Source organism: Chaetodon auriga, chromosome 15, assembly GCF_051107435.1.
Source record: "Chaetodon auriga isolate fChaAug3 chromosome 15, fChaAug3.hap1, whole genome shotgun sequence".
In the NCBI taxonomy this organism is placed as follows: Eukaryota; Metazoa; Chordata; class Actinopteri; order Chaetodontiformes; family Chaetodontidae; genus Chaetodon; species Chaetodon auriga.
This window is the reverse complement of record NC_135088.1, coordinates 22,112,902-22,228,043: the sequence shown is the minus strand read 5'-3', so window position 1 is coordinate 22,228,043 and position 115,142 is coordinate 22,112,902. Positions and strand designations below refer to the sequence as shown.

The window sequence follows — 115,142 nt, the reverse complement described above, 5'->3', positions numbered from 1 at the left end:
AGTAAACTTGTTCTGAGGAAGATTAAAAATAGTGTGGTTGCTGTCAGACTACTGATGGTTAGAAAAAAATCTGAAGAGTGAATGGAGAGTCGGAAAATTGGATGGAAATGAGAAGCATAGATATGATTCATTATAGAGCATGAATAAGATTAAATTCTGGCTAAGTGTTTTGACTGAGAAGAAGAAATGGTGGACAGTTGGAGGTCAAATGAGACACTGATGGATCTGATGCATTCGTATGTGATGGCTGGGTGGACCCTTTCCAGGACCATTTAACTAACCTTGGTGAGTTCACGGTCACCCTGGAGCATCAGTTCAAATAAAAGTTGTCCACAAATTCCATATAAGTTTGGCACTGTTCATACTTATTAAATTGTGCCCCCACTTATACTGTTCATCTTTGTGATCAATAATTAAGTTGTCCCTGCTAGTCACATACTGCTCCACTCAATGGAGCCATTAACAAAGGCTTCCCTGTTCAGAGCAGAGTATTATGATGTGCATAATGGCCTGCTGAATCCTAATGCAGGGACAACTCAGATTTACTGGCATCAAATGAAAGATGAGCGCAGTGTTAGAAAAGCCTCCACCAACAGAGGGGATAATGTAAAAAGCAATGGTGTTTCAAACTGAACATTCAGCAGTACAAGGAACCAAAAGCTAATAGTGCTGCACAACGTTTCCTTTGTCATGATTTTAAGTTTGGCTGTAGCCATGTGTCAACTGTAAAACAAAAAAGTCATAGCAATGAGAAACAGGAATCCATCCTGTTGTTTTATTTATTTTTTTGCTTTCACTCTAAGATAAACTTGCATTGGAGTCAGACTGTGACCAAAATTGGAACTGGTTTTAGAACCAAAACCAATATTTCTGCAAATGAACCTACAACAACAACAAAAGCAATTGCCTTGCCTTACTTGTGATGGGAACATTTATCTCTGCAGCAAATATCTTTGGGTTACCACTTTAATATTCACTGCTTAGAGTGCTTCTTGGTTGCCTCAACCAACTGCTATGCTACTTTCTAACTTTACAATTACATTTAATTCTTTTGAATGTTTTCTTCTCAATTGATGGTTCATGCAAGACACATGTCACTTGATAAATCGCTTTTATTAGTCAGCAAACACCAGCAGGTCTATATACTGTATCTGGTGTGCAAATAAATCCACTTCAGAGCCACTTTTATCAAATTAGAGCATCAAAGAGTGTACCAGTGTTTCCACTGAGAGAAAGCCCAGTCCAATACTGTTTTCTTCATCTGATCCCACAATAACACTAAACTGTGTTTGCTGCCACACGCCCACAGGAGCAGTTGGTGGAGCTGATTAGAAAACTGTCTGATAAGGGTGAGGGATGAACCTCTAGACCTCCATCATATGGATAGAGCCCGCAGATGAATCCACTGAACTTCATAAACAAACTCAATCACACATAACGAGAAGACCATCTGAGTGAGTCTGCGCTCTCAGCACAGGAGACCGTTAGCCATTTTCAATTCCAGGCCTTGAATATTGGAGTATTTTGGCTATTCCCATGGATAACTATGATTTCTGACTAAGCAAGTACTGAGCAAAAGCAGTTTCCAACAATCAAGAACAGGGCAAGTTTAGTTAGGCTCAAAAACATTTCCCAGAGGAAGAGCTACTGAAAGAAATAATCTCACCATATGAGCTGAACTTCAGACAGCAGAGCCAAAAAGCAGAGGTGCTTTACTTCTTGTCTGAAGAGCTAGAGCACCAAGTTGCTTCTGACTGAGGAGCAGAGGGCAGGGAGGGTCAAGAGGAGGAGGCAGGCCTGTGGTCATCAGTCATATGACTTTGACTCAATCAGATTTGTATTTTGAATAACGTTGCTGTTGATTCAGACTCAACAACATCAAAAATGACAGTTAGACTTACACTGAACAGGTCTATGGGCACATTTGATGAGAAAGAAGAATTTACAAGTAATTTAATTTATAAGTTTATGCAGTTTTATTGTTCAAATCCAGAAATCCAACAGTTTCACAACAGGAATACGGTATAGAGGTGATTTATGGAGGTTCCTGATGGACAGATAGCTTTACTTGTTGATAAAGTAAACTGACCGCCAACTACTCCTAAATGTAGCCACCGTTAGCTTGTTAGCTAGTTAGCTGTGCAGAAAGCACTCCTAATAATGTTAGTGGACTAAGCCTTGGGGTGCCAGGAGCAAAACCATCTCTCTCTCTCTCTCTCTCTCTCTCTCTCTCTCTCTCTCTCTCTCTCTCCCATCCCGGTCCAGTCATGTTTACTGGGAGTGCGATTTGATTTTGCATATTTATGTTTCATGTAAAAAGAAGCAAGAGAGGGAGTTGTTGCTAATAGTCGGCTAACAGGTCCAGTGCTATTGGCTGTAAACACCAATCAATATCAGAGACAAGTCCCTCCTTTGTGTTGTGTGTAAGTTAGTAACACAATAACACAGCATGATGGGAAATGTTTCGTCACTTGGTCAAGGCTTTGTGTTTACATGCAAGCAGGAAGAAACAAACATGGAGGAGAGTGAACATGATGCAGAATGGGGTGATTCCAAACAGGAGGACTCCAGCCAAGACAAAATGAGGAGCTCATACTTAAAAGAAGGACTACTTACATTGCATGGACATGGTTTAGGAATAAAACATCTAACACAAACCAGAAAAACAGAAAAATGTTGCCACTGACTATTCCCATGCTGAAACACCCCCAGCATCTTTTACCACCTACACAAGAATCATGTCAAACAGCACCGACAGAGTCCACGAACGAGAGTCACAAAAGTACTGTTGAGAGGTCAAAACAAAGCCCAGATTCAGACATTGGGTAATCTTGTTTAAAAGTGTTTTCTTTTTAGCTTAATATATCTTATACATTAATATTTTGATACATAGATCTGCTTGATTGAATTTGCATAAGGATTCTAAATAAAAGAAGAAAAACAATCCAATATGAAAGTACCTTTTGATTGTTGGGTGTATAATTCAAAGTGCAATAAGAAATAGGCCTTTCCATGTGGTCCTTTTATATAAACTATTTATTCATTGAATTTCCAGAAAATGTGCTATATTATAATATATGGCCTATCCTTACCTGGATATGAAATGTCTGATAACCCTATATTAACCAGCCCAAACAAGCACATGTCACTCCGCTGTTCATATCCCTCCACTGGCTCCCAGTTGCTGCCCACATCAAGTATAAGTCCTTGATCCTTGCCTACAAAATTGCCACCAAAACCGCTCCGACCTACCTGAACTCCCTTATTCAGGTTTATGCTCCCTAACACTCACTACGCTCTGCCCAGGAACGGCGCCTGGTGTTGCCAACTCAAAAAGGCCCTAAGTCTCTAGCTAGACTCTTTTTTTCTGTGGTTCCCTGGTGGTGGAAGTTACCAAATTCCACTTGATCTGCAGAGTCCCTCTCGATCTTTAGAAAAAGACTAACAACCAGATCTTTACTGAACACCTTTTTTAAAAAATGAATACATAAAAATAAAAAAATGAAAAATTTTTTTTTTTTAAAAACTCTTTGTTCACCCTATGGTTCACTTCGTAGCACTGTCTTGTAGCACCTATGTCCAGTTGGACCAGAAATTTGTTTTAGGACACTTAGTCTTGTGTTCTCACCCGTCTAGAACCTTGTTTGTGATGTATGAAAATCTCATATGTACGTTGCTTTGCGTCTGCCACATGACAAATTGCAATTGTAATTGTAACATCAGGATATGAGATTTTGGTCATATCACACACACACACACACATTACCAAAGGCAGCATTTCAAAGCAGACATTTAAAAGTAACTAAAAAGTTACTCATGACGCTAATGTATTACTTTTGGGATGAAGTAATGCTGTTACTGTTTTTCAGTAATAACGACAACATGTGTTTTCCCTGCATTTATGTAGGTGTGTGAAGTTATGGGTATGTGGGATAATGACACAGCTTTCTGGTTCAAACAGATGGGTTGGGAGAATGCAAGTGAGGGAAATGGGTGAGAAGTGCTCTCTTTTACCACAGCAGCTAATAGCCATTTCTCCACTGTTGTAAGAAAAAGTAAACAATGCCCTTACTCCATCAGAGGAAAGCCCATTCTTCAGTGTTTTTTTTTCACATTGAATACATGAATTTAGTGTTCCCTGATAATATCAGAATCCCTCCTGTTTAATCCTTACTTATTATGGAAATGGTTAGAAAAATATTCTGTGTTAACCTCCTCTGAAAGACTTTGTTACAGTTTGTAAGGCCATAAACCAGCGCTCAGAGTTCTAATATGTTAGAGGGTGCTCTTTATTGAATCCTGTTTTACTGTCATAAAACTAAAATTGCTGCCACTTTTATTTATCTGTGACATAACTGCCATAAAACTGAGTAGTGTTTCTGAATGCAGCATGCCACAGAGTGAGAATAGACTGTACAATAGCAAGCAGCGTATTTAGTATAACAGTGGTGAGTTGGCCATCAGGAGGACTGAGATAATTTCCAGTTCAGCCCACTGAATGAGATGACGCAGAGAAAGCATTGTGGTAATCTGTCTTTGCTGTGCCAAGCCATTTGTGAAAATAATTTAAGAGAAGGACCTGCGGTGATAATCATTCCTTATTTGACTACTGATGAGCTGCACTACATTTCGAAGGGAGGGAGGATGTTTATTTATCTCTATAAACCAAGGTGTCAAGTGGGAGACACAGGAGACTGCCCTGCATGTGCTCACAAGGAGTCCATTTTTTCACGCTGCTTGCTAACTGTTAAATGTTCTATGTGCTTCAGATGTTATTCAACAAAAACAATAGAATGGAACCTTACATGAATAAAACTGATACAAATGAGCAATGGACGACTGCACAAACCAAACTAGAGAGAAACAGAGAATGTATTGCGACTTTCAGTTTCTTCAGCAGACAGTAGCAAAGAAGTGCCATCATGTATTAAGCTGAGCATGGTTAAAAGTGCCAGACCTCAGGTGTTTCTTAACAAGATTAAGTCTAGAGCCACACTGGCACCTGTGAGACTATGGTACGCTGGAGTGTTGAGCTAAATGCTGAATGCATGCAAACATATTCATTCTGGGTTGACAGAAGCTATCCAGTTGCACCTTCGAACACTAGCAGTCTGGTGAAGGCTGTCAGCAGGCAACCATGTTTTATTTCGCTGCTCTGGTATTACCATAATATAAAAGGTTGACGCTTTCCCATTTTGGAATTGTTTGCTTAAGTTTTTCAAAATCAGGTCATAGAGCACTGTGACTGTGAATGGTTAGTTTTTGTTGTTGATCACCTTTACAAGACTACCTGCCACTTGCAGATCACATCTGTCAGTTTCTCTCTTCTTCGTCAGTTCCCTGATGTGATGAAACTTTCAGTGACACACTCACCAGTGTGGAAAATAAGACCAAGTTCCGCCTCAGGGTGGGAGGAGTTAGAGAGGACCTAGACTTACAGTAAAGACAGATGATGCAGGGAAGCATTTGAGTGCTGAGCAGTAGAATTGGACCTGAATCAGTTGTGAGTCATTGAGTTTGCTCATTTGCCGCAGGAAGAAATCCTTTATTGGGTTTTCTTGATTAAACAGATGATGTTCTCATTTATGGGTGCTGGTGATATTGGACACTTAAAAGCTGTGTGAGTCTGCTGAAGTCTCAACTGAGCAATTTTAGCTGTGCCAAGCACCTTTTCACTTCAGACTTCAAAAGCAAAAATGACAAGTTCTCCTAACCTAACCTTGTCCTCTCAGTGGTCGTCCAGCTTTGTCACTGCTCTTATAGAGAAAGTTGATGTCTTAAGTTTCAATTCTTTGTCTTTGCTACTTGGGGTTGGTGCTACAACTCAAGTTGTGATTTGCACTGACAAGAAAAGACTGTATTTAGGTTAGGTTTAGGGTTTTTTTTAATCTAACCTCCGTGAGAGGATGAGTTTGTGCAGAAGACAGCCATACATGCTGCAATTTGGATATATATTGTTCTCTGGATTCTGTCTTCAACACAAGCTTTTCATTATTGGCAATGAGACCTCCACAGCGCTATCATCCCCAAACCTTTAGTTTGACTGACAGCTGGCCGGAGGTCCACTCATTGATGTATAAGGTAGCAGAGGTGGGAGGGAGCACACACATCCATGATGTATGTGAGCTCACAGTTATGTGCAGCAGCTTGGAACTGAACTGCCTCATGTGTGACTGATCCAGGATTTGATCTCCAGCTTCAGTCAGTTTTTACAGAGGAGTCTGAATGTGCTCATACATGATGTTCACATGCATTTTGTCTCATCAATACATATGTGTTCTCCCTGCAATGGACAGTCCAAAGTGTTCTCTACATGAAAGGAACATGAAGCAGGTAAGTCAATATATAAATGTGGTAGCCTTTAGGAGCAATTAACATCAACTCTGAGTTCTAGAAGGTCTCTCATTGCATCCTTGTGTTACTCATTCCATCCACTTTTCTCTCTCTGACTGTGTGCCATGTGCTTTGTCAAAATACAACACACTCAGTAAGGTGAGGCTGCATTCATGACCAGACTTAGATTATCTTTCTCTATAGCTGTTTTTCTTCATTTGTCTAGTTGTATTATTGATAAATCCCTTTTCATGCAACACGGGGGTGGGGTGGGAGGGCTAAATCCCCTTCGTTAACAAGAGGAACATTTCTCTGTTTTGTAAAAGCGCTGCCAGGGTTGTTGTCATGTAATGTTTGAAACACATTTAAAAAGCCTAATGAGATGCCTCATTTAACTCTGTCTGTGTCTGGAAGGAGTGGAATATGATCTCTCTGACTGCAATAACAAATTCTAGTCTTTTCTATTGTATTAGCATAACAAGGCAAGAGTCTGTGTTTATGTATTTATTTATTTATTTATATGTCATAGGTCTGAGTATGTGAAGCCCTGTGCAGGATTTTTTCTGTTATTTTTTTTTATCAGCAGTGGAAATTCTGATTCACTAATCTAAAGCACATTTACACGAAATGGCAGTATGGCAAAAACATCAACTCTGATTATGTGCTAAGAAGCACTAGTGTTAAGTTCAGTCTGTCTTGTGGTTATATTTGATCGCATGGTGGTTTTTACACCATTTTTGTTATATCTTTGTTAATCTTGGTCACACTTGTGTCATTTCACAACACCTGGGAAGACAGATTTTTCATACAATCTTATTCCTTAAAATCTTATAGTTATTCTTTTAGTGAAGCTGCTGTCACCCATTTTATTCACAGCAGGGAGACAACAGGCAGTCATTTTCAAAAATTTGAGCTGTGCGCCCTCTGCTGCCGCTTGTTGAAATAGCACCTCTGAAGAGGCTTTATCTCAATAAATATGATCATCCTCATCCATCAACAGCCAAATCGCAACAAACGTATTTGTGTAGCTCTGGGATTAGGAGAGAGGAAACACACCTGTGCTTGCTTCAGCTGGCAGGAATCAATTGTTCCTCTCCATTTTTGCATAATACACTACTGATTTGCTTGTAATGTGAATGTTGTGCATGTTGGTAAATTGTCAAATGTGCTGTTGAGATCACAGAAGGTGGGCTTACTGTGGCGCCTGTGTCAACATTCACACTTGAAATGGAGTTTTGTCATTTCTGTGCTTCACTGCTGGGAACATTTCCTCTGTACCTTCCTATTCCACTGCCTTTCCTGTTCAATTTTGATGTGAAAGTTATTTAACGGCACCAGCAAGTGATTGTGAAGGTGGAATAGCTGTGCATACATTTAGCTGAAGCCTCTCCAGGGTATTTTTCATGCACTTTAGGAGCAGCTTGGAGTTAATGGGAGCTGTGAAGAAGGCATTACTGAGAATAATGACTCACAAATGGGTTGAAATAGTAAACAGTATATCAAATGAAAGGAGAAAGAGAGACATGATGAGATGAAGTAAAAGCTTTGTAACAGTAGAACGATGCTGTCTGATTCTCAAGGGAAATTCTGGGTGAAATGCCCTCTAAACTGAGGCTGAAGTTGTGTGTTTTTTGTATGCTTTGCCTGTGGCTGGCACCAATTTAGGGAAAAATAAATGTGAAATGGGGGGCAAAAAATCTATACAGAAGAAGATTTCTCATTCTGTCATGGGTTTCCCTCTTTCCTGAGCATACAGTAATACATATGCAATCCTGGTGTGCTTCAAAGAAATTCAATGCTTCCACTTTTGAGAAAATTTTAAAATACTACTTCTTCTACATCTTGCCTTCTTTACCAAACAGCCAATATCAGGATGAACTATAAGAAAAGAGAGGGATTAGATGAAATAATGAGATGTAACTTTAATGACCACCTGAAGGAAACTGACTTGCTGAAGCTGCAGAGAAAAGAACATCAGCAAGAATAAGAGAAGCACAAAACTACTGAGGAAGATTAAAACAATAATTAGATTAAGCACGTCTAATGAAGATATTAAAATAAAGTATCATCAGAGACAATGTTTTAGGCCTTACAGCATGTGAAAGAGTGCAGTGGTAGCCATTCACAGTGATGTATGTGAAGAACAAGGAAACATAACACCTGGCTCTACCACTGATCAGCAGCCATTCAGTCATTTCACTGTATGTGAGCCACGCAAACAACTCACACTGATCTGCAGTCAGCTTTTAAAGCTACTTGAATGTTGAGAGAGAATTTTGGCCAAAGCTTGCAAATGCAGTTTTAGGCTGTGGCCAACTTCTACTCCACTTAATACACAAACAATAAACGTGAATGACATGAATGTGGGCCTGAGTGTGACAATTTCAACACAAACAGCGATTCATAACTATAAACTAGAGATCCTGGTTGACTACTTTGTAGGCTAAACAACAGAACTAAATGTTGGTGTTGTCTGATCTGATATCGCAACACTATTTTCTTTTATAGAATGTATTACTTGCTCTTGGGTTGGGGTAAGCGATGCAAGGATATTGCGTTCTTTGCTCCCATGAGATGGTACTTTTAACTGGGAAAAAACAAAATGAATTTTTTAAACAATTTCAAAACTTTTCCCCAATGAATCATAATGCTCCTGATCCCACTTGCATTTCTGGAGTGCAGAAGAGGCGGTGCCCTTTAAAAGATTATTTGTGGCCTTTCTCTTTTACTAATGTTTCATACAGCAGAAAAAATACAGATCAGGTGGGGAAGAGAGGGACATGACAACCCACAAAGGTTGCCTCTGCCCTTTTCAGACTCCATGCAAGCCATTGCATCAAAATGTGTGTAACCCCATGGCACTAGTGAAGAAAAATATAAACTGAAAAATACATAGAAAAAATAAACATTTAATACAGTACACAAAAAAAGATGATGTGCATTGCAATGCACCCGCTGTGGTTTGCTCTAGTAGATATTTGAAATGATCTTTAAAATGTTCACAGTAAAATCAATACATGTGAAGCAGGCTTGATCAAAAACACTTTTAGGGCAAAATGAAGGCAAGGAGAGTGCAGCTGCTATTGCACACCAGCCTCTCAAAGAGAAATGTTTGAAGGATACCGACATGTGGACTCCATGAGAGGAGCGGGCTCCTTTGTGTTCTGCCAGTATGGTTGAATTCAAAAGGCAGCGATTTTCAAGGTGCTTAGAGGCTTTTCTTATGACGCCCTGCTGTGTCCATCTATTTACACAGTGAACCGACACTTCATTGCTTGAGTGAAATTGCTGCAAGGCTTCACGAAAGGTAACCAGAACTTTTTGCAAAAAATGACAGCAACGCTGCAATAGGTGAGCTTTTTGCTGCCCCATAGCACAAAATGGCACCAGTGCTTCACCAGGACAGAGCTGATCAATAACAAAAATGGACGTGTCATTGTTTTGCATGTAATAGCTTTTCCTTAAACATTTATTTTCAAGTAACTGCCTCTTGTTTCAGCTACAAGCACCTGAGTGCTCACAGAGCTGCTGTTGCCGCTGCTTACCAACAGGGGTCAATAAAAATCAGAAAAATGATTCACCTCTTTGATTTCCCTCAGGAAGACACACTGCAGCCCTAACAATAACTCTGACTAGAGTTATTTTTGTCTTCAAGTATCATGATCAGTAATATGCAATGGAATACCCATAACACAAGAAAAGACCATGAATAATTATGACAAGAGAAAAAAGAAAAAGATGAGAACAAGAAGAGAATCAAACTGGGTTGAAATTATAAGTGAAATGGAGAGAATTTTTCATGTTAACATAGACATGGATCCCACATCTTTGATCCTAGGTCTTTCAAGTGACCATTTAAAAACAGCAGCCAACAAAAGATTGTATAATATTCTAACATTTGCCGCTAGGAAGAACATTCTTTTGCACTGGGTTAATGACAAGGCTCCCTCTATTTGTGGCTGGCGTGAGATAATTTTCGATCTGATCCCCCTGGAATATCTGACCAACGTCATACATTACAGTGTAGATCAGTTCTACAGAGTATGGAGCCCATTTTTGGACTATATCGGACCGGACCTCTCCTCCCCTCTACTAAAAGGACTGGTGTGAGCGACATTTGCTTACTTTAAGCCTGATCCAACATAACACTGATCCATCACCTTTTGTATTTCTCCTTTATTATGATATATGTTTATCTTTCATTGAGAGCTGTTGTACTTGTTTTGTGTCTTGTTATGTGTCTAATGTTCATAGACACTGTCTGATTTGTTGACTGGAAACAAAACTCCAATAAAAAAAAAAGGGAAAAAAAAAAAAAAGAAGAAGAGAATCAAAATTAAAAAAAAAAAGATTGCAGCACTTTTTAAAACAGTATTTCCTTTACAGCTTGATGAACTCAAAAATCACATAGTGAAAAGCATTAACACATAGAAAAGAAAACATTAACATATAGCATAAGAAAGGTTAACAGCAGGTACAAAAATAAAGCCAAAAATAGAGTGCAGAAATGATTTTTGTTTGTTTGTTTGTTTGTTTGTTTGTTTGTTTGTTTGTTTAAGGAATCATGTTAACATTTTATAAGTATGCTCATACACTTTTTTGATGAGAGTTAGAGATTAGGTTGATAGCCAAGTATTCTCATGTCTGTTTGCTAAATACGACTGCAGGCATAACTAAAACCATAAGTTCCCCCTGTTTCCAGTCATTGTGTTAAGCTGACCAGCTGCTGGGTCTAGCTTCATAGATAGCTTACAAATCAAACAGCAACCTCCAGGGCATAAAAGATGAAGCCAACATGAAAGTGCAAAATCTGTAGTTCCTTGAATGGCCTCTTGAGGCAGGCTCCAAAAGGCAGTCAATGCCCACAGACCTTCATATTAAAATGCCTGACAGAAATAAACATGTTTTACAGCCTGGTACAAAAGATGCTTTTGGTGTCTTTAGCTAATGTAGGGTAGGGGTTCACCCACGCTCCACCTCTTTGCCCATTTTTGGATTAGGTGGGAGTTTGGCAGAGTCAGGCACTGCCATGATGGCAAAAGCTGGAGCTGAGCTTCACAATGGTTCTTCAGAAACCTTTGGGTGACATCACAGATGTTTCATACAGTCTATGATACAAATATTAGAGTGGCATCAATCGTGTCATGTAACTCTTGGCAAGAAAATGAATAACGAAAAGTTATAATAAGGATTTGATAGAAAAGTTGGTTTAAAAGAAGCTTACCGAGAAGCAAAGTTCCAGAGCTGAGGGCCCCTTACCACATAAATTAGTGACGCCCCAAAATTGTGTTCTAAATATATCTTGTACTTAACATTTGGCATTTTGCTTTCTGAACATATGTTGATAACTTGAGTTCTGATTCTTGCTTCTTCATTGTTTCCAATGGACCTGAACCGCAGACGTTTTTCAAAGCAGACATTCTGACATCACAGTAGCACAGGTGGAAATACTGTAATAAGGTTAATGATATCTTTATCAATTACTGCAATAGGATGAAGCAATTAATAATGTAATTATAGTCATGTCTGTGTTTGATAAGTCAAGATCTTTGCAGTGAGAAAGCTCTATTTAATTTCTTCTTGTGCTATTTCATCGTATGAAAGCAGCATTATATAAACTTTTCAGTTTATTTCTGCACCCTGGCCCTTCCTCCACCAGCTTCTGATTTACACTATCCTCCATCTCTCATCTCCCTGGTCTGACTCAGCCCTGCTGTTCTCTTCGGCCCACTTTCCACACAGCCTCTGTGTGTAATCTCATTATCGACTTGCCAGTGGAAAAGGGATTTATTTAATGTATTTGAAGAACAAACCACCAGAAGCTTAAAAACACTGTCTCCAGGGGTTCAGGGTGCTGTCTGGTTTTTTTGCATTGTTTCACTAAACCATTTCCAGCCAAAAGCTAAGTCTGTATGACTCCCATCACTTTCAGATCTAATGCCTCAGTGGCTGCCAGCAGTAAGTCATCACAGGAAGATGGATGAAACCTGGAGGAAGAAATATGAAGTGATTAACTCGTAGTCACTTTATTCCCCTTCAGCCGGTTCAGAGAACCTGCCAAAGACTCACATAATGCACTGTCTGCTCCCTTCAAAGGTTTTTAGCATTCATTCCACATTAGGGGAATGAAACAACATACATTTTCCTGTGCAAGCCCTCTTCATCAAGGACAGTTGTGACATAAGATGAACTGAAATTTTCATTATGGTGTGTGTGTTGGTTGATAGTTTGGGGTTAATGGGTGAAAGGTCTGGTTGTTTCAAGACATGAGCGTTAGACTCCAGTCTCAGCCGGATCTGCAGCAAAGCAGATCACTGCAGAGAAGCCTTGACTAAGGGGATTTGAAGGAGATGCACTGCACGCTTATCCCTCTGCTTTTAAACTGGAATCTTAATTGGCCCATCTGCGTTTTCAAACATGCATTTGTGGATTCACCATGGTCTTACAGTTGGTGGGAATGTCAGCTTTTGCTTGTTATAGCAGCAACATTGTCTTAAACTGGACAGGAATCAAGATACCATCAGATAATAAATAGGTTAGATGGACTGTCGTACTTTTCCAAGAAAACTCCCGGGAAGTGATTTATTTAATTGTGATTCATTCAGCAGAGAAAGAACTGGAGCATGAGCAGTGGTAGTGGTTGAACAAAACAAGACAGAAAATCAGTGTAACACCACAATGTGTCTGATGGACAGATAATCTCTGGGAAGTGCTTTGCATTAAAGATAAATTGATGGGGGGAAAAAAGAGCTGAGTCCAAACTATAAGCCTATGAATGAATACACATTAACAGCGTTTTTAACTTGCTCTGCAAGAATGTCTAATTGTCACTATTGCAATGTTAAATGGCACTGTCACTCCCCTGATGAGAAGAAAAGTCCTATTTTGACTAATACTTGATTTTTTACATTATTGAGAAGCCTCTGCAATGAGTGAAACTATGCATGGGTTACCACTATATGACTTTGTATGCTCTATTTCAAAGTCTCAGTCATGATCCATTTTTGAATGTGTCACTAAAGGCTCACAAAAAACATAAATTAAAAGAATTAGCAGCTATTGACAATAATAAACTGTCCCACAATGAAATTGCTCCTCTGCCATCTGAATCCTGCAAACCATTAATGATGTTTTTAAAGTCTCCTTATTCATTCTTCACGTTCTAGACTGCAGCAAAAAAAAAAAAAAAAACATTTTTAATGACATGGCATCTGTGCATGGCATCTGAAATTGCTTCACCGTCATAAAAATCCTGTATGATGTGTTGCGAACTTTAAAATAAAAAGGGGAAACCTTGTATGTGCACTTCTTGTGACAATGAAATGGAATCTGCACTTTAATTTTGGGGCACGTAGAAGAGCATTAAGAAAAAACATGAGACTTCTGATAAACTCCATGACAGTTCAAGGTGGTTGAACAGAATACTGAAACTGGCTGCATAATGACACAATTACAACTTTTAATAATTGCACAAAGGCCATAAAGCATGTCTCACATCCAGAACATTATTTCCATGTTCATTTGGTCTTCTTTTTGCTGTTGACTCTGACCGGGAAATATGTCCAATGAGGTTAAGCATCTCAGAAATTATAGGATATACTCCAGTTATCTTAGAAATGTGTAATTTTAAAATTCATCATTTTGTGGGCCATTTTTTGGAACAGGATTGCTCAGAGGAATCTTGAGTTATGAGCAAATCTGTGATAGGCCATGGCCACTTGCACCAATCAATACCTCCAGAGCATGCACACCGAAAACTAGTGAAATTGGGTCCCCTGGTTGTCGAGGTTACGATTATTTGGTGCTTGTACTGCCCCCTATGGTTTGGGCTCAAAATGCTTCGGTGGGCTTTTTCACAAACATGGCCTGAAAGTATGTGCCCAGATTGATGATGATTGAACAAACTGATGATGAGTTATGGCCATTTTCCTTCAAAGCGCCACACCTTGAAAAGTTTATTGGTTGATGGCGGCCATGTATTGTAACCGATCTTTATCAGCTTATTTATTAATTAAATATGTGTATCTCAGTCCTGTGATGCTGCATACCAATTTTAGTGTTGTTACAGTCAAAACCTGATAAGTCCTGTTGATATTACTGTTTCCAAAAATTCAGAGTAGCTCAAAATCCATTTTGGCTGACTTTCATGGTCCAAGAGGCTTTATGTAGAGCACATTCAGCTGGACTCTATCAGACTTACGGTCTGGGGTCCATGACCTTTCCAAAATGTAATTTTTGGGCTTTAATTACAGCTCCCCTATCTGGCTGATTTGGCACATCGTTTCCAGTCATTGTACCAAGAGTCATGGTATTAGCTCATTCCAGCCCCTGGCACTTGGAGCCATTGCAGAAGAAAAAAAATTAAATAATGATAATAATAATAATAATAAAAAGAAGAAACTAGCACAAACACAATAGGGTTCTGAAACTTTGAAGCTTGAACCCTAATAGAAAAAGATGTCCTCTATTGAAACATCACTACTACCTTCCTGCACTACATTCTTTCCTTTTTTTTTTTTTATTTGCTCTCTGGTCTGAAAGCAGATGAGTTAACTATTTGGTTGGTTTATTATTAATTCTGCAAGTGATTCTCAAGTCTGATTTCTTTATAGTTTTGTGGATTTTTGAACCCTGAACACTATGTTCTCTTTCAGCGGTTCAGTGAATTTGGATTTGACTTGTTCCAGTTTCATTGATTATACACCAGAGGGCACTCCTGCTAAAGCTTTGAAGATGGATAAACCATGTTTACACTAAGGCACCACACAATGGTTTCATCTCAGGGAACAGGTCTCCTATTGATCATTCTCTGTGTTCTCTACAAATACACAGAAGTTCTTGGGATAACTTGGGACAGAAGACTTATGCATATCCATGCAAATGCCACATCAGTCTAGGAGGAAATAATTCTCCTCAGATTACTGTGAAATGAAGGTTATGTTGTCTTAAAGTTTGTGAGAATACAGGTGGCATTTTCCCAATGAATAAACACACCACTTCTAGAATATAGTGTGTAAACTTATTAGTTTGTTCACTACTACAATGACACAAACAAGTAAGATGAAATGAACTGCAGTAATTTCATTTGGACTGAAGATGTATGTCTATGTTTACCTATGTAACAAAAAACCAATATATAAAAACCTGTTTTTCCAGAATGTTCACATGGCCTGAAAAATAAATGAAACTGTACATTAACTTGCATACATTTAGATGACTAAAAGTATCCAGTGTTATTTAATTACTCCTAAGAAAAAATCTTCAAACAGCATTTTTTTTTTTTTTTTTATAAATATGTGGTGAAAATCCTTTTAAAGAGAGGCTGAACGTCACATGACAGAGGCAGAAAAAGAGCAGCAGGCTTTGAAACAAGAAAGCTACCTCTGAAATCATTATGAAATTCAATCTGAGTGTGTAAGTACAAAAAAGAAGTTATATGCAATTTTACTGTCCTGAAATTGTTTCAAATTTGACTTCATGACTTCAGAGATATTAATATGAGCTGTTAAAGAAGAAAACCATCTAATGTTATTCATTTGCATTTTTTCTTTGGCAAAGACAATGAGGATACCTAAACCAACTAATTGCTAATTCAGTAACAATTTGTCATAGCCATTACGTCAGTCAGTTCTGTGCACACATATCAAGGAAGTTTACTAGACTATGAGTTGTTAATCGACTAAGGAATATTAAATATAGGTAGATGTCACTATACATTATTTTTAAGTCATTCTGCCTGCTTCACAGACCTTGAAGTTGCTACAAACTGAGGCTCTAGCTATGTGGACTGTGTGACTACAGAAATAATTCACTTACCTGTTCTTTAATATTTAACTTAAAATATCTTAACCCAACACCTTTTGAGCAACATTATCACTGACAGTTTGAGTGAAGTGTGAAACAGTGTGAATGTGTGAACATGCACTCAATACCTGTTTTGTTTGCCCTGACTCTGATCATGGTAAACAGTGTAAACATGAAAGAAGCTCCGTTATTGTTCACATAAAACGTCCATGAGCTAATGTATTTATGGAAAAAAAACTGTATTATCACTTTAGTAGTTAGTACATTTTCTAGGAGGGAGTGAATGAGAATAGCTTTAATAGGCCAACTGCTTTTTCCCAACTGTGTGGCTGATTGTCAAAGGACCATAGCAACCTGTCTGCATCCTCCTTAAGAGCCAGAAACAATTCATGCAAAAAGAGATTGTAATGTGAATCAGAGACAGACTGGGCTATAATGGTGGAAGGGGGTCGTCTACAGTTTCGGTGGCAGGGTAGAGGTGCATTAAGGCGGACTAAGAGAGCACTTAACAATGCTGAGGGGGGCCTGTCTGAATGAAGGCACAAAACTGTCTCAGAATAAGAGCACAAAAGCAGAAGAAGTGGTATTTGAATGCAGTTTCTACCCTACATGGTAAGATTTATAATGCTTTTTCTGTGAGATTGATGACATAAAATTATTAGTATCCAGTAGGACTCATATGGTCGTGGACATTTAGAGTGGAGGCAGGCTGAGAACAGCCACAGTTAGCAGCACAGGTTTTAATCCCTGGTTTTTCCAGTGGACACACATAACCTAGGCCCTGCTCGAGGTGAGTGTGTTGTTGACAGAGGTTGTTCGGCCGAGCCACTCCAGTCTGGCCCATGATAAACAGCTCTGTTCATCCCCATGTGAGTGTCTGCTGCCTGTATCGACTCCCCTCCAACGCATAATTCCATTAATCAGTTCAATTTCCCTGTGGGCAGTGGTTTATTTCCGTCATCAAATGCCTGATGAAATCTTTAGACGCTGCGTATTAGAGAACAATCCCTACAAATAGCTGATAGTGTTAACCAGTCACAAGCTGCGCCGAGGCATCGCTCAGCTCTAATTTGAAGGGGAGTGAGGTGATAATGCGATGTGTCATCCTTTTGTGGGCGTGCATTAATGGCGCCAGCCAAGATGGCAATTGATGGCAAATCAACTTCTTCCAGCGGGAAGGGAACAAGAGAGGGAGGGGGTCTTGGGTTGGAGGAGAGCAAAAGAACATTGACTGGCAAACTGCAGAGCCACAGCGGCCTTTAATCCATTACTTCTCCTGATGGGGAAGCTTTACTGCATCTCAGCCTTAGATGGCATGTGCATTACAGTTTTTCCCTCCTGTTCTCTCTTTTTCTCTGGCTGAGCTGCTTGGTGTATGAGAGACTGATGTGTGGGGAACCCAGGATTAATGTGCTTAATTCATTCCTGCCTTCTTCATTTGTTCTTCGTAGACATTTCTTACACTTTGTCTACACAGACTTCATAAACATCATGCCCATTTGTATTCATCAAATGCCTCCAAAAAAGAAATTTTGCCCTCTGAATATTTAGTGTTAAACCAACTAGGAAAAAAAACACACTGGATGATCCTACTGCTTTATGTTGGATTACTGGTCAACCAGCAGTAGTGAACAGCTGTGCCCGTGGCTGGCAAGTTTTTGACTCGGTTGGTCTCCCACATCGATGAATTCTTCTTTTGCTAAACAGTTATGCATTCAGGCACAGTATCGATTGTAGGTCAAAAGCAGTCTAAATCACAACATTGCTTCCTGCTCTTGGTCCAAATTGCATCAACCTCACCAGTCATCAATCAATATCAATGATAACAGCAGTGATCTACTGCAGTATAGTAGAGTGATAACTAGCTGGCTCTCAGCAGTGTACAGGAGCCTAACTGGAACAAACCAAGGGCCTCATCTTACCAAACAGTGCTAAATGTACTTATCCCTGAGATGCTGAAAGGACATTTTCAAGCCTAAATTTAGATTTGTTATTGAGCTAACATCTCTTTAATGCTGGAGCAAGAAAAACAGATATGGGTAACAGTCCGAACCTCAGTGGAATGGAGGTAGCTGAAATGCCATGGCTAATCAAGGTCAAAATATCAAGCACAATAAGCATTCGATGTCCAACCATCGTGTCAGAACCCCCCAATGGCACAGCATAAGAGAATATCTAATATTCTCCATATGAAGGCTTGGAACAAATAAAGTCTACAGCTGTGTGAAAGTGGAGATGAATGTTATGGACTATAGCAGTCCAGCCAGGAACAGAATAGAGACAAGAAGGCATCTCTCCATGTGCCAGCAGGCAGGAGAGTGCACGTGAATGAACAAGAGGAAGACCAATAAGCTGCAATGCAAAAGTCCTCCGCTGTCATGTTTCTCTGCAAAGTCGTGTAAGATGCATTGCCTCTGGAGGAGTGCGCTCTGATGCCCTCCAGGGGGTCCAGCCCAGAGGAAGCTTCTGGAGACTCCATTACACACAAGCTTGGAGCTAGGCACTTGTGGAAAGAAGGTGCGTAATCTGCAGGAACTGTAGCTCGTAGCTTGTTTAGGACATGACATTTAGACGCGTTCACAGTCACACCTACCGAGGGATGAGAGGAGGTGCCAAAGACAGACAGAGGTGTGTGTGTGTGTGTGTGTGTGTGTGTGTGTGTGTGTGTGTATGTGTATGTGCTGTCTGCAATAGGTGTAATGACACGGCTCATTTTTGCAATGTGTGGGGAAAACATCTGAGTGTGTGACAGAGGAAATGTGCTGCTTTTAGTCTGTGCTGCCTATAATAACTGAGAGGTTAGAGGCAGTCGGCTAGCACGCTGCAGGCGATGTGTGTTTATCAACTACTGCTGAGTCGGAAGATTCAGCACAGACAGCAACAGAGATCTTCCCAGGAGCACTGGCAGCTAATAGCACTGCAGAGGAGACCTGTGGAACTTCCAGGCAGCTACTGGCAGGCAAGCGGCAAAATGAATGCATTTTTATTTAAAAACATTAAGATTTTTCACTGTTTCATGTTTGCCAACTGTCAGCTCCAGCGCCAGCTAGCCCCGGCCTGCTAGCCTCCTATCAGCTCCAGTCCCTGAATGAGCTATCCAGTGGCCTTCTAGCCTCCTGCCAGCCCCAGCCTCCGAGTTGGACAACCACAGGCCGGGTAGCCTCTTGCCTGCTCCAGCCCTTGAGTTGGCCAGCCATGGGCCTGCTAGCATCCTGCTAGCTCCAGCCCTTGAGTCAGCTAGCTAACAGCCTCCTTACCTCCAGTCATGTCCCATTCCTGATTTGGCCCCCACAAGAAAGGAAGTGGGGCTCCCGACAAAGCCATGCCACTCCACTGCCCAGTTCCTCATCCTCACTGCTGCCCAGCATCAAAGAGGTCTCGCTGCCCAGCATCCCAGTCTACACCTCTCAAGTTCCTGTGCTGCAGCCATCTTCTGAGCCAAAGCTACAGCCATCTACTGAGCCCGAGATACAGCCATCTCATGAGCAAGAGCTGCAGCCATCTCCTGGGCCCAAGCTACAGCCTCCTCCTGGGCCTGAGCTACAGCTATCTCCTAAGCCAGAGTTGCAGCTGCCCCCTGTTCCTGGTCCAGAGCTGTGGCTACCCTCAGATACTGCTGACCTGCAGCATTCCTCGACAGTGGGTGTTCTTCAGCAGTCTGTTCCCCTGGCCTCACCATGTCCCTCACTGGCCTCCAGTCCTGCTGTCCCATTGCCGGTCTGCTGTCCTCCTGTCCTGTCACTGGCTTCCTGTCCTGCTATCCTAGTGCCGGTCCCCAATCCTGTTGCCCTGTCACTGATTTCCAGTCCTGTTGCCCTCTTGCCAGCTTCCTGCTTAGGTTCTGCCACTGGTTGTTGGTCTTAAGACATTTCAAAGGCTTTTAGAGGGGACCAAGCCTATACCACTAGCCTTCAGCCCAACTTCCAGATTGGATTTGCCCTTGCCATCAGCCTCCAGGCTGAGAGGGGTTCTGCCTTTGACGCCAGCCTCCAGAACGGTTCTGCCTTTGCTGCCGGCCTCCAGAGGGGTTCCACCTTTGCTGCCACCTTTGTCTCCAGGTTTTTAGGAATCCCTTGCATAAGAGGATGACCAAATACAATTTACAATAAAATGACTTTAATATTGCAAATAAAACCTGTGTGCTGATAAGATGACTGTTTGGTTTTTGGCTATGGCTGCCTCCAGAAAACAAGCATGTGAGCTATAAAAATAATTAGACCTCCCCATTACCCATTCATCATGCAACAGTCTGTTTCACCTGTGCCCATGTAGATTTCACCTACCACACTACACTGCCGCTCATGGTAAACTTAATGTTGGCTACTAAGTATAAACTGACATGAATATACAGACATGGCGAATAGCTCCTACACTGCAGCCGCTAATTGGCATTAATACAACAGTCAGTATTCAAAGAATAGGCAATCTCCAAGTGTACAGCTCTGCAAGCCATGCAGGTAAAAATGATGCCATACCTTCTGACCTTAGTCCGTTCTCTCTTGACCTCAATGTGTCAGAAGTAGTCTACTGCTACATTGGTGAAAGGAGGCAAGTCTGGATTAATTCTTTTGGTATGTCAGTCATTTTCTGCCTGGTCTTGATATTGTCTACAAACTACAAAGACAGATATTATGTTTTGGCTAGCAGAATCTGCATTTGTGATCCAGTATTTCCATCGCAAAGTTGAGAGCATATGATTTCTCCCAGCATGTCCAAGCTATTGTCAAATTTATTGCAGAATGAGACTGGACACATGTTAACCCTTGGAGAATATTACAGGATGTTTCAACTCTGCAATCAAGGCTGCCTGACTCTCAGCTAATCATTGCACAGTGCACTACAGAATGTTGGTCTTTGTACCCTGTAGATTCAGCTTCTTTGTGAAAGTGTAGGTACAAAAGGGTGCTGTACTTTGAGGCTCTAAGAAGACATAAACCTGCAGCACCTTATCTTCTTTCTTCAATTTCAACAATGCTGGAACAATAGAATGGGTGCAGTCTTGGTCTCTGGCCACTACTACTGCTGACTGGTGATTCCTGTGTTTCCTTTGTTCAGGTTGTTTATTGTGGAGATGAAGAATAGTTGGGTCTTGAGATTGCATTTGTCACAGGTCAGACAACTTCTACATTCCTTGCTCATGTGGACAGCCTTCAAACATCCTGAAGAGATTCCTTCTCATCTCAGGCATTCTGTTTTCTCCCTTTCAGGAGATCAATTTCGCTTTGAACATTTGAATAATGGACATGATTCTTCACTGTAAAGGTGGAATTCTGAGGACAACTCATTAGATGTTATGGGCTGTTTTGGCATCTTGTGCATTGTGGGATTCCTTGTTATGGCATGATTTGTAGCTGCAGTGGTTGTTACAAAAGATTGTTTTAGCATCCTCTTAGGAGCAGTGCAAATTTAAGCAGTGCCTCAACACAGCTGTCCAACTACTTTGTCCATATTAGCTGTTGCTATTCTGTGGTCATTGCCAAGTGTTCTTTTAAAAGACCTTTTGCTCTTTGATATCCTTGTTGTGGTGGTATATGTCCACAGCTTTACAGAAGACTCTCTCTGTTGCCCCCTGGTGTATTGTCTTCATGTTATGGTAAAGTAACTAACAGCTGCTGAATAAGCATTGAATTCATGTTATGGTTGACTGTAAATTGCACTGGTGAAGTATTCCATGCAAACTGAAGCCTATGTATATGTTGCTCTTATGTATGCACTGACTTAGGAAATGCAGCTGTTGAGGCTGTGAAAACATTTTGAGACCGATGTAGTTGTGTAAGATATTCCAGTGTTTGACTGTGGTCTGAGAGTGGCATCCTTTGCTCTCAACACTCCATGATGTTGTACCTAGACCTGTAAGTGTGTAAGGTTACCAAGCCCATGAAGTACTATCATTTATACAATCATGTGTTTCACAAAGTGGTGAACCTAACCCCATCCTTGCTTGTGAATGACTGAGCCTTTCATATCCATTCATGATACTATCAACTGTTACCAATAAACCTGCTTACATGTAGAATGTTCCAAACAGGTGTTTTTTGAGCATTTCACAATTATTGTAGTTTTTTGTTAAATAAGATTTGGTTCAGGTGATCGCCTAATCAGTACCTCATTAAGTAGAATGTGGTGTGCTTGTATTGGAATTCAACTGTCACTGGAATGGAATGGCTGTCATACATGTAGAGATGCTGACGGGGGTAAGCCTTTAACACGCCACTTGGCCATTTCAAGTGCCTGGTCATACCTTTCTGGTTGTCTAATGCACCTACGGTGTTTGTGTTTGTGTTTGTCAACCTGGATGATATTCAGATTTTTTCCAAGAATGAAGAGGAGCATGTTTGTCATGTCTGGAGGGTGCTACAGAGGTTATGGGAGAACGGACTCTGTGTCAAAGCTGAAAAGTGTGAGTCTCATGCTAACTCTGTCTGAAAGAGGGGGCCAATCAGAATTTCGAGACTGCCTTAATGTGCATTACAGCCTCTAATCCATCTCCCTGATCCATTTACCTGTCCTGGATTGAACATGCCCATAACTCTCTCTACAGCTCTGCCACAGATGGGTCTCCTTTTGAGGATTCCCTAGGTTGTCAAGCATCCCTATTTCATGCCCAAGACGGAGAGATAACTGTCCAGTCTGTCCAGATGCACCTCCTCAGGCATCTGCGAGTATTGACGGTGACTCGGTCTGCCCTACTAAGAACCATGGAGGACAACAGAGACCACCTCTGCCATATTAACCAAGTCAGAGAGTTTAGTTATCACCTAAAATCATTCACAATTAAAAAGCAAGTCCTGAAAGCTGGCTTCCCAGTTCTTGGGACCATTTGCTTTTGAATCCACTGTCAACCCCGCTGCAAGTTACCTTTGTACACCAGAGCCCATGTGTTCCATGTCTCTCAACTCAGGCCTCCTATTGCGGAGTCAGCTTTAACCTCCAACCAAACCCCCTTCTCCTGCCCAGACCACAATTTTTGGTGGAATGGGAAGGTTTGTGGACCAGAGGAGAGATCCTTGGTGAGCAGTTCCTGGATTCTGGACCCTGATCTGCTTTCCATAAAGACCATCCTGAGACACGTGGTGGGCTTCCATTTGAAGGGGGATGGGTTACTATCGGGATCACTGGCCTGTCCTCTCCTTTTTCCTAGTGGCTTGGTTCTCTTTTTCCCTTTGTGTCTTGTCTGTCTCTCTCTGTCTGTCTGTGTGGACATGTTCTGCATGTAGCAGGTCTGCCCTGCCTACTCTATCCATCTGCTCATTTCCTGACCTCACCTGATTCCAATCACCAATCAGGACTTACCTGACTGTAAGAGTATTTAAGCACCAGCTTTCCTGTCTGTATTCACTGAATTGTCCATTCTGCAACATGGTACAGAATATCCTAGAGTCAGCGTTTACTCTGCCTGCTTCTTCTGGAGAAATCAGTGCTGACTGATATGTTCAATGAATCCCTCCACCTTGGTGATGAGACCGTAAATGGAAACAGGAGCTGTCAGTTTTCCGATGCATACACCGCTAGCAGGACCCACAATGCAGGTGGACATGGATTAAAGTTTTAAAGGGTGCTCAAGAGATAAACTCACCAGCAATAGCCATAGATGGTGAAGCCTGTATGAAATAGAACTGAGTTTCTCCTTGTAGTGTGTAAATGATCACCAACTAGTAATATATGAAAGGAGATTTCGATCACACTTATAACAGAAGCCAGGATCTTTTTAGCGCCAGGACTCTATGCATTTGGTGGTTGTGTTTTGTTGTGTGGGCAACATATCATTTTAGGTGATTCATGCCTCTTCAAAGTCTCCTTATCTACCAGTCACCCAAACACCCTCAATGTTGTTTTCATCATAACTGCTGGAGCAGCTGCCATCTGTTTGCTCAGTGAGTACACCTTCCAGCTGGGTCATCACACAGATACTGTGCACATTTGTACACATTTTTTCACAATAATACACACAACCTATTGTTCTTGCCTGAGTGAATGTTTGAGCTCTCTGCACTTTACCGGATTATTTGAATTTCTCACTTGACAGCTACCTACAAATTAAAAAAAAAAAAAAAAAAAAAAACACATCCAGATATGTAATGTTCCTGGAAAATATGATTGCTACAGATTAAACTACCCAACAGTATTGAGTGGTAAAAATGGCTCTACATTGACTAATAGCTACATGTTAATATATCTATAGTAATAACCCATGGTCTGTTCCTGTAATGGAGTATTGTTATAGCATGCTGATGGTTCTTTCACTTGCACAACAAGGCAGGTGATTTTCTGTATTCTTCGGATTATCAACAAATGCCATAATGTTTGATAAAAAGAAAGAAAAAAAAGGAAAACACTCTCAAACTAATCCTTTTTTAAAAAAAAATAAATAAATGAATAACAGTATATATTTGTGTGTGCCACAAACTGGGAAGTCAGAAAGGCCTTTTCATAGGACTTGTTGACTTAACCTTATAGTTAATGACTATTTTTTCACCACTGACAGCCAGGTAATCCAACAGTTGTCAAAATGTCACAAAAATATGTCTGTATGTGTTAATAATATGATGCAACTTAATGCATTAAATATAACCATATATATTTATAAGGTTATGTCACTATCTGGCAATTTATTATGCTAACAGTATCCATCATTACCTATTTTAATGGTTAAATGTGCTTTTAGTACATTTAACTAAGCTTATTAATGAATTTGAAAAACTGTTTTGTTTTGTTTTGTTTTCCATTTTGGACCCATTTATGCTTTTAATCCACTATATTTATCTGACAGCTGTTGCTATTAGTTTGTTGCTACGAGTTTTTTTTAAACTGAAAATGTAATAAATTTATACTACAGCTGTAAATCATGTCATCAAAATGGAAACTTTCGGGAAATTCATTAAAAAAAACAGCCATGTTTTATTTCAGTGACACAACGCATTTTTGCTGTAGAGAGATTAACAATGTCTCAATCTACATTTACCTTTCAATTTTTCTGAGAGTGGAGAAATCTCAAACTGAAATTGACAGCATAATTTTAATCTTATAATTTTGATAGTACAATTTCCTTTCTGTAATTTATAATGTTAATTCATCAGTAATTTGCCAGTCTGACATGAATCACTGCTTTAATGCAGTATTTTCAAATTGTGACACTGACGCTTAAGCAAAGGATTTGTTTGTTTGTTTGTTTTTTTAGCATTGTGTTTCTCACACCATCACAGCCTGAGTTTTGGTATGTTGCCTCACATTGTTGTCAAGTGATATATGTTTGTCTTGTGAAGATAAACAATGTAGGACATCTTCCCATAAGAAACCTGTAAGTCATAAACCAATGACTGAAATTCATTAGGAATACCAGATTCATCACATCAACTCCAAGTAAACTAAGACAAAAAGTCAGATAAACAACAAAGCCAATTTACTGAATAACTGTGCATAATAAACTAGAAAAAAAATAAGATTAATAATGAATAAAAGCAAGGCAAGTGTTGATTCAGAACTATATGAGAATATGTACATAGTTTACTTAGGTTCATATTTTTCAGCTCACATGGTTGAAAATACTTTACATAGATGCCAGCACCCTGATGAAATGAAGTATCATACATCTGTTCTTTGTGATTAGAATTGGACAAGTCCAATCACAGAGAAATGGGACAACAAACTCTCAGAGCTTCCAGCAATTGGACCCTAATATCTGCATTAATACATATACAGTGTCTTATCACAAAGACCCACACTTCATACAGCTACCTCCAGCCTTTTCAATGTACACACTAACACCTTATTTCCCTACGAGAGGCATCTTTATAATAGCCAATTGTTTCTCTATCACAACCAACGTACAAACCTCAGCCAATAAAGGAATCTATGAGTAACCCTATGCACATTTCATCACACAGCTGCACTGAGTGTTCCCACAGTACGCCATCGCTGATAGGCAAGCTTCAGAGATGAAGAATGAAAGTAATATGAGCAGGTCCTGCCCTTAATTTGTACATACATTCTTCTGCATTTACACCAAAAGCAGGTGGGTGGCACGGGCTGGGCTTTGCTAAGATTCTCCTCTTTGGCAGCTCTACAATGAGAAAGGCAACAGCTGTTCATTTGATGCCGCCTGCACCTTTGTTGACCCCATTTCCGTCTGTGCGGTCGCTGAGACAGTGGAGAAATTAGTTGTATTACCCGCTCCCTACTGAGGCAGGTCTAGCTGTGATTCTGCCCAGATTCTGTCCATTACAGTGGCCCCTCTGTCTGATTAGCCCCAACACACTCACTAACATGCCAAATCACTGCCTCGCTCAGCTGACGCGAACCTCCAGTCACTGACAAACAGATGGAGAAAGCAGTAACTCCAATCGGCTCCAAGTGTGGATGACAAATGTGCTTACTAAAATGCAGACAGGAAAACAAAGTTGTTTTGTTCCAGACCAAATGTCTGGACCATGACGGGTATAATTGGCGATACATTCACAAAAGACAGTTTGAAAGAAAAACAACAAATTAAGACAACATTTATAGAATCTCACAGCTGTATATTATGTCTTTCAGAATAATATCTTGTTTGATTCTTCTGTTGGCTGAACACAGCAATGTCATAGACTGAAAACCCACAATAACTGTCTTTGAATACATCGTAACCAGAGGCATAAAGCTGATGAAAGTTAAAGATGAATCGAAGTTTCCAGAGAAACTGAAATTATTTCGTATTGTTGATAAGTGACAGGTTTAGATCGTAACCTAATGCATCAGTTCCCAATCCACAACTGCCATGACAGCTGCCCAGAGTGCTGATCCTGGGGCTGTCCAGAGCCCTCACAGCAGTTAGACTGTGTTAACATCCTGTCTGCTGAGTTTTGGAGCTGCCTTGCAAAGCTTTCACCAGATTAATCAGTCCTGCCTCTCCTAGTGTCTTTGTAATTTTGTGTTAGTTTAATTGTAGTGAGTAATACTGTTGGCCAGCTTTATTTAGTTTATCTCCTCCTCTTGTTTTGGCTTAGAAATATCCAAGTCCAGATTACATTTTTTATTGCTGGTGTTGTGATTTCTACACTTGGGTCCAATTTAAAAGCATTACAGGCGTGCTTTTCAGAATACTTTTGCCACCCAGCAGAGCAGAAAACATTTTTGTTGTATAGTACTTGTCCTTGTCAAACAATTTGAGAGTGACAATAGGTGTCAATCCAATTTTATACATATGATCAGAGGTTATGCCTTGGACTGTTGAATCACTAATGATGCCTTGAGCAAGGAAAACAGAAATATCATTGCGTCATTTACATAACAATATAATAATTCCAAATTATTAGATGAAGTCCAGGAGCACAAACTGTACCATTCTGTACATGGGTGCATTAGTTGATTCATTGCTTTGGGCAAAACTTGGTTTGCTGTGTCTCTCTTCCTCCACCTCAATCAGATCACTTGCCTGGCCTGGTTTCATACAGACTTTGTGCGTATTGCTATTTAAGATATCTTAGTTGTGGTTAGCTCGAAGAAATAACATATACATAAAAGAAATTATAGATTAATATATATATTATCATAAATTTGACTTATATCAATTATTTGTAGCACTTAACTTTTGGTGTAATTACATAATTCTTATCATAGACATGTGTACTTATAATGTAGAGTAATTAATATCATTTATTATATACATTATTATACAATATAGGAAAATTAATTACCTGCAATGACCACCATAACACAGCAGTGAAAGGCTGAGAGATTGCAGTGCTTCTGAAATACAGTAGTAATAGTTGATAGTGATAAATGCCTGTTATCTTTTAGTGACCAAAAGAATCCACTAAGTAAGTAAGTACACAAAAACTTTGGACATATGGCTTCAATGTAGCTGTTGTGAGATGGATGAATAGTTACTTTACTAACAGAATGCAGTATGTTTACTTTAATGGTAGTTTCTCAATTACAAGAAATTTAGGATGTTGGGTTTCCCAAGGAAGTTGCCTTGGTCCACTCCTCTTCTCACTTTTTACTAATTACCTACTCCTTTTTCTGAGTGGGATAGTTATGAAGATGTACGCTGATGATTCAACATTATACACTTTAAGTGTATAATGTTGAAGTTCTGCAAAGTAAATTTGCATGTGTGTAATTAGGTGAAAAATATTATGTTTATGCTAAATGTACCTAAAACAAAGTGTTCTTTGCTCTTTGCTTCTTTGCTTTGAATTGTGCTTTGAGAAGTGAGCTGCTACTGTCCCTCTCAATGAAACGTATAGTTCTGGAGCAGGTCCATGAACTGAAGCTTTTAGGCATCATCCTGGATGAACAGTTTGCCTTGTGCTGTCATATTGATTAGATTGTATCAAAGATGGGAAGGGCAGTGTCTGAAATTAAGTGCCAAAATTTTCAAACTCCAAGTTTTCTTGCAAACATTTGTATTCTAGCTATAGCTAAAAGCATGCACTCAAAATACCAGGCCACACAAGTAGTTCCTTCACCATTGCAGAGAATTGTTTTGTACAGAGCTGCCACTCAATGGAATGTGTTTCCATGTTCCTTATCAAAACAAGAGCAAGTAGTAAAATATATTTTAAAAAGCATCAAAAAAGTACCTTATGTAGATACTATGATCTTGCCTGTTTGTTTGATGATGACCTGAGGATTATTGCCTGATATATAAGTGAATATCAGGGAATCTTGCTAATAATGTAGACCCTCCAAGGGAGGATTATTGTCCTCTGTTCTTCTGTTCTGTTTGTTCTATTTTATGTATGTTTATTGGATGTTGATTTGTCTCACCTCTTGTGAAACTATGTGGCTATGGATAACTGGAATAATGGTTGAGTGACTGACACCAGATCAACATTCAAATAATTATCATTGTTACTGATGTTGTCGTGATTCTCTTTTGATGTTGGGAGGGTACTGCTCAGGTATGAGTGGAACCTGGGTTTTGTGTCAGAGATCTGCATCGAGGCTTCACTCCTCTCCTACATGAAATATCTGTATCCTCACTGCACTGCATTATTATAAATTATGATTAATGGGTCGTGGGTCACATCTCTAGCCTGTATCTAGGCGCTCTCTCTCCCTCTTCATTGCCTTTCTCATGTTCTCATGCATTAGTTCCATGTTGCTGTGGCTGCTTTGACAAACAATTTATGCAAGATACATGTAACATGTTTGGCTTACAAAACTATTACAGTCCATATCATCACACTTAAATTGCAATCATGTTGCATTAAAAACATCATCTGGCTAAAATGTCCCATATCTTTTTTTTCTTGAAAGAGCAACTGAATGTTGATGTTTCAAGTTGTTATGGTTGATATGGATTGTGCATTTATTTTTTCTAGAAACGTTAAAGGGGGGTATACAGTATGTGATTTGGTGTGGATGCTTCTTGTGTGTTGTCTCATAATGTATTCTGCTTTTATGTGGACCCCAGGAAGAATAGCTGCCTACCAGGTAATGGGGATCTGAATAAACAATAAACAAATAAATACAGCGATTATTTTACCTTATAGCCCACAACCCTTTAAGGATAAGTGAGTATAGCTAATGGATGGATGGATGTAAAATAAAGCACTAGGGCACAATCAAAGTGAGGGATTGACGTGATGCACATTTTAAATGTTACATGGTGAATTAGGTGACTCTGCTTTTTCTGTGTGCTGGCAACAGAGAGAAAAGAACTGGTAGAGAAGGTTGTGTGGGGGTCGAGGGGGGGCATGTCCCAGCATGCTGACAGTATATTATGGAAACAGTTTTCATTTTGTTCCATGGCTGTCATTATTCATACTACATTATTATGATTATTGTGACTATTTTCAAGAAAGCCAATGCGAATTCTGCAAATTACATGTAGAACCGCACTACAGAGTGTATGGTCTCCACCTCTGTCGACCCCCCATTCATTTTTATTGACTTTATGCACAAGAGACATTTTAACTGAAATACTCTTTTTTAATATTCACTCCCAACACAACAGCAGCCTAAGTCATATCGATTGTGGCTGAATTAAAAGTACCTGATGCAGGGCGTCTCTAATCCGCAGGGTCTTTTAAGAGTCACCTGGTCTGACAAATGGGCCCTTTTAAAGGAGTATAATGTGTTCTTAAATTATTTTATTGATGGGAGGGGGACAGCCACTCCAGGTACCCATACAAACTGACTTAACACGCTGTGAAAGGGTCAATTTGGGCTCCATTTTCCATTTCTTCGTTATCTGCATTTAGAGTCACGCTGAGAGGCTCGACATGAGGTGGGATGTGCTTTGAGGAGGTTTGGCAAATTTCAGCATTTGCTCACATTTGAAAGGTTCCTCCATTGCACTAGAAATTTGCTAATAGTTTGTGTTTGCTGTGTTGTGGGCTTGTAAGTCAGGTTGTGGTAGTGCCCTCACAGAATTTTTCTCTATATAGATCTATAGATATCTGTATTTTCATTTAGCATTTTTTCAAAGGATAGGAAAAGGTACAGAGTTTGACCTAAATAATCTCTCTCTCTCTCTCTCTCTCTATATATATATATATATATATATATATATACACACACACACACACACACATACATACATACATACATACATATATGTATGTGTGTATATATATATATATATATATATATATATATATATATATATATATATATATATATATATATATATATATATATATATATCAAGTCTCTTCAAACCTAAAAAAGATAAATGACACCTGTAACTTTTAAAGTGTTGCTTGACCCCATTGATTCTCCCTGTCACAGAAAATCAAAAGTCTGCCCTCTCCTACAGTAGGTTCACACATGACACAAAGCTTCTCAACCCTCCCCGTGTATGTCTAACAAATCCACAGCCTCATGCAGCGGCCAGCCAGAATGACGTTTTGTCTTTCATAAGCCTGGCAATTTCCCCCTGAAAATGAATGCTTAATGCTGAATGGAGGAGAAAAGGTGTGTAACGCTTTTCAAATCAGTAGACTCTGTAAAAGGGAGACCGCTAATTACATTGCTGTTTGTATGACCTCTGCTTAAGTGCATGAAAGCCTCCAGCAAACGACAGGTGAAATTGCATTTTCAAGTAACATTTTAAAGGTCCGTGTGGGCACTCTGCCTAATAAAGCCATTTGTAAATGACTCCTCTTTTAGACTCCATTAGGAAGTGGAGCAAGGAACATTTCGTCATAGGATTCAGAGTCAATAAGCATGTAATCAGGACGTCCAGAGAATATAGCAACCAGTGAAGGGGATAATTAATGAGATTGCCTTATGAACTGGTTAATTACTGACTGTTGGCCTCCTCAATTGTCCCTCCAAGTGCTGCATTTGTTCCCCAGTTGCCATTATGCCCTGATTGACAGAGGTGACAACCACGGGAGAGAATCAAGACATCTGAGGGTATGTTAATTGGCTATTTACAGGTGGAAACCAGGCTGAGAATTATGGTGACTAGTAATTAAAATGTCTGAAGAGGAGTGGTCAGACTACAACAGCATAAATATGTTGTGCATGTGTAAAAAATGTATCTTCCTCCAAATGATGAAGCCTTACATGATGCAGATATTTAGCTTGATAAGATATTGTGTTTTCTCAAAAGGTTTACTTGCATTTAAATGAAGTGAAGGGTTTCAGACATTACTGCATGTACAGATCTGCTCATGTACAGTCATTGAGTTGTTTATTATTGTTTAGAAATTAAAGTAATATTCAAAAAGACATAATTAACATATACATTATAGCACCATATACTATAAGAGCATAAAAACATTTAAACGTATAGAAGTTGTTTAGAAATCCAGTAGTGCAGCCATGATGCATGAACAAAGTATACATATACAGACACAGCTATAAATAATAAGTACAATATACATACTAATATAATGACATACTACACTGGAATAGTCAACACTATGAATGATATTTAATAGAAATCAAAGTTAATACCGCGATATAGTGTATAATATGACAATAAAACAGCACAATAATAACAATATAGTTTTATTGATGTAGTTAAAATCAAATAGTAGAATCCATAGAAATAATAATACTGCTAGGCAAATATGTAATTGGGGATAAGGTGGAGGTGTATGTTATAAAGAGCTTGTTAATATAATACAGGTCTACAGGTTTTTTCATTATTAAGAGGAGAGGAGATTACAGACTGGAAATGAAAATAGAGAAACACAATGAAATGGAGTAATATCCACACACACACACACACACACACACACACACATTTGTCTCCTTGTTTGATCATTTGCTTAATACCCACGAAGGATGGAGAACAAGTGGCAAGATTTCTGAGAGAGGTTAAAGGGGGTTAAAGCATGTGAGAGTCAGGGAGGAGAACCAATCCGAAGGGAGGGAGGGAGGCCAAGGTTATTCAGAACCACATGAGTCCCTGCACCTCTGGGGTCCAGGTCTGGGCTTTGTATATGCTGGCAAGAAAAAAAAAGGAAAGCACTGTGTACACTCAACAGGGGTGGAACTCAAAAACGACCAACCCCGCCTCCATGCAGCGAGCAACACACTCAAACACACACACATATGCAGCCTGTTAAGGGGTGTGTGTGTCCACTGACCTGTTATGACCTGTCCTTTCTGAAGGCAACAAAGGTGGGAGTGAAAGAGGCGTGAGATCACACACGTTTAAATCAACTGGATGAGTGCTCTTATTCATGCGATACCCACTGGGGCGAGCACTGACAATGTCCTGCTTGTTCACTGCCTCCATATTAGTCCAGGGCAGGTTGGTGTGGCAGCAGCAACTGCCACATTGCTCATTAGATGAAATCATTGTTTTCACAATGTGGGCATTCTCACTGTGTGCTGTAATTGGTTCAGTACCTGTTGTGCAATCTGAAATGACTGACTGATACATACAGCTCATACATACATACACACACACGTACACACACACACACACACATATTCACTGCCTATTAGAAAAATAAAATAAAAATAGCCCATTTCATGTAGAGAAGATACAGTACGTTAAGATCTAAATTAGATGTTCCAAAAACTCATATATGTTAAGAACTGGAATTGCAGGTTTACATTTCTTATTTGTATTTCTTTATGTATTTTAACAATCAAAAGTTATTCCCTCAAAGTTATTACCAAAGAATATTAAATTGATTTAAAAAAAAAAAGGATATTATTAAATGAATAATCACATGAAAAGGTGTGTCAAATTTATACATGAACCAACAATTTCTGAGATAACTGAATAAAGTATTAAAACCCAATTCATTATGATGGAACGTTCATGTCATTTTCATGATTTTACTGGTTATACATTTTTATTTCAAAACGCCCTTTTTTTTTTTTCCCAAAGGCACACTTTATTTCACAGTGTCACTCAGTCACTGCCCCCTCACCTTTCAGCCAATCACATCCCCCCTGACCAAGAACACACTCACAGGAGATGCGTCATTTCCTTTTGGGTCTCCAGACTGGACATGCATCACTTACTTTTCTTCCACAAAAGCATAAAAGCAAATAGGCTGCTACTAATTGCGGTAATTTGATCCCTTGTCACTCAGAATAAGAGGAATAGTATCTTCTTAACAACCAAGAAAGAAATCTTCAGGTATTACATGGCAGCTGAGAACAGTATAGGGGATAAAACTGTCGGATCCAATCTTTATACATGCTGACGACGATGACACGATGATGTCAGAAATCTTTTTTACCTTTATATGAAATTGCCTGACTCTAACATTATTTCATCAGACTTTAACTGTCACACTGCAACTCTTCAAACTCTGCTGAAAAAATGTAAATTAGCAAAATGTAAATATTTCACTGTTTGAATACTATCAATTACGTATGTATGTATGTATGTAATTCAAAACAGAAGAAGACTGTGAAGACTGCCATTTACTTAATCTTTCAGCTTTATTGTAATTATGTCTTCATTTAGTTTATTAATAATAGACAAAACTATATCATGACAGCCATTTTACATGCAGTAAAACAATTATAATCATAATCATAATAGAACTATAAAAGATAAGTTCATCTTAAATATTACGCTATAGAAATATTACTATTACTATTCACATAAGATTATATTGGTATAATAATCCTGTAGTATCCTGTAACATAAATACATATCTGGCATTTGTAACAAACCAAACCACTTGAAAATTGCTAGAAAATTTAGTGATTCATGATGATTTTAATAACCATACATGCTTCCTTGTACCAATATGGCGGCTGCATCAACAGGCTATCACCTGCAGGTTACGTAATAACCAGGTTAACATTACGTAAACACTGCTTCAAGTCACACTGTCTTTTCTCTTTGGTGCTGAGTAATAAATCAAGCTCACAGCACCGCCCAGCTATTTAGGTAGCATGTGCAGCCTTGTTAAGCTAAATAAACAAAAAGGGTCCTTAGTTTCTCTGTCTGTGCACTGTGTACGAGATAGATGATTGAGAATTCATCTGACCTTTTTCCTGCTCTCACTAACTGGTGCTAACTGGTCAAACCTGGCTGCAGTTGTTGAGCTTACTTGAGGTAAGGAGCATGTGGGTGGCTGAAAGGTGAGAGGGCAGTGACACACCACTGCCCTGGAAAATGACATGTATGAAATGTGCCATTGTGAAATAAAAGCAGATTTTTGAAAAAGGGCATTGTGAAATAAAACTGAAGTCCTATAAAGCTCTGAAAATGAGAAATGACGATGAATAACCATGATCAATAAACATTAGAATAATGAGTTGAGTTTTAATAATTCTTAAATGAATTCACAAATGATTGCTTCATTTATTCATTTAACAAAATCCTATGCATGTGATTATTTCGTAATTATTTATTTATTTAATATTGAACAAGCTCCATATCAATGACCACTACTTCAAAAGCGTACTTGAAAAAATATTCCATTCATTTTTTCTCAAATCTTAAAAACCATAAAAATTGTCAGATTTTAAATTACATATTATGTCACTGCTGATAAAAACATTCATTTCACGTTGAAAGTTTCTCTTCTGAGTAGTATTTTTTCAAAATTCACTGAAGCATCAAAACTACAGCAAAAAGGTTGAAGCTCTTCTATTGGCCAATCAAAGTCACTTGATCAACTACACACCACGTCTACTAAGTGGCCTTTCATAGTTTCTGAAGAACTGCTTGTTATTGACGGAGCGGGTATGATGAGAAAAGTGCAAAAGAGTCAAGATCTAAAATCTTATCACGAGAGTCAGTTCTACAAAAAACTCTTCTCAGCATCCTCAAATTAGCCCCACCACTGAATCACAGCCCATAACCCACATTCATTTTCATCCATGTATTTATGATTGTGACTATAAAGATATGTTACAATAATAATACATATTATGTATTATACTAGACATAAACAATAAATAATATGTAAAACATGAATGAATGAAGTAAAATGAAATGGCCATTCAATCTGATTATCATGCTACCTCACTATAAGCAGAGAACAGCTTTTTTTCAAACATGGCTAAATTCTCACTTGTCAGAAACACCTGCTTGGTGGGTCAGAGAGGCCAAAAAGCACAGAGAATAAGATGCATTTTAAGATTAATCCATATAAGCGTAAACATTGCCTTAGTTCTACTCTCCTAATTTCAGAGCCAACCCTCCCTGAGACAGGAAGTGTCGGACTCAGGGGGTGGCATGCTGTTTGAATGGGAGCGTTTGCTCTGGGAGTCGGAGTCCCTCGCTGCTGCACGGATCCCTGCTGGCCTAAGCCCCTCTTTTCTCACTGCTCTCCCCGTGGATTAAATAGCTTTTGCTCGCCTCTTTTTCCTTCGCTTGCTGCCGACAGGAGTGTCATTTCACTTCTTTCTCTTCCCATGGCCTCAGCAGATGAAGTAGCAGTTTTCTGTTTTTCTTCTTGCTCACTTGGAAGGAGCAAATGACCAGCAAGAATTCAATTAGCAACATGTCCCTCTCAGTCGGGGGTCTGAGTCACTGCTTGTACAGCCCGCATCAGAGATCAAGTCGGCCCACGTGAAGTGACAGCAAGCAAGAGAAAGGGGTAAACGAAGTGTGTGTGGGTGGGGGGTAGGCGGCATCTGCCCCCATACAGATTTGCTTAATTGGGTTTGACTCCCACAATTACAGAGTAATAATGGCCTTTTCAACCCGGCCATGTCGAAATGAAAGGCAGTTGCTCCGCGCGCCCGCGTGCTGTCAGATGGTTTATAGCAAGAGTGAGCGACAGAGAGAGGAGAGAGAGAGATGGGGGAATTGGCAATGGACTTTGGTTAAGCAGTGGTTATTGAGTCTTTGATAGGACTCCAGGAGGCCAGGGCAGCAACAATGACAGAATTAATGGGCAAGGCACAATGAGAATGTCAGCTCAGCGGGGGGCTGCTGTGGCCTTTGAGCTGCCTTCTGACGCCTCTGTGATTGTGCTCTCCACAACACTGTGAAAAGGCTTGACCTGTTTGTTGGTGGATCTGGTCTTCAATGCATTTTATTACAAGCTATTGTGTTCATCGTTGTGCAATACCCTGGAGTTTATCTCTGAATGAGTGAGCAACGCAACAAGGCCATGGTCAAGTGGACATAATTTTGCTGATGTGTACACATACAGTTATTAGATAATGACATGTTTTTCAAAATAAAGTGAAACACACTTGAGCAAATTGGAATGATGGCATAGGAGGTGTCATGCTAACTTAAGTCAAACCTGTATAAAGTGGAAACACATTTTTATCTTCAATATAAGCTAGCTATAACCTGCTACAAAGACACCTAAGAAAATTGGAAATGGCAGCGGTGGAAGACAAACACAGCTAAGCCAACACTGGTTCCCAACACTGGGGGTAACTACTTTTTTGTTGTAATGTAACATAAGAAGTTAGTTTTGCAATTCAAGTAATCAGTCATTTATTTTTCAAATAAACCAAACCATTACTGTTTCTGTTTGTGTTTCTTTCCTACTTTTCAGCTGCTGCTGCTGCTGCTGCTGCCCACTAGCGGAAGGTGTCCGATCCCACAGTTGTGTCTCTGCTCATGTGTAGCTCAGCTAGCAAGGACAGCCTTTATGTCGTAGAAGTACTCGCATTATGTTGAATTTATGGGTGTAAGAGATCATCACAGTGAAATACAAAGTGTGCCTGGGTGATAAGTGTCTGTCAGCTGTGAAGAGCTCTGCTTCTAACTGGAGAAAGCCACAAGCTAAGCACAGCGCCACAACACTCAGGTAGCCTCGGTTTCTTTTCACTTTCCCATGCTTCAGATGCTGTGCTGTGCTGCTTTCATTGCAGTTCAACTGCAAAAATAAAAGTAAAGATTTCCATGTTCTTTGAACTTGTTAGGTTATAGTATTTTCTAATAGCTGTAATCAAGTAACATACCTAATTACTTTTAATATTAATATTATAGGTTAAACTAATTCACCCAGCAACACTAAAGCCAATGTGACTCTTTTCTCAAACATGTCTGTACAACAGTAATTAAAGATGTGTGTGTCTGTAGATGTTAAATTTAGGGATGTGCAGGTGTAACATTTTATGCTGCAATTATAGGCCAAAACATCAGGGTAAACAGTATTGCAACAATAATATCATCACTCAAACTTCCCTCAAATACACCTATTAGTGCTAAATGTAGTAAAATTACTCCACCATGATTGCCTTGGATTTAATTAAACAAAGACAGCACTGAATAGTGAACTGTAAATTGCAAATAAAAAAGAGGGTTTGTTGTTTTGAAAAGAGAAATTGTAGAATACTTTAAAGCTAAAGGTTCAAGGAGTTAGGAAAATTCAAATAATCTTATTGTCAATCTGTATTTCAAACACAACACAAACAGGCTGGAGATGGAGTCGGAGTAATTGCAGCACAGTTCCACATCTGCACTGATGTTGCTTCAGTTTCTAGCTTTGCTATTACTAATTTTAATTTATTACATGACATTTTTAATCTTTCCATTCTGTTTACAAAGCAGAAAGGCAGAATTTGATCACCTACATGAGTAATATTTGGATGTTTTGATGAGAGAGTAGAATTGTGCTTCAGAAAACAGAAATCGAAAGAAATGTGCTCTATCTGGAAAGCAACAGTGTGACAAGACACTCTTTGTGCACAGGAATATGAACAAAATCCACAGGTCTGTCTCACACACACACACACACACACACACACACACACACACACACACACACACACACACAAAAAGTTTCCAGTGTGGGCCAACTTGTATGGACTTTAAAGCATCCTGCTGTCAGTCATGATTAGCTGTAACGATGGGCCCATTTTGACACTTCAGAATCAAGTCTTGGCAAATAGCCCTGGGAAGAGGAGCCACATGCTACGAGATGGCTTTTCCCTGATATAATTTGTGGCTGCAAATTACAAAACAGAGGCAGAAATAATGTGTAAAGTCAAGTTTGGTGAGGGAGAAAATGGAAAAATTTAGGGCTGTGTGCCACTCTAATGGATATCCTTGTGGCTGGGAGAAAATGGGACTCAATAATATGTCCTTAATGTCTGCCAGCGCTGTTTCAGGGAACGTATCAGAAGAAATGTCCCCTGCCATTTCTGCAAGCAATCACTTAATGGGATGGGCAAATCTCAACAAAATGGATGTACTGATCTATTTCTGGGCTTGACAGATGGAATGAATCTGTGGTTCTTGGAAGACAAAAAAGAAAAAGGTTGAAGGCAAAGAAAAGAACAGGCTACAAACAAGAAAAGATAAAAACAAGCCTTTCACAATTCATTCAGCTACACAGCATGCCTGCAATGTTTGTGTGTGGCTTAAGTGCAGACACTGACAGGAATTTCAATTATTTAATTAGGAAGGGAAAATGAAAAGACTTAAGTGTTGTGATTTCTGCAGTCTTTCATAGATCAATCTAATGTGCGCTCACATTGGAAATCAACCAAGATGGAAGAGGGGCAAGTGAAGTAGCGTCTTCCTAAATCACGCAATTAAAATGGCAAATTAGTTTCTTGATATATTCATTTAAGTGGTTAAGTGGAAATGTTTCTCTCCCCGTCCACACGGCTGTCTCATGGGTGGGTGTGGAGAGGCAGCGCCATCCACATGCTCTTATGATTAGAGCCAACGTTCATTTGCTGAGAAAACGCTGAAAGCACTTGCTGCACAAATTAGCCATTTGAAGGCTTGAAAATTCAATTCCGAGGAGTTGATTTAAGCATTTAGGCAAAGCGTGGCTGGGACGTAAAGATTTAGAAGCATTTTGCCCGCTAATGTCGATAACTTTCAGAGGCCATTATAGGTTTTTGTGGCCTTGTGCCTTGTGAACGGCACAGCTGGAAAATACCAGCATCTCCCACTTTTTACCTTATTTCGGTCACCTTCGTACCTCTCTTACATGATCTATAGGCTGTTTTTCTGTGGAACAGCTTTGTGTTGGACATTTTGTTATAATTGTCCATCATGAAAGGTCACCCGATGTTCAACCACTAGTTTAATTAGCACAAAGATGAATCAAAGCGTCTCATTGATAGGATGTGTCTTCTGGCAGGGACTGTATATGAAGAGAAACAGAGTGGGGTTTATGTAGAAACATGTGATGCAGTGTAAAATATGCATATGGAGAAAGTCATAGAAACAAATAAAAACTGAAATTACTTAACTTGAAGAACAAATATATATACAAGAAACACAACATGCAGCTGATGATCAGCTCTCAGTGCAGGGTTTTCATGTAGTATGTGACCATGAATGTCAGGACATTTTTAGAGTGCTTCAGCTGTGTGTCAACTCAGACTTTGAAAATAGAGATATTATCTTCAAATGAAAATAATAAACAAAAGAGATACTCCTTGTCATCAAAAATTTGCAGTCGTGTGTTTATATTGCCATGAATGCTAATATTGTTTTGGAATTTGGCAGCAGACAAGAAATAATGCTGAATATGTACAATTATTAGAAGAATGAATAATTAAGGAACCTAAATCCCACTGCAGTCACATGTAAGCAAGGCAGCTTTACATAGCTCCAAACTGAGCAGGTATAAACTGACATAATAAATGAAAACACCTGTGTGGGCATGCAGGGCCTTTAATCTATTATAACACAGCTCTTATAAACTGAAATGTTTTGCATGTAAATTCAAAGTAACTCGCAGTCAGATAAATGTGGTGGAATAAAAAGTACAATATTAGCAGCATAAATTGGAAATACTAAAGTACCTCAAAATGGTACCTGAATAAGTGTACTTAGTTACTTTCCACCATTGGTTAAAGGACCTCTCAGGGAAACAGAAACATTATTATGACCGAAATGTCACCTTTTCAGTGAGATACAGCTTTTAAATAATTAAAGACAAAAATTGAGAGTGTGTGGATCATCTTGATCAGACAGCAGGTGCACATGAACAAGCCCATGTGCAGGAGGATTTCAGACATGCCTAAGCTTAGCAACTTTATCCCAACAATGCAGGCACGCCAGCAACCCAGCCACACACTCCTTGTAATTACTCTTGTCACATTACCTTTCCAAGTACCGTGTGAGCTCCTTACCCATCAGTGATACCACATAAATGTAGACTTTCCATAACAAAATTAATCTTTCAAAAGCTGGATGAATTCAAGAAAACATGGATTTGCTCTTCTGTCACAGAGGCATATTGTCCACTTTCATGGTGCATGGGAGGATATCAAATGCCCTCCTGGCTGCCACACTCCAGATGGAAGAAAATAGGCTGTGGTCTATAAAAATGAAGTTAGATGTAAGTACAGCACTCAAATCTCGGGGAGAAAAAATGCTTTTTCTGGGGCATTTTGTTGCTGTCAATTGGTCTGAGCAACTTGCTGTAATGCAGGTAATGGAGCTACTCTTCTCCTTTCATCTTCGGGGTCTGTGTGTGTGTGTGTGTGTGTGTGTGTGTGTGTGTGTGTGTCAAAGCAAAGGGAGGCCTGGCTAGATATGGCACAGAGGCACAACAAGAGGAAATACAACCATGGTCAGAATGAAGGAGACATCAAGTCAGAGCACAGTCAAGGGATTTGTACTGGTGTGAGTTGCTTCTTCAAACATCTGGAGGCTCCATTTACCTTCAGTGCTGCCAATTCTCAAGGTGGGATTTCTATAGATTAGTATTTCAGCAGGAGCATGCTGTTATATTATACAGGATTGTAAGAAATGAATGAGGGTGAACATCTCAATTTCCAAATCATGGTGAAAAAAATTGAGCATGATCCTTTACACCTGACAGCGACGGAAAATACATGTTCTCTCTACTTAGAATGTCACTTGACTACACTTTGAAGGTGGTCTTATCTTTCCCTCAACAAAATAGGAAACTACAGCAAACACTTGTTCCTATGAACTGTCAGCAAACACATTGTTTGCAAACATCCGACTCTTTCCTCTGTCAAGCTGCTGCAATAGATTTTTTTTTTCACTTCTTTGGGGCGATGCAGTGAGCCTCAAGAACAACAGTGAGATTGATTTCTAATCACTTTACGAAAGCTCGAAAACACATCCAGCAGACAGAGAGCAACAAGACTTACATGCTATACAGAACCTTCAACCTTCACAACTACAGTCATAAGTAAAAGAGATGAAATGCTGCTTAAAGAATTTTTAAAAACTCAAAAAATTGTAAATAAAATAAAAAACAAGATGAACTGTAACCAGAGCTTGTGTTTGCTCTCACTTTAAACCATCTTCCATCCGATATCTGCCTCATAGTTACTCTGTGCTCAAAGCACTGCATTTACACTGTGGAGATAAAATATAAGTGACAAAGTTCATATATCTGCTGTCTCAAAGTTTAAAATTCTGTATGTATTGTAATTGGTATACACTGAAGTAAATCACGAATAATAGCTTTTTAAAAAATATTTTAAAAAAATATTAAATGTACCTAATAACTTAGTTATAGTGTATGTGGTAATATTACTATATATTTACTGTAAATGTCACTAAAACAAATTCACAAAAACATATTTAGCGTAATTTATTTAGCGCACTCAAAAAAACGTTCAAACTTAATTGGCATATCAAGCCTTAATAAGACTTTTTCAACAGTGTGACAATGTTTGCTTTTATAAATAGACAAAAATCAGAATCAGAGCTGCCAAAGACTCTGATTTAATGCCTGGCTTGCCCTCCACTAAAGCCAGTTCAGCCCTTCAATCAAAACCATGCAGTCATCAGTATTGCTTCAGCTTGCCAAGCTTTGACCGTTTCTGTTTTTTCAGCAGATTCCCAAACCACAAAACTGGTGGGTGCTGATTGGCCGGTGGTCGGTCTGGCCTATTGTCTCAGTGCTGTGTTTGTTGTAGCCCCAGTTTCTCCCTATTCACCCCGTCAAACGCTAGTGCTGTTACCCTGCTGGAAATCTGCCTGTCTTGGCATTATAGGATCTTGTTGTATTTTGTCAGGTAACCCTGTCTTCATAAACGTCTTCATAAAAGGGGTTGATTAAGGTAAGATAATACTGAAATTTGTCCAATAACTGCTGCTGTTCATTTAGTTGTTTGTGTTTTCCTTTTTATTTCCTTGTGTTATTTTTTCCCCATGTGGAGACACAGCTCCAGCTCTCAGAGGAAATGTCCGTCCACAGGGAAGGTTGCAAATATTAGTATTCGCTGTATAAGAGACAGCGGTTTTTTGTCTCACTTTATTTTCTTTTAAAATGTATTTATATATTTCCAGTTTCATACATTCCATGGAGACCAACCTTTTCACTCTGCAGGCGATTAGGTACAAGTGTGGTGACAGTGAATGAAAAGATGTTAAAAACATATATCCTCTTGAGGTTTTCTGACTGAAAAAAAGCACAAAAAACAGAGATGGAGAAATGCAAGCCTTATTATAAACTGATTACCACACAGATATTGTAGAACAAAGGAAAGGCTTTGTAGCAATGAAACCATTGTATGACAAACACGCGCAATATTTCTCTTAATCTTAGTACGTCAGTTTTCTCAGGTGTTTTACAGGAATAGTAGAGATTGGACGTGAGAGTTTGAAGAATTTCTGGGGGAAAGGTTGAGCGATGTGAATGTGTGATTGAGAGGAAACGGTCAGCCTCGAGGTCAGCACCAGTCACAGCCAGGACCCCTTAATGAAAGGAAAAGTAACTGCAACTGTTTCTATCAGGAAGTTGTATCCTGGCTTGAAAGAAAATTATAGAAAATTACATATAGAAATATTAAAATATTACATCCAACTAGCTGACTAAATACAATTATCAGAATTTTCTGTATGGCACATTGACATTCTGAGACAACTGATGTGCTGGGGATCAAATGGTTTTAAAAAGTGCTCTAGTTTAGATTGGGACAGCTGCAGGAACTTGCCGAAGAGGATGCTCACAGGGAAATGTGATCCAGCGGAAATACAAACCTCTTCAATGAATACACAGAGCTCTTCAACGAGCATCCCGTTCAGGTTTCAGACATAACAAGATATACAGTATCTATCTATCATCCTTTCCCAAAAAAAAAATCCATGACAGCTCTCAGTGAGAGAGAGAGGATGGCTGCAGGATATTGCATCCAGGTGGAACAATGAGCAATAGATGTATCAAGTATCAAAGCATTGCTGGACACGATAGAGGCTGGACATGTTTGTGTGCTTGCGTGTGTGTGTGTGTCCACACTGGGGGTGGGGGTGTATGTAAAGCCCATCTTCGGGGACTGATCTCCTAGAGAACAAAGTGGAGCATACACACAGGCGACCCCTCAGCTCAATCCAGTGGAAATAATATGTTCATTACAACGCAATTACTGACACTTAGACCCTCTCTCACTGAAGTGTGTGAGGTTGGGAGAGGAGGGGGCCGTGCCACTGGCCACTGATGCTAAGTGACCTTATGTTCATCTATATGTGTGTGTGTGCGTGTGTGTGTCTGCAGGTGCAGGATGTACAGCTTTATGGGTGGAGGGTTGTTTTGTGCAGGCGTGGGGAACATCCTCCTGATTGTTTCCACAGCAACCGATTACTGGATGCAGTATCGACAATCCAGTAACTACATGCACCAGGGCCTGTGGCGCTACTGTATGCCAGGGAAATGCTTCCCACACAACGACAGCATTGGTAAGTGTGGCCACGGAGGGTTCACATAGATGACTGGGAAACTGTTAACTTTCAGTTAGCTCTACAAACATCTCTGGAAGATGAAACTGCTCCAAAGACAGAAATCATTTCATTGGCTGAGGGAAAATTTAATGGTTGGAGCCAACAAAGCAGCAACTTTTTGAAAGTGTTATACTAGTAAGAAAGGTTATCTTCGTTTTGTCATTTTTATCTGGAAACAGTGGAATTATAACTGAATAATTTCTTCTCCTGACTTGACAATGGTGATATCTATCTCAAATGATCTGGCCAGCTGTTTGTTGATAAGACTATTTTGAATTTGGAAGTGCAGCTGGGCTGACTTGCTCTTGTATGTAGTTGCACTGAAATAGGAGCCGTATGAGTAGTTTAACAAGTCGCTGTCGCATATGGGCTTTGTAATGTTAGATAGTGCCGCTCTAATGGTTGACTTTTCACTGGATTTCAGTCGACTGTTCCAAGAAATTGTCACAAACATACAAAAAAAAAATCCATCCTACCTGTATGTATTTTTTTCCATTTTGACCACTCTTCATCATATTGCCTTGTTAACTTGGCCTGAACAGGGTCACAGTCATTCACCTCTGTTGATTTCCATTGACCCCACCAGTGACCCTTATTGATGTTTGACCTTGTCCACAGCCCACTTAGATGCCACCCGTGCCCTCATGATCCTCTCTCTTTTGGCCTGTTTCATTGGCATCATCATTGGCATTATGGCCTTCATCCATTACTCCTCATTTGACAGGTTTGACAAAACCTTTGCTGCAGGCATATTGTTTTTCATCTCATGTAAGTTCAACTCTATTGTTTTGCTACTGTTTGGTTTGAGCTGTAATTTGCATTTGATTTTATCTTAATTGATTAGACGCTCCAAAGACTGACACTCAGGTTTCTGAAAAATAATAATAATACTAATCATAAAAAAGAACATACTAATCATGAACTAATGACTTCTTAATGATTCCATTATCGGCGCAATTTCAAGACAAAGCACAGCTGCTTGTTATGTTCATAAATGTCCTCATTCATGACAGAGAGCTTTCATTACGCCGTGTTTTTAATGCTTTGTTTTGCATAATTTGGAGCGACCTTCGTTGAGCTTAAGTAATATAATTTGGTGTTATTCTGTTACTAAGAGTCAATCCATGAAATACTTAAAGTGTAACTTCAGTGATTTCTAACTGAAATCTACATCTTCAATGAGCAGCCTCTCGTAATGGTATTAGTATTTGTACAATACAATTTTCTTAACATTTTTCTGTTCTTTTTTTCTGCTCAGGCTTTTTAGTCTTTCTAGCAATGGCAGTGTACACTGGTGTGACTATTAACTACTATGGCAAACGCTATGGAAACTGGAGGTTCTCCTGGTCCTATATCATTGGCTGGGTGTCAGTGGTGCTCACCTTCTTTTCAGGTAAACATGGAGCCCAACAATCCAAACTGCATTAGGTGTCCTCTGTTTCACACAGGTTCCATCAAACTCCTTCATTAGTCAGGGTTCCACTCATCATGTGTTCAGTTTGAAATTCGACTGTGATCATTTTCTGCTTAATGTTAACTTGTCTTCAAACTATAACCTTGAGTGAGTTCCTGGATGAGCAACTAATGCACTCAGCAAAGTGTAGATGAAACTACTGCTTGGATAACAAATGTTTCGCAACAGGCTCTAACTACTCTTTACATGTATGAATAATTTTACACTGCATCAGGCAGTACCTATTGAAACATAGAATAGCAGATAAAATTGTATTCACCTCCACATGTTGCCAAGGCCTCAACTAGTACCTGCATGGCTATGCAATTGGTATCCATACTTCATGTACTGTGTACTGAAGAAACCAAAACTTACAGATGTAATATTACACAATGCAACAACTCACTTCCTCAGCAGAAAGCAGTCAAGCCACACATGGGTTAATCCATAGTCAAGCAGTTGCATCAATGATGTGACATTATCAGTAAGTGATGCTTGTAGTAAGTGCTCATCTCTGAATCCTCCACCATGCTGTGCAGTACCTGCTGTTCAGCAGGCTTTTCACCATACTGAATATGAAAATGGAGGGAAACAGCATCCATATGCTGAAAATACCATGATGCTAAACTGTTTTTCTGACACTGAAAATATCAGCAAAATGATGGCTACAACTGACATACAGTGATGGAAGACTACAAGACTGTGATACACATGTATTTGTGTGATATTTTTCGGAATTTGCCGTAATTCCTTGGATGCTAAATATACAGCACATGCATAACATGAAGTGGCTACTATGTCGATTTGGCATGCACTATAAAGGTTTTTTGACATAGCAGAGGGCCATAAATATGTGTCTCAGTAAGTTAGGTTGCTCACTTTGATCACACCAAACAAAGCTGCTCCATACACTCATATACACAGAACATATATTGAATTAAAATGACACAAATCACACAATCATGCATATTGTGTAAATAAACTGCAAATATAAAACTACAATTTTATAAGTTAAACATAAGCATATGTTGCCACAAATTCACTAAATCATTACACTCAATATTTCAATAATTAATTTTTTTAAGCGTTTGTGAGTTAAAAATGACTGATGTATAACAAAAACCTTCCGTCTCTGTCTTTTCAGGTATATTCTATTTATGTGCCTATCGGATGCATGAATGCCCCAGGAGTGCTAACTCTCATTAGAAGACTTAAACCATCATCCAGAAATAAGCCATGGATTATGACCAGGAGAGCTGCATCGAGGCTGAGTGGAGATCCTCAGCACCAACATGGACGCAGAGCTTACCTCTGGAACATGAATGATCAGAGTTTAAATGATTTCAATAAAGAATTGGTAAATATATGCCTCTTCATTTTCATCCACAGACACTGTACACAGACTGTACACACTTTACATTTCTTTCCTTGACAGTGTTGTTAGTGTTGTCTGGTAACGTTGTTGGAGGCTGGCCAGCGGGTTTCATGTCACTGGAGTGCTCCATTCGGGGTCCCGCCCCTGGCTTTATGATACTGTGTGTCCATAACCATTGAGAGATATTACTCTGTCCTACTAAGTTAAGTATGGACCAGGCTGGATTGAAAAAACACCCTGAAACTCTCATGCAAGCCCGTGCAACTGAACTGAACGCACATCTATATATACATTTCAAAAGGAGAACCTCGTAGGAAAGTCTTTTTTCATGATGGTTGTCATGATGTCTAATGTGATGTGTAATGGAACGAAAATGTAGTGGACAAATACAAAGCAAAAGACATGTGCTTATATGCCTATGAAACCCATACTCATACATAATTAAACAACAAATGCAGTGATTCAACGTTTTTCCTTGCCGTTCTGGAGAGTGCATTGATGTAAGTGCTTACAACTGAAGTGATGACATTTCAGAGGAATTTGGAAAAAATTTCATACTGAAAATGAAATACCATAAACCATGATTCTGTTACTAAAACGTCGTTTGTTTGCGAGCTTGAAACTGAAAAAACGACATTATTTCTATGTTAATTTAGCAATTTCTAAGATTTCTATATCAAAGCAATACTATAGAGGTAGAAAGGAACATAAAGGACCTATGATGCGGACATACTGAGTGTACCACATATTTGTATTATTATTTGTTTAAGCCCCAAAACGTGGATTCATTTTTTAAACAAAGGTGGATCACCAGAAATAAAGGGATGTATTCCTGCATCCCTTTATTCCTTTGTTCTATTATTGACTGTCACCAGCACGGATGATTTCAAATCTATAAGCCAAGTACACTACTGCAAACCTCTTATCCAAACGCGCCACTTGACGAAGTGACGCACTGCCAGACCGGCTCAAATTTTTACTTAATGAAATGGCCACAAAAAGCCGCTTAACCGCGCCTCAAGAATGGATCCTTAAGACGATTTCATCGCCATTTGTTTCATTTACTTTCTAATTTCCCCTTAAAAGCAACTTGTTATCCTGGTGCGCTCCATGAAAGGGATTGACGCACAGCCAGGTGCAGCAGGGTTACCTCCATCTGCGTCGGCCATGTGTTTAAAGGGTCTTTTCTTTTCTGCTGCTGTTCTCCAACTTCACCGTTCACAAGAAAAACGCCCGAGATACGTCCTCGTGTAGTTTTCTATGTAGCTAGAATCGTCATTCGTCGGATAACCTGCTGGAGGGAAAGAATTTCTTTTGTTTCCTTAATTTTCTGACGAATGGGCTATTGATGGAAACAGAAATGACAGAAATATTTATGTTATTCTAAGAATAAGAATGTAATGGCTTTTTACAAGGTTTTGCCACAGCTCCACTCATGGGTGGTGTTGTTAATGAGTCATCTGCAGGTAAACTAATGTACAGTCCCCGTCATGCCAAAAGATGTTTGATTTGCAACCATTCAGCTGTGCTAATTTACATTTTCAGCACAAACGTCCATTTAACAAAAACCTATGCAAACTAATGCAGCAGAACAGCGCTTTTCCAACGTAACTGATTCCCAGTAATTAATGTGTTCTCCCTCCATCTGATCAAATGGAAATCCTGTCCTCCAGCCCAAGGATTACAACTTCCGCTCTGACATCTCCCTTAATTGCCTAATAGCATTGCAGCGTGAATTCTGCCTACATTAAGACACTTTCACATTAACCGGCCTGATTGGAAATGTGATGACAACACCATATCAACAAATTATAGCGCACCGCTTTCTTTCGCAAATGGGCACAGGAGCGGCACTTGTACTCTCCCAGATTTTAATACTGACAATTACAGCCAATTTGCGCGGAATTACTAGACAGACCTGTAGCAGAACAATCCTCCTGTGACACAGGCTACATCACTTGATTCAAAAACTACTAACATGAAGGAAGAGTGCAGAAGTAATTCGAGTGAATTTCCCGGACAATTAGCCTCTAAACACTGTGGTCGCATGTTCAAGTTTCCAGACAAGTCAATCTAAAGTTTTGTGTTAATGTCCATCATCAGTCCGGATGACTTCGACAGAGACATTAGCCTTTGGAACTATAAGATCACTGGAAAAGTTATACAAAATCCGTGAGGCCCATGCCATAAGGAATAAAAATATAGATTAAACAACATAGATTGAACAAATATGTATGACATACAAATGTGCAAATATGTGTTTTAACATCCATATGCTGTAGAGTATATACTGCAGGCAACAGTGAACAATCACACCAGAAAGCCAGATGACATAAACTGTCATCAAAAGTCACTTTTAACTCACTACTGAACAGAGTACAAAGACTAAACATCAACAACTGCAGGAATATTCAAATGTTTCCACCTATAATATACAATCTGATCTGTACATTTTATTTAAGTCACTCATAGGCTTGGAATGGCTCGTAGATGCCCCTTCAAATAATGTGAAACAGCAGAAGATACCACCATAGCAATATGGTGCATATGTCAGCACCATGGCACCGCACCAACTGACTGTCCTTTAACATATCTGTTCAACAATGAGCAGCGCTCTGCGGGCCGTGGGTTACAGGCCATGAGAGGTGGCCAGTACATCTTTCTTTCAGAGATTCAGGATTTCACAATTAATACTAATTTTGTTCGGAAACTGTTTTCCAAACTGCAATGGGTGAAATTAAGAATAATTCCCTCATGAGGTCATGCAACGCTCGCAAACGTGGCCAAAACACTATGGTTGCTAGGCAAAAACACAAGCCCCGCTACGAGCTGATGCTCGGCTGGATTTTCACTTGCCATTCAAATGAAGTGTGTCACAGGTGCGCTGCATTTCTGGAACCTGTTTGCTTTTTTTCCGCCAGCTTCAGCGCGTCTCAGCCAATCAGAGCGAAAAGCCGGCCCCCCACATCTCCCCTCCGCCCATACGCAGCTCTAATTGGCTGATGCGCAAATCAATTTCCCCAATCCGCTACTCTGTCCGAATAAATACTTGTTGGAAATCTTCCCTCCCACTGATATCTATGTAATGCTCGACACAGTGTCATTCACGGATCACACACAGGGGCTGCATTTAAGCCTGGGAGACCTGGGGGGAGAGATAGATGCTGGTGCAGGTTTAAAGGCAGGAAAACAACAAACCCAATCTAACATCATGAGTATGAACTACGCGTCTGCGGCGCCCACCCAGAGGTCGACGTCGTTTTTCATTGAGGACATCTTATTGCACAAACCCAAGCCGCTGAGAGAGGTCATTCCCTCGCCGTTCTGTAGCTCCCTAGCCTCCCGGATGCCCATCCTTGAGTACGGATACCCACTGATGCCAACCCCAATTCTTGCGCCACATCCGCACCATCCTCTCCACAAGCCAGAGCATCACCAGTACTTCTTCACATCTGGTAAGCAGAGCAGAGCCTGAGAGGCCTCGACTGACAGGGAAACTTCTGCCACACATGCAGTAACCTGTTGCTCGAACAAGAAAGTGACTGGAGTCTGTTAGCTAGTTTTAAAAAATGATAACACATTATTACTTGTTCAATTTAGATAAGCAGCTGACAGTATTAATCTGTAAATGAACAGAACCCTGTATGACATGAATGAGTACGGAACATATCATCTGCTTTGATAGACGGACTGTGATGAAGCTCCTCACAAACAAAATAACCAAGTTGACTGAACTCTGGTTGAGCAATAACAATAAGATGCTGCCTCTCAGCTGCAAGTGTAAAGAACAATTATTAGATTATTCTCATTTTCATCTTCACTTATGTCCAACCTTTAAAAGCTAATAATTATCGCTCTATTTATTCTCTAAATGATTTGGCTAAAACGAGTTTTTTTACATTCACGGAAAATCGCAGCCATCATCAAAGTATTAATCCCCAAACGTATTTTCATTCAGTTGCAGTGAATTCGGTTACTCGAATGTTTGAAGTTTTGTCATTTGTTTATTGAGATTTTTGATGTCGTTGTTGAAAAAAGTTCCAACTAATCTCTGTCTCCATCCTCTGCAGGGATGCAGGTGCCGGCCTTGTTCCAGCATCACGCAGAGTTACCAGGGAAGCACTGCAGACGCAGGAAGGCCCGGACGGTCTTCTCCGACTCACAGCTGTCCGGCCTGGAGAAGAGGTTTGAAATCCAGCGCTACCTGTCCACACCGGAGAGAGTGGAGCTGGCCACGGCGCTCAGTCTGTCCGAGACACAGGTATGCACACACACACACACACACACACACACACACACACACACACACACACACACACACACACACACAGGTAAAGCGGCATGTGGTCATGTATGATGCCTTTGTGCCGGGAAAGGTGTGTGTTTCTAAATGCGTTCCTTTGGATTATTCTGTCCAATTATAGCCCCAAAAAGATCGAACAAACCACAGAAACACAAAAATGAAAAATAAAAATACGAAATCTACATCAATATCAAATATAAACAGAGAAAGACGAAATCCAGAAAGTGTACAGCAATGACGTTTGCCTTTTCAGAATAACTGTCCATGCGTACCTGAATGAAGTCTACTCTAATAACACATAAGTAAAGAGCTTTAAGAAAACAGCTAATTCAACAGGTCATTCTAGTAGGAATGCTACATTTTTTTTTCCATATTCCTCTTCTGTCTGCGTCGTTTAGTCAATTTAAATACCCTAAAAAATCCAAATAATTTTGACTTGATATTGAGCGCTTTTGGTATTTCTTTTGAGCACAGGCAAATAAAGAATCATCTTTCTAATTTCCTCCGTGCAGGTGAAAACGTGGTTTCAGAACAGGCGGATGAAGCATAAGAAGCAGCTGAGGAAAGCGCAGGACGAGCGGAAGACCCCCGGGGAGCTGGAGAGGTCCGCGGACAACTCGAGCGAGAGCGAACTGAACGACAAGAGCGCGGAGGAGCTGAAACACGCGCTGGAGCCGGACTCGTACATGCTGGAGGAAAACGACGACGATGTGGATATCGAGGATGACATTTGCTCCCCGGATCATCTACTATAGTAGGCTGCAGAGCTGTTCTTTACGCAGCGACTTTCAGCACACTGTACATGTCCTGTAGATAATACTGACTTTTCCTTCCACGGCAAATAGCCAATATAAGTTACTGGGGGTATAAAATACAATACAAAATGTTAATATTTATTCAAACACTCAGATTGATTATTATTTTTTTTTTTTTTTTTTTTTTACAATTCCCCGTTTTCCTCTGTGTATAGGTTGTGAGAATTGTCGCATTACGCCTGACGAGACATTGAATACATAACGATATTATTATTATTATTATTATTATTATTATTATTATTATTATTATTACCACTCTTATTTGTAGTAACCTAATATTAGTAGTAAAAGTTCGCGACATTTGTCTTTTTAGAAAATGTCACACTTCTGTCTTTTTTATTTTCAGACGGAAAATCTGTACAAATGATGATAAAGAACCCCATCGAATAGCTCTTTGCTTTGACACAGACGTGTCACGCTGCCCCATCCTTTTCAACTTAGCCCAAACGACGTTCCCCATGCTGCTCTTTTTTTAACCTTATCTTTTCTTTTTTTTATTGTCTACTTCTAATATTTGACGTTTGTCTATATTGTTGGGAGTTTTGTAAATCAAGTTTTGAGTCACTGTTCTTCAGTGGCTGGCATTTATATTATTGTCTGTATATAGAATATAAATAATGAATCGCTTCTCGGCTCCGTTTGTTCTGTCAGACCTGCTAAATTTTAAGCCCATTTGTGTTTCTTGTTGCCAGTGTCATACCTCAAATGAGCAGGATTGATTTCGAACTGTGTGGGAAAAGAAGCACGTCGCAGCACCATCACTGTAATGTCACCGTTTAAGCTGCACATGTGCATGTGATCCCGTTCTGTTGAAGGGAGTTCAAACGGCCCTTTGCTCGGCTGTTGTAGGCCTAAGCACTTTCATTATGAGCCAGTGTCCACAGCATGGAGCTTTAGTCTTGAATGCGAGGCTGCTTGTTGTCTACTGGGTCTCCTGCATGGTGGCTTGGAGCCCGCTCAGCATTAAGCCAACAAACAGAAGCGCAGGAAACAGACAGCAAGACAGAAATAGTGAACAGCTGCGAAACGCTTTCACGGGACTGCCCGTGAATAAGGTGAATTTTATGTGTTCCTCCCTCACGTGAATGTGAGTCTAAATTTCTATTCATTTCCACACCGCAAATGTTTTGCCGTTCAATTATTATTGTTCTGGTTTTCCTCGGGCGCTTGAATTCTGTGCTGAGCAGAAGAGAAAAATGTGACCACAATTCAGATTTTTCTAATATCTTGTACATGTTTGCATCAGTGCTGTGCTGAGCGTGCGGCTCAGGGGCCAACGCAGGCAGCAGTGCACAGCCTTCACGGTGGTGAAAGCCTGATGGATGTGCTTCGGTGTTCTCCAGAAAATCAATCATGACATCAGTCAACAGAGTCAGATGGAAATATCTACATTACAAAACCTGTTTCATTTTACAGAATAAAATGAATTTGAAAAAGCATTCCTGTGGCACAGCTATGTTGAGCAATCTGCTAGTGTGTTGCTAAATGCTCATGTGTATCTATCAATTAGAAATTTTAACAATGCTGAAATTAGAACTCTGAGATCCAGTATCATCTTATTTTTCATGAAAATGTGTCTTTGTCATCTCTTTTGAGTCACTGCCGGCAAGTATTAATTATTTAAATAGGACATACAAATGCCTCTAGAAGCGTAAGAATTCAACATAACAAGAAATGAAATATGGTTAGAGTTCAAATGTATTCATTTTGATACATGTATTCCTTGTGCCTACAAAAATATTTGATACAACCAGTGTGTTTGGTGTAGGATATGGCCATGAAAATATTAGGTATTTCTTTCTAAACAAACAACAAAAATAACAGTAGTCCAAATTCAGTTTTGCAGACATGAGCATTTATTTATTACACATGTAATTTTGCTACTGCCAAACATTGTCATGGAAAGAATGGAACAAAACAACAACAAAAAAAAATCAAAAGATTCAGCATCATTTTTAGTACATTTTGGTATTTAATTATCAGTGAAGACTGAAGAAATTAGCCCATTATTTCTCTATGGGTTGGCCATGTTGTGTGATTTGGTGAGTTTATCATTTGAAACAGGAATTACTGCAATAGTGTAATATTGCCTCTGTCCTAATCAATATGGTGGATGTAACAAACATGAATATAAGTTTTGCACTATTTTAGTGTTATTTCATTAATTCACTGATTAAGTAATTAAGCACGAGTCCATGCTGCAGGATGTCTCATTCAGACAATCCTCAAATGATATTGATCAACAGATGTCCAGCATATCAACTAACAGAAAAGCCACTTTAGCATCGTTGAGTGTGTGCCCCCGGGTCCATAGACAAAGCTACTGTGAGACTGTAGGTCTATGACACTGTGGAAGCAGATTAACAAAAGAGCTGTTTGCCTGAAAGTGTTGTAGTAAACTATTTAATGTCCATTTATTATGACAATGGAGGCTGGGAGGGTAGTAAAGTATGTACTTACTAATAATTGAGTTGATAACACACACAAATACACACACACACACACACACACACACACACACACACACACACATACATTTCAGCATCTTGAAAAAAGCTTTTATTGGAGGTTTTTAATTGTTTTACCAAAAGCTGCATCTCTCACTCGGCATTTGCACAATGCAGTCCTGTCTTGTCTTTCGTCCTGGATTTGCCATCTTTTCCTCGCTTTTGAAAAGCAATTTATGTCATCATCAAAATGCGATTCTGATTAACAGGCAGTGGGAGAAAAACCATGTGGAGAACAGGCCATGCAGAAGGTGATCAATTAAAAGATTAAGCGTTTTGCAACACATGGACGCATCTGCATTTGAGCCTAATAGCAGGGCCATCAGCTCATTTTCAGGAAGCCTGCCGCCTACTGAAAGCGTGCTTCTCACATCAAAGCATCCACGTCTGCCTTAGCTTCCCAATGGGCAGAAAGGTATGCTAATTTGGCCCCCTTCATGTATAGCGGTGAAAGACTCCTTCAATTAACTGATTTCAATGGCAAAAAATGAGTAGGTGGGACCTAAAAAAGATGCAAAGAGACTCGGTCTGGATAGGCAGGGTTTCTCATTAAATTAAAAAGGGCTCGGTCATTTGTTTCCAACCGCGCATCTGAGGACTTAACACTAAAAACACAGAGCTTCAAAGAGTCTATGATGGGTTAAATAGAGACTATAATCTAATTAAAATATTGCACAGAGGTAAATTGTGCTTTGATAATGATCTGAGGGTTCAATTAGTAAAATGAGCTGCTTGAGAGTGTTTTGTGTTGGGAGGAGTTTCTACTAAGAACATGGCTACAAAACCTATGACTACGACCAAAGCAGGTGAGCTGCAACATGTCATCCATCATTTGAGCAGGATTTCCTCCACTGTGAATCGGAGAAATGAAGGAAGGAAAACAATCAGACCCACAACAAAGAGTGTGTGGATTATTCTATGTTAAATAGTGCAGGCAGGTGTAATGTGGCGAGCAGACAAATTGATCATGTGGCTGGAATAACAATAAGGGAATCACCTGTCTCTTCTATAAAAAATAGTGTGGCCATTAGCCAGTGATGTGGGATAGTTGGTGGACGGTATAGTGAAAATGAAAAAGTGCTGTTGGTGATTCTATGATTGCTCAGTGGCACTGCTGACATACTACAACCACTTATTTTTAATTAAAGCCAGTAGGTCTTCAGTGCCGTTTAATCCTTCTTGCCAATAACACAAAGTCTGACAGACACTGAGACACTGTTTAACATCTGTCTATTGAGCATGTACAAACACACACTTCCATCCGAACATTTAGTATATACAATAGTGTTACATGTAAGTGCAGCTGCTAAAATCAGTTTAACGCACCAAACCTACAACTGTTCAGGATAAGCTAGAGGTTATTCTGTGTGTGTGTGTGTGTGTGTGTGTGTGTGTGTGTGTGTGTGTGTAGATATACGTAGAAGGACTGACTTATTATAAAGAGCAACACCACATCAGTCATGACATCATTCATTTTAGCACATTGTCAAGAATAAGAAGTTGGATCTAATGGATGATTCATTGCAACAGTATTCATCCCACAGTGCCAAGATTTATTTCTGCCATTAGGAAAAGTATGTTGCTCATCTTTATCCACCTGTTCCCATTCAGACTCATGTAGTCAGTGCCTGTAAATGCATTTCCACTGACACGAAGCTCCCTCAAAAACTAACTAGTCATATCTGGGGTACACAAAGACTGCAATAATTGTGACTGATGTGGTAGGGCTGCTTGTTTTTGGTACCAGTAATGTTTGCACATGAAGAAGATAATATAAAGACAATATTAAAATGATCTATTTTGCCTTTTGCAAGACAACATAGCAATTTCACCTACAATAGTTCTCACTGAGACATCAAAGTCAATGAGACAATGTAATTAAACATGATTACTCAAGGAGTAAAAGCACAGCTCTGCCTGATCATGCATGACGCTACCTTTCATGTCACCACACTGCTACAGGCTAAATCAAACTACAAACTCTAATTCATTTCATTTCTACGCTGCAGACATGTAATGACACAGATTCAGTCATTCAAAGACTGCTGATTTCTTTCCAAAGTGCACCTCAAGAAGTCAGGGTGTCAGTGGTTAATTTCACTTTTTCTATTGTGTCTTGATGGTATTTGTGACGCCTGGGCTTCCCTTTCACCAGAATCTGGATTTTGTGGCTCCAGTACCTGCCAAAAATTTAAAGCGCACACAAATCCCAAATCCAAGCTACAAAATGACCATTTTAAGCCTACTAGTGACACGTCTCTATAGTTAGAACAAGCACTAGAGATAAGCATTATTATATATCATATCAAATATATTTCTATACTAGGAAACTAGGAATCTGTGCATAACCTGAGTTTTAGAGAAGACACACCACCACAGCTGTCCACTTGGCCTGCTATAATTGTGCTTAGGCACTGAAAGTACACTGAGCAGCATGCAAGAGGCAATTAAACTGCTTTCTTTGTGCTCACAAGCTAACATCTCCACATGACATGACACAATGTCATCATGACATCCACTGTTACAAAAACCTATTGCAAATAACATCAATATAAGGGAACAACATTGTTTTTTTTGCCGTAGGTTGCATTTGTATAGTTTTTAAATATCGACATGTCATATTAATTGGAACACTTTAATACCTTAAACTAACTGAAAAATCCTGTTCACTTCCTTTTGTAAAATATATGTTCATTTGTTTTGGGGTTTTTCATTCAGAAAGATTCGTCTTGTTGGTGTTAATGTTGAGAACCACTACGTTGTTTGTGATGTTAAAAGTAACACAGGTGGTGACTGAGCCTGCCACTCGTCTCAGACATTATCTTTAGCCATCTTTTGGTAATTCTTCTCAAGAAAGCATGGTTCCATAGACTGTTTACGTGAACTGCACCTTGCCTCAGACAGCATGCACTTTTCTGAAGAGAGCCACGGCCTTCTTTTCTTCTTCATGCCGTTTTCTAAGGACTTCCAGCGTGGCAGGCTGGGACCCGTCCAGGCCCTCCAAGTATGAAGTGTGCTCAATGAAGCCTGCGGACTGGTGTTTCTGTTTTGGCTGAGACTGTATGGGGGGTTTGGCTATGGTCTTTGCATACTCCAAGGCCTAAGATTGGAAGAGAGACAGAGAGAGAGACCCACGTATGTCTATGTACTCATTAATCACTGTATACTGTATAAGCTGCGGTCAAAAATGGTGCTGGTTCTTCAGAAATATCTGTATGACGTCTGTCTGTTTTCAAATTTCATGGTGTTTCTCTAATGAACAGTACAACGTGTATGCTATTGTTGTATAACTTCACTGTTATGTTAAAATGCAATACAGTAAATGTTAGGTGTAACTGTCCATCACCGAACGTGTAAATGTTAGTGGATTTCATTTTGTGACAAATGTAAAAACTTCATAAAATTCAAATCAAACTCTGTTCCTGTCTCATAAATTGGCACGAGTGGAGCTAACCACAGCAATCTACGCTGCCTGGCCTGCCTGGTGGAAAGATGGAAAGATAACATCACTCCAACAGGATCCTGACATAAACTAAAACACTACATTCACAACAAAGTGCCAAGAGGCCTAATAAAGAGTAACATCTCCTTGGTGGATCATGATCATTTATAGTATCACAAATATGACAAATACTTGTCACGTTACCAGTTAGCCACTCTGGCTGTGAAGCAGGGCTTCTAATAAGTAGCAGGTAGCAAGTTGACAATAGTTGAGCAAGATGAGCTAGTTATTGGTAGTGAATAAAATGATGTCACATATGAATCGATGATGAAATGTTTCATTTTATACCTGACAATGACTGTTAAGTGTACTGCTCTCAGATTCCATCAAAGTCTGAGGCGACCTTAAGATTAAAAAATGTTTGGATCTACTCAATAAGCCAATGACCATATGAAGAAAAAAAAATGCATCCTGTGTCCTGTTCATGACAAACATTAAAACTTTAGGGTTTTAGACCTTCAGGTTTATTAGGCGAAGTATTTCTCTGTACTCCCTCTTTGCAGTACTCCTTCCTGTCTCAGCAGTATAATAACTTACCTTTAATTATCATGTTTTGTGTTGATGACTGTATATTCATTCACATGAACAGTTAGAGTAATAATGTTAAGGTATTCGTTATTCAGTATTCATATACACCAGTTATCCAGGATAATCAGTGTTATGCTTAGTGAACAGCCTGCCCTATAAGGCTTTGACGGACAGGTCCCAGGTTGGGACAATACAGTGACATTCTCCCTCATCTCATACACCCTTTCTTTGCCATTTTGTTTAGTCACAACTTGTCTCTCTCAAACAACCACAAGCATACTTGCCTGTTTTGAAAGAGACATGTGTTAGGGTTCACACACACTCTCTCTCTCACACACACACACACACACCTTCATCCTGGGAACTTTCTTGTCATTGCCTTCCGGGTCCTTGGCCGGTAGAAAGGGAATCCTACTTATCTTTTTGTTCCGCTCGCGGATCACATTTGAATACAGCCTCTGTTGTTTCATTTTCTCAGCATGATGATGGTGAAAGAGTGAGAGAGGGAGTGAAAGAGAAGAGAAGGAGAGCGAGAGAGAGAGAGAAACAGAAGCAGATTATAAAAGGGGGTTTAATTAACTGAGCCATTTCTCCCTTACAGCCCTTCTCATTGTGTTCCCCTCTGCAGAGCCTCTCCACACAGCCCAAAAAAACAAACACAGCGAGCCATTCAGTAGGCCTATCAACATTTACACATATCATTCACTAATAGGCTTGGCCCTAGAGAGGCACAGGGCTCAATCTAGTGTAAATTGGCCAAACATGCTCACTTTTTACAACTGGGGATTAACAAAAGTATATCAAAGCACAAAGAGCACTTAACTTCTTAGGGGTATTCTCATTTGCTTTGTAAATGGTATTCTATCTGTGGAACAGCATAGGAGCCTTTAAATGATGAACACGGGAGCTGGGAGAGGGTCAGTGGATACACACTGACACTAGAGGACATCAGGAGACTGACTGGCTGAAAGATAATCATGTTTGTCCAAACAATTTCTTATCATATTTTCTTCTGTGTGAGTCACCTTTTATATCTGATATTGCCTAACAGCAAATTAAGATAACATCCTGAAATGTAGCACAGCCTTTGTATCATTTTTCTTTGTACCATCTTTTTTTGTCTTGGCTAGAAAATCTGCCAGAGAAGCTTTCAAACATAGAAAGCAGAAACATGTGGATGCTACAGATGGATTTCTGCCTCATCTTGGTGAAAAGCTCTCATAAAATGATGAATGCATGTAAAAATATACCAGACAGCCGACATGGAAGTTGCAGGGGTAGATGTGAGCCTTTCTGCTTGTTAGCTTCTGCCCAGTAGGATCAAGGAATAACTCGACTTTTCGAGTTTCTCTCTCTCTCTCTCTCTCTCTCTCTCTCTCTCTCTCTCAATCAATACTACAGTTTGTTTTAGCTTTCTGTTTTGAGCGTATTTACTCTTTGTCAAGAGAAACATTTGCTAAGGAAATTGGTAAGTAAAGTTTTCAATTGATGTTTCCAATTGTGGTGTAAAAACTGTTCTGGAAGTTCTCCTCCTCAACAAGAATAAGATTTCAGGGAAAACATGAGCAGGTCTGAGCTACTGTATCAACAACTCCAAAGCAACATGCATGATAGGGCATCACATGGCGAAAACAGAGAGCACTATAACCAAACTATATTCACCAGTAGTCCACAAAACACTAACACAGACACCTTAATACTACATCTGTACAGTTTCTAGGTAAATAAACACACCTAACACAAACTGGTGGATCAGTGACAATTTCTGCTGATATGACTCTGAGGTCAGGTCAGTACTTACTGTCTTTTCAATGGCTTTATAGTCCGGACCCAGGCCTTGTACATGTATATCTGATTTCAGCTGTTTGTAGTCTTTAAGACTGTATGCCTGGGAGAGGGAGAGAGAGAGAGAGAGAGAGGGAGATGTAACTTGACAATCGCCGGATCTGACTTGTGCTATCAAACATCAGTGCCTAACAAAGTGACACTTGTGATCAGTTACTTTGAAACAGACTTTCTTGAACTGATCTGCATTTGTTTGACAGCTGTCAAAATGGCACCATGCTACTAACAATGAAATCCCAACTGCAATTCTGATCCACGTAGACATAGATGACTATTGTCATGTTTTTAGTCACTCTTAATATGTGGCTCCAGCAATGGCAATGTCCGTCTTCCACTTTGGTCATCACCCAAGATGATGAAGCTATGAAGCTAAGCTCAACGATAGTGGCTGTCTAGGTCATGTTAAACAAACCCAATTTACTCCAAATAAACAAGAGAACTAGTAGTAGTTAACATTAGTTTGTGTGCACTATTTTTCCCCCAGTACACAAACAAACACACACAAACAGTATATAGAGTACAAACAGTATATGAGCTTTTAAGGGATTTTGCCTTGGCACCATCTACAGCTTAACATAGTGTTTCTGAAATGATACTGAAGCACTCACAGACATTGATGGTGAGCTGAAGCTGAGGTCATACAATACAGGCAGAGGCAATGGTGACTGCGTGTGTGTGTGTGTGTGAGACCATGGGTGCAGGCAATCCACATGCTGCCGCAGACAAAAAGGAGCTAAACATTCCAGATTGTACTGGCTGCTTTTTGGAGGGAGGATTTTAGTTTGCTTTAGCCTTTGGCCATGGACACAACAGGGTATCTTTCTTTCCAAGCCCTCTCCCCGCTTTCTCCAACGCTCATCTGCTTTCATGCCCAGGTACTGCAGCCAAACTGCTTTACAAATTGGGCCGGTAATCTCATCAGACATGATGGCTAACATGGTGGGAGAGATGGGAGGTCAAGGGGTGGGGAGTGGTGGGCACCACAGGAGGACCATGTGAGGGCTCCAGCGTGAATACAACTAAGCACTTAATCATACGTTCTAGCCTTTCTTGGGTAACTCAATCATTAGTTGTTAACTGGTTTGAAAAATATGCAGTGCTTTACACTGTAAACAATAAACTAGTTTCTTTTTTCACATTAGTGCAACATAAATATGATACATTACACATATAATCAATCAGAGGTTCAGGCCAGAATTTCCCTGTTTTGCTGCGACTGGCATGCTAATGCTGTTGGGCTCATGTTAGCTGTGTAGTGTATAATTTGCTGAGAGCATGGCCAACCATGTGTAAGGTTGTATCAGCTGAGGCTATTAGTTTCAACACAGATTTTATGGCAGTTAAAGGGTCACCGTGTAAGATTTAGGGGGATCTATTGTCAAAATATGGCAGTCATGGAATATAATATTCATAAGTGTGTTTTCATTCGTGTATAATCACTTAATCACTTAAAAATAATCGACAATCCAAACACTGAGGGTCTTTTGCCTTTTTTTGCAGCCACTGGAGGTTCGCCTACAATCTGCAACCTCACTGCTACATGCCAAAAATCCTGCACACTGGTCCTTTAAAGCATGGCTGCTAAAAAGATTGAAATGTTAAAAATATCTTTAATTTTAAATGTTTGTTCGCAGTCAGTTTACACCAGTGCTGAGAGTAGTTTCACCAGTGAGACACACAGTAACTAGTACAGCATGATGTATTTCTATTTAAATATGCCTTCCACATTGATTTAGAAGCTGTTAACCAGAACTAAGTTTGACTTATAAAACAAGTGCTTCCCAAAGCCAAGGCATGAAATCCTCACATGGCTTGACTGTCTATGCAACTACTTTGGAAAACGCAGGATGACTGAGTCACTTTCTATAGCATACTCAAGACCCACCTGCACAACCCAGCTTGACAAACCAAAGGAGAGGGGAAAAAACAACAACAGCCAAATCATTAAATGCAAATGGGCATCTTTAGTGGCCCTGCGCCTCACAGACTCTCTCCCTTTTAATCACCTTATCCTCTAACACATCTTCAAATGGCTTTTCAGAGCCTGCGGTTTATATAGTCATCATCTTATAGCAATTAAGTGAATCTTAGTGGAGCTAGACAATTAACCTGATGTTTTGTGCCCTTAGTCACCAGAACACTCCTGCTGGATTAAGCAGTCCCTGCATGGAGACAGCTGAGGGGATTATTTGTGACTTCAAAGCAGCATTTATTTGTGTAACCTCTTGTGTATGTGGGGATTAAAGGGAAATGCCACTCAGTTGAAGAATTCATGTGTCACTTTTGTTCAGTGAAACTGCATAATGAGTTATTTTTCTAAACTGAATGTGATTATTCAGTATGTGCTGAGTGAGTTTTGTGGTCCTCGAGCTGTGTTTGAACACATCTTAAAATGCATGGATATTAAACTCAGATAGAGGGTTTTATATGTGTGTGTGTGTGTGTGTGTGTGTGTGTGTGTGTGTGTGTGCATATACAGATAAATACATATGTAACCGTTGTACAGCGTAAGAAAATGTGTGAACATACAATATCCCTCCATTCAGGACACTAATGAAGCTCACAGACACACCAACCTTATATGTGACTCTTGCCTTCAGCTGCTTCTGTTTCTCCATCTGAATCAGGTAGCCATCAGAGCTGCTTCTATGGATGGGGTAAGCTGTGCTCACAACCTGAATGGGGCTCAGCTCAGGCTCTTTTCCAGTCATTGGCTTTTCTATAGGAGGCAGAACTGTGTAGGAGCCTAAACCCAGTGACGAAGTGGTGGTGGGTGTCCTGGGGAGGTTTTGTGGAAATTCCTTAATGTGAACCTCATCTGGACTCCACGTCTGGTCCTCCCTTTCACAGGATAATGGCCACTTCGATGCAATTGTCCTGAAATAGAAAAATAATTGGTGGATAAAAAATGAGGGGTCCCATGATAGTAGTTTACTTGACAAAAAAAATGAAACAAATCATGATTATTCATATTATATCATTTTTTATGTATTGCCTATTCACATGGTGTATCAATCACATATTTTTCAACTCCTTTTCTTTGTCTCAGTGCTATTGCTGTCATTTGACACAGATCAGTGTGTGGTCATCTGTCAGTGTTTCACTGTTGTGTTGTAATTGCTTTGGTTTTTCCAGTATTTTGTTGTTTTTAACTTTATTTGCTCTATTGTTTCTACTCAAATACTATTATTTGAAGCCACAGTGATCCAGATTTCCAAATATGAATATAAAATGTAATATCATTCTAATCTTTGATCAGTTAAGAAACAACAACAGTACAAATGATTCACCTTTGCCATGGTTCAGGGCTACTCTCCTGGTTTTGGTGGTGAGGTTGAGCATTTACCCCTTTCAGTGACATGTGAGAGGACTTCCCTGTATTTGTTTGACCATATCCAGGGGACAATGCAAACTCAACTTGAGATGCCGGGCTCCAATGAAGAGATGCTATGTCGGTGATGGAGTCCTGGCCCTTCTGCTGGAGTAACGGAAGGAGATGGGATGAGGCCTTGAGGTTGATGTTGAGGTGGAAGGTCGGAGGCAAAGGTTGTGATGAAGTCGCCTTCTGAGGTTTTGGCTGAGTGACAGCGGCTGGTCTTTCTAATGGGGAGCTCAGACAGTGTCCCCGCTCAGCTCTGACCCCCAGGGCAGGGGGCTGCTGCTTTTGAAGGGGGTTGGAGTACTCCTTCTGCTGGGATCTCTTCCCTTTGCTGATCTGGGTGACCTGGGGTTAGAGTGGGATAAAAATCATCATTGATGTAGAATGGCAGAGCAAGCATGTTATATGTTTTTCCACAAAAAACATTCACACCAAACAGAAACCAGGCAAATTATAATAATAATTATACTGTATTTTAACTAAAATATGTGTCTAATTTTGTCATTGTCATATTCAAAGACTGTTTCTGTGAACAATATATTTAACTCCTCTGCATTTCTGTGAGATATGCTAACTTTCAAAGTATGGCTTGGCCTATTTCTGAAGGTGTATGTGTAGAGCACAAATGATCAACTCTAAATCTATCCATTTACACCACAAAAACAACAACAGACAAACATGAGCTCTAAAAAAAGAGGCGCAATTCTTTCCCTAGGGTAAGAAGGGCTGGCGCTCTTCTTTGCATGATCTCACCAAATTATTTAGCAGGAGGTCTACGAGCCTGTGTCTCATGCATCTAATGCTGCTGATTTAGCAAACACCAGCTTTGCCCATTCTAGTGGGAAAATATTCATACTCCTCTGCTTGGCAGCATTAAGGTGGCTGCTCAAGTGCTCAAAATAATAATGCTTCTCCAATTCTCTCCTTTTTCACTCCGACTTTTTATTTTTTGAAATCGCCTCTGGCGAGCCTCAGTACAACAACGCCATCAGTGTTTGTGTCCACATTCCCCACAGGAAATTTAAGCCAGGATGGTAGTGTCCCTGCTGGGCAGCAGCTAGGTGGCCCTTGCTGGAACTTCAGCAATTATGCTTCCATACACAAACTACAAACTAGATTTTACCAGATGTCACACATTGTTTGGGCTGATATGTCAACCAAGTGAAAAAAATAGGGGTTTCTTGCCATTTCCTTAAGTATTTCATGCAACTTTAGATAGGTAACAAAGACACAGCAACATGCTGATCCAGAAGAATGTTGAAATAAACAGTCTTTATATGTTTTCTGTCTATACACGGGAAGTGCAGTCTTACTAAAGCCCATTAAAACCTATACAATTAAACCTACACAAGCGTATCAATACTGCACCCATTTCTATCAATGCCTGTCTTCTTCGACCACATCATATTACATCAATTTACTGTTTCAGTTGTTCCTAATGTACCCATTTGTGGCATGGAAATATGTTCTGTTAATGCTGTAATGAAAATCATTTAGTTAACTTCAGGACTCCCCTCAGTGGCAGAGGACCATCTGAGTGGATCAATGATATTGACAGGCTGAAGACTTTTTCACTGAATGCCACTAATTCTGTGAGCTTGAATAGGTGAAGGTCACAAGGAATGAGTGGATCCAGTTGTAACACATTCATCAATAAGTGTGTTTGTGATTGCATCTAATAGGCTGAGAAAAATTCAGGGCACCGTTGGACAAACCACCTAAACCTTATGCTGTTTCATGGAACAGCGTGATGTAGTAAGCTGTATTGTCCTTTGTCTCTAGCTTTCAAGCATATTTTTATGCTTTTAGCAATTACTGAACCAAAAAGGGGGATCTCTCTGAAATGATAGAGAGACTTCTAGACATTTGGGGGCTGTTTCAGATGATCAATAGGGAATGAGCAGTTGTTTGAAGATCAGGTGTCAGTGACTACTGTATGTCCAGGAGGATACACACTCACACACACAAACACTATGTACCTCTCACCTTTACCCATTCCCCCGCCATTGCCTTTTGTCACACATTATAAACATCCCAATCAATTGGAGCAAATGATCTTGCCTGTATTGCATTTTGAGCATGGTAAGCTGTGTAATATCTTTTCTGCTAAATTGGGAGGCCCGTAATTGCTTCTCTGCGAGACGATGTCACAACAAAGTCTGGCAATTGCAGCTAGCTGTATTACCTCCTGTACCCAGGAAACATCTGCTTTTCGCAATGAAGACTTCAAAGGATCTGTGGATCTTGAATTGCATTTAGCTGCTATTGTGGCCAGCCCAGGTAATCTTGATTAGGTGTTTAGACTGAGGCAGGGTATACAGTGGCAGAGAGCTCCCCAGAGCTTTGGACTAAAGCTATTAAAAGATTGTACATTATGTTCCCCTGGCTTTGAAGTAAGGGCCTGCAAGAGGAGAAGGGACTCTAAGGGGTGAGTGCAATAGCAGAAGATTGATCTGCTACTTCTGTCTTTATCAAAGGAGGCCCAAGCCCCGATGAAGCCAATCATTGCTACCGCCACTCTGCCACTTGGCTGGGCTAAACATTTGCTGCATTAGGAAATTGTGTACATTTAATAACATGTCTAATTATCACAAGTTACCTTCAGAGGGCAGTTGCCTTCAAAACACCAAATGGGGTATTATAAAAGGGCCTAGAAGCAACCGGCTTGTCTGGATTCAGACTGATTTGTGAAACAGATGCGATTTGTACATGGAGACATCTTTTGCAGGAGCTACAGAAAAGGAAGGGTGGGAGGAAGCAGAACAAGCTATTTGATAAAAGATTATTAGGAAAGGTTATCCTAATTGTGAAACATTGTTTTTGTTTTTTTAAGATCTCTTTCTCTGTCACATTTGATATTACATTTTCTAATATTTGCACACTGAAGGTAGAAGATAATAAAATTCTCAAATGTTATTTCTTTGATCTTCAACATTTCATTTAGCTTGTATGAGCGTAAACAGTCCTATTCCAAAACAAGAGGCCAGAGAACAAAACTCCAATCTGACCAAGAAACATCACCAGTAGATGCTGTCTTCATATAATGCCACAGACTGTGACTGCGGACTCAACAGTCTACAGTTACAGTTAGTTGTGTATTTGATTCAAGTGTGCATTTAACAGTTTAACCTTGAGCACTTGCCACTGTGCCACTTAGTTCAGTCTCTAATTCAGTAATTATTCAATAATGTTGGTTAAAAAGAAGTTTCATGACAATGACAATGAGTCTTTTTTTCTGAGAAACCTGCTTATGTTCACATGTCAGCAAATCTGTTCAATACAAATCTCATATGTTAATTCTGTTTTGTTAATTCTGTTTTGGGGTGGATTGTCACTGTTAGCATGTTAATCACAAATCTGCAATGAGCTGTACTTTTGAAATAGATTTTATTTATTTTGGTGAGCCTGTTTCTAACATGTTGTTTCAAAAAAGTCAATTTTGATAAGGTTTGTTGATATATTATACTGTTTTCATAACACACCCAATTAATTGATTAATCTTACTGTAATAGACTACATGCAAATTGGTGCCCCCTTCTTTTGTGCCCTATGTCCCCCATTAAGTAAGACACGTCCATGGGGAGACAGGGCAATGGAAAACTAATAAGCGAATTCAGAGGGAAAATGACAAAACACAAGGGTTCAGGAGAGGGAAAGGCTCTCGCTCTGTTTACCATTGCACAAAGCTAACGGCTCTTGACTATGTAAATGGTGATGATATGAGACATTGTAAAGGGCTGGGGCTCAGATGGGTGAACAAGGTTGGGGGTATTATAGCCAGCAAACAGTCTTGTGGCCCGACAAATGGGGAATGCGGGCCATCCTGACCAATTATGCCACTGTGCCAGGTGCAGGGATGTCTGAGAGCCTATTGGTAACCATGCATCTCTGATGTTCTTGTTGTACACATCAACTCATAATAAGCACTGCTTAGCCAGACATGGCTCTTTTCACATGGTAGAGGAGAAGGCAGATGAAAACAGCTATGCTCCTCTGCCAAATTAATTTTCCGGACTGGGTCAAAGCAAACATCATAGGATATTCTCTTAGCTGTTGTCTGGGATGACAATGAAAGGCATATAGATAGCAATAATATTATTAAATGAGCATAAGCTTGGCTGATGCAGAAAGGAAATAAATAGAAAAAAACGAAAAAGCAAAGAATCTTAGCCTACTTTGCCCCCCAAAAAGCTGCATTCAAGCAACTGCCCATTAATGGTGTCTCTAAGATTAGAATAAGCTTTCAGGAGTAAATATATTGACACTTGACTACTTTTCTTATCACCTGAGTGCACAGTCACCAGATCTCTACAAAAGACAACTGTTGTGAATGCACATGATCAAGCCCCAGAAGTGACCTCTGTGTTAAAGCATCTTAATTCTGTAGATTCAAGAGGTGTAGTTAACTTCACCAGGCAACGGCCTTTAAGGCCATGAGCACTGTCAAACAGATCACAAAAACTCAAGTGTAAACTGTCACAGTTTAAACTGGGTTTAAAAAGACAACTGTTTAATATTTCATTCCAGTATTTTCAGTAGTATGTCCCCAGTCAAACCTAATCTTAAGTCACTAAGTCTAACAATAGGTCAGCTGCACATGAATGATTATTAGTGCTAGTGCAGCTCCTGGTGTCTGTTTTTGTAACTGCAACCTGTTTCAAGAGAAAGCATGCCTGAGAGAGACCATTACTGAGCTGTCTGAGAGTTTGATGGCAAATTTCAAAGATCAGATTCTCATTCTGTGATTTTAACCATAACCAGGTGCTACTGAGAAACTTTACATCTTATACACACCTTCTTCACGTTGTGAGGCGTGTCCTGCTTATGTGCATGCACCATCACATAGGAGACACATTTAGGCATGTTGCGTCCCAGGGTTATTTTGTTGCGTTCCACTATGTTCTCTGTGAGTCTTTCTAGCTTTTTGTTTGACAAATCCTGAGGACTCGACAATGCAGATGTGCTCATGTGCTGTGTGTGACTGTGTCCTCCATTTGTGAGTTTCAGTTCTTGCTGGTAGTAAGTCTTGTATTCTTGGAGGTACATAGCATGTAGATCTTCTGTCAGCTCAGGAGCCCTGCTAATATTTTCACCAGCATCATCACAGCTATTCTGACTTGTCTTTCTGAATCCTCTCTGTGAAGTGTTGTCATGTTCATTTTTAGCGAAATTGCGGGATGGCCTTGAAAGGTCAGTCTCAGGTGATCTAAGTTTTAAAGCATGGTTGTGACACTGGGGAGATATGACTGAGCTATTCTGACCATCTTGTGGGTGTAGGCTGTATGACTGCTCAGACTGATTGTCAGCCATATGAGGAGTCACCACAACAGCTGGGCTTGTGTAGACAGTGTATCTGTATCCTCCTTTCATTACCAGTCCCTGTCTGTCACCACATGCCTGACTAGATTTCTCTTTAGGGACTTGGTAATATTCCTTGTCGGAAACTTGTGGACTCTCATTGAAGTGGCCAGCTCCCATCAGGTTAGTCCTCCAGTTGGGGTCATAGCGCAGGTCAGAATAGGCATCATCAGCCAGCACCTGGCTGCAAAGTTAAAGAAAGACAGCAGCAATAAGGATATGTTCAAAACAACTCACCTGAGACTAATATTTGCATGCAAGTGAAAGGTCTATTGGTGATAAGAAATAAATCAAAGAATATGTCCATGTATAATAGAGTCTTAATCATATTGCTAGTAATTGCCAAAATGCTTTATCTTATGTGTGTAACAGTAGTACTTATATAATGTAATATTAAAATGAACTTAGCCAATGTAATTACTTTCTCTGTATACTTTTTTTCCTGCGTTTAAACTGGCTGCCATGATGTCATTTTGTTTATAATTTGGGAAACAAGACTTAATTATATAAAAAACAAACACTTAAGTTAAAAATTAAGTACATTTCTGGCAGGCTTCACCATTGTGTTTCACACTGTAAGTTACACATTATGTACAGAAATAAACAGTATATCCAGTGTTTCAGCAGGGTTGTGCAGAGCTTCAGTGTAACAGTTTCATATTCTGTAAAATAGTCTGACTGTTTTGTACAAGTGAAATAAATGACTCAGTGCTGCATGTTTATACAAGAGAGAAGAAGAATATGAATTTAGCTCTAATCTCATGTAAACGTATGAAAAGACTGATGATGATTGACAGATATCATTTTCAGCATCTTACTGATCTATAACTTGAAAAAGTTCATCTTTTTTTCTTAACTGACATAAATTAGCTTAACTTCAGGACCTTCAGTACTGTCACTAAACCTTCTGTTAGTTTAAAATAAGGATAACTGATTGTGATAAGAAATAAATGAAACTCTGCCAAATGAAAACAAGGCCAAACGAGAGGGTTTGTTTATCAATGTGCCACCAAGTGAAAAAGGATTTCTGTTGGTTAACTTCGGATAAGGAACAGTTGCTTGATCTGCTGCTGGTGCAGGAAAGCTCACAGACTCTAGTTGTGGCCAATAACTTGAATCTGTTGTGTTCTGTTAAAGAACAAAGAATCTTTGGGTTCTAGTTTTTAGTTGTTACACTGCTTCCCATGTTTGTTTGTGTAAATCACTAATAAGACAACAAAACACTTAACAGATGTATGCTGTATGTATTTGAAATAAATGATATTGTATATATGATGATATTCATTTACTGAGACTTGTTCTGCTCATGCAGAGTTTTGTCCCTGCAGTTTAACATTATGGGCAAATGAATGGCGCCTGTATGCAGCATCTTTAATTTAAGTGATCTGTGATCTGTCTGAACTACTTGTGCTTGTTTTTAGAGGTGCTAACAGATGTTTTATACTCGTGCTACAATTTTGTGGCCTGTGCTACAAAACTTTCATCCTCTGTAGCACCAGTGCTATGTGCAAAGGAGTTATCGTACAGCTCTGATTAGAATGATGGCGTCCTCAAAAAAGAGAGCTAGACCTTACCAGAGACTTCTGAAATTGAAACAGACGAGGGGGATTATGAGCCTGTATTTACAGATAATTTTCGTATTTTCACCTCCAGGCTCACTAATGAGAGTGTATTTGAGAGCTACTAGCAGGGGAATGGTTCACAAACGGCAATTTTCAGCTTATGAAATGGATTGAAAATTGCAGGCTAAAATGCTCTTTCTGATGGTGATGAAAAGATCTCATTAAAATAAATAGCAGAGAGCCTCTTTGCCTAATTCTCTTGCCATGATGCTGTGCGTCGGGGGGAGGGTTGCCTAGGTGTAGGGCCCTTCACTTGGATGAGGCCAAAAGGGTAAGGGATGTCTCTCTAATGACTCAGACTCAAACAAGTTGGAGAATGCATTATGGACAACATGCAGCTGAGCGAGATGCCTTGAACATTGGCAAAACACCACAGCCTTATTTCTTGCCCAAGATACAGACACCTAAATACAAAGACTTCTGAAATAATGCGACAAAAACTGAATGGGAAAATGAAAAAACTGGTCACATGGACAATACTCAAATATCCTTTTGCAATATTTTGAGTGAGATAGGTGTAAAATGTAGTGAAGAGGGATGAAAGGAGTTGCTTAAATAGGAATCTTTTGCTTGAATGAGGAATGCCCATTGCATTTGTAAAGTATGCAGTGGCAATGTGTGAAAAGGTTTACCCGCTTTGAGGAGGCAGTAGAGAGGACTATGACAACATGATGATGGGAATGGGACTGTGTACACTGCCTTGGCTCTATGAAATGGAGCCTTTTGTGAGAATATGTCATGGTCATTTTCCTCTGAAACAATGTACTTTGGAAACGGACCCACACTTGGTGGGCATCAATCTGCACGGGTTAATGACAGGAAAAGAGAGAATGCCCCTTTTCTATTTTGGAGGGAAATGACTATCAGGCAGTGTCTGAGGGAACGAGAAGAGGGAACAACGATACGAGTCGACAAGACTGCAAAAACAGATGTGGTGTTGTGCCTCACCATAGATGCCTGAAAAGAGTGAAAGAGAGATCTCCTTTACAGCAACAATGATCCTTGTTAATGGACCATGAGTGACCACTTATTGTGATCCACCCAAACAAAACAAAAATCTAATTTCCCTCAAAAGAAAGCCGTTATTCTGAAAGCACCCGAATTACCATCGGTGTCTGCATCTCATTAAATAACTGACACCATTTCATTGTTAAGTGATGAATGAAGGCTATTTATCTTTTATCATCCATGTGCTGTTTAAAAGTAAAAGCTTTGATTGCTGCTGCAATTCTCCTTGTTGTATTTCATCTAAGCAGCACTATTATCTGCTTAATTTTAATTAATTTGTCACAGACAGTGAAAGTAACTGTCCAGTTCAATTGGTAAATTGAATAAGGTTGGGCACAATCCCATGCTGGTGAATTGCTTATATAATGCCGCATGTTCATAGAACTATTGTGAAATACAAGGCTACACAAAGGATGTGATGAGTCAGATTTTTTCAAAACAATATCTATACTTCATTCATCTCTATAACAACCAAATGTGAAATTGAGTATTTATCAAAACAGAGTAAATAGTTATTTTGATACCTTTTTTTCACCAGGAATAAAGACTGCAGGTTCAGTCATGAGAAATTGTGCCACTAAAATCAATTACTGCCATCTACTGGCCAAGCTGCATAACTCTGTATCAGGATAAGTCCTATGTTCTCTGCAGGCACTTGCAGCATATATCTGGTGATATTCTTTATTTTTGTTACTGTTAACAATTTCAGTTGAAAGCCAAAAATAACAAGTATTGTGTATCTACAGCCTGATATATCTATTCCTCTGTGCCACAGAGCTCCACTGTTGTCCATAAACTATTAAAAACACACTGTTGCTGGATCACGTCTCTACATTCCCATGAACATACACACCCATTTGGACACACCGTCCTGCTGGTGTAAATACCCACTAATGCACCAAATTCACCCAACAAATGTGCTATTTATTCCTCTTAATAATGTTTGCTAAAAACTACAATACCCAGCTGTTAGGAACTTAATGAACACTACCAAAAAATGAATGAAAGGTTTTTAAAGATTCACGTTTTTAGTAAGAACTTGAAGCTAAGGGACAGAGACAAGCAAGTAAGTCAAAAATGCGTATGGATGCATTTTGACATTGTATGCAAAAATGAAAATATAGAATATTACCAGTTCTGTCTTGTAACATGAGCTGTAATCCTTGCTTTGCTGACCCTGTTGAGGGTCTAACTTTTCCGTAGTGATATAAAATTGTATTCAGGGCGTGTTCATTACAGCCCGACACCCCTGTCGGGTGTCATTTCATGTGCAACAGAAAACCCTTACGATCACAACTGACTGATGCAAAGTGAAATGGGCTGCTTTTTGTCAAACACAAATCGGAAATGTGGAACTTACCTTGCTGCTTCTCTTTCATCTATTTGTGTATCCACATATTCATTCTGTAACACGGTGGGGTTCCTCTTCGCATCAAGGTGTGTTGCTTCATCTAGGCTATCATAAATTTGAGGCTCTTCAGTTTCATTTGCTTCTTCTTCCTCTCCGTCCCCATGTTGTAAACTGTCAGCATGCTCCTTGTGAGGCAGTATGTATTTGTTTTGATGGATACACATTTGTAGCTGCTGTTGGTAAGCTCTCTCCTGGGCCAAGCTCTCTGTGTCAGACTCCACAGAGTCCCACTGGACTGCCAGAACTGCTTGCCTCAGAGACAGATGCTTCTCTTGCTCAGTTTTTAATATTTGACACATCTTTTCCTGTTTGAATCCTTTATCCATTGTTCTCTTGCAGGTGGACAGCCTGCTTCATGAAGATGATCATCTATGCGATAATTTAAAAAGTCTGCAACCAACAAAAAAAAAGAATGCTTTATTGCACAAGATGACTAGCACACTGTAAGAGCTGAAGTATGTTGAGCATTCATGCATTTATTTAATGGCTTTGAGCCAGTCACTGAATGCCTACAATAAAGATTTATAAACATTGTCTAAAAGCATAAGACTTCTGGCAGTCTTTTAAGTTTAACCAGTCTCAGATGAAGGAAATACTTTCATTTCTGTAGCCAAGCCACAGTGAAGAAGTTCTGTTTGCATAGTCACTTTCTTTCTAGTTTTATAAATGACAACTGAAAAAACACGTAATCTATACTGATGCAGGAAACTAACAGAGGAAATAATAACTAATTGCTAATAGAGTAACATTAGTGATGGTTCCATTTTATTGACTTTTTCCAGTCATAACTTGTGAGCAAGTTTGCACAATACCAGGACCCTGAAATTGATGCCTAGTCCACACTTCACACAGGTATTTTTCAAATCGTAGATTTTTATACGCGTTTTGGCCTTCTGTTCACAAAAAGCGCACTGAAAGTGGAGCTTTTGGAAACGTCCCTCCAGGATGAACCTCTGTTTGCAGTGTTGATGTGTAAACGAAGAAAACTGAGTTTTTGGCTTGTGATGACAGAGTGCACTATTATCTCCTTTGTTTGCTATGATGAAGGCAGGTAATGCCTTCACCCTGAAAGAGAAGGTGGATGAAAATATTAGGCAGGGTGTGATATGGACACTGCGCATCACCTGGTGGGGAAGGACGGGAACAGGACCCACCAGGTGATTGTACAGTTCACCAGTGGTTGGCACAGAGATGGCCTATGGAAGATAAGCAAGAAGTCACAGGTCTGCAATCATACAGGGATCTTTTTCACTGAGGATTAGAGCAAGGATGAAAAGGGAAAGACGTTGGCCACAGAGGCATATCTCAGCAGATGTTTTGGATTTAGAAATGGTCACCGCATTTATTTATTTTTTTAAAGAATGACAGATAAGTGGTCAGCAAGGGGGGTGTTTGTTTTCTTGATATAGGAGGAACACTCACTGTTTCTACTTCAAAGGGAACGTTAAAAAAGCTTCTAATCTACAGTTTCCTTGCCCTATTGTTGTTGTTTGCTAAGTTTTAAAAGAGCAGTTTATTATATTGCTCGTGTTATACAAAAGTTCATCTTTTATTTCATTAAACACAAGCGAGTTCAGAGACAATGTGTAGAGGAGAAGTAAATTTTTATTTTGCCAGTGCCCACAGCATTTTTTGTTTTTTTACAAGATTAATTTACATCCATTTGTGCAACACTGATGCACAAATGGATGTGGTACACCCTGATCATTCTGGGTGTACCCTATTTTTCAGTAGATGTCCTGGGAAGGCAGCTACTTTCAAAGCTGAGGACAGTCATTGACTTGCAGTTGTGTTAAATATTGAATGATCTTTTGTTATTTTGCTCAGTGCTTATTGATACAATATTTGTTGCTACTGAAAATGATGGATGTTATTTCTGAATATCAGGAAGTTTATCGTGTATCATAAAGTTTATCATGGAGTGTACTTTGACTGGTGGGGACATAAATCTGATGCCTGATGAATGGGTAGATGCTCTTCTAGATATAACACTAACCAGTATATTATCATTTTACTTGACTTTATTAGCTCCAAAACTCTGATAAATGTTTGGAGGGACATGAAATTGTCTAAACATAAACTATCTATAACATAATAAAAAAAAGTTAAGTACAATAGGAGTATTGTAGAATGTAGTATGTAATATATGGTTATTCCACAAGAGCCACCATTAGTTACAGACGGATGTAGATTATAGGTAAAACAAAAGAAAAGAAAATACAATTAAGATCTATTCTCAAGTCAATTTAGTTCCCATTATCCTCGAAGGGCATTCAAAGTATATGCCTGAGATTAAACCTTGTTTTGAGTATAGCATGTTCCTTTTTGATGGTGGAAGAAAAAACAAAAAGCAGGCTCCGACGTGTAGCTGCAGGCAGCCTTCTGATTGGGCAAGAACATGCCTTTAGAGTTAAGGTTACGCTATATCGCCGCCTGTTGGTTTGGCGTGCTCTTGTCAGCGTTTCGATTGTATTTTTGCATTTTTATATGGACAGAGATTTTTTTAAACTGTTCTTTTTAGAAAAAGGGAGGAAAACCCCATTAAAAATAGTGTACGTGTGGACTAGGCATAAGTAAAACTGATTAGGAACGTTACTGAAATGAAAGCATTCATTGCTTCGCAGGGCACCCCACCGACAGAAAGTGAAATAACTTGGAGAGAAGAGTTGTTTCCTCGGTTGAATCTCTCAACCAAAGAACGGTAGCTGTTCTATTACATCGCACGTAACGTTCGTGAAGTGGAAAATAGTAAGGTCGTGCTGGGTCGATTGTTTCCTGCAATTGCTGAACGATAGTATGACAGATGTTTAAATGTCGCTTAACGACAGCATAAAAGCTGCCTGTCAGATAGCTTTGCAGCGACCATATATTTTGCAAAACGACGCTAGCGTTCGTGTCAAAACAAAGTTCTAACCACGTAAAATATCTACTGCATTTACAGTAACAGTGAAAAGAACACTTAAGTGTGTCGTGTTAGTTAAACATTCAGAGAGCAAAGTAAGACACTCACCTGTTTGCCTCCAGTACTCGCCCCAGCGTTACCATGGAAACGCCGGCGCACAAACGCTGCCATCCGTACTCTTGATTGAAGTTCCGACTTTCACGTTCTGACGTCAAACGTATTTTCGCGGCAGACATTTTGTCACAGCCGGACATAAATGTTGAAGTTGACACTTTTTAATGGCTCTAAAATTGAATGGTGAGAGACCATTTTATTTTAACTTAAATCTAAAACAACGCCACTCGGCCATAAAGGGATGTATTACCATTCCACTTTTTGGCGTACGACCCACGTTTGACAGACCAGGATGTCTGTACAGCAAAATACTGCAGTCACTAAGGTGATGTATACAATGGCCAAAAAAGTCGTTTTGCCAACAAGCGGGTCTACACGGATTGCCTCACATACATCTGCAGGTGAAACAGTCGACAGAGCTGATCTACCCCAGTAGTCGTTTGGTGCGCAACCAGGTTTGTGTTAATCTTTATGTGGCTCAAGGATTTTCACCACCGTCTTATGTGTAACTTGATACCTTGCCCTTTTTTTTGTTTGTTTTTGTTTTGTCTAATTTCACTTATTCAGTTGTCTGTGGCAGTTTGGTTCCCTTTTATGAAACTTCTTTGTCAGGTTTACACAAAGATGAAATTGGGTTAAAATACACCCTTTCAGTATGTTAGACAGATTCATCTCCCATATGCCTATTTTCCAGTCCTTTTTCCTTGAGTCACAAAGATTTAGATGAACATTAAAATACATTGTAACAGCACAAATGGTCATTCACAACATAATGTTGTTTCACAACACTAACACTGGTATCAGATTATGTATCTAACCCAGTAATGATCAGTGGTTTGTTTGCAAGTCTCACATCATGCCCTGTACCTACATTTCATTGTTTCTCTTCTGAAATGTTCATCATACTTGTACCTCAGCACAAGTCACCTCAAAATATTTCAGCACCCTTCCTGTAAATGAGGCTGGTACTAGGTTCATCTTTCCTTTTGAAGGCCTTTGCAAAGCAGAAACAGACTGACAGAGGGTTACAAGATTTTTTATTGTCAAGGCAGTGACATCTCAGTATACAAAACACTTTACCAGACGTGAACTGACAGCTCAGCTGTGTCAACTACAAGTTGTTCCCCAGTGTCGCAAACAATGCAATAAATGTGATCCCTGAACCCGATTTAAATTCTTTAATTTGCACTCTTTAGCTTGTGCTACAAGAGGGTTACTTTCTTTGAAAACATCTTTCAGGAAGCAGAAGCTGAGACAATGTTTAGTCAACCTCCTCAATGGTTGGTCCAGAGGATCCACCACCAGGAGCTGCACCACCAGCTCCGGAGAAGCCACCAGGCATTCCCTCTGGCATCCCACCAGGCATGCCACCAGCACTCTGGTACAGCTTGGTGATGATGGGGTTGCACACCTTCTCCAGTTCCTTCTGTTGATGTTCATACTCATCCTTCTCAGCAGTCTGCAAAAGGACATTTAAATGTCAAAGAAATTCAAGCTGTTTAAAATGAAGTTTAAAAAAATAAATAAAAAATATTTACCTGGTTCTTGTCCAACCAACTGATGACCTCGTTGCACTTGTCCAAAATCTTTTGCTTGTCGTCATCACTGATCTTGCCAGCAAGCTTTTCATCCTCCACAGTTGACTTCATGTTGAAAGCATACGACTCCAGGCCATTCTTAGCAGAGACCTTGTCACGTTGGACATCGTCTTCAGCCTTGTACTTCTCAGCTTCCTGAACCATACGTTCAATGTCCTCCTTACTGAGACGACCTGTCACAACAAGATCAGCATTTAATTATCCATTGTTGAGATAACGCTGCAGCTGCACTTGAGTTAGCAGTTTAATCCTTTTTGAACCCTTGTCATTAGTGATCAGACGACCTGGGAGAAAAGTCAGACATTGTGGCACATTTGAGGCTGTGCTTAAATTCAACTCGAAACTCACCCTTGTCATTGGTGATGGTGATCTTGTTCTCCTTGCCAGTGCTCTTGTCGACAGCAGAGACATTCATGATGCCGTTGGCATCAATATCAAATGTCACCTCGATCTGGGGAACACCACGAGGAGCAGGAGGGATGCCTGTCAGCTCAAACTTGCCCAGCAGGTTGTTGTCTCTGGTCATGGCACGCTCACCCTCGTAAACCTGTTGGAAGTATACAGGGTTAACCAATTTAGCCACAATGTGTCTACAGTTGCCCCGACTTTATTTTGACAAGACATCCAATGAAGGTTAGGGCCACCTTGGGTCTTGAAACCACTGGTGCAAAACAAATGCCAAGAATAAATGTCATCACTGCAAAACTCAGACAGGTATAACATGACACTGCTTACCTGGATGAGCACACCAGGCTGGTTGTCAGAGTAGGTGGTGAAGGTCTGGGTTTGCTTGGTAGGAATGGTGGTGTTGCGTTTGATCAGGACAGTCATGACACCTCCTGCGGTCTCAATACCCAGGGACAGTGGGGTGACATCCAGAAGCAGCAAGTCCTGCACATTCTCAGACTTGTCACCAGACAGGATGGCTGCCTGGACAGCTGTAAATAAGGGTGACCGGTTAGATTTGGAAACCAAGAGATGGACATCTTTCATGTTAACCATCAACAAAAATCTTATTTAAAAATCATATCTAGATTTCCAGTTGGGTGGATAAGAAGCGAGACACTTACCAGCTCCATAGGCCACTGCTTCATCTGGATTGATGCTCTTGTTGAGCTCCTTTCCATTGAAGAAATCCTGGAGCAGCTTCTGGATCTTGGGGATACGGGTGGAACCGCCGACCAACACGATGTCATGAATCTGCCCTTTATCCATTTTGGCATCACGCAGAGATTTCTCCACAGGGTCCAAGGTGCCACGGAAGAGGTCAGCGTTCAGCTCCTCAAAGCGAGCCCTGGTGATTGAGGTGTAGAAGTCAACTCCTTCATACAGAGAGTCGATTTCAATGCTGGCCTGGGTGCTGGAAGACAGGGTGCGCTTTGCCCTCTCACAAGCGGTGCGCAGACGACGGACAGCTCTTTTGTTGTCACTGATGTCCTTCTTGTATTTGCGCTTGAACTCTGCGATGAAGTGGTTGACCATGCGGTTGTCGAAATCTTCCCCACCAAGATGAGTATCTCCAGCAGTTGACTTGACCTCAAAGATACCATCCTCAATGGTCAAGATGGAGACATCGAAGGTGCCTCCACCAAGATCAAAGATGAGAACGTTTCTTTCGGACCCAACCTGAAATTAGTTTTAGAATATTTCAAAGCTACTCATTTATGATCTATCACTGTTAAGTTATGTATAATGGACATCAAGTGTGGCTTAACTGTTCTTAATTTTATACCTTCTTGTCCAACCCATAAGCAATGGCAGCAGCTGTTGGCTCGTTGATGATACGCAGAACGTTGAGCCCGGAGATTGTGCCAGCATCCTTAGTTGCCTGACGCTGAGAGTCATTGAAGTAGGCAGGTACTGTAATTACAGCATTATTGACAGTCTGTAAGAGAAATAAGACAAAAATTAGTACAACCATATCAAAATGTGAATTCTTATCCAGAGCTATGCCAAATAACATACTTTTCCGAGGTAGGCTTCAGCAATCTCCTTCATCTTTGTCAGCACCATAGATGAGATTTCCTCTGGGTAGAAGGACTTTGTCTCACCCTTGTACTCAACCTGGACTTTGGGGCGGGTGTTGTCATTGATGACATTAAATGGCCAGTGCTTCATATCAGACTGCACAACTGTGTCATCGAACCTGCGGCCAATCAGTCGTTTGGCATCTGAGTGAGACAAAAAGACAGTTCATATAGATATTTTTTAAAATCAAAAAGAAACACGCTCTATTGTGGGCTATTATTAAGAAGATCATTAAGACATTCAAGATTTGAACAGAAAATTCTGGTGGCAGAAAAATCAATGTTAGGACGTGCTTCAATGTTTTCCAAATATTGTCTTGAATATACAAAACATGTTTAATTTTGAAATTATGGGTTTGTTTCTGCTTTTTTCCCTGCTCATCTGCTGTTTCTGCAGTAGCTACCTTTGCAATGTTCATTGATAATTTTAACATTACTGCTATAAGGTTCATATAACACATTGACTATTATCTCTGCATTTCATGATGTTCAACTGTTCAGTCGATGTTAGCATTTTTTATTGTATCGCTGTAATCAGTTAAGACTCATTTTAGTAATTAGCTTGTTTGTAAATTACCCTTGCTAAGTGTTTAGATAACTGGCTAGCCTAGCTAGCCTACCCTGTACTGCTATGCAAATGTTTCTTTGTGCTTCAATCCTGAAACTAAAGAATTATGCATGACTACAGTGCACCATTTGTACAACTTTTACTATTTCCATTCTGTAAGTTAAGAGCTTATATCCAATTGATAGGAGTTAAACCTTGAAAACGGTGTGTTCAGCAACAGAAATGACTGTGACTGACCTTTAAGGTAAGCAGGTAGGGTTGGGTTGCACTTTGAGGTGCTCAACTATTGTGACAACAAATTACTTGATAAACAAGTGTGACAAGACTGACAAGTCCACAATATCACTTGTTCAGTCCTGAACACTTACCAAAGACTGTGTTGGTGGGGTTCATGGCAACCTGATTCTTGGCTGCATCCCCAATCAGTCTCTCACTATCCGTGAAGGCCACATAGCTGGGTGTGGTCCTGTTGCCCTGGTCATTGGCAATGATTTCAACTTTGCCATGCTGGAACACACCAACACAGGAGTAGGTGGTCCCTAGATCGATGCCAACTGCTGGTCCCTTTGACATATTTCCTAAAAAAAAAAAACAGTTCATTTGTTAGCCGTGGATTCAGTGTGACTTCGGTCTGTAGTTTAAAGCTTGCACCAGGCAAAACATTCAGTCCATGACAGTGAGGCACAAATACCAGTTAGAACACGTTAGTTTCCACAAAAGCCAGACAAAGAAATGCTGAATAGCAGAACCAAGGAAATGATTACACAACTCAAATTGCATTCAGGGCACAAACAATTCTTCAATTTAATGTTTTTGTTTTACAAGCTGCTCTAGTCTTTGAGCAACTCAGTCACTTATGGACTACTGTCTTTTAACCAACAGTATTACCAATATAAAAAAAGGCTATATGAAGCTCGACAAATCGGCGTTTTAATGTGGGAATAAACCACGCTGCAAAAGAAAGTACTGTGAGAAAATGGCGCTAGTTCTGGTCCGACAATAAGACGTGAAGTCTACCAGAAAGCCAGAGTTAAAACCGGAAACTGCTAAAAACAACTTTCTATTCTAAATGATCGCAATAAAGCCATTAATACACTGCTAGCTTGATCACTAAAAAGCTCGGCCTACGTTCAAGACCAACGACTTAACTTATACACAGGGCAGTAAGGCCTTTGTTCTGAAAAGGGGTAACCGGAAGTCTGTTCATTCCCGCTGACTTGACACTAGTTGTTCGAGAACATTCTCGAACGTCTCAGACTCCCAACCCCCACCCTCCCAACGGAAGCGGGTGCTCGGGAGGACAGCCCGGTTAGACGCATGTGAATCTGGTCATCTGCGACATTATTAATACGTTAATGTTTGTATTCAACACTAGTGATTTAAAAACCTATAGTCAATTTCAGACATTGCCAAAATGCGACAGTAACTAAGCAATAAACTAAAGTTAACGGAACACACCATTGGAGCGACCCACAAGGGTTGTGGAAATTCTACAAAAATATATATATATTATTTACGATTTATCCACGGATAACTTACCGAATTGATGAACCGAGGATGACTTTGGGTGTTGGGTTGGAGTGGACTGCGGCAACGTTACCCTGTCTCTGCCGTTATGAGAAGGGAAAGGGGGACTGACCGTTAGCGGAACCTTATATATTACCGGCAAAGCAGCCAATCACACGTCGAGTCTTTGAGTCCATCCTTAACGGTCCACCAATGATACTTAGTATACGTAATGACGTTGTAATCAAGTCAGGCTATTATTTCATAATCACGATGGCCGACCGCATGCTCTGAATGGAAGCATTGTCCGGAAGTAGAAAATGTAGTTACGCTAACGATGCATATGTCCATTTGAAGTGTTAATGCGGATAATTCGACATTATTGAATGATTTTATACTATTATTCTTGCGAGATATTAAGTCTTAAGTACAGTTCAGACATTGTTAGCGGCTAACTGGGACTAGCTACGAGTGATTCTTGAAAATCGAAAGTAACACTGAACGTAAAATATTATAAATATTTTTGGTCATCCGTCGTTTAAAAGGAGTGTATACTGCAGTGTACGTAGATTATAATTGGTGTGTTTCAAACGACTAATGAAGTAGGGCCAGCCTACCAACAAGAGCCTGATCCCAGCCTTGTTTAAGTGACAGATGATCATGCATTTCATTTGGTTTCTGTTTCTGTGAAACTAGTGTTTGAAGCCCAGAGGCCTGCAGTGTTAGCATGGGACCATACACCTGGAGACTAACCTATATTCTACAGATTTCTGTGACTGACATTTTTACCAAAACAGTCCTTTGAGATGTCACATATCGCATGACTGCACTTTATAGAAAATGTCACAAAAATAGAGATAGTATCCAAAGGCATCATTCATAGGCCATTTCCCTTAAACATCACTCATCCATGTTCAAGTAAAGTATGCCATCATGTTCTAGCAAAATATAATTTATTAGTACATGTAAAGACAAAATATACACACTGTTATACATACAGTACATACAGTACAGTACCACAGTTCTGAGCATTGTGTTCTCTTCTGTGTAAACATACAGTCTTTTTGTCATGAGTGCCGTAAAGTCATCACTTTAACTGCTGCTGATGATACTGCTGACATTCTAAATGCTGCACAGATTGTTAGAGCTCGGTCTCCTTTATGTATATGTTTTTTCCTGGGGTTTTATGTTGAGAAGTCTGTTCTTTTTGTACACTCTCTGCTGCTGCCATTGCAGCTGTGTTTATCACTGAGGTTATCGCTGGTTGTTCTTCGACGACGTACTGGGTGAATGCTGTGTTGAAGAACCCTGTGCGAGAGAAAGCACATTACAATCAGTAATTCATCACAGAAACAGGTTCTTTACGTGCCAGCTCTGTTTCTGTGGAAAGACAAGACCCTTGAAACTGAATGTGATAAGTCAGCACAGATACAGTCAAAAGTCAATAAGCCATTTTTTCCCTTAGGTATCACAATGTGCTTGGCGTGGTGTGTCAGCTAATGGGATACTAGTCATCAATGGGCCATTAATAAGACAATGAGAATGTACAATACAAAAAATAGAGATACACCTCGATGTACACACAGAGAAGCAGCACAGGGCTGACAAGGAGTTAATGGATAGCATTAAATGTTTGGACATGAAACTACTGCAAATTTTGAAATTAACCCCTAATTTCTGATTGTTTGAGTTCAGCCGCCTACATACATCTGGCCACAAATGGCCTTTCCTGACTGACAAGTGGACAGCATGTGCTTTTTCCCCCAGGCTGCCAAAAATAAGCAAAAACACTCTCCATAAGAATCACATTCAATTTCAACCCAAAGCACAACATTTTTTGTAAATGATCCATGTTTTACTTCACAAAGCATGCCATGGGCACAGACACATACAATTCTTTGCAGCTGGATTACAGTCTCTGCTGGCACAAATGTGTTTTCTGTATTCTTTCCGGTCAGAAGCCTTAAAGGAGTGCTGAATCATCTGCCTACCTCTTCGCCTTTGTCCTTGGGAATTCCTCTCTTCCTGGCTTGACTTGGATTTACTGCTCTCCTCAGATGGATCAGAGTCTTCATTCTCTGTAACAATAAAAACTGTCATATGTTTTTTTAAAATACATTTCAAAAAAGAAAGTACTTTTGGCTTTATGATGCAACTACAAGTGCACAAGAAGAAAGTCTAATTACTATTCATTGCTGCAATCTACAGTTGTGGGAAGATATTTCTGGACACACATGAAGCAGAGGCCAGAGTACAACCAGCATGAACCCTTTGCTTCGTCAATTTATCACCCAGACTAAAGTTCAAAGTAACAGCAGCTTCAGGCTGATGTTGGTTTGATTCAATACCATGCAGAAAATGGGAAAATGGCCTGCTTACCTCTCTTCCAGAGGATGTGTGCTCTCCTCAGCTTGATGGCAAAAAAGATAACCACCACCAGAAGACCCAAGATCAGACATGTCACCAGGAAGACTAGTAAAGATGGACTTCCTTCATTTCCTGTCCACATATTCGAGTCATTAAAGCCCACTGGGAATTGACAGCATGTTGTTTGTTAGTCCAGCAAAACATTAATTACTTTTAAAGCCCACTACAAGTTCTACTATGTGCATAAGACAAGACACCAGATACCAGAGGACCTGAATTTTAATGTGAACCATGCAGACACTGTTAGTGTTAATGGTGTGGATGTACCTGTTCCGTTTCCCTCTGTATGGTTAAAAGATGTGATCTCCTCTGTTGTCTCAGACACAGATGTCCAGCCTTTAAGCAATAATGACAAAGGAAGATACGACAATTAACACAGGCTTTAATGAGACGCTGCAGCCTCAGTCAACCCTGTTTTCTAAATGGATTAAGTAAATTGTAGTCATTGAGTATTACCACTAGATGGCATCAAATAGCTAGTTCTCAAAGTAGCTTGCAAATAAGCCTTCACCTGCTGTGCTTGTTGCCCTGCTGATGGTATCATCCCTCCTCATGGTTGAGCCTGATGATACAGAGGTTCTTGATTTATCTAGAAAAAAAAACATTTTGTTCGACAGACCTTATTAGAAAAAAGATGACAGAAAAGGTATGCTTTCCAAAGAGGATTGTTTTTGTATTACATGAAGACGAACTGATGAATGTTATTTAAGAGGCTGGGAATTGTAAGGTTCTTAGTAATATTTAAGGTTTTCAAGGTGGGACACCGATTCTTTAGCAAAGCTCTGTACATCTCAGAAAAGTAATTCACCTACATCAAGTCTCACAGTTTCATCTCCAGAATTTATGAATACACTTCACATAACCGAGTTTCACACTTTACTCTGACACTTCCGTCACAGGAAACAGATCTTGTGGTATCACAGCTACAGTGGTGGTAAAGTGACTGATCTAAATGCATTGTAAATGATGAGATATCTGGAGTTTCCATCACAGGGGTTGATAGTTTGTGTAATATATTCCACATTTATGATACAAAGCAATAAATAAGAGGTGCAGCATAATGTCAAGCCATTTAAGCCTCATTTATCTCGTGTCATTATTTGTGGTGCAGAGTAACTTTCCTTTGTTATATCGTGTACATCTTAATTAATCCATGTAGATATTGTTATAAGCACTGTGTTGTATGATTATTGAGTCTTTGAGTTCAGCCATCATTTACAGTTTCAACTGATGTGACATTTATTCTGCCCTGTACCATTAACAGAACTTTTTCATTTGTGTCCCTTGTCTAATCTCTGCACATGTCATCTGATATGGATTATTTTGTCACTTAAAGCTCATGTGCTATGAAGCTCATATAGAAATCAATGCAGTTTCCCTCACCTCTGGTATTGATGTGTGAGCCTGTGGGCGTAACAGGGTGCAGAGGAAATCCAGTGTGTGCTGGTACTGTCTTTGGTTCATTGGAGGAAAACAGTTGAGTGGACAACACCGTTGATGACTTTATAGAGGTCTCTGATGAAGGTCTGTTCACATCTCTAGTTGCGAGGTAAACTGCAGTTCTCCTCGTGCTGAGCCAGCCGGTGGTTCTCAGGGCCTCTGTTGGCCCTCGAGGCTGAGCCGTGGGTAAAATGGTGGTGGTTGTTGTTGACTTTTTTGCTGTGACTGAAAGGAGGTTTACGTTATTAAGTGAAAATTCATGCTGACATTTGAACAATCTGCAAATCAGACATCTGGTTTTTTGTGTGTGTGTTTTTCAGGAAACCAGACTATTTACAACATACAGAAAGAGGAAATAACAGAGGCCTTTTCTGTTTTTTTTGGCGGGGGTGGCGGTCAAATTTCACAGTCTGGTGCTGCGGTGGACAGTGTAATGGAGCAAGTCATGAGGAAAAACCCTCCCAGTGCTTTCCCTGTTTTATGACGACACAGCCACACTTGATTCACTGTTCCTCAAATATCAGTATTTATGCAGAAGTATGTTAAAGTAAACAAGTTTAGGTTCTTAGAAAAGTCATTTTTACAAATTTTCTCAGCTGGCTGTTAGTGTCACTGAAATCCTAGCTGGGGTTTGAATGACTGAGAGACAGACTGAGACGATTATTTCCAGATTAACTTAATTGTACTCACGGTTTTTTCCAATTTTGACAAAGTCCATCAGAGGCTGTGAGTGCAGAGCTGGGTGGCGAACAAGGCATTTCACAGTGATTCTGTTCTCCACAGACTGAACATGTAGCATAGCCTTTGAGACATATTTTTTGTCTTCATGTAGGTATTGGGACTGAGCTGTGGAAAGGAACAGATGACATTTGTATCAGTTTCTAAGCAGGTGATGCAGCTTGCATGAGCAGTTAAAGAACAATTACACTGTGACATTGCTGAGAGCTTTGATCATCACATCTTATATTTTCCAACGAGAGTTTGAACTACTCATCTTCATCATTATAGCAGTATCAAAGGACTTTTAATTCCTCATGCGAATTGTTGTCAGGCCTTGAAACAACATTTACCAAACCAATGATCCACCAAATGTGGTTAATGATTTCTGTAACTGTGGGATGTAGTGTCATCAAGAGATGAGTCTACTCTGCGGTTGCTTAATCTAATTTTGATACACCTACAAACCAGATGACCAGTACGAAGAGCTGGGTGTTCAAAAACAGTGAAAGGTCTACAAGCATATCTACTAGTTTCCTATTTTTGCTATTCACATGTGCCATACTACAAAACTATTAAATAAAGATAAAATGAAGCAGAAATCAGAGTGTCGTTTAATCTCTATAAAACAACTGTGCCACCCACAGTGCCGCATGACAAAAATATCCCGTTGAAAAGAGAGCCGAGTGCAGACCAGCTTCTGTAAGAAGGAGCATTTTTACCCTGGAGGTTCAGTAAAGCAGCGTGCAAAACACAGCACCACAGACATGCAGCAAAAGATGGCAGGTGATGCGCCTTTGTGGTCTAATTCAGGTTATGTTAGTTTCCGTGCCTCTCTTTGGTTCACGTCTTGATTACAGTGTAACCTTTGCCATTTATTCTAAGTTCACAAATTTAGTTATTACCAACTTACCAAGAATTTCTGGGCCTTGATCCAATTTCCAGAAGATCTGGGGAGGATGGCGGTTCCCCTCAGCTGTGCATTCAATGTTAAACCTTCCTCCATGCTTTGTTCTTTTCATTTTGGGTTCACCTTTAAAATAATCAATACCAGAACAATTATTACAGTATGATGAAATGTTCATCCAACTAACAATAAAATGGTCGTGGTGAAGGTTATTCCTGTGGCAGGAAAGTTGCTAAATCATTGCCAGTGTCATGTCTTTGGGGCTTCAACAATAATCTAACCCGTGACCGAGTCGATTATACTCACCTAACACTGTCACCTCCACTCTCTTCTCTGATACGTGAGTGTCATACTGAGAGCATGTGTAGTTGCCTCCATCTTTGAAGGTGATATCAGAAATTCTGATGGTGAATTCTGTCGCAGACACTTTACTGATGCTGTAGCGTTTGTCCTTTACACCTGGAGACACTTCAACTGGGGAGTGAAGGAAAATAACAAGATGTTTAATATCTTCAATCAAAAGTCTGAGATATTCTTGCAATTCTGACCCAAATAGCACACAATTTGTGTTGCTGCTTGTACTTTAGTTCAGAGGTGCCAAAGTGGTGCCAAAGTTGGCCCGACATGTGGTCTGATTTGACTGCAAGATGTTTATAGAAAATGAAAAAACTTGAAAAAGGTTTGGGCATCCCTGCATTAGCTGATGTGATTGAAGCACAAGATATTTCATCTTCACCTCCACTGTGCTTGAAGAACATAATATATCCATCAGGATTCTTCCACTCCACGTTGGTCTGGTGAGCATTAGCGATTGGGCAGCTCAACTCGACTGTCTGACCTTTTTTCACGGTCACACGTTGACACACCGCAAATGAAACTGCAACCCAAAAAAAAAAAAAATAGGAACATTGACTTCTTTGAAAATTGACGATGAGAGCACAATGTTGTTTCCATGCCGCACAGTTTGACAATACATGTAACATTTCATAAAATGACACCAATTCCAGGCAGCTAGCCCACCACCCTTCACAAACAGATGAGCAACTGTCTTTGGTCTACTAAAAGTCAAGTCAAAAGCAGTTAAAGTACGTTTGCCTCCCTCGCACACAGAGGTGTCCGAAGTTGAACCTCTGTTTCTCACAGTGTGACTCATCTATTCCTGTTTGTACCACCGGCCTCGGACTGTGGGTGTGTGTGTGTGTGTGTGTTTGTACACGGAGGTGGAAAAAAAAATAACTTTCTTCACCCTAACGCAGGTACAAAAGAAGTAGCCCCCTGTAACACATATATTGCACTTCTGATGTGACAGGAAGTAATGTGGTCAGTCGTTTCACGGTGAAAGTGAAAGCAATGGAGGGTGTAAGAGAAAATACCAATAAGCTGTGGGCCATACATGGGGGCTTTGGGTGCTTTTTCTTTCCTATGGGGTACGAATGACAAGCTGTTTGGAAAACACAGATGTGGGGGCATACTGACACCAGTGGTGAGGATGGTGGGCTTGAGGAATCTTCAGGTCATCAAGAGTTTTCACACGCGTGGGTTGTGCATAAGGTATTGCAGCACTTTAACTGAACAGTGGAGTAAAAACCACAGAAGCGACATAAGCAAACAACACGCTGCTGAGAGTTTTCTTTGGGCTTCAAGTCATTTGACTTTTTGGGGTTTTAGTGGCCTAATGTACAGAGCATTTCACTCCACTGGAAAGGCTAAGTACAATTAAAAGATATATGTATCACACAACAGCAAACAGCCAGATATATGCAGTATATATTCAAATATAAACATGAATGCATACATACGCATACTGTACAAATAATTGTTAAAGAATTAAATGGGTAACATAATAATAGATAGACAGTGAACTGAAATCAAACATGGGGAAATTGGATGAGAATCCAAATAAGAATGTATTCCAGCATGTACTGATGACTAAATCTAAAGCTTTACGCACAAATGCAAATCCAGCGTCTCAAAAGGCATATGTTCACACAACAAGTCTTTTTTTAAGTTAAGAAAAATCCAACCATTTGATTTCTCAGACTGAGTTTGTAATTTTGCCCTAATTTTTCCCCAGTCAGCCATCGGGTTTGAAACATCACACATTGCCCTAGAAAGGTTTCAATTCCAGTAGGTACATGTGTTGTTTTCATTTTTTTTTTTCAGTTTATTGTCTCATAACAGCGCTGTCTTCTTTTCATTACGATGTAAAAAGTCAACAAGTAATGATAGTAAAGGACTCACCTTGTATGAGTAGCGTGAAGATGTACAGCTGCAGCTTCGGTTCCATTTCTGTCACTAACTACCGCTCTCTCTGACTCCGCTGCATTTCCTCATCTCTTCATATACTTGTACTCCACTGAGGGACCTTCCATGACATCACAGCTCTGTGGTTTCCAGTTCTGATTAAGGGATTCTCATGTGATACCAACTGTAAAAGCACAAGGTTAATAGTTCAGGATTCATACGTATTAGCTCTGTTTCTGTGACTTAATGTTGTGGTTGTCAGAGATGGGGACTCGAGTTAATTAAGGACGCTAGATCAACCACATCAAATTTTATCAGACACCTGATAACTCACCCGGATAAGTCACATTAGCGCATATGGACAGTAAGCAAACATGTTTAGCTCAGCATCAGCTATGTTCAACTTAGCTTGCTACCAGCTTTGTAACTCAATATTTGAATAGATGAGTGAATGTTAGTTTGCTTGTCACACTTATTTGCATGGAGCAGCGTTAACATGACGTTTATTGGGTAACGTTATTTATCTACGTTCCTACAATGCCTACAATGCCTTTGACTGGGTGGGGTGTAACATTGCCTATATTTTTGTTCTTATTATGGTCCGACTGAGCCTGCACAATAGGGGGCAAGATATATTGTAACTGTATGTTCATGCTGGAAGAATACAGTCTCCTTTAAAAGAAATCATTCATTGTGTGTTTTCTTCATATTGCATTGCAGTACCCTGTTTAAAGTGATCATATAACAAACAACTAATCAGCACTGATACTTTATGCTAATAGATAAAGGAGGGATAATAATAAAGTAGATGCTTTGAATTTCTTAGATATTGCTGTGCAGTATTCTTAGTAGACCGAATAGCAGCAGATGATAGAAGGCTCATTAAAACAAGAAGAGACATGAGAGATTTATTTTTTAGAGACTTGAGACTTGACTTGGACTCATGACCAAAGACTTGAGACTTGACTTGGACCTGCAAAAAAAAGACTTGTGAACATCTCTGGGTTGTACTAGCCAGCAATCATTTTATGTTATTTCATGAAAACATGAAACGCTTAATACTCAGCATCTTTTCATTAAAAATGTTCACAATAACAACAAATACAGGTATAGATTGTATTTCATAGTAACATGGAGAACAGACATCATCATTGTTATTAGTTACATTTGTGTTTTTTCTGCTGTCACAAGTCAACACGCTCTCTGTGAGACAACAGAGATAGAGTTTGAGAAACTCATGAAAGCTCAAGGTTCAGAGCGTTTTCAGGGTGCTTGGTTTTAAAAAAACAACAACATAACTCTTCAATGCATATCAGAGTGCCTAAAGGTCTCAATTAAATCAACTTCTCTTGAACTTCTGGTTGAGTGACTGTAATCTTCACGACCCAGCCACCATGTCGCTGAGGTAAAGTGCTTCGCCCAGGTCTATGGTTTCCTGTGGAGAGGTCTAGCCGACTGTACAAGTTTTACGCTACTTTTCAGCATACGCTGGTTTGTCATCAAATTTGGTGAACATTCATGGTGCCCAGAACACACCACCCAAACAAAATTTGCCTCAAACAAATCCTGATTTGTTATTTGAAAAATAAAAAATAAAATAACATGCTTCTGTTCTGTATCGACTCTGTAACCTTAACGGAGGGGAATATGCTTTTTGGACCCTCTTGAGTATTTACCTCAACACTGGAACAGATGGAGTTATTCATCAAAAACACAGATCATCAGTAACCTATATACTTCACTCATGTGGTCCTAGATTTTTTTCCAGTCTTTCATATTTGATGCTATCATTACCTCTCTCTGATCTCCCTGTACAAGTGTTACATTAAAGTTGTGCTTTTGGATTAGCAAAATAACATAGAATTAAATCTCAAAAACTACTAAATTAATTTTCTGAACCAATCATTCTTTAACCAATGTAGCTGTTCAATTTTAGGCTAAATACACTTCTGATAGAAGGTTCCTTTTAAACAAGTCTCTCTGTCAATTAAAATGTAGCTTCTTATCATTACTGTAAATCAGGTAATATTGTTGCAGTGGTATGGTGTATGTTTGCAATGGATGCATAGGACTGTAACATGTTATGTAATGATGCTAATGCAGCAGCACCTGCAGTCGCAGTCTGACTTATGAAGGAGTCAGGTTACAGTCTGGTCAAACAATGATAGTTATTTGCTCTCTGCAAGACTTGCTTGTACCTCTCACAATAACCCCACCTACAGTACACACTGAGGAAAGCCCTGGAACTTTCTCCAGCTATTTCAGTCTCTAATCTCTTTTTATTCTAAGAGGTTTTTTTTTTCTTTACAGCTGTCCAGGATTTAGCCAATCAGAGGACGACGGCTCAAGGGGAACATGAAGACTGATCCAGAATGTGCTGGAAGCTCACTGCTGCTCTGCAAGCTGATTGGCTCACGGACCATTGGGATGCCTGTATAGAAGCAGTGAGACGAGCATCCTCTGCCTGCATTCATCTAGTGAAGGAGAGAGTCGGACTGCAAATCCACAGCATCATCCAGGTAGGATGAGAATATCTCTCAGTGGGATTATGCATAGTTGTTCCCAGTTAGCCCTTACATGTGTAGCCATGCTTACTGCTAAAGAACACTGACAGCATGTTTTATGTAGTGTCAGGTGCCTGTGGTCCTAAATGGTGTGTTTATAGTGGCATGATTAATGTTTTCTTCCTTTCTAACCCAATAATATTCCTATAATATTCATTAAGAGGCATATAGCATGATTATGTGTATGAAGGTTTCATTTGCAAAAACAGACATTTCCATATTTATTTTCATAAGTCATGTTTTTCTCTTGAGCACTCAAAAGAACATCAATGAAACTGGTGTTGTTCTATTCATTTAAAAACAAGACTATCATCTGTTTTTGCAAATGAACTCTTCAAGTTTTTAATTCTATATTTGCCTACTTTCATTTGCCTTATTAATTCCTGTCATCATTTTTATCATAAAAACCATAAAGTTGATCGTTTGTATTTCAGGCATTAAAAAACTGCATTACCCATTACTGAAATGACATTTCTTTGGACACTTGGCTGGGTGTCAGTCTCACCAATCCACACAACTAAGAGCATAGATGTCAGACTGACAAGATACTGCAGCAAGGCAACTTTATCCTGCAGTCACAGGCAGTGTGGGCAGTATGAGGGTCTGTCTGTCCCAAACTGTCCAGGGTTCAGCTGCTTGAATGCTGCAGAATGTACTCTGCTGTTGGGGCACGCACATTCCTGCCCTGCATAAAAATACACGTAATCGCTCTTGACTCAAACCAGTACAGAATGCCTACAGAATGTGCAGGGATTCCTGATTGATCTATTTGACTGTAATAAATGGCCTTTTTACTCAGATGGCCAGACCCATTCTCCACACAGCCTCAGTTTGGACTATATTGTGTTTCTACAGTCTAAGATGGCTGCCTTCAACTGACATCTGATCCTTGGCAGACACCACGCTATTCTATTACATTGCACCATAGTACTAAGGTGATATAGGCCATCACAGTTAGGGTTGAAGAAGAAACAGACAAATGTTATACTCACTGAGTGTGTGGGAGGGGGTAGGTTGTATATCTTTAATCATATACCACACTTGGAAGATATGACTAAACCTAAAACTACATGATTAACATATGAACACCTTACCACCTAGATCATTGAGAGTCATTGCCCCCTGCTGGAATAACATCCACTATGAATTGTTTTACTTTTTCAGAGCAGTCATGTCAAAAGGGGTAGCAGTTGGCATCGATCTTGGGACCACCTACTCCTGTGTTGGTGTGTTCCAGCATGGCAAAGTTGAAATCATTGCCAATGACCAGGGCAACAGGACCACACCCAGCTATGTGGCCTTCACGGATAGTGAGAGACTGATTGGGGATGCAGCCAAGAATCAGGTTGCCATGAACCCCACCAACACAGTCTTTGGTAAGATTACAACAGTATGAAGTAGTGTCCTAATGGTCTTGTACTGTGACTGCCAGATCACCGGGTGAATAAATAATCATTGTCTTGTCCTTAACTGTCATGACAATGACCATATGATGTGAAAAAATAAATTAACCTAAAGTATCTGAACAAACAAATATTTCTTTCAAATTTTCTGGGGATTGCAGATGCTAAACGTCTGATTGGTAGGCGATTTGAGGACCCAGTAGTTCAGTCCGACATGAAGCACTGGCCATTCAATATAATTAGTGATAGCGGACGCCCCAAAGTGGAGGTTGAATACAAAGGTGAAACCAAAACCTTCTACCCAGAAGAGATCTCCTCCATGGTGCTGACGAAGATGAAAGAGATTGCTGAAGCCTACCTTGGGAAGGTAAATTTACAAAATAATAACATGTTGGGTCACTATCAACAGTGCTACCACAGTATACTTCAAACTCCTCTTTTCATTTTTTTCAGTCCGTGTCAAATGCTGTTATCACAGTGCCTGCATACTTTAATGACTCTCAACGTCAAGCCACCAAGGATGCTGGAACTATCTCCGGTCTAAATGTGTTGAGAATAATTAATGAGCCCACTGCTGCAGCTATTGCTTATGGCTTAGACAAGAAGGTGAGATTTAGGTCACAGTAGATGTACCATGATATATCTCGTCCCACACGTGCACAACTTTGCTCAAACTACTCTTATATTTCAGGTTGGGTCTGAAAGGAACGTTCTCATCTTTGATCTTGGTGGAGGCACCTTCGATGTCTCCATCTTGACCATTGAGGATGGTATCTTTGAGGTTAAGTCAACTGCTGGAGATACTCATCTTGGTGGGGAAGATTTCGACAACCGCATGGTCAACCACTTCATCGCGGAGTTCAAACGCAAATACAAGAAGGACATCAGTGACAACAAAAGAGCTGTCCGTCGTCTGCGCACCGCTTGTGAGAGGGCAAAGCGCACCCTGTCTTCCAGCACCCAGGCCAGCATTGAAATTGACTCTCTGTATGAAGGAGTTGATTTCTATACCTCAATCACCCGGGCTCGCTTTGAGGAGCTGAACGCTGACCTCTTCCGTGGCACCTTGGACCCCGTGGAGAAATCTCTGCGTGATGCCAAAATGGACAAGTCTCAGATTCATGACATCGTGTTGGTCGGCGGCTCCACCCGTATCCCTAAGATCCAGAAGCTGCTCCAGGATTTCTTCAATGGAAAGGAGCTCAACAAGAGCATCAATCCAGATGAAGCAGTGGCCTATGGAGCTGGTAAGTGTCTCGCTTCTTATCCACCCAACTGGAAATCTAGATATGATTTTTAAATAAGATTTTTGTTGATGGTTAACATGAAAGATGTCCATCTCTTGGTTTCCAAATCTAACCGGTCACCCTTATTTACAGCTGTCCAGGCAGCCATCCTGTCTGGTGACAAGTCTGAGAATGTGCAGGACTTGCTGCTTCTGGATGTCACCCCACTGTCCCTGGGTATTGAGACCGCAGGAGGTGTCATGACTGTACTGATCAAACGCAACACCACCATTCCTACCAAGCAAACCCAGACCTTCACCACCTACTCTGACAACCAGCCTGGTGTGCTCATCCAGGTGCAGACCCTAATAGATGAGATTCAGTTGTTTGTGCAATTCATATTTCCAGCAGATGTTAGATCACCTGACATCTTACATCATTTCTGGAAGTGACAGTGCATACTGTGTAACCAACAGGTTTACGAGGGTGAGCGTGCCATGACAAAGGACAACAATCTGCTGGGCAAGTTTGAGCTGACAGGCATCCCTCCTGCTCCTCGTGGTGTTCCCCAGATCGAGGTGACATTTGATATTGACGCAAATGGCATTCTTAATGTCTCTGCTGTTGACAAGAGCACTGGCAAGGAGAACAAGATCACCATCACCAATGACAAGGGTGAGTTTTGACTTGAATATAAGCACAGCCTCAAATGTACTGTGCCACAATGTCTGACTTTGCTCCCAGCAGGGGCGGGGCTTGCAGACAGGCAAGCCAGGCAGTTGCTTGGAGCCCCTGGCCACTAGGGGGGGCCCAGCCACTTATTTACAACAACGATTATTGATAGGCCTGGGCTTTCAGGGACCTCTGTTGGTCCCTGGACCTCACTTTCAGAACCACTAATGTATTTTTTCAGTATTCATCTCAAATGTCCCAGAAATTGTGCATTTATATGTGCAAAAAACACATTTTTTTGGCATGCACGGGTGAGGTGGGGGCCCAAGGGATATCTTGCTTGGAGCCCCAAGACACCCTAGCATCGCCACTGGCTTCCAGGTCATCTGATCACTAATGACAAGGATACAAAAAGGATTAAACTGCTAACTCAAGTGCAGCCGCAGTGTTATCTCAACAACGGATAATTAAACGCTGATCTTGTTGTGACAGGTCGTCTCAGTAAGGAGGACATTGAGCGTATGGTTCAGGAAGCTGAGAAGTACAAAGCTGAAGACGATGTCCAACGTGACAAGGTCTCTGCTAAGAATGGCCTGGAGTCGTATGCTTTCAACATGAAGTCAACTGTGGAGGATGAAAAGCTTGCTGGCAAGATCAGTGATGACGACAAGCAAAAGATTTTGGACAAGTGCAACGAGGTCATCAGTTGGTTGGACAAGAACCAGGTCAGAATTGGGGCTGACTTATTACAGCAACATAAGTTTATGAATATGGACAACAAGAATGTATTGTTTTTCCTTCCCCTTTCCTGTGACTCCCCTACCTTATTAGCATGTGTGTTCTTGTCTACTCATTGAATTTAGAGGAAATAAATTATTGATAGGGTGGAGGTCAATGCATATCAAAAGATATATCTGCTTTAAAGATGAGGTCATTGTCGTACAAGCTCAATAAATATGATAATTCTTAAATTTAGTTCATGGGTTGATACCAGAGTTAGAATGATTTCTTGTAACTTGTATGATTTCTTGTACGTTCTGCTTACTAGGAAGTAAGCAGAACGGATTGCATTGTAATTCCAAACTTTAATAGGTCTAGGATTTAGCAGGTTTCCACATCTGCTAAACCATATAGATACTTAATTCATGTCATCAAAGAATGATGATTTCATGTGTAGCCCCTATTGTTTTGTGGATTTGCATTTCCCTCATCTGTGTTACTGATCTGATTTCTTTGTACTAGACTGCAGAGAAAGATGAATATGAACACCAGCAACAGGAACTGGAGAAGGTGTGTAACCCCATCATCACCAATCTGTACCAGAGTGCTGGTGGCATGCCTGGTGGGATGCCCAGTGGAATGCCAGGCGGATTCCCCGGAGCTGGTGGTGCTCCAACTGGTGGAGGATCCTCCGGACCAACCATCGAGGAAGTTGATTAATCACAGTGTCTGGCTCGTTCATATCCCCGAACACTAAACAAGCATGGACATTCCCAGAGACCTAATACATAAAGTCAGACTCATGATGATAAGTGATGTTTGCTATGTGAACATGTGATGATTGTGAAGAAAACACTGTCTGTTAATACTGTCATGTTTAAGCCCAGAACAATAAACTATGACTGAAGCACGTGCCTTGACAGCTGTTTCCAACATTTCATGAAGCTTTGTGCTCATGTACTGAACACAGTTTTCTAGTGGACTTAAAGGTCACCGTGGACTTTTGGAATATTTAAATTAGTACTGATACGTACCAGGAAAAATGACAAAATGAGAAGATTAACATACGACTCCAATATTAAATGTCGTTAAGGTTGTTTTGAAGGTGTTTGTGATTCTTGGCAGCACAATATTGTAAATAAAGAAGAGCAGATTGCATCAACACAAATAGTAGTTACCAGTATTTCTTATATCCTATATTAATATACATTAGCAGGCAGCTAATGGTTCCTTATTTCTTGTTTTCTATCATATTTAACTTTATTTACTTGATTAGGAGACATAGAAAAGAATGTTCTTTGCAGTCAACGTGAGCAGAGAATAACTGTGCTGCAATGAAGCTCCAGGGAGTGAAATATGTTGAATGACTTTGCCTCCAGCTCCAGGGGCAGTGTGCTGCCCTGCACTCTGCTCCCCACCAAAGCCAGGTAAGTCACTGAAGTATCAAAATGTTGTTGTTATATTAAGTCTTAATATTCAGTTTCTGTAGTCGCTGCTGAAAAGCTGCAAGCCTTACCAGAGCCGAAAACATCTTAATTTTAATCTGCTGGTCTGTTTCAATTAGAAATAATTCTGAGGCAGAGCAGAAATATTTCAATTAGAAATAATTCTGAGGCAGAGCAGAAAGGCTGAGGGTGCAGAGCTTAGCAGTGTTGACTGGTTTCAATCATGCTTCTGCAGAGGAGGGAGAGAGCAGAGAGATGTTTGAGAACAATAAAAATGATCACTTGAATTGGAGAGTAATCCTATGTACAAAACACAAGGACTCCCAGTTCCATTATGTGACTAATTCAAACAGATGCAATGTAAAATCCTCTGCTAATGCCAGATGAATGAGAGAAATCAGGCCCAGATTTCCATTCTAAGTCATATCTGACCCTCCATTTCAACCAGCTTTCAGTTTGGTCAGCTCTCAGGTTGAAAATCACAAACATAATGTAAACCAGTAGAAAATGCCTTTATATGAAAAAGAAATGTATGGTCAACTGCAGAATCCAACAATCAGACAGTGTTTCCACAGAGCTCCTCACATCACCTGCAGCAGTAAAGAAAATGTGATGATGTGAGTGACAACAAACTACCACCATGATGCAAAACTGTACATCTTGGTCAAAACATTCTCCATTGTTCTCTTGATGATCTCTCAGTCCATCTATACCACGATGGAGTTAAACCCCCTGATATGGATGAACTGAACCTCACTGCTTATATGCACAAGCAGGATTAAATATGCTCAACCTGCAGCATTCTACAGAGCAGAGGAGCCGCAGCCCGTTTGTTCTCTCACAAAGACCAACCGCCAAGTGCCAAAAGGCTACAGGACATTTATTGAAACAGCATGACATAAACAATACAACAAATTTGCAACGTTTGTAGCAGCACTGTGAAACTAAAAACGAGCCCTCCCTTCAGGATTGGTCCACATTAAAAACGGATCTTTTCATCCTTCATCATTCTCCAGCCTTCTGAACGCGCCTCCATTTTCCACAGCCAACAACACAACAGCAGTTTATGAATAGTCCCGATGAGAAGCGAGTGTCTGTTTTCATTGTAGAAACAGCAACACTGAACAATGCCCCTTATTTAAAAGGTAATTTATCCAAAAAACTAACACTGATATGAAAAAGTGGCTGGCTCTGAGGGGAGCCCTTTGTCCCGGCTCAGTCCGGGCCTGCGGGGAGTCTTTTACTTGCTCTTGGCCGGTTTCTCCGTCTTCTTGGGGAGGAGGACAGCCTGGATGTTGGGCAGCACTCCTCCCTGAGCGATGGTCACCCCTCCCAGCAGTTTGTTGAGCTCCTCGTCGTTGCGCACGGCCAGCTGGAGGTGCCGGGGGATGATCCTGGTCTTCTTGTTATCCCTGGCCGCGTTGCCTGCAAGCTCCAGGATCTCAGCCGTCAGATACTCCAGCACGGCCGCCAGATACACCGGGGCCCCGGCGCCGACGCGCTCCGCATAGTTGCCCTTGCGCAGTAGCCTGTGGACTCGACCCACCGGGAACTGAAGCCCGGCCCGGGAGGAGCGGGACTTAGCCTTTGCTCGGGCTTTGCCTCCGGTTTTCCCTCTACCAGACATGATCGTTCAAACTGTGGTGCTTGATGGCGAAGAAATACGATAAAATGGAGGATGAAAGAGTCTGGACCTTTACGTAATGTATTTGTCAGTAAAGGAATATAAACCGCAAAGGCTTCTCCGATTGGCCGAGTGAAACTGGAATGCACGAACCAATGGCGCAGCGGGTCCAGCGGTAATGACTGTCCTCTGGTGGAGTGTGCTCCAATCGTAGTGAAGAAATGGTACACAGTCATTTACACAGCCACGTTATAAATAGGGGACCGGCGATGGGGCGGTATCCTGAGCTGTGTCCCTTCCTGCGGTCGCGTTGACGTTTCCACAAAGAGAAAATGCCTGATCCTGCAAAATCAGCCCCTGCGCCCAAGAAAGGCTCCAAAAAGGCCGTTACCAAAACCCAGAAGAAAGGAGACAAAAAGCGGCGCAAGACCAGGAAAGAAAGCTATGCCATTTACGTGTACAAGGTCCTGAAGCAGGTGCACCCAGACACGGGGATCTCCTCCAAGGCCATGGGCATCATGAACTCGTTTGTCAACGACATCTTCGAGCGCATCGCCGGGGAAGCGTCGCGCCTGGCGCACTACAACAAGCGCTCCACCATCACCTCCAGGGAGATCCAGACCGCCGTCCGCCTGCTGCTGCCCGGCGAGCTGGCCAAGCACGCCGTGTCCGAGGGCACCAAGGCCGTGACCAAGTACACCAGCTCCAAGTAAAGGCGGACGGAGGCTCCATACGAGGGGGACAACGTTCACCAAATCACCTCCAAGACGATGTGTACACCCCCTTCACTGTGTCAGGCGTTTACTTGGCAAGACTGCGTTTGTGATTTTGCACCATTTCCGGTTTTTGAAGCGAATGAATGCCAATCGAACCCAGGCCTTAGGTTGAATGTCTTGAGATTCACTGGATCTGGAACGTTAGCCTGCCATTTTGTTTTAATTCAGTGTTAGTTTTTTTTTTTTTCCCTGAGCTGTGTAACGTTTTTAACAAATAACTTAATAAATTCAGAACGAATGTAAGTCAGTGCTCTTAATCTGTGGGACTCTCTTTGCTTTGCACCATTGTAATACTGATTTGTATACATGCACCTTAAAAATGGACCACCACACTTCAACTGTATGTAAGGACACAGTCCAAACCAACCATGTGAGATTAAAGCTGTGATTTATTTCCAGTGAGCAGTTTGACTTCTACCTGTGGTCCTATGAAATGAGACAGTTGTGTGAGAAATACAGAATTCTGGCTGCAGGTTGTGGTGTAGAGTGACACCTAATGGTAGCTGGAGTTAATGGGGAAAGGTGCAGGTGCTCACAGGCTGGTGGGGGGAGATGACAAACCAAGTATTCAATCCAGAACCACAGCTGCCTTCAGTGGGCCTCTGCCAAGTGGAGGTCAAAGGCTGTGCAGTTTATCTGTAAATATTTTTCTGATATGAGGATTAAAAGTGATAAGATGAACTATTTATTGAATTAAATGTCTTCCTGTTACTCCAGCATACTCTCCTTTATGTTTAAAGGCCATACCACAGTGTATAAATACTGCATTGAAAATGTGATGGGAAAGTACAGAGATATTATTGGTAAAATGTACATGAATCACAAAAAACACTATTACAAAGCAGAATGTGCCCTGACAGTGTTCAGTTATGTGCATAGTGTTAGGCTCCATATGTGTTGACATGTAAACAGGACTTGATGTTGTAGCTGTTCAAGGAGAAAATTCTATGAACTCCACTGTATACTTTTGCCTAAATTCATCTATCCGGTGTCGTATTTTCTAAACTTGATCCTGTAGTTTCTATGTAAAATCTTAATCTGCAAAGTGCAAAATGTTCTGAAATAAAAATATAAAGTAGTGTGAATTGGAAATATTCAGTGAAGTGCAGTCCCTTATGATTGTATTGAAGTAGGCCCACTTGAGTGAATGACATTTGCCACCTTCCACCAGCAAACAGCACAACAGGTGCATGAAAATTATATGATGGTACAATCAATGCAACTCTGTGAGTAATCAAGTACAGTGACTAGTGACACAACACCAAGGTGCAAGAAGGTCAAAACCATCAAACATGAGAAAACAAAGTTCAGCAGCCTTTGGTCCAAAGTATTAAATCACAGGGACAATGTTTGACGAAAGAGCATTCCAGAGCTTATGATGAAAAACATCGTTCCAAATACCTAGGAAGCTCCACAGATCACAAACTGATGGAAACATATCAGAAAAGAAGGGAAAGAAATAATGCACAAACATCAGCAGAGACATTATAAAGTGCAATAAACCCTCAAACACATATGCTCACATTCTGGAGTTAAGAGGCCAGCACAATAAATAAATAAATACCAGAATTTCTTCACCAGACTGGGCTGAGCTTTAAAAACAGCATTTAGACTTTCATGTTGGGCAATAAAAGGCAAATCTTTCTTTAAGGGTCCATTTTGAGTAGACCCTTTAGATTAAGAGTGGACCATGACATACACACACTGCTCTGTGCGGTGGGGAAGCACAGCCTCACAGCTTCCATATCATTCTGCTCAATGACATATCTTCATTGTCCTTACTCAGCCAGTAAAGAAGCAGAATGTGATGGGATTTAGTTTCAAGTGTTGCTATTTGCACTCAATTAAGTTCATTATCTGTAATATGCACAGCAGTTACAGTGAAACAGTCGTTGGCAATGACATTTTTAATAGATTGAATAGATCTCGGCCACATGATTAAGAGCATGGGTGATATTAACTGATGGCTAATATTCAACAAAAGCAGAACGGGATCTTTGTGGTATCATGTAGATCTTGTTACTGCAGTGTACAATGAAAGGAGAAGCTCCAATCAGGAATTCACTGGATGTGAAGGTTGTGCTACAGGTGATGAAAATAGGAACCAAAGAGAGAGAATGCTGGACAGGGAATATCATCTTAACTGAAGTGATATTCAAGTTGAAGAAGTGAGCATGTTATTGTTTCCGGTGTACTTGAGGGCCAGATGGAAATAATGTCACTTTGAAAACAAATGGATGAAATGTTGTGACCCAAACATGGACAAGTTCTTCACAGTAAAACCACATATAATGTGAGGAAGCAGCTGCTCCAGATCAGAGTGAAGCAAACATGATGCATGGGGGAGGGATGTCATGTGACATAAAAACATCCATACGCTGTGTTCATGCAAACACGATGTGCCACTCAAGAATCAGCACCCAGGATTAAGAAAAAGTAGATCTTGGAGGTTATCTGTTGCTAATAACTCACTCAGGTACATTTATGGCTGCTGAATGAGAAAAAGGACAGACAGGACACTTAATGCTAAGCTTTGTGTAAGCCCATCTCCACGCCATTGTTTGGATCAGGTCTCAGGGTTCCTGGAGGGGATCTGGGGGGGATTCATGGTTCAGGTGACAGTTGCTGGAGGTTTTGTTTGGCAGGGTATGCTTTTCTCTCCAAGAGTGACATGGTGTGCAGGAGACCTAATTTCTGAACAAAGAGTGGTAGCCCCTGGCAGTGATTGTGTTGATGTGACAAAAAAACAGTGCTTTAGTAGAGCAGAATTCATAATTGCGTAATTCATTGCATAAATATAGCTGAAACAATGCAGCGGGTATGAATATGTTGGTTATGTAATGTCTTCAGGACAGGTTGTCTGAGGCTCTTGCAGCTGTTCTTGTTTTGTGGTTTCCTGTAGATTTTGCTCTGATTGTATATGCCTGGTAACTGTACTTGAAGATGTTTTTGTAAAATTCAGTCTTATTATGTTTGCAACCAACTGAGTTGTAAGAAACACCAACATGTAATTATCTTTTCCCAGTGAATATAAAGTCATAGATGGTCCAAAAGAAGAAATAAAATGATCTTGTCTAAACCCATCTCATACTGTAAATGCTTTCCTACAGAATTCCTTAACGTCTCTTTTAAATAGAATCCACCTGTAGAGACTTGATGTAGGGTGCATGATGAGTTTTTGCTGGTGGTTGAGATCATTGCTGAAATGACAAGTTCAATTTATAGCCACTTGATATAGTGTTCCAGCAGACTAAGGACACTCCATATAGGTTCACCTTTTGTTCCATGTCTGTCAGATGATCTGGTTGGTGTATCCAGCCATCTTGTGTTGCTCCCTTACCTTCCCCTTTCTTCTCACTGGGCTTCCTGTGAAATCCTTTGAGCTGGAAACAGGGCCAGTATAAATCATGTCAAGTCATGAAGGTAACGGCAGACACACAAAAGACACCTGAGGTAGGACAACACTCCAGCTATCCACACAAGGTAAGAAATTACTCTTTGAAGCTTTTGGCTCAAAGAGAAATCTCATAGCATGCAATATTGATTTTTTATTGGTTATAAGATAAATGGATTATGTTGTTTTATCTGCCAGGTCTAAACTTTAGTTGGACTTTGATATTACACAGCCATCCAACAAAAGTCTGTACTGCTGTCTGCGATTGTCACAAAATTTAGTTTCTATTCCTATCATTTTTGGCTTCCAGCTAAAAATGAACCTAAGAAACAATTTGATTCCACTGATACACTGGGATCTCTTCAAGCATGGATTAGTATAATTAATTGTAAGTGATTTTGTACTTAACTTGAATATTTCATTCCTCTTTATAGGTGTCCTCTACATTTGCAAGGGGAATATTGCTACTGGCAACTTTTCAGATTAGGATTACCATTAAAAACACGTATAATAAGGTTATAAAATACAGTACTGTACATTGATAAACCTTAAAACTGTGGCTGCCAACATTTGTGGCTTGTTACCAAAGACAAATGTCTAGGATTTATTAGCAGTTCCTTCAGGTAAGTCTAAACATCCCCTATGGTTTTATTCAAATAACTGTTTGAGTCCTGAAAAGGTTAATTATCCAGTTTTTCACACAAAAAACAAGGATTTGAGAAAAGCCCAGTGTATATATGTTTGTGTGTGTGTGTGTGTGTGTGTGTGTGTGTGTGTACAGCTACAGGTACTTTTACCTTGATATTGTATAAGTATATAGCATAAGTACATTTTGTTGTTAACGATGTATTGCTGACATGGAGCTTTTTGACTTTGTTGTCTTAGTACCTTTACTTAAGAAAAGGATTTGAGTGCTCCTCCACTCATGGAGTTGGAGGTCTTGTATGTTTCACTGTCTGTTCAAGCTCTTTAACACGAGCTAGTAGACAGGAGATCCTTTGCTCCTCTGATTTCTGTCACCTGTTTCTCCAGCAGTTTGATGACAATGTGGCTGGCTCTTCTTATGTACCAATTTGCCACAATCCCTTTCACCCAAGGTCAAAATGCCTGCATCGGACACTCCACATTTAGAAGTCCAGGTCAGTAAACTATCGGTGCTCAGTTTCTCATCCTTTCATCCACCTGCTGCTCTGACTTCTGCCCCTCCCCCACATCTCTTCCTTTCATACCTCTCTGCTGCAACCCAGTAAGCATCAGCACATACAGCCAGCCAATCTGAGCAGTGTGTCTTTATCTCTGAGCTGAGGTGTGTTACAGATTTTGGAATAATAGAGCCTGAATGTAGCTTGTTGTTGACTGTTGGAGTTATATATATCAGTAGAGGGTAAAACAAGCTGAACGAATCAGAATCAGAATCAGAATCAGAAAAAGCTTTATTGCCAAGTACGCTTTTACACATACGAGGAATTTTTTCTGGTGAAATTGGTGCATGACACATCTACTAAAATATATTTTAGTAGATGTGTCATATATGACACATCTACTAAAATATGACAATGAAGGTATTATTTCCCTGTTTGAAGAAAAAACAGCTGCAAATGGAATTAATATTCTCAGCTGCAAAGCTGGATGTTTTCTTGCTGTTTTGCATTGTTAATGTGTATCTGAAGATAAGATGAAAGAATGACAGCAAAATGGAACAACCGTTATATGGTCTTATATATTTAAGTTTGATATCATGACATTTATTTGAAAAATTGTCCAATTTTGGGGCATATATTCACATGTAAAGTATAACTCAAACTGTTGAAAAACATTACAAATGTCATTCAAGGAGTACTCCAGTGATATTGTATTGCACTTCTGTAAAGGACTTCAAAGCAACAAAGGCAGAGATAATACTCTACATTTGCCATAATGCAATTTGATAGCATCTTTTTTAATACGCAAGGGCACATTAATATTAACGAAAATCAGGTTTATTACCATACCACAATTACCACAGTAAGAGAAAAGAAAAACAAAAAAAACAAGTGTCATCAAGTCATCAAGAATCATATAGAGAAAACACAAAATTACAGGTGAAAAATCTGAAAAATACAAGGAAAATTTTAAAATGTTTAAAATATAGGCTTTTATAAAGAGAGCTGTACAGATTTTGAAACATAGAGGATAGAGTGTGTAAATATGTACTGAGTAATGTGCAAAAGCTCACAGTAAAAAATATAAAGAATATGTGCAATGTGCAGAGACAGTAGTACAAAACATGTGCATCGAGTCACATGTGGAGACTTAAGGCTACGGTGCTGCTGGAGGACATCCAGAGAGGCTACATCATAAGACAGTGAGTTTCTAAGATGCTTGGGGCCAAGTACTATAACTTCAGCTTTGTCTGAATTTAGTAGCTGAAAAACATGCTTGAGGTTTAATATAACTGCGTATCACATGCATAGCAGTGACATTTTAAACAGTGTTTCCTGATAATATAGCCTAAAGGCCTATCGGTCCAAGCACAGAACCTTGTGGAACTATGTGACCAACTTCAGTGTGCATCGTTCAGATGCACAAACTGAAATTGATCTGAAAAGTAGGACTTAAACCAGCTTAGTGCCAATTAGGGGGTTCCGGTTTCTGTAATAGGATGTGATGGTCAATGGTGTCAAATGCAGCACTCAGATCTAACAAGACTAGTACAGAGACAGGTCCTTGGACCTGTGCTGTCTGTGCTATGATGCACTCTGAATCATGGAAAATCCTCAAACTATTGTTATGTAGAAAGTCTTTTGGCTGATTGGCAACGCCTGGATCAAGAGTAGGGTTTTAAGAAGTTTAACTGTAGCTACTTTAAATGACCATAGTACATAGCATGTTGATAAAGACAGGTTGGTCATATCGAGTAAAGAAGTGCCATTTAAAAGTAAAACTTGTTTAAGCAGCCGAGTTGGGCTCTAACATGTGGTTTAGGATGGTTTACATGATGAAATCATTGAAGTTAGTTGGTGAGGGTCGATGGGAGAAAAGATAACATATCAGGCTGAACAGCTGTTTCTAAGGTTCTGGTGTCTGAAGAAAAAATAGGACCAATTGGTGGCAGGAGATGAATTTGTCTGTAATAATGAATACACCGCTGAATAGAAAAGAAACCTGGGGTTGATCTTATTTTCCTCGATTAATGATGAGTAAGAGCAGCCCTGTCATTGTGGAGGGCCTTCCTGTATGTTTTAAGATGACCTTGACAGGCTTGGAATTCTTTCACACTGGTGGAACGGCAATGTTTTCTTTCATTTGCAGGTTTGGGGTGTATGCCATGGAGCTTACCTTCTCTTATTAGATTATTATTATAGAGTCAAGTGCTAAACGCTGTGAACCTGCAGCACTACCAACAAGGTGATCAATTTGGGAGGAAATAAAGTTGAAGAAGTTATATCAAGACATGGCATTCAAGTTCTTCTGTTTACTTTTGATTTACCTACTTTCACTGTGGGGAGACACACAGTCTCTATGTCGCTCTTATGGAGGCGCAGGGCAGCGCAGGCGCGCATCTCTGCCTCCTGATTCAACTCGGGGTCATCATAGTTTTGGTTCACTAATAAACTCGATCAGATTTGTAAAAATGAGAGTTGCTCCGTCCAAAGGAGGATGAATGAATGTCTCCTAATCGGACCAGGTCTTTCCAAGCCCAAATCAATTGCAGTACCCTCATCATTTCCCTGGTGTCCTGACTGCTCAGGAGCCAACCTGGGTCGGTCCGTACCGGCTACTCTGGCCTGGCTAGCTACAGCAGCTAACTACTGGGTATCCATAGCGCGGAGCCTCGCCACCAACACAGCCAATAAACCACATTTATTATATGTACCTGTATCACTAACGAAGCAGAGGAACAGCGAAACATCTGACACACCGAGCAGGAGGGAGAGAGGAGCCGTTGCTAACTGCTAAGATAACGTAGCTAATGCTAGCGGAACAAACAAGCACGTAAACAACAGTATAATTAACGAGGAAGTCTCGAAAAAAGGGGGAACTATTGGTGCATGAGCAGAAATAATATAAGTTTACATGTATATCGGGTAATAAATCTCTGTAACAGAAACGAGGGCAATAATACAAGAGCACCACAGCAACCGGATATGAGACAATACGTTTACCTAAACACGTCAGCACGTCCTCTCATTGAGTCATGACGTCAGAAAAACGTGTAAAGTGTGAATGTTTTCAAAATGATCAAACCCTGGGAACAGTGATGTGCTTATGGCATTAAGGTAGGATCCATCTGACAGCTAACACTGCTGTTAGAGCAGGACAATGAAATGAAAATACAGTTTGGTTTACAATGCTGAACATTTCATTGGAATCCCATATAATATTAACATTAAGCTGCAACCTGGAATCAAAAGCAAATCTTATTTAAAGATACCATTCAGACATGTATTAAGACATACAAATAATGTGTGTCTGATATTTCCTGCTTGACACAAGACGTATCTGACTTGACTGTAAAGTCCATTCTCAGTGTGTGTGCACCGGCGGCTTCAAGTTTCTTAAATGAAATGTGTGTGTGAACAGTCAAACAGTGTTAAAACACTGGAGAGGGATCATTTATCTTTTAAAATACTGTTTTAAGATGAAAGTGTGTTAGTGTGGATGTGGCCAGAGCTGCTTGTTTGTGTGTGAGGATGTTTGTTTGTGTAAATCATTTGATATAAATGATATTGTATATATGATGATATTAATTTACTGAGACTTGTTCTGCTCATGTGAAGGGGAATGTATGGATGTTCTGTATAGGAGTATAGTTTTTCCCTACAGTTTAACATTATGGGCAAATAAAGTGTTCAAAATCCTGAAAGTTAATTCTTGTCTCATCCTCATTCTGCTCAGCTAACTCAGATATCGAGGTCCTCTGTGGCTCCCAGACAATGGACCTCCACATCCTCCTGTGTCCCATCTATTTCAATGGATACAACGAGTCACTGCTGGCTCTCAACTCCGAGCACTCCAAACACCAGTGTAAAGGGACTCCTGACTGGACGGCAGACCCACCTATTGTCAAATTCAGCTTCGCCATCACAGAGGAGGCGATCTCTGCCTGCTCCAGCGAGTTGACAGTAGGTTATCTAAACCTGAAAACACCCAGCAGATGCCACTCACACAGATTCTCACTCATCAAACTCAACCTTTTTCCTCAAAGGTCACTCAGGAGGTGGGAACTGGATTGTTTGCAGACTTCTCCAATGTCCAGTACATCACCATCTCAGGCATGATCTGCTCTGAGGACCCCAGCACTGAAGCCATCACCTATCACCAGGAGATGATGTACAGGTTCTCCTGCCACTACCCACTGCAGTACTTGGTCAACAATACTCAGATGAGCGTGTAAGTGGCAAGTCCACACTTCATCACTGTGTTCTGTTTTTCTCTGCTCCCCATAGCGCACTCTGAAACTGTGCTCTTACTTTGCTAATCAAATTATGCATTGGTGCCGTGGTTGTTGATGAAATTTGAGGGGGGGGGGGTATTAATTCCAATAACACAAATACATGCAAAAGTAGCAGCAGGAACTAATTGAAACACAAAGATGTGAATACAGGGGGATATGGTGGGTGTGCACAGCAAGCACATTTTGAACGTTCAAGGGCCTTTGACTTTCAATCCTGCACTTTTTATTAGAGGGTTTTATGAAGGTTTCATGATTGATATGAGCATGTGTGTTAAACCTTACTCTCTTGTTTCTGAATATCTGTACACTTCTCAAATGATCTGAAATGAAAGCGTTGAAATGAAAGGCTCATTAACAGCTCAGTCTAATCAGCAGTGGGGCACCATGAAAAAGTCGTAACAGTAGTAGGATTGTGTGGTGAGTTTTACAGGTTTTATATATTGTCTTATTGTTTAATATGTTTAATATGTTTGGTCTCATGTTTTTTTTGTCATATCCATTTTACCTCTTATGTCACACTCATACTTTTTTTTTTTAACATAAGAAATATCAAGTTAGCATGTGTGGTCATACTTCATGTAACAGCCATGTCCTCAGAGGTGTTTGTCACTCTAGTTTCAGCAAGGCTCGACTCTCACCTTTGTGTGTTGTGTCCCTCTGTGTCAGATGAAACATGATCTGCTTGGTGACGATTTGGGTTTTTCCCCAAATGATTTCCAGCTGCTGACAGATCATTTTTATGTCCAACAGGTCTGGGGTCAGCCTGGTAGTCAAGGACAAGAATGGGAGTTTCATCAGCACACTGAGCATGCAACTCTTCTCGGTACAGTCTTAACTTTGAGAAATCTTCCTTTACAACATCTTCTTCTTTACCCGCGCATCCCATTTCAGGGTTGCGGGGGGCTGGAGCCTATCCCAGCTAGCAATGGGCGAGAGGCGGGGTACACCCTGAACTGGTCGCCAGCCGATCGCAGGGCTACATGCACAGACAGACAACCATTCACACTCACACTCACACCTACGGACAATTTAGAGACCAATTAACCTAATGAGCATGTTTTTGGTCTGTGGGAGGAAGCCGGAGTGCCCGGAGAGAACAACCCGGGGATCGAACCAGCAACCTTCTTGCTGTGAGGCACGCGCACTACCTGCTGCGCCACCGTGCCGCCCTTCCTTTACAACATCCATCCCAAAAAGTCGGGACGCTGTGTAAAATGTAAATAAAATAGAAAGACTAGACTGTTCTCTCCTCTAACTCAGAATCAACTTGTGTTTGCTTGAATTCAGTGTAGCTGCTTCAGTCTCAGGGTCCTGGTATTGTGCATGCTGACTCACTGTCATACTATCATGGCTTAGTGGGACAGTGGTGCAGCCTGTCACTACCCAATCTGCATTGCTGCCAGATGTCAGCAGTGCATGTGTGCAGGTGACTGATGGCTAATGGTAACACTAACCATGCACATGCACTAATCAGATCAAGCAGTGACAACCATTTTCACTGTTGTTGTAACTCCTGTGTTTTTTCTACTGTCACAAGTCAAAATGTCTGACCAGAAAAAAGCTTATACATAGTTCATCTTTACCAAGTGGTTATTTCTGTCAAAATGGCATCTTCATTGCATTTAGACAAGAAGAATTGCACCTAACCCAAACACCTAACATCATAATGAACGTAAACACGACCATGGCTATTGTACGTACCCACAGCTGTTAAGCTAGCATGTTAGCATTGAGAACTTTGCTCTTTGCTCTATTCTGTGTGATTATTATTAGGCCTGTGACAGCCACAGATACCAGATTCTTTACTTATTTACACATAGACCATTGCTACTTGTTATGTTCGATCTCCTCCTTCTCTTTTCGACATGGCTAGTTAGAAAATACCACTATATAGAAACACTTATATTATGGATATGCAGCATGTCACTCAGACAACAACTTTAGCAGCATGACCTTTCCCCTGGCCCTCCCCTGGTGGGACGTGATTTAAACTGATACTGGACCTCGGAGCATCCTGTCAAAATGACCAACACAGTTCAATCTCAACAACATCCTTCCCTCTCTTCTCTTCTTGGGCCTAAAGGATAACAGCTACTCATCCATGCTGCAGAACCCCCCAGGAGGCCTGGAGCTAAAGACCAGGATCTATGTAAAAGTGAAGGCATCCAACCTTACTAACAGGTACTTCACACAAGTATGCTGACTGTTTTTTTAGTTTTCTTTATTCTTACAAATTGTTATTAAAAAACATGGTAACATTTTGATGCCAAATATCTGGAAATGTGAAAGTATGTGTGGCCAAAACTCCTCCTTGTAGATTCAACGTACTCCTGGACCGATGTTACGCCACAGCCTCACCTCTCCACATCAACACATCATATCATGATCTCTTTGTTGGGTGAGTAAACAGCTTGACTCATGCCTAGTCTACACTCATTTTGGCCTGTCATCAACACGCAACAGTTTTGGGTTATTGAAAATGGACCTTTTGGACAACTCCTTCCAGTGTGAAGATATCCAGAGCCTCTGTTTGCAGTGTTTGCAGTGAGTTTTTGGCTTGTGATGACAGAGTGTTCCCGAAAGAAGGAGGAAACATTTCATTTTCAAAACCACAAAAAGAACACGTGTACTACGGATCTTTGAGAGAAAAATACAAAGCATTTAGATGCAGAGATAATGTTTAGTAATACAGATGTACGAACTGGCTGTTTCTGTGCATTCAGCCACTTCTCGTGGCCTTCGTTATTGAATGGAGCTGGCTCAGGTGTTGAATGTTTATGATATTTTCATCCAAAGAAATTGAAATTTACACAATATAACATGTTACATCAACTATAGACCTTCCAGGTTGATGCTCCATCTAGAAAAATCTGAACTCATCAAAGCTTTTGGTCCTTTTCTTAGTGTTCAGATTAAATAAACATAAAGTTCCCCTATGAAACCTTTTAAAGGAGGAGGGTCACGTTATCATTATGTTTTAGTGGTAAAAGCACCAGTGACCCAGGCCCATACTAAACTAGAAGGTATCCTGTCTGTTGACCAGAATCTCTGATTTTTTTTTTTTTTTTTGTTGGACTGAAACCTGGTAGAAAACTCTGAAGAGCAGGACAAAAACATCAATGTCTTTCCTCTTCAAGGTGTAACCGGGATAGCCAGACAGTAATGGGAGTCAACGGAGAGCAGCAGGAGGCCCGCTTCTCCTTCGAGGCATTCCGCTTTGTCCAAAACATGGAAACAACTATGTCCACCTACTATGTGCACTGTGCCACCAGGCTCTGTGTGAGCTCCTTCTGCCCAACCCTCATTCAGGTCAGATTCTGTCTCCAGGTGCAATATACATGACAAATGCAAACCTTTTGCCAGACATCCAGTGTCACTGGACATTTGCATTGGATGTAAGTCATGAGATACAGATTCGTCCAATATGAACAGAACAGAATTGCTTGAGATACTGGGCTGCACAAATTTCATCCTGCGATAAAGCTTTACTGTATAGTAGTTGTATTTTCATACAACATTTTCATGGAAATCAGAGGGGTTTTTCATTTTCACCGCTGCTTCTCAACTACTCTATTACACTTTAAAAGCCTAAGGTACTTTGTTTTTGCTGAAAAACTGAACTGACCAAAAAGACAATCACCCAATTCACCTGCAGAACTGCACCACTGGCACCAACTTGAGAAGGCGCCGCAGCATCAGCGACAACCAGGTCACCACAGTGAGCGACATGGCCACCATCAGCTCAGGCCCCATCACTACTCGCCACAACAACGGTGAGAATGTGAACAGTCTTCATAGGTCGACGCCTCAGAATTAGAGATACTCAAGTCATGAAGACACAGTTATATATTTGCTGAATCATACCTATCACATATCAGTCTGCATGAGTTTTTTGTTGGTCATGAATGAACTGAGGTTTTCTCTTGTTTTCTTGCAGGATATCTGATGGCATCTGGAGGTATACATACACTGCCAATCCCCTGAGTACTTGTATTTTTATCAGATATTGAACAAAAATGTCATGCAGTTACCCTGATCATACAGTCACAAAAGTTACTAAGACTCACCGGGAATAATAGATGTAGTATGAGTGAATTTGTCCAATGTGAAAGGTGGGACAAAGAATCCTTACCTGGGCCTAGAGCTGCATGTGAGCAGCTGTTGGTTTGGTTTTCGTGGCAGAAGTATTCATGTTGTTGCACTCAGTTGTTCACTTGAGTTACAAAAGGAGAAGTTCAAAACTGGCTCCTTTCTCACCTTGGCGTAACTGGCCAATCACAGCATGAAGTGGGTGTCAATGTTGTCAGAATTTTTGGACCCAGTCCCCCAACTCTGACATCAGAGAGGTACGGCGGAAGCAGTTTTGATGGAGCATACTGGTGGTTTAAGCATTACGGTGAGACCAGAGGAGCTCAGACTGCTTCGTTATGTTAAAGTGTCTATAATCAATAATCAGTTTTTATGAGAGCATTAAATCATCATCAAATGACAACATGAAAAGCACAGTGACACTAAACCTGCAAAGAACTGTTATCCTAAATCTGATGTTCCCCTCAGCTTTAAGGAGCTTTGTAACGAGTTTCAGCTCATTGTTTAGCCGTCTGTCATGCAACTTTACTTCAGTTCAATCTCACCGCTCTCAAAGTGCCATTTTTGGTCACAGCAGGCAGCTGTAAGCCACTGTACACCACCTGCTCAGCAGCAAACAGCAGACTGGTGAACAAATTGAAGCATTTAGCAGCTAATGAGCCAGATATTTCCCTTAGGAGCTGTTAGAGACCCAAACAGAAGCAAAAGAACAGTGAATATTGGATGTATTTTTGCCAGGGTACCAGAAACACGACTCCAAATGAATGATCATGTTGCTCTGTAACTGCTGGATGTGTTCATAAGCAACTTTTCGCTAACAAATTCATAATATCATTGTTGTTTCCACTGCCCCCAGGTGATCTGAAAGTCTCATCTTTCATTATTGCAGGTTTAAGGGTTCAGTATGTTTCAATCGAAAATGGCCATACTTGAAGGCAGAATGGAAAGCCCGTCATTATGGAGAGGGACAGGATCATGGATGTATTATAAGAACCATACCATACTCAAATATGGTGCCCAGTTGTTATAATGAAATTTGTTCAATGAGCAAATAAGCCATAAAAGTTTCTTGACTTTCAGCTTTGGCTCTACATTGTGCAGCACACTGCACGTGCTCATTAGTGTTTCTGCTGCTTTCCCTGCCCACGTGTTCCCACTCAGCCCATAGACTTCACATTGGAATGACATTGTCCAAACAAAAATAGTTTTTCTCGCCTTCTTTGCGGTAAGAGTTGTCTCTTAATAATGTCATCTATGGGGAAAATGCTTTAAGGGCCACAGGGGATTGTTTTTTTATGATGCCGCAAATGACCACTGGAACTGATCAGTGGTGAGGCTGAGTGGCAGCACTGTATCCAGCTCTATTAATACATCCATGGGCAAAATGTGATGAATTTTCTCCTCGAAGGCGTTCATGGTTGCACTTGGTTGTTTACACAAAAAGTGAAGAAAGAAGGTGTGTGAAAAGGAAAACAAGAGCTTGACAGAGAAGTTCAAACCTTTCATACTTTCTCACCTCCACACACCTGGTCAATTGTTGCATAAAGGCATCAGTTTGTTTTACATAAATACATTGTACAGTTTCCATCATGCTCACTGGTACATAAACTGTACATTGCTCTACATGGTGTCATGTTCTGTGTCTCTCTCCTTTCCAGGGCCTCAGCAGATGAACAGTAGTGTGCTGGCTGTTTCAGTGGTAGCAGGCATCCTCGGGGCCATCTGCCTTACTCTGGTGGCGTTCATTGTTCACTATATGTACAACCAAAATATCAGTTTCAGCAAGTCAGTTCTGTCCTGATTTTGTCCTGTTTCATTTACCCGTACATTATGGTTTACAATACCACGGGGGCACTGTGATGAATGAGGGAGAGAAATGAATTGTATCGTATGTAATACTAGTTACACGAGAGGGAGAATACCAGAAAGCTGTAAAGTTTTAAATTCATTTTATACTCTGATATTGGGTAATGGAAGTGAGGGCATTGATTATGTGTTATAAAGTAAGGTGATATGTATGTATTGTAGTTCACATTCAGGTTCTTTTTTACATCACGTTTATATCTAGGTTCACAATTTTTTGTATTTCTTTTGCT

At 40.3% G+C, this 115,142-nt stretch overlaps 9 protein-coding genes across 11 annotated transcripts; 5 read left to right on the top strand and 4 right to left on the bottom strand.

Moving 5' to 3' along the window:
- Positions 1 to 43,923: 43,923 nt before the first annotated feature.
- Positions 43,924 to 46,799, top strand: lim2.1 (lens intrinsic membrane protein 2.1). Its single transcript, XM_076751207.1, has 4 exons — positions 43,924 to 44,098; positions 44,759 to 44,908; positions 45,399 to 45,533; positions 46,738 to 46,799. The coding sequence occupies exons 1-4, from the start codon at positions 43,924 to 43,926 to the stop codon at positions 46,797 to 46,799; spliced, it is 522 nt and encodes a 173-aa protein (XP_076607322.1).
- Positions 46,800 to 50,179: 3,380 nt separating this feature from the next.
- bsx (brain-specific homeobox) lies at positions 50,180 to 52,077 on the top strand. Its single transcript, XM_076751442.1, has 3 exons — positions 50,180 to 50,423; positions 51,039 to 51,229; positions 51,784 to 52,077. Exons 1-3 carry the CDS (start codon positions 50,180 to 50,182, stop codon positions 52,024 to 52,026), a joined length of 678 nt encoding a protein of 225 aa, XP_076607557.1. The 3' UTR covers positions 52,027 to 52,077.
- Positions 52,078 to 54,026: 1,949 nt separating this feature from the next.
- jhy (junctional cadherin complex regulator) lies at positions 54,027 to 76,413 on the bottom strand. The gene is made up of 9 exons (XM_076750468.1): positions 76,257 to 76,413; positions 73,196 to 73,636; positions 72,723 to 72,725; positions 68,642 to 69,389; positions 63,759 to 64,192; positions 63,045 to 63,345; positions 60,426 to 60,511; positions 58,974 to 59,103; positions 54,027 to 57,693 (listed from the first exon to the last, which is right to left on the bottom strand). The coding sequence occupies exons 2-9, from the start codon at positions 73,570 to 73,572 to the stop codon at positions 57,490 to 57,492; spliced, it is 2,283 nt and encodes a 760-aa protein (XP_076606583.1). The 5' UTR covers positions 73,573 to 73,636; positions 76,257 to 76,413; the 3' UTR covers positions 54,027 to 57,489.
- On the top strand, positions 76,342 to 97,201 carry LOC143332719 (heat shock cognate 71 kDa protein). 2 transcript variants are annotated; one of them, XM_076750470.1, is made up of 10 exons: positions 76,342 to 76,717; positions 92,007 to 92,215; positions 93,425 to 93,636; positions 93,825 to 94,030; positions 94,117 to 94,269; positions 94,355 to 94,910; positions 95,043 to 95,245; positions 95,366 to 95,564; positions 96,054 to 96,286; positions 96,804 to 97,201. In XM_076750470.1, exons 3-10 carry the CDS (start codon positions 93,432 to 93,434, stop codon positions 96,999 to 97,001), a joined length of 1,953 nt encoding a protein of 650 aa, XP_076606585.1. In that variant the 5' UTR covers positions 76,342 to 76,717; positions 92,007 to 92,215; positions 93,425 to 93,431; the 3' UTR covers positions 97,002 to 97,201. The 2 variants fall into 2 exon arrangements, with proteins under 2 accessions (XP_076606585.1, XP_076606586.1); XM_076750471.1 differs by lacking the exon at positions 76,342 to 76,717 and having other exon boundaries at positions 92,132 to 92,215; positions 93,430 to 93,636.
- LOC143332718 (heat shock cognate 70 kDa protein) lies at positions 77,283 to 82,099 on the bottom strand. The gene is made up of 9 exons (XM_076750469.1): positions 81,995 to 82,099; positions 80,824 to 81,033; positions 79,826 to 80,031; positions 79,593 to 79,745; positions 78,931 to 79,486; positions 78,596 to 78,798; positions 78,209 to 78,407; positions 77,801 to 78,033; positions 77,283 to 77,721 (listed from the first exon to the last, which is right to left on the bottom strand). The coding sequence occupies exons 2-9, from the start codon at positions 81,026 to 81,028 to the stop codon at positions 77,524 to 77,526; spliced, it is 1,953 nt and encodes a 650-aa protein (XP_076606584.1). The 5' UTR covers positions 81,029 to 81,033; positions 81,995 to 82,099; the 3' UTR covers positions 77,283 to 77,523.
- On the bottom strand, positions 82,898 to 89,751 carry crtam (cytotoxic and regulatory T cell molecule). Of its 2 annotated transcripts, none has more exons than XM_076750884.1 (11): positions 89,694 to 89,751; positions 88,189 to 88,329; positions 87,759 to 87,926; positions 87,459 to 87,578; positions 86,519 to 86,674; positions 85,772 to 86,053; positions 84,900 to 84,977; positions 84,656 to 84,724; positions 84,341 to 84,490; positions 83,953 to 84,054; positions 82,898 to 83,269 (listed from the first exon to the last, which is right to left on the bottom strand). In XM_076750884.1, the coding sequence occupies exons 1-11, from the start codon at positions 89,737 to 89,739 to the stop codon at positions 83,103 to 83,105; spliced, it is 1,479 nt and encodes a 492-aa protein (XP_076606999.1). In that variant the 5' UTR covers positions 89,740 to 89,751; the 3' UTR covers positions 82,898 to 83,102. The 2 variants fall into 2 exon arrangements, with proteins under 2 accessions (XP_076606999.1, XP_076607000.1); XM_076750885.1 differs by having other exon boundaries at positions 83,953 to 84,039.
- Positions 97,202 to 98,585: 1,384 nt separating the features above from the next.
- h2ax1 (H2A.X variant histone family member 1) lies at positions 98,586 to 99,353 on the bottom strand. The gene has a single exon (XM_076750472.1). It carries the CDS (start codon positions 99,351 to 99,353, stop codon positions 98,967 to 98,969), a length of 387 nt encoding a protein of 128 aa, XP_076606587.1. The 3' UTR covers positions 98,586 to 98,966.
- Positions 99,354 to 99,682: 329 nt separating this feature from the next.
- hist2h2l (histone 2, H2, like) lies at positions 99,683 to 100,528 on the top strand. Its single transcript, XM_076750474.1, has one exon. It carries the CDS (start codon positions 99,683 to 99,685, stop codon positions 100,061 to 100,063), a length of 381 nt encoding a protein of 126 aa, XP_076606589.1. The 3' UTR covers positions 100,064 to 100,528.
- Positions 100,529 to 104,565: 4,037 nt separating this feature from the next.
- LOC143333124 (zona pellucida-like domain-containing protein 1) lies at positions 104,566 to 114,847 on the top strand. Its single transcript, XM_076751064.1, has 10 exons — positions 104,566 to 104,659; positions 108,399 to 108,625; positions 108,709 to 108,893; positions 109,708 to 109,780; positions 111,041 to 111,138; positions 111,275 to 111,355; positions 112,095 to 112,266; positions 112,613 to 112,730; positions 112,895 to 112,915; positions 114,705 to 114,847. The coding sequence occupies exons 1-10, from the start codon at positions 104,566 to 104,568 to the stop codon at positions 114,845 to 114,847; spliced, it is 1,212 nt and encodes a 403-aa protein (XP_076607179.1).
- Positions 114,848 to 115,142: the final 295 nt, after the last annotated feature.

Excerpts from the sequence above, each read along its gene's own strand:
- lim2.1 (XM_076751207.1), top strand. The coding sequence starts at position 43,924 with ATGTACAGCTTTATGGGTGGAGGGTTGTTTTGTGCAGGCGTGGGGAAC. Across the intron at positions 44,909-45,398 it reads CATATTGTTTTTCATCTCAT|GCTTTTTAGTCTTTCTAGCA; the intron begins GTAAGTTCAACT and ends TTTTCTGCTCAG. Across the intron at positions 45,534-46,737 it reads GGTGCTCACCTTCTTTTCAG|GTATATTCTATTTATGTGCC; the intron begins GTAAACATGGAG and ends CTGTCTTTTCAG.
- h2ax1 (XM_076750472.1), bottom strand. The coding sequence starts at position 99,353 with ATGTCTGGTAGAGGGAAAACCGGAGGCAAAGCCCGAGCAAAGGCTAAG.
- LOC143332718 (XM_076750469.1), bottom strand. The coding sequence starts at position 81,028 with ATGTCAAAGGGACCAGCAGTTGGCATCGATCTAGGGACCACCTACTCC. Across the intron at positions 80,032-80,823 it reads CCCCACCAACACAGTCTTTG|ATGCCAAACGACTGATTGGC; the intron begins GTAAGTGTTCAG and ends TGTCTCACTCAG. Across the intron at positions 78,799-78,930 it reads AGCAGTGGCCTATGGAGCTG|CTGTCCAGGCAGCCATCCTG; the intron begins GTAAGTGTCTCG and ends CCTTATTTACAG.
- jhy (XM_076750468.1), bottom strand. The coding sequence starts at position 73,572 with ATGGATAAAGGATTCAAACAGGAAAAGATGTGTCAAATATTAAAAACT. Across the intron at positions 64,193-68,641 it reads CGCCTCACAACGTGAAGAAG|GTCACCCAGATCAGCAAAGG; the intron begins GTGTGTATAAGA and ends CTCTAACCCCAG. Across the intron at positions 59,104-60,425 it reads TATAAAGCCATTGAAAAGAC|TGCTGAGAAAATGAAACAAC; the intron begins AGTAAGTACTGA and ends TCACCATCATCA.
- bsx (XM_076751442.1), top strand. The coding sequence starts at position 50,180 with ATGAGTATGAACTACGCGTCTGCGGCGCCCACCCAGAGGTCGACGTCG. Across the intron at positions 50,424-51,038 it reads CCAGTACTTCTTCACATCTG|GGATGCAGGTGCCGGCCTTG; the intron begins GTAAGCAGAGCA and ends CATCCTCTGCAG. Across the intron at positions 51,230-51,783 it reads TCAGTCTGTCCGAGACACAG|GTGAAAACGTGGTTTCAGAA; the intron begins GTATGCACACAC and ends TCCTCCGTGCAG.
- LOC143332719 (XM_076750470.1), top strand. The coding sequence starts at position 93,432 with ATGTCAAAAGGGGTAGCAGTTGGCATCGATCTTGGGACCACCTACTCC. Across the intron at positions 94,031-94,116 it reads CTGAAGCCTACCTTGGGAAG|TCCGTGTCAAATGCTGTTAT; the intron begins GTAAATTTACAA and ends CATTTTTTTCAG. Across the intron at positions 96,287-96,803 it reads GTTGGTTGGACAAGAACCAG|ACTGCAGAGAAAGATGAATA; the intron begins GTCAGAATTGGG and ends TCTTTGTACTAG.
- hist2h2l (XM_076750474.1), top strand. The coding sequence starts at position 99,683 with ATGCCTGATCCTGCAAAATCAGCCCCTGCGCCCAAGAAAGGCTCCAAA.
- crtam (XM_076750884.1), bottom strand. The coding sequence starts at position 89,739 with ATGGAACCGAAGCTGCAGCTGTACATCTTCACGCTACTCATACAAG. Across the intron at positions 86,054-86,518 it reads TGTCAAAATTGGAAAAAACC|TCACAGCAAAAAAGTCAACA; the intron begins GTGAGTACAATT and ends ACCTCCTTTCAG. Across the intron at positions 84,055-84,340 it reads ACACATCCTCTGGAAGAGAG|TTTTTATTGTTACAGAGAAT; the intron begins GTAAGCAGGCCA and ends AACATATGACAG.
- LOC143333124 (XM_076751064.1), top strand. The coding sequence starts at position 104,566 with ATGTGGCTGGCTCTTCTTATGTACCAATTTGCCACAATCCCTTTCACC. Across the intron at positions 108,626-108,708 it reads CCTGCTCCAGCGAGTTGACA|GTCACTCAGGAGGTGGGAAC; the intron begins GTAGGTTATCTA and ends TTTTCCTCAAAG. Across the intron at positions 112,731-112,894 it reads CACTACTCGCCACAACAACG|GATATCTGATGGCATCTGGA; the intron begins GTGAGAATGTGA and ends GTTTTCTTGCAG.